The sequence below is a fragment of the Electrona antarctica genome (genome assembly GCF_951216825.1).
Source record: "Electrona antarctica genome assembly, chromosome: 16".
Lineage (NCBI taxonomy): Eukaryota > Metazoa > Chordata > Actinopteri > Myctophiformes > Myctophidae > Electrona > Electrona antarctica.
The window spans coordinates 42,442,271-42,586,449 of record NC_136797.1 but is presented as its reverse complement, the minus strand read 5'-3'; the positions used below and the strand labels follow the sequence as shown (position 1 = coordinate 42,586,449).

The 144,179-nt window shown below is 43.1% G+C and overlaps 2 protein-coding genes and 4 long non-coding RNA genes across 10 annotated transcripts; 2 read left to right on the top strand and 4 right to left on the bottom strand.

Moving 5' to 3' along the window:
* Nucleotides 1-10,668: 10,668 nt before the first annotated feature.
* Nucleotides 10,669-44,207, bottom strand: sec31a (SEC31 homolog A, COPII coat complex component). 5 transcript variants are annotated; one of them, XR_013791984.1, is made up of 30 exons: nucleotides 43,917-44,207; nucleotides 42,019-42,098; nucleotides 41,197-41,320; nucleotides 39,234-39,432; nucleotides 38,780-38,875; nucleotides 37,507-37,647; nucleotides 35,168-35,310; nucleotides 34,184-34,283; nucleotides 33,616-33,777; nucleotides 33,201-33,353; nucleotides 32,825-33,049; nucleotides 32,322-32,396; nucleotides 31,091-31,132; nucleotides 30,728-30,961; nucleotides 28,600-29,959; nucleotides 27,154-27,332; nucleotides 24,951-25,077; nucleotides 24,699-24,844; nucleotides 23,910-24,083; nucleotides 20,934-21,209; nucleotides 20,010-20,108; nucleotides 19,717-19,822; nucleotides 18,301-18,660; nucleotides 17,777-17,832; nucleotides 16,530-16,601; nucleotides 15,813-16,010; nucleotides 14,298-14,408; nucleotides 13,368-13,439; nucleotides 11,259-12,490; nucleotides 10,669-11,055 (listed from the first exon to the last, which is right to left on the bottom strand). XR_013791984.1 is itself a non-coding variant. In XM_079525165.1 (29 exons), the coding sequence occupies exons 2-29, from the start codon at nucleotides 42,095-42,097 to the stop codon at nucleotides 12,311-12,313; spliced, it is 5,289 nt and encodes a 1,762-aa protein (XP_079381291.1). In that variant the 5' UTR covers nucleotide 42,098; nucleotides 43,917-44,207; the 3' UTR covers nucleotides 10,669-12,310. The 5 variants fall into 5 exon arrangements, 4 of the variants coding, with proteins under 4 accessions (XP_079381291.1, XP_079381293.1, XP_079381292.1 ...); XM_079525165.1 differs by having other exon boundaries at nucleotides 10,669-12,490; XM_079525167.1 differs by lacking the exon at nucleotides 18,301-18,660 and having other exon boundaries at nucleotides 10,669-12,490.
* Nucleotides 44,208-48,448: 4,241 nt separating this feature from the next.
* On the top strand, nucleotides 48,449-50,810 carry LOC306939623. The gene is made up of 3 exons (XR_013791895.1): nucleotides 48,449-49,194; nucleotides 49,408-49,851; nucleotides 49,951-50,810. It is a non-coding gene; the product is annotated as an uncharacterized lncRNA (long non-coding RNA).
* Nucleotides 50,811-52,628: 1,818 nt separating this feature from the next.
* On the bottom strand, nucleotides 52,629-57,269 carry LOC306939622. The gene is made up of 5 exons (XR_013791894.1): nucleotides 56,817-57,269; nucleotides 55,067-55,192; nucleotides 54,847-54,955; nucleotides 54,399-54,502; nucleotides 52,629-53,334 (listed from the first exon to the last, which is right to left on the bottom strand). It is a non-coding gene; the product is annotated as an uncharacterized lncRNA (long non-coding RNA).
* Nucleotides 57,270-62,686: 5,417 nt separating this feature from the next.
* LOC306939246 lies at nucleotides 62,687-64,307 on the top strand. Its single transcript, XR_013791862.1, has 3 exons — nucleotides 62,687-62,819; nucleotides 63,226-63,302; nucleotides 64,172-64,307. It is a non-coding gene; the product is annotated as an uncharacterized lncRNA (long non-coding RNA).
* Nucleotides 64,308-76,571: 12,264 nt separating this feature from the next.
* On the bottom strand, nucleotides 76,572-113,047 carry LOC306939496 (uncharacterized protein; the record flags this gene model as incomplete). Its single annotated transcript, XM_079524083.1, has 8 exons — nucleotides 76,572-76,628; nucleotides 78,013-78,119; nucleotides 80,177-80,675; nucleotides 97,497-97,614; nucleotides 107,860-108,025; nucleotides 108,242-109,010; nucleotides 110,166-110,281; nucleotides 112,357-113,047. The coding sequence occupies 8 exons, from the start codon at nucleotides 113,045-113,047 to the stop codon at nucleotides 76,572-76,574; spliced, it is 2,523 nt and encodes an 840-aa protein (XP_079380209.1).
* Nucleotides 91,757-93,621, bottom strand: LOC306939099. Its single transcript, XR_013791830.1, has 4 exons — nucleotides 93,487-93,621; nucleotides 93,271-93,341; nucleotides 92,646-92,682; nucleotides 91,757-91,942 (listed from the first exon to the last, which is right to left on the bottom strand). It is a non-coding gene; the product is annotated as an uncharacterized lncRNA (long non-coding RNA).
* Nucleotides 113,048-144,179: the final 31,132 nt, after the last annotated feature.

Genomic DNA, 144,179 nt, shown 5'->3' with positions numbered 1-144,179 from the left:
CTTTTTCAGTATCCCCACTGAGTTCCTAAAGGACCATTGTGTTAATATGCTATTAGTTTCTATTATCAAACCTCTCACATTTTACCAGGAAGGCATATTGAATATTCAGTTATTTCCACTTTTAATTGTCAAGGTTTCATCTACTGCCATCATAATTCCTAAGGGTTCTGCTTCTGCCACACTCAATAAATCTGTGTACGTGACAAACCACATTATACAGCATTGTACACACACACACACACACACACACACACACACACACACACACACACACACACACACACACACACACACACACACACACACACACACACACACACACACACACACACACACACACACACACACACACTTCGTATGAATTTAGACAACATTGTATTTAGTGATAAATACAACAGCAGTGATACTCCCTCACTAGCCTGTGGTAGGGTTGTGACTTGTGAGTGACAACACAATGTAGTTAGTGATGTATATTTTGATAGCTTATGCATCTCAACATATGTCATAGTCGTACACATAACACTTGCAGGGTGCAGGTCTCATGCCTGAGTGGAAGGTTCGTCCAGTATAGCAGGTCACTAAAAGTGGCCCAGGGACACTTTGGGTAGTCAGCTATCTTAAATAACAGCTGTGAGTTCTTCCTGTCATATATAGTAGACGCAGTGACTTTTACCACCCAAAGAATGTTTGCAACAGAAGGACCCCTGCTGTGGTGACTGATTGCTGACCCTGTGGGTCAACACACACACACACACACACACACACACACACACAGGAACAAGGCGACACCCACATGTTAAGAATGTATAAGACATGATGCAGGGAATCAGTAAGGGGAGAGTGAGTGAGATACAGAGAGAGACAGAGAGAGAGAGACAAGGGGGGCCCTGCATGAGATGCAGGCCTCAATACGATGGAACGATGATATCTGTAACCTGTCTGTAACTGATTGCTGACCAATAAATGGAAATAAGGATTATGTGCCTGCTTGGAACTCCATATTAATTTCAACAAGCAACTTAGTAAAATCTCCACAGAACCCTGAAGAAAAGACACATCACAATGGCGCCAGACGTTGGAGGGTGGTTGGTGAGGAAAAGTCTGGGGATTTTCTGCGCCACGCGAGACGGACCTGCGTATCTGTGGATTTTTTGTTGCTTTTAACGTGACTTTGGATGGAACCCAGGACTGGAGTTAGGATGATGGAATAGGTTTGTGATTCTTGTGTTAAGCGTACGTGTTAGGGCCATAGTGTACATCTGAACGCTGTGTTAGGCAGGTTATTGGTTAGGTTAGTAATTAGGTTCTTGGAGTCTGCTTCTGTTAGGGAGTTGACAGAGTTTAAGAGTTAAATGGTAGTGTAGCTTATGTGGTATGGTTGTGCGTGTATGTGCTTAATCTGTGTGTATGTGCCTGTGTGTTTCTCTTTCGGGGGACTCACACATACACATGCTGGGAGAGGCCTTTCTTTGTCTTTGCGACAGAGCGGGGGAGGGTTTTATGCTTTAGGCTTGGGTGTTATTATTTGGGTTGGCCTATAGTATTTTTTTTCTTTTAGGTATTTCTGAAGCGTGTGGAACATGTTTCTGAGGGGGGAGTAATATAGATATTAAATTGGGGATTTAATTCAGGTTAAATTGGCTTTAATTTGGGGTTCAAGCTTAAATTAGAGTTTAGTATGAGAATACATTTCTCATTGTAAATTATCACATTTAGGATATTTCATTTATCCTTTGTAAAATTAGATAGGTTAATTTGGATTGTTAAGCCTAAAAGTTTTAGTCAAAATATATATATAGTCTGTATAAGTAAGTTGACCTTAGGGACAAAACTACAGCAACCGTTGCTTACATGTACCTGTAAATGAGGACAGTGAGTGACGTGGGTGTGAGATGATCAAGGGGGGTCTCTTCCCTAAGCCAGTGAGCTGCTAGTCTAAACAAAAATATAAATAGAGGCATTTCTATGCTTATTTTTATGTGTAGTTTGTCTCTCATTTCTTTATGTTACATTTTCCTGTGTGGATGGTGTGAGAGAGAAAGTATTACATGTTTTTACATGAGTTTGTAGACTATCTACTCATTCTTTGGGGCTAGTATGCAAATTAGTATGCGTGTCTGTGTGAGGTGAGAGGAGACTGCAGTCAGAGTACAGAGTGTATCACCCAGAATTTATGACAGTGAGTGAGATTATCTACAATTTAGTAGTTATGGCTGCCACTCCAGTGCACATTATGGAAAACAAATTCTCATCTAAGAATATTCCCAGAATTTCAGAAAAATGGCATCAGATTCAAGTAAAAATAGGTCGACAGCTGAGAACGAGTCATATTGACAGTGAGGAGATGAGCAGGAAATTGTCCGTACCATTGTCTCCTGTGTCAGTACTGCCCGATGAGAAGATTTCCGCTGATTGCAGCACAGACAACCAGTGCATTGACACTGAGGGTCACAGCAACAACTCAGCACAGACTGAGGTGGACAACAGGGACGTGAGAACATCTGAGCAGTCAAAACCTGGGCTACAAGCAGACTGTATTAAAGAGGAGCTGGGATCGGTCCGGCGCCTGAAAAGGGACTTGATCAGTGAATTGACTGTGTCGACGAGGGCACACAGACATTTTCTGCGTATGATTGAGACGCAGTTGAATGAACTTTCAGTGAGGGAGAAACAGTTGATCGGTGATCTCAGTGACAAGGCTGCACACAGCCACAGTTTACATGGAGGTGATGACATCTACAGAAGGACAGCAAGCCCCAATCCGGCCATGAGCGGCAGCAACCTGTCACAGGAGGAAGTGAGGGGGGACGCTGTCATGATGCTGAACTCTCTTGGCGATAGTCTCACTGTTCTTCATGGGCAGATTTCTGAGGCGGAGAAGAGTTTTCGGGAGAATATTGAGGATTCAGCCGCTACTACGTACCTGGCGGAGCGTTTGGCTGGATTGGCTGCTCAAGAAAAAGACTTGGTTCGATTGTACAATGACCATTCTGATGCGTTGAAAGAGCTGGAGAGCAAACACTGCCGTGACAGAGCTGCTGGACGCACGGAGAAACGTGTGTTACCGAGTCACGACAGGCAGAGTGGGAGTAAGAGGAAGTACGTCAACAAAAGTGATGAGGATTTTGAACAGGACAGCAGTGATTGTGAGAGCCATTCCGGCACTCGCACACGTTCAAGCCGGAGACGTGTGAAAGACTCCAGGGGGGCCTTGAACAAATGCCCATGCAGATCAAAGAGGCCCACACCTGACATTGATGATAACTGCCCCAGGATGCTCCCGATGCTGGGGAAGGGCAGACATATGGAATACAAGCCATGGGCGTCCGTCGACATGACTGACATTGTGCGTCAACTTCCCCTTTTGCGGGATGGTGCGCACCGCTGGATATTGAAGTTTGAGGACCTTTTGACTGGGACAGAGCTAACTGTGGGTGACTTAAAACAACTTCTGGCAAATCTGATTGACATAGACGGCCTAGATGACATTCTTATCCGTGCGGGACTTCGACTGTACGCAGGCACGACGGCTGGAGACGCAGACCTTTTCTTGAGTCACAGAGGAGCACTATGGCGTGCGCTGAGAGTCTTGTACCCCACTGTCGTACATCCGGATACGATTACGATATCTCCGCTGGGGGTCTCCGAACCACCACGTAAATATGTCGCCCGCGTGTGCCAGGAATGGATGGATGCCACAGGAAAGGACCCTGAGCGTAATGATCTTGAACGGTCTATTGTCTACTCAAAAATTGGCGAAATTGCCCCTTGCTCTGTACGCGGATCACATTGTACACTGCGTTGGACTTGCTCGCAAGGAGGCAGATGAGCAGGAACAAAGTCACACAGAAATGGTTCGACTGCTGACCAAGACCCAGTTGGAGGGCGCACAACAGATCATACAAGCGGCTGTCGTGACAGCTGGGGTTGAGCCCCAGGCGGCTCCTGACCCACCCAGTGCACCCAGGGTTGACAAGACTCAGCCCACATAATCCCAAGCCGAGTGGATCACGTTATTACACAGGCTGTTATAGGTGTGGCGATGTGACGCACTTGCAGCGTTTTTGCACGGCTGTTTTGCCGAACTGTCCGCTGCCACAACAGTGGGAACCTCCACAACCACTTCTGCCATGGAGAGTACGAGAGACTCCTGGTTTCGTGGGGCCACAACAGAGGCCGCAGTGGGAGAGGCCGCGACCCTATCAGGGGGCAGTGCAGCCACAGACACGTCACAGCCCGGAAAGCTGGAGGATGAGAGGTGTTTGCCATAAATGTGGGATATATGGTCATTTTTCTGGACAATGTGATCAGAAACCACAATGGGAAACTTTGAGGGAAGTCAAGTTGACCGGACCTCATGGATGAGAAGGACAGCTAAAGGAGAAGTGCCATGCTCTTCTTTTGACAGTTGACTTGACACGCCCCTCTCTATTGAAATGTGTGTGTGAAAGGGGACACCGCCTGATTGAGTGCATGAGTGAGTGAGACGAGGGGGGTCCCTCTCCCCTCTCTGTTCGACTGTGTGAAGTGAGTGAGTTAGGTGAGTTATGTTTGAAGGGTTGGAAAATAATACTACTAAAACAGTGGTAGTATTTTGAATCAACTCTGTGTGAGAGTGTGTGCAGGCATGGAATCTTCTCATTGAAAAACGCATAGCAATGGTAGACTTGTCTACGGTTGATCTTTTTTATTTTGGTGGTGGATTTATGGCTTGGTACACCTGTCACAGGTGTCAGAAGAAACGTACAGTATGTTTGCCAGGCCATATGAAGCTTGAGTTTGGGGTAGACACCAGCCAGGGGTTTCAATGAGAAGGTCACACAAGCCTGAGAGTGTTTGTGGTGTGAATGAAATCACGATAATTGATTGAGAATAATGTATGTGTGAGTGAATGAATGATTGAATGTACTTCATACTAGACTTACTTCAAAAAGGTTCTAGCTATGTCCGGTGAAATATTGCTAGTAGGAGCCATTCTAAAAGTGATAGTTAAATGAGTAAATACATACAGAGCTACGTGTGAGGAATTGCAATGACAATTTTAGCATGCTCTGACGGAATGTGCTTTTAGGGAAAGAGGGGGAGAGAGCTAAAATCCCTTCTCACCCTAAAATAAATACCTTGTTTAGTTTCAGATAACAGGGAGAGGGCTTTAGGGACCTCCTGTGGACCTCCTGTCCTGTCCTGTCCTGTCTTTACCTCCTACCTCTGTTTGACCCGCTGTGAGCTGTTTATTGGGGGTGCTATTTAGAGAAAAAGATGGGAAGAAAGTCTGCTTTTGGAGTCTGATGTCAACAAGTAGATCGCAATTAAGGACTACATTTGTAAGGGTGTATTATGGTGTGAATTTTAAGTATTGGTTTTAGTCAAAAGTGTCTGTTTGTGTGTAGGGTAATGGAGGCGACGGCTGACAGCCTTACTACATAACGGTGATCACAGGAATTCGCCACCCTGTGTTCTGAGCACAAGACTTGCTGGTAGCATACTGAGGGGGATTTGACCCATATCTCCAGGAGTGGAAGTTTTAACCGGGGGATCTAGACCCACGGTTGAACCTTTCAGGGTTAAAGCAAGCCAGCCCCTCAGCTCAAAACACCTGTCCATCAATACGTTTGGTGACGTGACATCAGTGAATTTAGTTAGTTCAGCGACACTATTTATGACTCTCATTTAATAGTCTCATTGTAATCTCTCAACACCATGGTTATTTACATTTCTTTTCCATGCCAGAACTAGGGAGATTAGCAAAAGAATGAGATTAATGCCAGAGAGGTCATCTTAGTGACCAGTAGCTTGTAGTGTCATCAATATCCTAAGAAATGATTGGGGATATTTGTAGTGGGAGCCTGTCTGTTTCCTTTTAATAGGTGTAAAGGAGAGGGACATCATGGATCATGGATTCCTGAAGGTGTCGAAAGTGACATCTGACTGCACCAAAGGACATCTGAACAGCGCCTTCAGGAGGTCATCCCGAGGGCAGAGAGTCCAGGGGGGTGTGTCGGCAGGCAGCTGTGACAACACTACGAGAACAGCGACAGAGGAGCTCCTAACTCAGCTTCTACCGTCGGAAATCAATAGCAGGTGACTTTCACAGACCTGTGTTCGCTACAGGAGGTGTCGGATTGAACGCTATTCTGCGGCTACGGCCCACGGGCCCACGCCAACTGGTTCTCCACCGTGATGGAGGAGAGGAGCGTGCTCCTTCTGCTCTGGAAAGAGGAGGAGCGTTCCAAGAGGAGAGGTCCAAGGGAGACCGTTCCAAAGTTCATGTTACAATGGAGGAAAGGAGCGTTTCAATGCTTTTGCTGTCATGATTGACATGGCTAAGCAAGAAGTTGTACACTAGAGCCTTGTGATTGCTCGAGGAGAATCTACTGTCCACTCGAGCCTTGTGAATGCTCGAAGGGAGTTCTACTGTCGACTGCAGTAAGCTGTAGTTCACGTGTGCTGAAGCGTATGGGGACAACTGTCTGATTCAAACCTACAGATCTGAGAGCTACTGTATGTGCGAGCTCTGAGAATCAAGAAGGATGTTCCAAGCGTTTTTATTCTGTAGGCGAAAAAAAGAATTGTGGGAACCATTTCCCTAGCGCGTTGAACGTCTGAACAATTTGCGTCATGGAAAGAAAAAAAAAATCGCGGTTCATCTGAATTGTGATTGATGTTGGAAGAGTTGCTCTAATGTTTGTGTTTTGTTGTATTCTGTGCTGACAGGTCAAAGTAGATATAACAAGGTACTGAAATAGTACTGTTTTAGGGATGTTTGTTTTTATGATTAACCATTTTGTCATGCTATGAGTGTTAACTTTTCATTTACAGGATTCAATCAATATAGGAATTTGATTTAGTCTAAATAGGATTTCAGTTATATAAGGAGTTTAATTTCTGTTACAACAGAACAAGCCCCATGCTTGTTCGGTTCTAATTTGGTACAATATAGGTAGTTAAAAAAAAAATGCTCCTGTGTCCAGGGGGGTCTATAATAGTTAATGGTAATAATATGAGTTCATTTTAGATAACTTCCTTAAGTATCACAGTTCAAATCCAATCCAAAAATGAGTATTATATTCTAGTTAGTGATACAAATGTTGTTTGATTGTTAGTTAAAATAGGCCTACATTAGGATAATGAGTTAACGTCAGAAGATGTGAGTGAGTTGGTATTGGGACCTGTATACACATGCACTAAATTGACTCGTCTGCCTGGGGTGGCAGGGTTCACAGGGGTCGCCTCTGTGTGCTTGTTTATATGGGTGGAACAGACCAAAGTACTGAACATTACCAAGTACTAAAACAGGATGAAGTAACCCGTAGGCTTTAGGTTATCGAGTAATATATTGCAGACAATGTTGAACTGATGGAGTCAGTATAATGTTACTATGTTAATAGTCACATATAATATTGATACAGGTTGAAACTCACCATGAGTATTACATGTTAGCTCTTAGTTTGTGTGCGACTTTCCGAGTGTCGGATGGATGGTTTCTGCAGGGCCATTCATCCATTATTCCATGAAAGTTGCTCACTAACTAAGAAGGGGGGGAGAAGGGAATATTATATTATTTCTTATTAAGTCGATATTGGAATCCACTTCCAAACAAATATTGATGTCTATACAGGTACAGGAATCAGCCTATCTAATGTTGGGGAACAAATTAAAAATAGTATAGTAATTAGCCTAGGAACAGTTCACTGGAATTTATTTTATCTGGGTGTGGCAACAAACAGCTTCGGACTGATAGGGTCATTGTCTAACAGATTGATTTTGTTCATTTTGTTTTGAGTTTGACTGTGTTTCATCTTCACATTATCCAGGGGGGAAGAGGGTAATTACCTACGAAGGGAGACCGTTTGGGGAATTTGAACATTTTGGGATTTTTTGAGAAAAAAGAAAAAAGTGAACATTTCTTTGGAAAATTAATTTTGGTCATTTATAAAATATGAATTATGTCTGGGGAATATTTAATTCCCCAGAAGGGGGGTCTGATGTATATTTTGATAGCTTATGCATCTCAACATATGTCATAGTCGTACACATAACACTTGCAGGGTGCAGGTCTCATGCCTGAGTGGAAGGTTCGTCCAGTATAGCAGGTCACTAAAAGTGGCCCAGGGACACTTTGGGTAGTCAGCTATCTTAAATAACAGCTGTGAGTTCTTCCTGTCATATATAGTAGACGCAGTGACTTTTACCACCCAAAGAATGTTTGCAACAGAAGGACCCCTGCTGTGGTGACTGATTGCTGACCCTGTGGGTCAACACACACACACACACACACACACACACACACACACACACAGGAACAAGGCGACACCCACATGTTAAGAATGTATAAGACATGATGCAGGGAATCAGTAAGGGGAGAGTGAGTGAGATACAGAGAGAGACAGAGAGAGAGAGACAAGGGGGGCCCTGCATGAGATGCAGGCCTCAATACGATGGAACGATGATATCTGTAACCTGTCTGTAACTGATTGCTGACCAATAAATGGAAATAAGGATTATGTGCCTGCTTGGAACTCCATATTCATTTCAACAAGCAACTTAGTAAAATCTCCACAGAACCCTGAAGAAAAGACACATCATTAGCACTGTCAAACGAATCTATGAAGCCAATACAAACTGCAGCATCACCACAGCCATATAAAACATGAGGAATATGTCCAAAGTATTCTCAAACCTCTTATCAAGTTGCATGGAGAAGGGAAAAAGTGTAATATATCCAACATTTTACATAATATGTATATCATATGCCTACATGTAGTGGGCCTAGTAGTGGCGGTCCCTATACTTTGTCAGGGCAAGGGCCCTTAGCTGAGTGAGAGACAAACATTGAAGACCATCAAACCTAATCAAGAAGTATAGTCAACTCCGCTTCAATAAGCATCAAACAGATCCAGTAACCAGGAATTATAATGACCAGTGTCGGTAAAGTCTATGCTGCTTATAAATTAACCAGAATCAATCAAACAAGACCGCCATCTAGTGACAAAATGAGGCCATAGCAGAATATGTCCAAGTCCTGCCACCAATCAGAACAATATTCTACCTCACCTGTAAACTCTCACCCGAGCTTCAGCCTCTGTCCTTATTACTCGTTTACTCGTGGCTTCAGCATTACATGGGCTTTGGTGAGTAATTTGAGTAATCTCAGCTCCTCAGACTGCTGGAATTATGCAGTCTGAGCCCATACGATGGCAGACATTTCTAGTAATTCCATTATTCCTGTGCATTCGATGGGTGGATTCATACTACATCAGGTGCAAATCTTGACGTGGACTACATGGTCTGTGCAACCCACCCATTTAATTTAAATCCTTTTTTTCTTATCGACCTTCACTTGCAATCGACCCCATCCTGGTTGGTGGCGTAGAAAGCCAAGAGATGCCATGGATTAAATAATGTGAAATATTATTTCTGTTCTCTAGGACCATCAGTATCGCACCCTGTAGTTGATGAATTGAAATTCATTAAATAAAAAAAGGCGTTGACCACTCAAAAGAATACTGGGTCCTGTATGTAGGAATGTATTCAACTCTCAGAGTTGAATTGATGCTCAGCTCAACATTTTGCAGCATGCTCATTTTTCAGTGCCGTCATCTTGCTATGATCTGTGGTGCTGCTTGCAGGTTCATCTGTTCCAGCTGTATTCATGTTGCTCTCAGTCATCCAAGCACTGGTCTTGAATAACAGAGAAGGCTACAGGGCAGGGCTACAGTTCACACCTTAGCAATCCACAAACTTTTCATGTTCAGGACCCCCCAAATAGACACTAATTAGCCCCGCGGAACCCCATTTGAAGACATATGCCAGGGACCCCCATAAGAGAAGATTTTTAACAGCTCTAGCAGTGATTCTCAAGCATTTTAATTTCAAGGACCCCTCCAGTTTGACATGCATTAGTCTACGGACCCCCCATTTAATGGCATTTCTATCTCTGAGACCCCAATTTATATTGTTAAATCAATATTAATTGAACTCTGAAAGTGTATGGAACCAAACAGACCCGTTAGGTTCCATCTGTACTCTCAGAGTTACAGACCCATAAGGGTCCATTTGGTTCCAAACTATCATTTAGCTGGGGACTCCCTGGAACTCCCTCAGGTACCCCTGGGGGTCCCCGGACCCCACTTTGGGAAACACTGCTGTAGAAGAGCTGTGTGCACTGGACGTGTGTGGCGTGTGTGATAAATTAAAATATCTAGAGGACGCTACAATAGCTGAACTAATCAACAATAAAAGCCAATACCGCACTGTGGTCACTCAGGAAGTCACCTGGTGCAAAGATGACCTGCTCAAGTCAGCCAAAAACAGGGAAATAACCGTAGACTTCCATAATCTGAAAACGAATACAACAAAACCCTATTCACATCGACAACTCCTCATGCAGACCACCTCATGACGTCGTGAGCCAAGTTGCTCCACCAATACATTTTATATGACTTTACAAAGCACAACGCATGCATTTCCTCAGACAGATATGGGAATAAAATTCCAGTTCTTCACAGCAGTCATTCCGAGTACTCTTACATCATCCATCAACAGCACGGCACAGTAAACCTGGACCGAAAACACCACAACTTAAAACAATTTACCAAGCAATTTACCACAGCATTTACCACACAATACACAAAGCAACTGCCTTAAAAAAAATAAAGACAATGAGCATTTTTTAAATAAATATCATTTATTGAAAATATTGCATGTAGTCAATTGAAAAAAAGAAGTGTTCTTTCCTCCGTTAACTTCTAATAGCAGACAGGAGAACAATTCAGACTACGGCCCTGCTCATAGATGGAACAATAACTGAGTACACTCTCCTTTCCTAAAGTAGTTCCCGTGGAATTTGAGTGTATTCCTAATTACATCATTACCACGAAGAATGATTGCAAGCATGTGTTTCATTCATGCATACCTCGAAAACTGTGTGAAACTACAGTCCGTTTGAAATGGCAAGTTAAAAATGCACCGTCATGATTATACTGAAAATAAATGCACGAAAACAAATAAGAGTAAAGAAATAGGAATGCATTGTTTTTGCACAAAGACTGCAGACTGGAATTAACCTGACTCCGCCAGATGGGGGAGCAGAGAATCAGCAGCAGCTTCTAGCAGCAGCTTCTAGCTTCTAGCTGCTGCTGATTGGCCAGGCCGTTTTGTGGCCGGGCATCAAGTCTGCCTGAGAGTTACCAGATGGGAGCAGGAGGGGGGAACCCAGTGTACTCTCTGCTGCCCCATCTGGCGGAGTCAGGTTAGACTGGAATGACCTTTGCTCCAATATACTGCATGTCGTCTCCGTCGGTTGGAAACCTCATATGTCCAAAACTGTGACTTTTCAGGATTAAAAATCAAAAGTAGCAGATCTCCAAGCTCAAAACACAGTACGAACGAGCATGTAGATCTGCCACCTTTGAGTGGCGCTGTAGTACATCAAGTAGGGCATTAACTTGGGGAAAGAAAAAAACCCCACAAAAACTTAAAATATGGAGATAAGAGGTTTCTGCCTGACGGCAACGAAATACTGTATATAACGGTAGTGATGTAGAAGGGTCATAAAAAGAAATATGAGAATGAAGTGAAGGCAGACATTTTGAAATACCTCGCTCGGTGCTCTGTCATTAGTCCGACGGCACATTATTCCGCACGCAAAGCTACGTAGTCGGAGAAATGGGATGTCGGAAATTATGGGCAGTCCTCCCTCCCTCACGTTTTAAATTTTAAAAAATCTAAACTTATTTAATAATATGATTAAAAGATTTTTAAAAAGCGTGTAGAACTCAGGTTGACCACCGTGACAAGATTTAGTGTCCGATTCAGCTTTGATAGATTGTGTATTTATGATTTAATTTGAATTTGTTAAATAGGACGTAGTGAAGCGAATTCATGTCGGCTTACTGGCTAGAAACGGAATCTGATCCTGAAAACATAGCTTGTTGTGTCAAGAGCTATGAACAAAAACTGGCATTTAATGGCACAAGGAGGAATCTATCAAATGTAAGACATGTGATCACAATCTAACATGTGAGTCAAATGGAGGTTTGTACGAAATTACCCAATTAATACAAAAAATAAAAAAGACTAAAACAAATAAAAACAACAAACACTTCCCTCAATTAATATTTGCAAAGGCTTGACATTCATATCATCCATGCCAGCTGAGAGTTAATCCTGATTCATATGTAGCACCAGAAATAGGCAATCTACAAGCTCCTCACACTGCACTGTGCTACACGCTTGTAGATCGTTTATTTTCGGTGGGCAACACCCGCACGCCAAGCAGAACTCAGGGCTTCAGGAATCTCGGGCTGATTCAGACCCCAAGTCTGTAGGCTTGCGTCAACACCACCTTTAGTACCGGCATGAAGGCTGATATCTCGCTGAAGTTGCTGCTACTGACTATGTGGGTGTGAATATTGAGGCAGTCTGCGTAAGATCGAGACTCGATCCGTTTTGCCATGTTGTGAAGTCCTCCTACAATGGCTGGGGAGAGCTGAAGAGAAAATAGAGCAGTATAGTCATAAAAACATCACAGCACACCTATTTTGATACAGACTTTTCAGTATGTCATGTTTCTAATCTAAATTATATGGTCTCAACACCCTATTGATCTTATTCATGCGATGTAGCACCGTTACAGTTATAGCCAGGGCTGCAACTATCTTCTTAGCAATTGTTCTACTGATAACGTTTTTGATGAATCAACAATCAAGTAAATCGAGAAACATAATTATTTTGTGGGATAATCTTCTAAACATGATTATATATGATCAACGAATCAGTGTTCAGTGATTTTGTTAAACCAGTGGTTGTCAAAGGCAGCCAAATACATAACATTTGTGGGGTCCTTCACATGAAATAGAGGGTATGCGCGTGACCTCATCATCAAACCTGGAAGTTATGCAGGAATGCCTACTGAGTCGCAAAAAACGACTTTCTGGCCTTGACAGACCATGCATCCAAACAGAAAAGTCATATCTGATTGCATTAAACAACGTTAAACAATGTTAAACTCACTTTGCATGTTGCTTTGCCACTCGATGTGCCATTCACTTTAAGCATGCGCATACCCTCTATAGTTTGAGAATCACTGATATAGAAACAGGTTTTCAAGAAGACATTTTGTAAAATCTGGTCTCAGGTCTTAATAGGTTTAAAATTATCACAACTCACTGAATTTGTATACATATTTATGTATAATTTATGCATATTTATTTATCCATATTTTTAGCTATTCAAAAATAGCAGATATACAAGCTCGTAGCTCTGCACCTTGTACAGTTGGATGCTCCGCGGCCAAAATAAAGATAATTTTGGGGCGTCTTGACATTAAAACGTTTGGGAACCACTGCTTTAAAGGAGGTACTCACCGTTTGCTCTCTGAGTTTGTCGTAGAGTGATTCCAGTCGTTTGCTGGCATCGTCCAACTTCCTCTTGGTTTGCTGAGGGATGAAGACAAACTCTGATGTGATGTGTGTAAAAGCATAGCTTAAAACTCATTATCAAAAGGGGGTCCTTGGGGAGTGTAAAATAAACAAACATTACAACAGAAGCAAATCAATAACTCTAAAATAAGCTTGGTTTCTCCCCGTTTCCTGAGGATTTTGGACATACTGTACATCAGAGGTACCCACACTTTTTTGACTTGAGAGCCACTTTCAAAATGACTGGCTCAACAAGATCTACCTACTGAAAAAAGAATAGAATACCATTGCTGGAAATAGTTTAAATATGGAATAGTGGCGCTGGCGTTACATATAAGACAAATGCACTTGGAATGGAGAAATGGAATAGGTAGGTAGTTTTTTGTATTTTATCTGTAATGCTACTGACGTTTGTGCACAGCAACACTCTTGAAAACAAAATATTGTATTGTGGGTTTGAGCTGACAGGCCCCGTCAATGAATCAAGTCACCTTAATTCAAGTGGCAGATGCCAAAAATATATTTTTTAGGGGCATGTCATGTGATCTACCTGCACAGCCCTTGTGATCTACTGGTAGATCACGATCTACCTTTTGGGCACCCCTGCTGTACATGGTTTCCACCCAACAACAACAACAGTATAGTGAAACAGACTTATGCAGGGGTCATCGCCATGTTGGCTTGTGGTAGACATTTCTGCCACGGACATACAAAATTAGTGGACAAATAATATTACAAATAATATGACCAGAAACACAAAGATAGCCCTGAATGACCATAGCAGGTCTGTAACTCTGAGAGTGCACAAATGGAACCAATTTTGACATTGACGTTCAGTAATTGGGTCTTTGCCATCTCAATGACCCCTGGACTTACGGGATCGGTGGCTGCAGCCAAGCACTTGTGGATGAGGCCTTCAAAGGTGGTCTTTAGGACCTGATGCTCCTCTGGGATGGGCTTCTTGGTGATCTTCTCAGCAGGGATGGACTGCGCGCGCACACACACACACACACACACACACACACACACACACACACACACACACACACACACACACACACACACACACACACACACACACACACACACACACACACACACACACACACACACACACACACACACACACACACACACACACACACACACACACACACACACACACACACACACACACACACACACACCCCTTTAACCCTGCCCTTCGGAAATAGCCGATCCACAAGCTTGCATCGCATTGCAAAGCGTGTGAGCTTGTAGATCTGCTACATGCAAAAGATTAATTAATTAAAAGTTACAAAAGCTAAAGTGGCGGCTATTTTGGAGGGAGGGCGAAAAAAATCAAACCCGTCTGAAGTGAGTGGTACTGTACTGTACTGCACTGTACAAGCCCTCCTCCCTGGCCTGTGTGTGTGTATGTGTGTTAGGCTGTGCAACAGTGACACTTGGTGGTGAACAAACGCTATAACGCTATTTTCGTGTAATTTCAAAGTTATTTGTCTTATCTGCCCTGTGCAGACAGAACGACACAGGGACAGACCCAAGGACACACATAGCTGTCTATAGGAGTGGTTGCACCACCAAAATGCATGGGGGGTTGCCGTGGAATTCTGGAACAATCAGTAATGAGGCAATAATATGTGTCAGAGATAATATTCTAGGTGGTGATGGTTATGCTTTAATGTACATGATATCATGGGGAGAAGTACGTTAGACACACAGTCTGACACAGATTGCTGGACTGGTAAGGTAGTTCTGAACTTCTGCCAACAAACACAAGGCTCAGACCCTAGTTACACTCTAGCTGCTACACGGACAAGCTGAACCATAACAGACAACTGTAACAACAACAATAGCTATCAGGCCTAACGGAGACATGTTGGCTCCTACAGTCTACCAGATGTCATGTCATATCATAACATGTTCCCAGACACCTTGTCATGGGTCCCCTTCGTTTTTGATTCCTACATTTGGTTTTTAATTATTAATTATTCTTTTTTACATTCCCAAAAAAGCTAAACTTTTCATGAATTAATAACAAAATCCAATGATTTCTTTTCAGTAATGTCATTAAGAAATGAAAGAAAATGTAAGAAATTTGACATGATTTAGAACAAATATTTTTTTAGAACTGCTACTTTCACTAGTTTGGGCGAATATCTAATTTCTGTTTTGGGTCACAGGCTGAAAACTTTGGGAACCACTGTCATATTATACAGGTATAAGTAGTATGATGTATAATTCTTCAGGGTCCCTCCCTGGCACAACATCTGTCCAGATTGGCGTTCTGCGTGGCCATATCAATTTGGGGGTGACCCTCGACAAAGTTTGAGAACCACTGGTTTCAGCAGTTCAACCTTTGCTCATTTCTGTCCATGCGTAGGCGCCTACCTGTATCACATCACCGATCGGTGCTCCTGGGGCGCCTTCCACACTGGTTGGGAGCATTGCTGGATTCATGGGTGGATGTGGGAGATGGTGCTGCTGCTGCTGCTGCTGCTGTTGCTGCTGCAGGCCTGAGTACGGAGCCTGCACCCCGGGCGGGCCTTGTACCATGGTCTGGGAGGGTATGGAGGGTACTGGCACAGCCTGGTGGCAATACAGGGTTGTGTCACGGTCACAAAATTGCAGTTGATGATTCATTAATTAACAATTTAATTGTGTTTATTATTATTTTTGGCATTGGAATATGTAAATTAAAGTCACATTTCAAACGTTTGCACAGGGCAGATGAGACAAATAACTTTGAAATTACTTGACAGTGACCAGGACTAATAATCAAATTACTAACATATAATAATGTATTATATAAATAATAAAATAGCAGAATTAGCCACTCTACAACTCACTGTGAGCTTGCAGAGCAGCTGTTTCTGCAACATAATTATGACGATTACGTAATAATTGTGATAATTATGATTATCGTCTCTGTCGGGTGGAAACCACACGTCCAAAACTGTTACTTTTCAGGATTCAAATTCGAAAGCATACTTTTGATGGTTTTGTGTTGTGTGTGTGATCACTTAGGGAGTTCATTTACAAAACAAAAAGAAGATCAGAGGTTTCTGCCCGACTGAGACTATATGTAATAATTGTGCCAGGCCTGACCTGAGGTTCTCCTCCCAGTGGGGTCATGATAGGTGCAGTGATGGGTGTCGGCGGAGTGTAATTCTGAAGACCCTGTTGAGTGATGAGACATCATGTCAGCGCTACAGTCATTTGAGATGTGTGTTGTCTATCTTTATTTGTTTCATACATAAAATGCAAAAAGTGCTAAAAAAAAAAAAGGGCAAAAGGGAAGCATAACAATTTATCAAATGAGCAGAAAACTAAAAGACAGGAAAAGAGATGGGGAACACATAAAGCTATTATTATGACATTTATATTTTTGGGACATTCTGCTTTATGACTCGAGTACTTTCAATACTTCAAGTACATTTTCATGCCAATACATTCGTACTTTTACTCAAGTAAATTTTGAATTCCGGACTTCTACTTGTAACAGAGCATTTTTACATTGCAGTATTGATACCTTAAATGTGTCACTGGTGACACAAAGAGGGTGATGTGTGCTCCACCATTCTGCATTACTACGTTTTGGTTGCTTGCTTTTGGCAGACCAGTCAAAAGGAAGCCGCAGTAATCTAATGTATACTTAATTAATACAATCATGCGTCAGGTTTTCAGTGTCAGCCGGAAACTGCTGCACCGTGGCAATGGTTCTTAGGTGATCAAATGGGGGTGCATACTTAGTTTAGACTAGTCATTGGTTAGACATGGGTTAACTCATTCAGTGCCACCTGGTGGACACCAGTTTTGGCCCTCGTTGCCACCGAAGCCCATTATAAATAAAAGAAAGAAAATGTAATTCTATTGTGCATGTAATGTGCATGTTATCGGGGTGCATACTTAGTTTAGACTAGTCATTGGTTAGACATGGGTTAAGGTTAGGTTTAGGTGTGCTGCCCCGTGGGAGGTTAGGGTTAGGGGTTGATATAGGTTGTAGTTGTAGGACTAATGACTGGTCTAACCAAATGACTAGTCTAAACTAAGTACTGTCTTCTGCACACCAGATTAGAGCAATTTTCAAAATATGGGTTAAAAAAAAGACATAAGGGGGAGGCGTCCAAAGGCGTCCTGTGGCATTAGGTGTGCTGCCCCGTGGGAGGTTAGGGTTAGGGTGAGGGTTTGAGATAGGTTGTAGTTGTAGGACTAATGACTGGTCTAACCCAATGACTAGTCTAAACTAAGTACTGTCTAAACTAAGTACTGCACCCGATAAAATGATATTTTGGTTGTCTCAAAAGCTAGGGTTACGTGGTTAATAAGATGGTCTGGCTCAGAGTCAGACTAACCTTCTTCTTTGCTGCTCTGTTCAAGGCAGGAGGGTCATTCCAACCATTCTGTGGGCCTGTGGAAAGAAAAAAAGATTGCAGACCGAGTAACCCTAGCCCAAAGGCCATGAACATGAATCCAACATTTTTAAACAAACTTAAACCATACATTTACACAACACAGATGATACGTGCTGTCAAACAGCTTCATGCCTCTCTAAGCCAGTAGTTCTCAGCTTTTCAGGCCATAACCCCCCCAAATAATCAGACTTTAACTGGGGACCCCCACCCCCAGCACTTGGAATTGTGGGAGTTGAGTATATTTAGTTTGACTTTGTTTGATAGATCAACAAGCTCTGGCGTTATTATTTGACAAATGTTATTTTCTTGGTGTTAAAATTGTCACTTCACTGTCATCCCCAGCAGGACTCGACCCCAGGACCTTCTAGCTGTGAGGCGACAGCGCTAACGACTGCGTCACCGTGCACCCAGTTCTCTGAAAGGCCGAGGGATTTGGTCGAGATCGAGGCGGTTGCCGTGTGTACCTGAGGCTCCGAAGGGTGGAGGAGGAGGCATGTACGTTGCAGGAGGCGATCCGGGCCCACCATGTTGAAAAGACCCTCCAGAGGAGGCGTAGGACAGAGGAGCAGGAAAGGAAGGAGCGGATGAGGTTGGAAGGACAGGAGGGTGGTGCGAGGGAGGAGCGGAAGAGGAGGACAAAGGCGGAGGAGGAGGTCCAGGATAATAAGGAGGCTGCGAGTACTGAGCCAGAAAGCCCGGGGGCTGCGGGGCAGAGCAGGGCATGGCAGAAGAAGAGACAGCCTGGGCAGAGAGCGGGTATTGGAGAGGCTGATACATATGTGGGCCCCCATCTCTGGGTGGAAGCTGGCCGACCTGGGCGTAGGCTGAAGTGCACACAAGATAAACAGTTGCCGTTAAAAGTTGCCAGTGAGTGATTTTGTTTTTGTTAAATAGCTCTATACCGTGACAGTAATCATTGCTATAGACTCTGTTTGTTTGTTCAGTAACAGGAGTCTCTCAGTCTCTCCCGCTCCTTAATACCAAAATATGGAATACCAATTGTATCCAATCAGGGGAGAGCACTCATACAGGACACAGGATAAACAAGTGGAATTGGAAGTGATGACACAAATATTTGTGTCAGCACGATTAAATTTAAGCTGATGAATTGGTGAGCTGATGAAGAAAGAGCTGGAGAGAAGGTCAGACACCCCGTTACTGAACAATGATTACAATCAATGAGCAATGATTACTATCACAATAAAGACATTTAACGTTTTAATAAAAAAACTATTGTTTTAACCAAAACAATATCACTTACAGCACATTTAAGCCCGATTTATACATTTACTTAGTTGCGTGCAGAGTGCTGAAAACAGCAAATCTACAAGTGCCGAGATGCATTTGTGATAGTTCTGTGACACATTTGTGACCTTATTTTCAGCACCAGGCGCGCAACTAAGTATATAAATCAAGCATTATTGACAGTTGTAATTCATGCTGAGATCTGGTCCATGAAATGAAAAGTTTCATGTATATATTATAAAAAGATTCAGGCAACAAGGCAAACGTGCAGAAAACTAGATAGATAACATCCACTCTCATCTCATGTTAGAAACACTAAAACAATTCCTCTTTAGAAGAGACATATTCCAACTACTAAAATCCGTAGGATCAAAGGATTAGGATAGGATCAGAGGCAAACATTCACTAGCAAAAAGAAAATGTTTGACGTTTGTTAACGGATAAAAGAGCGACGGGGTGGATAAGAGTATGTTTGACCAGGAGAGCACTTTTACTCTGCCTTTCTTCAAGGGAGAGACAAGGAACACGGCTGAAAGTCATCTACTCTGATTCTGTAGAGATTCAGTGTGGCAGACCACCTGTACCAGTGCAACACTGGTACAGGTGACAGTACATGTATTGTACGCAACACTTACGGTGGTACTGTTGAGAGTACATGTATTGAGGAGCGGTGGATGAGGGGGGAGGCGCGGCCGCTCCTGCGGGAGCTGGCATTCCATACACGGGGCTTGAGGGCTCCGCCTGCAAGAACACACAGGAGGGGACAACATTGCTATGGTTTTAACGACATATTATCAATATCAACTCTGTTGTGTTTTGCCAATGATTTGGGGCCCACTTGCCATATTCCTCAGCAGTACTGTGGGCCCATGGGAATGGTTTGTGTGGAGGGGAGAGGACTTGGGTGGCGAGGGGAGAGGGTATATACCTGTAGGTCTGGGCCAGTGCCTACTTGAGGAGGGGGGGCACTGGGGAGGGCTGTAGGGGTTTGGTTACTCCAGGAGGTAACGGTGGAGGTAGACCTGACCTGAAGTACGTGCGCACGTACACACACACACACACACACACACACACACACACACACACACACACACACACACACACACACACACACACACACACACACACACACACACACACACACACACACACACACACACACACACACACACACACACACACACACACACACACACACACACACACACACACACACGTTGGGTTGCAACAGTTAATCTAACCAATTGATTATAATAAAAGAAAAAAAATCTATATATAGTATACATATAATATATGTATAATTATAATAATTTAATCAAATACTCGATTAAAATCAATCCCTATTTCGTTAATGTTACTATAGGCGAAAGGTTTAAAAAAGAAACAGTGAAAATAAGACAATGATATTTTCATGTTACGACATACAAACTTATCTTCTTATAACAACACTAGGTATCTTGTTACAAGGTTAAACTTGCCAGCATAGCATTACGACGTGAATTGCTTTACGTTCTATAACAATATATAAGCATTATCACAAGACAAATAGTATATTGTTATAACAAGGTAAGTTTGTATGTCATAATAACATGAAATATCTTGTTCAAGCCAGCTAGATGTTCAGCTGTATTGCACATGAACTTGTAAGTGTTTTATAAACATTTAACCAATTATTAACAAGAGCTTGCGACTAAATAATAACCAACACTGGATCCACCGGAAACACAAGTCCGTCTGTCCGTCCGTCCATCCCTCCCCCTTTCCTGCAAAGTAAACGGTTTCCGGACAATAAAGGGGTTTCCACCCGACAGCCACGACAACATGTTGGTGAGAGAGGGTGAGTGGAACGTACTGGCTGGTAATACTGAGGTGGCACTGGGGTGGAGGCAGGTACAGCCATGGGTAGCGGGGCTGCTGCAGGAGGCTGGGGCACCATGGCCTGGGGTTGGCCTGGATGGAAGGCAGCAGCAGGAAGGGCAGTAGAAGGCTGGGCCTGAGGGCCAGGCGGCTGGGTCTGAGCACTCTGGGGCTGGGCTGCTGCTGCTGGGGCTGGGGCTGCCGGAGCTACTGCTGCCTGTTGTTGTCCCAGAGCCCGGCTCAGGCGCTCGCGGAGCTGCTGTACCGCCACCTAGTGGAGGGGAGAGGGAAATATAACTGCAATTGGACCGGACGGTGTGTGTGAGCACAACGAGTAGTCTGGCGTTATTGCGTGGTTCTCAATCTGTGGGTCCGGAGCGGGCCCCACATGGGGGGGGGGGGGGGGGGGGTGTCGCCCGACGACAGTTAAGTGACAATTCAAGACTTCTAGACTTATGCCTGCCTGCCACTTGAGCAGATTTTCAATATTTTTTTTTAAAATTCAAGGACCCCAGTTTGGTATGCATTAGACCCACGGTTCCCAAAGTGGGGTCCGGGGACCCCCAGGGGTCCTTGAGGGAGTTCCAGGGGGTCCCCAGCTAAATGATAGTTTGGAACCAAATGGATCCTTAAGGGTTTGGAACTCTGAGAGTGTACAAATGGAACCAAACAGACCCTATAACGGGTCCATTTGTACTCTCAGAGTTAAATTAACAAAAAATGCCATACCTGGGGGCACGGGGGTCCGTAGCCTAATTCATGTCAAACTGGGGGGGGGTTCCTTGAAATTAAACAGGTTAAGAATCAGCCGTAAAAATCTTCTCTTGTGGGGGTCCCTGGCATATCTCTTCAAATGGGGGTCCGCGGGCTAATAAATGTCGATTTAGGGGTCCTTGACATGAAAAAGTTTGGGAACCACTGCATTAGACCAGGGGTTCTCAACTCGTGGGTCGCGACCCCTCGGGGGGTCGCCAAATTATTTTAGGGGGTCCCCAAATTATTTTCAAAAAATAAAAAATAAATAAAATAAGATTTTTTATTTTTTTCACGATTTATCAAAAATAGCAGACCTACAAGCTCGTAGCGCGCCACTCGGTGGCGCGCTATGAGCTTGTAGATCTGCTATTTTTCAATAGCTAAATTGTAGCAGTCAATTTATATTGGGGGTCGGGAGGGGGCGGGGGTCCCGAGACATTGCCAAAGCATTTCCGGGGGTCCCCGGCCAAAAACGTTGAGAACCCCTGCATTAGACCACGAGCCCCCATAATACTCTCGGAGACCGGTAAAGGCTGTGACACGGCTGCAGCCGTTGTAATCAATGATACATAACTCTGAGATGCTTTCAGTGTGTCAGCCTGGTAAGGGTCCATTTGGTTACTAACTATCATCACTTAGCTGGGGACCCACTGAAACTGCTTCGAGGTCAAGGACCTCTGGGTGTCCCCAGACCCTCTGGGAACCGTTGGTTTTATACTTAATGCCCACATACACTACTAGAGCAGTGATTTTCATTCAGTACCACCTTTCCCTGATTTCTGATTCCAAGTACACCCCTTTACAAGACTACATTATTTTGCTTAGCTAGGATATGATGCTATGAATTAATGAATAACCCCCTTTTAATGAATGCCTCCTGAGCAAATATATTTATTCATTGCAGTTTAGTCAGTTCAGTTTTTATGTCAATAATGTATAGAGCGTCGCAGTCCCGCCCCCTTTCATGACGACGACAGGCCCAGGAAATAATTCCCCATGCATTTCCCCATAGACATTTCAAAAAGTATTTATTTAAAGCCTCGAACAACGCCAACTCGGATCGTGACAAATCATGACAACAAACACAATATTTTGGGCCGAACAAATAATTACAAAGAAGAAAAACAAAAAGTGTTGTAACCACCTTTCTAATTATGTGATCTTACAGATCTTTAAATAAATACTTTTTGAAATGTCTATGGGGAAAATGAAGGGAATTATTTCCTGGGCCTGTCGTCTTCATGAAAGGGGGCGGGACTTGCTCTCTATTCAATTATAGTTTTGCTAATCAAGTTGTTTTTATTTAACACTTTACAGATCAGCAGGTCCACACGTTTGTCAATGTGTTATGATTAAACATAACGGTGAACAAAAATGTCTATGTTCCACCTTTCTCATGTACTTCCTGTAGTACCTATGTGTACCACTAGGGGTAGACATACGCCCATTTATGAAAACACTGACTGCACTAGACTAGAAGACATGAATAGATTTCTAAAATGTAACACAGGGGTTCTCAACCCGTGGGTCGCGACCCCTCGGGGGGTCGCCAAATAATTTTAGGGGGTCCCCAAATTATTAAAAAAAAAAAAAAAAAAGATTTTGTTTTTTATTTTATTTTTCACGATTTTTCAAAAATAGCAGACCTACAAGCTCGTAGCGCGCCACTTGGTGGCGCGCTATGAGCTTGTAGATCTGCTATTTTTAAATAGCTAAATTATAACAATGCTTAAAACACCAAAAGGGGTTCCCGCCCAAAATGGTTTAAGGTTATTGTAGCAGTCAATTTATATTGGGGGTCGGGAGGGGGCGGGGCGGGGGTCCCGAGACGTTGCCAAAGCATTTTCGGGGGTCCCCGGCCAAAAACGTTGAGAACCCCTGATGTAACACATCACCTCTGGTATAAACTAGAATACTTTGAAAAGGTTTGAAATCTGACACCCTCTCACATCTAAAAACAATTTGTCACAGTACAGACTAACATTTTGCACAGAGCAGATGATTAACAATTAATTTGACAAAATAACAAATAAAAATAAGCCTCTCAGTGTAAAGTTCAGCTCATAAGCAAAATTACTTATTAAGTAGCCAAACTACAAGCTGAAAACGATCTGAGCTTGTAGACTGGCCATTTTAGACACCGGCGTATAGAAGAGGATAAATCACGTTATTTGGACCTTGTTAGCAGCAACAATGTGAACGACGCGTTCCGTACCTGGTCAGAGTTTTCAGGCAGATAGGCGATGGCGGTGGTCAGGCTGCCCTGAGAAGCCAGCAGGCTGGCGTAGCGGCTCATCGTGTCCCCCAGCGGGACCCCCATGGCAGACGAGCAGGAGCCCTGTGTCTGCTCCACCGCACACCGCAGAACCTCCACCTTCTCAACCAGCTCCTGCAGAAGCCAAGAGCACAGCGTTGTGCTTTATTTATCAGCACTCACTCACTTTATATTTAATAGGATTCTTGTTTTATTTCAAGTTTTCCCCCAGCAGTAGTCTCTGACTGTTGCCTCTCACAATGTTCAAATGCTTCCGTCATACAGTCTGGACTGGAGCAATGCAAGCTCTGATCATGAGTAAAATATAAAGCGGAAGTGAAGCCACTTCCCCACCGTTTTGTCTTTACAGTCACGCAAATTCACCCTAATATAAAAATAAATCATCTAAACGTATAGCTTGCTGCTTAGCAGAAATGGAAATAAACTGAACTGACAAACAGATTTTCGGGAGGTGTAGTTCCAGACTCTATATAGCATTCGAAGATTGTGGAATAGTTGTCTGGCTATGCGAGACTACCCCAGCAGCAACCGTGCACCCGATTGTTGTTAAAATGTTTGAATAGCAGATAACGAAGCTCACAATGCACTGTGAGCTTATAGACGGGCCATTTAAAAAAACCTTTGCATATAGGGTTAAAGTGGCTAAACTGATCGAGATACTAAAACTAACACATTCTGCTGGGGGACCCCCTCAAGGACCCCTGGCGGTGGACTGTCTGTGGCACACACCTGGAGAGAAAGCGGGCAGTGTCCATTCTGTGCCTTGGTCCAGCAGGACACCAGTTTCTCCACGTTGCCGGCACAGATGTAACACAGACAGGCTTGGATCTGCAGCTGGCTGTCTGCTGCCGTCTCTAGCCTTCCACCAAGAACGTCTGAGTTGAGGAGACAGACAGATATATAGTGACATGGAGCAAGTAGTTGATATGCTTTGAAATGCACGCGGTGGTTAAGCGTAATAGGTCATGTTAGTATACTCACTACAGAGGGTGCAGAACTCGTCAGGGTGAGAGTAGGTCATGACAGCAGCCAGAGCCTCCTTCCAGCTCCTCAGGTCACATGTCTGCAGGATGTCATTCCAGTCCTTCAGCACTACCGCACTGATCAGCTGCAAGACAATCATAATGATATACCATTACATTGCTCTGTATATTTTCATAGTAACTGCCATTAGTTATTAAGAGTTCGTCCAGTATCGGAAAAGATGCCGATAGTGCCTAAAATGCTGTTGTTGGTATCGCAGAGTCCATGTCATTTATCACTTGATGATTTATGGAATATGTAAAAAAGTATAGGGTAAAATGAATATAATCATGAAAAACCATAAATGAAATGAAATAAATATGAATGAATGTCATTGGGTATGTTTACATGAGGTCTTTCAACCCTTCTTAATTCCGAAAAGTTAAATCCTATTAAACGTTGTCATGTAAACGCCTACAAAAACTTAAATCCGAATGAAAATGCTCCATGCGATTTAAAAACCATTCCGATGTCACTGGCTGGATTATTCCGATGTTCAATGCGATTGAAAGGAAATTGGACTCATGTATACACTGCTTCGGATGTAAATTCATTCTGGTCTTTCTGAGCATGCTCATTTCCAAGGCGCTCCAACTCCAAGTTGCTCATATCCAAGGCGCGCCGAGGAGTTTGCACAAGAGCGCGTTATTTCGTGCATTTTGCAGATCTGAAATCCACAAAAAGAAACGTGGAGCAGGCTGCAGCAGCAGTGGTGATGATCCCCCTGATCTGTGAGTGTTCAAAGATCCAACCGTCCCGAGTTGATGATCACATGTTTGATAGGCCTATAGGTTATATAGCCAGCCTATATGTATCTGGATGCTTCATGCTACTGTAGGCTAAGTGCATCGGGGGACTCACAGAAAGACGGAGGAGAGAGAGGACGAAATGCCGTCAGTCCGCTGTTCAGTAATCTCTCTCACACACACACACACACACACACACACACACACACACACACACACACACACACACACACACACACACACACACACACACACACACACACACACACACACACACACACACACACACACACACACACACACACACACACACACACACACACACACACACACACACAGTCCCAAGAATACGCTATTATCGCTATAATGTCCATCCTATCCCTTTAAACTTTTATAGGCTATAACTTGCCTATTCCAAGTTGCAACCAAAACGTCATGAAACATAACGGCTTTGCAGTTTAATTGCATTGATGAGCAGCTGCAATCAATCTAGTATTAAACACCCAATTGGTAGCCTACTTTATGCCATAATGATGCGGCGATGGTGTATCGTGCAGATAAGCTATGCATTATATGCTGTATGCGATGTACAAGACCACAGATGGGACACGTTGTCAGCCTGTAGATCAGCGCTTACTTACACAATGTACGTGCATTGTGCAAAGACGAGTCACAAATAAACCAAATAGTCTTGTGAGGTGCACAGCGAAAAGTTGATAAATGTCCCCCCCTGTTTACTGCTCCGTGTGTGTGTGTGTATGTTCAACTCTCTCTCTCTCAATTTCAAAGTATCGTCTTTCGTCTGTAATGTTTGTAGCCTATTGTTGAGACAGTCACATGAATGAATGAACTGAGTGTCCAACAGATGGCGTAGTTTCACGTGAATTAACATGTATCATGTCTTATATCACATCTCCTTGTAAACGCTCATTCGGAATGACCATTTCCCATGTAAACACGCAGCAAAAAACATTACTTCGGATGTATTTTATTCGGAATGATCAGCCTGCATGTAACCGCGGCCACTCATTCATTTTATAGTAATGCTGTACGATTTACATTATTACTTTACTAACTTGTAGCTGCAGCTGCACTACATTTGTATTTATTCCCAGATCAGTGGTTCTCTTTTTACTTTTTAATTTCAAGGACCCTCATAACTCAGAGAGAGTGTACTTCCATTTGTACACCCTGAGTTACAGAGCTGCAAGGCTCCATTTGGAACCCCCTCAAGGAACCCAGAGACAACTGGACCCCACACAAGTTATGGGAATCTGTATTGGGAAGGAAAATATCGGTAGGCCCTACATCTTTAGTTATGGGGGGGGTACGTGGGCCTAATGCATATCAATATCAAACTGGGGGTACTTGAAATAAAAAAAGTTTTGAGATTCACAGCTCTATGGTCAGGTCACCTTGGTCAGTTTGCTGGTGGTCTTTGTGAAGTACTTCCTCTGGGTCTTCTCCAGCAGCTCTGTGCCTCCCGCTATGGCCAGGATGATGCTGTCCGCCATGCGGTTGTCATGGAGACACAGATCCACCGCTCCCGCAAAGTCTCCCGTCAGCAGGGCCTGCGTGATGAGCCCGTCCACATCTGCATTGAAACACATTCGTTATCGTCCACATGTGCATTGAAACACACTCGTTATCGTCCACATGTGCATTGAAACACACTCGTTATCGTCCACATGTGCATTGAAACACACTCGTTATCGTCCACATGTGCATTGAAACACACTCGTTATCGTCCACATGTGCATTGAAACACACTCGTTATCATCCACATGTGCATTGAAACACACTCGTTATCGTCCACATGTGCATTGAAACACACTCGTTATCGTCCACATGTGCATTGAAACACACTCGTTATCGTCCACATGTGCATTGAAAGTTTGAAACCGCATTCATTATCATCGTAATCTTTTATTAAGCGACAGTGAGAGCTTTTCAGAATATACGAATATTCGCAGCAATGTGCATGTCATGCACGTGGATGAAGATGCATGACACCCAGCAAACAGCATGTATGCAAGTTTGAGAACCACTGATTAAATAATACTTAGCTGACCGGGGAACCCCAGGGCTCTATACTAGGCCTGCTAGTATTTCCCTCTACACGGTACAAATCTCTTCGCCGAACATACTGTAGCCGATCTGTAAGCTCACAACATGTTGTGATCCTGTAGATCTGCAACTTTGGCAGTATGTTTGCCCCAGAAATATGAACACATTTGGGTGGTTGTGGTTTTACTGTAATTAATTCATTACACATTATGGGAATCAACACTTGAATAAGCTCTGGGTTGAAAAACAGCGCACCTATGATGTACATTTCGTAATTTTTTTATGAATCATGGAAAAGATGATCAGATGATCAGATAACTCACAAATAGATTTAACCAATATTTATTATAGAATGAGAATACAAGTGTGCATATAATATATTATCTTGGCGTTTGGCTCCTACATTTTTCTCCCTGCTTGGCACAATTAAACACCATCATTAAACATTAAGAGAAGGGAGATAGATATACAATAACAACCCCCATGGGGAACAAAGATAACAGAGCCCACCGGTGGTGCTGGGGTGGCGGTGGGAGCAAACATCACATAACAACCAGGAACCATATGCAGTAGGAAGGCAGGAAGAGCATGCAGTCTAGGTGAGCTTAAATACCCCACCCAATTGGTCAGCTGACTGCCACATCAGCGAATTACATGTGGGTCTTGCAACACTGTATACACCCACATAGTAATGCAGCACATTAACCCCTCAAATATATTTGTCCCTTGAGCATAGCAAAAACCCGCTCGAGTATACCTGACTGAACTAACTCCGCAAGTTATGTATCATTTACCTTGGCTGATGCGGAGAGGGGTGGTCAATTCTGTAGTGGCTGGGGGCGGGGCTGGAACCTCCACAGGTTCCTCAATCAAGGCCGGAACCTCCACAGGTCCCTCAACCAAGTCCGGAATCATGGCAGGTTCCTCAACCAAGACCGGAACCATGGCAGGTTCCTCAGTCAAGACAGGAACCATGGCAGGTTCCTCAACCAAGACAGGAACCATGGCAGGTTCCTCAGTCAAGACAGGAACCATGGCAGGTTCCTCAGTCAAGACAGGAACCATGGCAGGTTCCTCAGTCAAGACAGGAACCATAGCAGGTAACGGTTCATCAACCAAGGCTGGAACCTCCACAGGTCCATCAACCAAGTCCGGAATCATAGCAGGCTCCTCAGTCAAGAAAGGAATCATAGCAGGCTCCTCAGTCAAGAAAGGAATCATAGCAGGCTCCTCAGTCAAGAAAGGAATCATAGCAGGCTCCTCAGTCAAGAAAGGAATCATTGCAGGCTCCTCAGTCAAGAAAGGAATCATTGCAGGCTCCTCAGTCAAGAAAGGAATCATTGCAGGCTCCTCAGTCAAGAAAGGAATCGTAGCAGGCTCCTCAGTCAAGAAAGGAATCATTGCAGGCTCCTCAGTCAAGAAAGGAATCGTAGCAGGCTCCTCAGTCAAGACTGGAACCATAGTGGGTTCTTCAGTCCAGAATGGAACCTCAGCAGGTCCCCCAACAAAGGCTGGGAACTCGGCAGGTCCCTCAATCAGGGCTGGGAAAGCAGCGGATCCCTCAATCGGGCCTGGGAAGGCAGAAAATCCCTCAATCGGGGCTGGGAAATCAGCGGATCCCTCAATCAGGCCTGGGAAGGCAGAAAATCCCTCAATCGGGGCTGGGAAAGCAGCGGATCCCTCAATCAGGCCTGGGAAGGCAGAAAATCCCTCAATCGGGGCTGGGAAAGCAGCGGATCCCTCAATCAGGCCTGGGAAGGCAGCAGATCCATCTTCAAACAGGGATGGGACCTGAATCAAGGCCGGAACCTCAGCAGTTCCCTCAACCAGGGCTGGTATCTCGGCACGTTCTTCCTCCAGGACTGGTACCTCAGGAGGTTCTTCCAGCAGGGCTGGTATGAAAGTGGGATCTTCGACCGGGGCTGGTATGACAGTGGGATCTTCGACCGGGGCTGGTATGACAGTGGGATCTTCGACCGGGGCTGTTATGGCAACGGGTTCTTCCACCAGGGCTGGTATCTCGGCGGGTTCTTCCACCGGGGCTGATATCTCGGCGGGTTCTTCCACCAGGGCTGATATCTCGGCGGGTTCTTCCACCAGGGCTGGGGGCTCTTCTGCACTGCTGGGCTCCTCTACTATTGATGCAATCGCTTCCTGAAACGCCAGAAAAAGAAAAGAACAAACTTATCCATTGTAATGTTTTTAATCAATGGAGCAACTATTGAAGATATTTGGCGTTACATCAGGGGTAGGCAACGTTTATGATCAAAAGAGGCATTATTGGCCAAAAAAATTAATTCTGTCAGGAGCCTAATATGAAAAGAAAGAAAGTAACACCGCTTAGTGAGTCTAAATGAGTAACTACTAATAGGTCTAAACGAGCATGCATTCATATGTAATACGCCTAATTTAGAAATTAGTAATTTTCTTTATTGTATGTCAACGGCATTCCACACCTACTATCCCCTGAGCTGCCAGCAGCATCAGTGGAGTTTTTCTTAAAAGTTTCTTTAGAAGTTCAGAAATAGCTCTCTACTTTCTTTCAGAGTAGGTTTTAGTTATCAATAAAATTGCCAATGATTTGGGGGCCCACTTGCAATAGCCTCACGGCCCACACGCTGGGAATCACTTACGGATTGGAATGAAAATCAACCAATAATCACCGGTAGGTTACTTATCACTCAAATGCAATCGAGCCAGCAGGCTCGTCTGAGCCTACTGACTATTACTAACCCTAACCTCAGTCTTAACCGGCCATGTAAGTCAGTTTCACAATGTGTTCGCTTAGGCGGCAGTAACTTCACTTCTGTGTTTCCTAATTGCAGCCAGTAGGCTCCAGGCGAGCCTAACCTACTGGTGATTATCGGTTGATAACATTCGAAGTGCGTGAATCACTGGCCTAGAGTTACAGAAGAGCTGTACCTCCTCCAAAGGGATGTCTGTCTCCTCCCCTGGAAGGAGCAGCTCAGCACTTGGCTCTGGTTCTGTGGACACTGCTTCCTCTTCTGTGAGCTGGGCCTCTTCTGGCTTGACATTTGCTTGAGCAATCAGGTCAAATACTGCTGCTGGGGAGTCATTAACACATGGGAGAAGACCAGAGTCTTCTAGAAGTTGCAGATTGGCTGGAGGAGCAGTCAGTTCTACCACGGGTAAAGGCTGGAGATTGAGTGAGAAATACACAGACAAAATTAGAAACTAGCCGGTTTACATGATCAACACGTTGTGAGCTTGCACAACCAAGTATAAATTAGTCTTTAAACTCCCAGACAAGCTGATACCTCTTACCTCCACTGGCTGAGTGGTCTTTTCCTCCAGTGCTGCTGAAATCTGCGAAGAAGAATCAAAGTTATAGAGTCCCACAATCTCACTAATGTGAACAAAAATGGAAATTAAAGTAAATTCATTCATTATTAGTGGCAGAATTCCATGTGGGAAGGCATACTTGTTGAATAATCTAGCGAAATGGCCATGGGTTGAACAAAATCATTTGCCCATTCAATTTTTATGAAATGGATTTGTTTTTTACGTCCGGATACCCCATCCAGGACAGGCTTCAGACGCGCCTCCTCAAGAGACTTGGCTCAGATCTGAACCCATTTGCTTTGGCGTTAGGAACCCGTTGCGACCGCATGCCCTTGCTGACCCCAGGCAGGGATCGAACCTACAACCTTCATTCTTTCATAAAGTTGACATTTCGGCAATAGAGAAAAGGCCATGGACATGGAGTGATCAAAGTGTTCTCTACAGCAGGGGTTCTCAACCCGTGGGTCGCGACCCCTCGGGGGGGGTCGCCAAATTATTTTAGGGGGTCCCAAAATTATTTTCAAAAAAAAAAAAAAAGAATAAAAATAAATTTACATTTTATTTTCACGATTTTTCAAAAATAGCAGACCTACAAGCTCATAGCGCGCCACTCGGTGGCGCGCTATGAGCTTGTAGATCTGCTATTTTTCAATAGCTAAATTATAACAATGCTTAAAACACCAAAAGGGGTTCCCGCCCAAAATGGTTATATTGGGGGTCGGGACGGGGGTCCCGAGACATTGCCAAAGCATTTCCGGGGGTCCCCGGCCAAAAACGTTGAGAACCCCTGCTCTACAGCACCGTTTCCCAAACAGTGGGTCAGGACCCATTTGTGGGTCGCAGACACATTTGTATAGGTACCTTTATGTTTTGTTCCCCACATTTTGTTTTTAATTATTATTTCAAAACATTTCAGAAAACATTCCCAAAAAAGCTACATTTTTCAAGTATTAAAAACAAATTCAATGATTCTTTTCAGTAATTTCATGAAGAAATGAACGAAAAATCATAAATTTGAAAACAAATGTTTAATAAATAGCTCTGCTATTTTCACTAGTTTGGGTCCCGGGGAGACATGGTTTGAGAACCACTGCTCTATCAGAGCATGGCAATTCCGCCAATCAATTTCGAGACATCTTGTTTGGGGGAAAAGGGTTTAAAAGCCTAATACATGGGAACCTTTGAAGGTTGTTGTCTAAACCATAGAACTCACCTTTAAAGCAAGTTCCTCTTTGTTGTAACCCAAAAGCTCCAGGTACTTTTCACGGACATCGTTATCAAAGTTAACCTGGCAAACAGAAAAGTCACACAAAGAACAGTATTTTGTTAAGACAAAAAGTCTTTGTTAAAAGGATAAAGCTCCATGTTCTTATAGTAATCATTAGTTCATTACTATAGTGTTTCTTCAGTAATTGCCCGGGATCTTCCCATCTCTTTAACAGAAAATAAATCATCCACTTCTTTGTTTCATCACTTTCACTTGTTTATCCTGTATGATGTCGTGTCACGCAAATAGCTTGTAGATCTTTGAATATATTCTTCTAAAGCAAACATTTTTAACTCAAATCCTTGCATATGAGAGTCTCTGTTAACAAAATATTTTAAGATGCGGGTCCGTGGCCAAATACATAACACATTTTCTGGATTTAGAATACATTTTCTTTTTATAATATCAGCAAGTTTTTCTTTATCACAGCTTCAGTAAACCGGTCATACCTTCAGGAACGACCAGACTGTCTTCTCGAAGTCGGTTTGCGCCGTGTCGATCTTGCTCTGGCAAAAGTTTTGGTAGTCCCCCGCGGACAGCGTGGCCTGCAGCGCTCTGGAGCGCTCCAACAAGGCCGTCTCCGTCACCACCTGGCTGACGTGTACCACGGGCGGAGCGGCCTGCTGAGGCGTAGCGGCCTTCACGTTCTCCAGAGACACCAGCTTCCCACCGAACTAGAGCGGAGAAAGAAACCAAAGGCTTTGTTTAAAACCATTTAACACGATGGTTGCCTAAAATGTTTGGGCACATCATTATAGGCAAGCGGTCTACAAAATAAACAGTGAAAGCTTGTAAGCTCACAATCACAATTCTGTCTCAACGTACAGCAAACGAGGCTCCCACAGGTCTGCGGAGCCACTTGGGAGGCTTTTTCAGAGGCTTGTAGGTAGCCGGGAGCGCAGAGGTCTGGGGCAGCTGCAGCGGAGGTAGGGTCTGTCCCGTCCCGAACGGATCCATGTTCATGAATGAGTTGCTGATCTGCAACGCGAAAAACTCAAATCGCATAATCGGGTATTTTTTATTGCAGGCGTTCGGTCTATTGACCTTCCACAGTAGTTGGTTCCAGGTGCCACATTTTGAATGTAGTAATATTACAGCAACTACAGACTAAAGACCATAAATATTTTTCATGGAAAGAAATTTGAATCGTGTGAGAATCGTGATCTCAATTCTTGTGGAGGAAAGGAGATTTACATTTTGAGCAAGAATCGTGCAGCACTACTTGACACTCCTGCCTTACCTGGTCAGCATCCCTCTGGTTCTGTGCATGGTTACTACCCCCCATGATGGAGTAGACGCCGATGTGACCGTCGAAGGCTGCGGCAGACAGCACAGCAGGGTTCCTGGGACACCACTGGATGTCAAAGCACCACTGAGTACTGGTGGGGAGCTCGTATATAACCTGGAGAGTACAACAATGCATGAAGTCAGTCACGGTGGTGCAAACAAAACAATCTTCCTATGGCAATGGAACAAAAACCTATAGTATATCATCTCTGTCGGAAGGAAAGGAAACCTCATGTCCAAAACTGTTGCTTTTCATAACTCATTCATATCAAGTAGTGCAGCGTTTCGAGCTTATAGATCTGCTACTTTTGCCGTTTTGGTGTGACGCTGTAGGATGATCAAGAAGAATGGTTCATTTAGGAAAAAAGGGTTAGGTTTAGAATATGGAGACAAGAGGTTTCTGCCTGACAAAGACGACATAATTCAATGAACCGAATGAACTTGAATTTGTAATTGGTAGTCCACACTGAATTATTGAATGAGGGACCTGTGGTTGATGTAACTATTGTCTGAATATTTACCTCAGCTGTGTTAGGATTCCAGCACAGAATTCTGCTGTCCTTCCCACAACTCAGGAGCAGCTCTGGGTCCGCCAAACTCCATGCGATGGACAGGACTCCCCTGGAGAAACACCACCACAGAAACCCTTTATTATATCCACAACTTCTTTCATAAATTAATGCTGCGTTTGAGCATCGACATGCACACATCTGTCCATACCAAGTTTTCCCGATCCGATATTTATATTTTTATAGAACACATTTATGCCATATCACAATAGTATAATATCCCAAATCACAGACATCATAATATTGATACTAGTGATGCCCGATCACATTTTTTTTTGCGGAATCGGATCGGGACAACCCTAATCCCAACCTTAGCATTGTCTTCCTCCCCACCCCTCCGTTCTTTGTACATATAGTAAGTAGCCTTGCCGAGCCATGAGGCCCATAGGGCAGGAGCCTATCTCCTGTTTCTGTAGCGTGAGGCAGCTTGATGTACAAGTACACCCCCTGGACATGACGCTAGTATGTCGCAGGGACTTACCCCCAATCCAACCCTTGATGCTGAGTGTCAAGCAGGGAGGCACTGGGTCCCATTTTTAGAGTCTTTGGTATGACCCGGCCGGGGATTGAACCCCGACCTCCCAGTCTCAGGGCGGACACTCTAACCACCACTGAGCTGGTACATATACCTGTTGATAATGCTGAGTTTTCCACCAGTATGTATTGTTACTGTATATTACCATATTATTGATGAGTCGAGTACAATAGATAGACAGACCACAATTGAAACAAGCCAACTGAGGATGTTAACAAATGTATTAATAAAGTATTCAATCAATTAATCAATCAGTTTTACTTTGATTATATACCCATTACCCAAGTACCGTGCATCTCCAAAACATTTCTACTAGTTCTAAGAATATTGTGCACGACAAAGCATACATCAAGCCAGCAGAGCCTGTACATGCTCCTCACAAACACTGTGAACTGCATTACCGTGTGTGGTTCTCAAAGATCTTGAGAGGGGAGGTGGCGAATCGCAAGTCCCACATCTGGATGACAGGCATTCGGTCATCCTCGGAGGCCAGGACCAGCTGAGTGGCCACTTCCGGGTTCCACGCCAGCCCAGAGCAATGCATCTGAACAAATCCCAGGCACAAACAAACAGGCATAAGTAGTCATGGATTAAAGCTAAATTAAATCGCTGAATGAACTGAAAGAAATGTGTTTGAGAACCACTGGTATTGAAATTGTACAGCAGAGGTGAAGTTCACATAGAATACCAGCTCCGACAATGTGATAACACCGGTTTGTGTTATGATTCCAGTTCCTCAATGTTGAATCCGGTTCCTCCAGTTCCGAATACCAACCCTATTCTTCATGAAACTAAATAGTACAATGCCAGATGTGGTTAACCCATTCAGGCCTGACGTCGAAATTTAAAAAAAAAAAGTTTTCTAAATCATGACAATTTTCGGAAAGATTTGAGGCACATTTTAACGATTTTTCAAAAATAGCAGACCTACAAGTTCATAGCGCGCCACTCGGTGGCGCGCTATGAGCTTGTAGATCTGCTATTTTTCAATCGCTAAATTATAACATAATGTTTAAAACACCAAAAGGGGTTCCCGCCCAAAATGGGTTAATGGTTAAACGCTAACGTGACATGGATGCGTTCCAGGTCTCAATGGATTAAAGCTGCCAAATACAAATAAATAATGCCAAATACGCCAGATACGACATCAATGTTTTGGATGCAGGCATGCAGCTTTTCAGGCAGTTGTTCTCAAAATTTGTCTGGGGACCAACAGAATAGATCAGATTGTTTTTCTCATAAATCGGCCAATACCGATACTGATCTTGTGCGTAATGGGAAAATGTTATTATTTCCAAAATTATTATATGTCAAAACCCACATCAAAACTGTTCCTGTGTGTGGCGAGGAAGGAGAGAATGTTTAGGCCCGTCACAAAGATGCAAAACTATATTATACTATATATCTGATTGACTTGTATACCACTTGAATGGTATAAAAGATCGGTTTCTCCAGATCAGGTAAATTGCCGATCGGTGGCCGATCAATCGGAGCACTTCTAAAATTAACTCTTAAGGTGGTTGCACTGTGGTGCGTTTTTTTGCTGCGTTTTGTGCGGATCCTAAAGTAGTAGGCTATCACTAGCTGTCAGCCTGTCACCAACACCCCACTGTGGAAAATTAAAACTTTATACGAACGGAATATTCAGCGGCAGTGTGCATGCAATGCAACATGATTGACATAAAGGACAAAGGTGGTAAAAAAAAAATGTAGGTCCTTCAAAATTCGCTCCAATATTCGTTCCAAAAAACGCACCAGTGTGCAAACACTTTTACAGGTCTGTAACTCTGAGAGTGTGCAAAAAATGGAACCAAATAGAAACGTAAGACGTGAGGGTCGATTTGATTTGTACACTCAAGAGTTATGGGTACCCTCCATGGTCTAAAGCATGGCAAACTAGGGGGTCTTTAAAAATGAACGTTTTAGAAGCGCTGTTGTCAAGGAAGGTATGAGTATTACTCATATGCTTAAAGCATAGAGTCATAATTATTATAATAATTGAATTCACCCAGAGCAACCAGCGTGTAGTTGTATTGAAGAGAGGTAAGGTTTTAGAAAGCTGTGACCTCTGGAAGCCTGGAAGAGAGTGGCAGTCCTTTGGCCACGGGTTGAAACACAGTGGCGTGCACAGATAGACACTAGGGGGTGCTAGAGCACCCCCTGCCCTTTTGGCAATGTGCCCTTTTGAGAAAAAAAAAAAAAAACTTTTTATTTTTCAAAAATAGCAGACCTACAAGCTCGTAGCGCGCCACTCGGTGGCGCGCTATGAGCTTGTAGATCTGCTATTTTTCAATAGCTAAAGCAAAACATGATGTTAACACCAAAAGGGGTTCCCGCCCAAAATGGGTTAAGGCAACCGGCCGGTTCCACGCGCTGCACAAGGTGCCCTTTTTTTACTTGAGCACCTGCCCCTCTAAATGTCTGTGCACGCCACTGTTGAAACACTCTATGAAGGCTGGGGACCACCTGATCACCTCTCTTCCAGGCCAAGGCTTTATCCATTAGGAACGGATTATTAATCGCATTTTTGATGTATTTTCAAACTAAAGACAAACCGGAATCACTTGAGGGTAGTTTGTGCCAGTGTACATCTTGTGTTGCTCAAATTAATACAACCATTCATGCTTTAAGATATGGTTTCTTGTGTCTTAAACTCTTTTTCTGAGGTTATGCTGACGAGAGTTAAAAAAAAAACGCCCACACTGTATTAAGGCACGGTACGGAGTTGAACAACACTTACTCTGTTGCTGTGGTCGCTGACTTTGATGATGAGGTCGTTCTTGCGCAGGTCCCAAACAGAGGCTCGTCCACCGGGGCTGGCCGAGGCCAGGATGTGAGCCACCTGTCTGTTCCACCCAATGCAGCTGATGTCCTCCAGAGGCTGATCAAACACACAAACACCAAAATATTATAGATGTTTGACCAATTGGTCAATGACTATGACCACTAGTCGCCGCTGTAGGCATCAGCCCATTAGTCGCGGACAACATAACATCAATATTAATATTCAAATCACTGCTGCAGTGCCCTATATGTGTGCAACTTAGGTTTTTGTGTGTGATTATTTTCATGGCAGACCACTGAACAGTGTTTGTGCCAAGTTTGGTGCAGATGGGAGCAACCATAGACATATAAAGGTAGACGCCTCCTTCGGCTCTGGGGTGTCTGTACTCAATGAGGGCAAGCTTCGGCGTTGGTGCTTCACTAGTCTCGCGTAGCCAGACAACTATTGCGAGTGTCAACAGTCTGGCAACACAAGACTAGTGCTTCACAGAATCTTCTGCGTGCGTCACAGAGCGGACGTTCGGGTCTGACAAGTCCCGGAAAAGACATGGTGTGATTGGCAGCGTGGTGTAGTGTGCCTTCCGCAATTCCGGGGCACCTCCGCCCTCAAGTCGATACACGGCGCTCCAATGAACTGCAGCGGACATCTTTTTTTATTTATGGCTATGGGAGCAACAGTGTGCCTTGACAACGTGTGTCTCCTGCAGGGGGCACCTGGCAGCAGTAACCTGGGTTGTTCAGCGTGGCCCCTGGTGCGAGTATTCTCATGGCAGAGCCCTGAACAGTGTTTGTGTCAAGTGTGGTGCAGACTAGCAGAGCAACGGTGCGTCTCTCTCAAGTCAGGGTGTTACTTTGCAATGTCCACCGTCCATTATTACACAATGGCCTGATTCAATTATTTTGAGCTACTGTAATGAAGAAATGACCATAAACGTCATATTTCAATCAGTCATCGTCACCTTCAACCTTGCACTTTGGGCATTTAGGGTAGACATCAAGGTTTGAAAAATAGCAAAGTAGGCTTTATATATAGCATTTAGGTTTTTGCTATATCTGCCCTGTACAATCTTTGTTTACAAAGCCTAAAATGAAAACAATATGTCCAATGTTTAATGGCGAAAACAATGAAATCATTCATCACTATTACTTAAAGAAATATATCGTTGACTAAAAAGTCATGATTGTGACAGCTCCAGACAGGTCAACAATGGATCCTTTCTGTACTGTACCTGAGTTTTAGGTCCTGGTGTCATTGGAGCTCCAAAGTTATTCATGTCCCAGATATATATTTCAGATTCATTTCCACCAGATGCTATCAGATTTGTCTACGTAAAAGAGGGGAGAAAAAGTTGTATTGTTTTGGATGCCAATCAGTAATATTCAAGCAAACAATATACAAGTAAACAATGTACATTTCACCAGTATTTCATGAATATTGAGCATACAGTATTGTTTCTCAACGTCGGGTCTGGGGATAGCCAAGGGGTCCAAATAGACCATTACAGGTCTGTAACTCTGAGGGTGTATAAATATATTTGTATACACACACTCAGAGTTAACTAAATTTAAAGTGTTGAGTGGGGAATGGAGAGATGGGGTTCCACACTATAGTCTAATCTCTAATGCATATCAAACTGGGGGTCCTTGAAAATAAAAAGGTCCAGAATGACTGGCCTACAGTACCTGGAATGGGTTGACGTCGAGAGCTCGCACTGGCCCCGTGTGCTTGTCACTCTGAGAAATGATAGCGTCACTTTGACCAGCTATGATCTTGGCCGGGTCGTACAGTATGATGTCACCGTTCTCGCCTCCTGCAATCAGGACCCCGGATGGGAGACCCTCTGATTGCATTCCGTGGGGACCCCACACCAACTTGTGATATCTGAAGGGAGCACAAAATAAACAAAACATTTACTTTGTACACTCCCTGGCACAACATCAATTTAAACAGGGATCCGTGGCCAAATACATAATATACATTTTGGGGTTCCATGAAAAACATACAAACTGATTGAGAACCACTGCTCTATCTTGTGCCAACATGTTTAGTTCTACTATGAGACGCTTGGTTTGATGTGCCCGACAACCAAAGTGTGTCAGCCGGAAAATCGCTGCACCTCCAAAGCACCCTCAAGCATTCCCATATGGGCATATTCAGAGGGTTTTCAGCTGAGGTTAGAAAAAAGCCAAAAAACAAAAAACTAGCAGGTAGGGTTGGTACAATCATTACATTTTACTTGACGGTTGCCATGATACAAATAATTGCGATTAACGATTTGCGTTTTGGGAATTGAACATCAGAACATATGGTAAAAATAAAGGTTGTCTTTTAGCCTTTGTAAACAAAACGTGCACAGGACAGAAATTACCAATAACTTAAAGATACAACAAAATTAACAGCCAAAATAGGACATTTAATGATGTTATACTTTCGAAAAGAAATGTAAAAAGCACATATAGCCGATATACAGGCTCGCTTGTACATCTGCTATTTCCCAATGTTTTTCAAAATAGACATTTTTTTCACGGAACGATGAAGACAATTCTGATGAAAAATAATAACTATCATCTCAAATAATTGCGTTCAGGTGGTGATTAATTGTGACAGGCCCTAGTTGCAGGAGCACATTCCTAACATGCGTGCTTTTGTTTTGTTGTTGGAGGAAACCCAAGTGAACATGAGGATAACATGCAGAACCCACACAGAAAGGCACTGGTTGAGCTCACATCCAGGAGCTTTTTGCTGTGAGGCAAATCACTGAGACAATTGTGACCGTAGGTCGCATTTACTATGAAAACCTGCATCTCCCGTCCGTTAGTCACGCCTCCATATATGGTCACGCCTCGTGACATCACGCCTCCATATATGGTCACGCCTCGTGACATCACGCCTCCATATATGGTCTAGCTTCGTGACATGTCACGCCACCATATATATGGCCATCTCCATATATGAAGTTCACGACACTGACCTCATTTAACCCTGGATAAGCATACATGGAGAAGACTGGATCGTCACCTAGATCTGCATACATGGAGCCGGCCAGCAACTCTACATCTGACCTCAAACCCTTTCATCTCCATATATGGAGCTGACCTGTATGTTGACCCTCCCCACCCGTCCTTCCTGTTCTGACATTTCATATGTTGATCTGACCTCATTAAAGCCTGTACAATCAAGACACGCTCCATATATGGCCATTGGTCAGTACAGAATTCATTTCATGTTGATCTGACCGCCCATACCAAAGCGCCACAGCTCGCCCTCAGGGCGTCTTACTGGTATATTGACTATCAACAAACCACTGGTTCCAAAACACTGGGTCGGGACACGAGTCACCCGACCCATTAAATGGGTCCCAACCCAGTGTTTGGGAACCAGTGGTCTGTTTTTGTGCGTCACAGACATATTTTTATGGGTCCCTGCCTTTATTTTTGGTTTCCTACATTTTGTTTCTAATTATTAATATTTCAAAGCATTTTCAAAAAACATTCCCAAGAAAGATTTATGAATTAAAAACAAAATCCAATGATTTTTTTCATGAAGAAATCAAAGAAAAATCGAAGAAATTCCACAAATTAGAAAACAAATGTTTAAGAAGTAGTGAAAATAGCCGATCTACAAGCTCGCAATGTAAGTAAGTACCTATGAGGGGTGGGGAATGTGCCACATAATTTCATGTCCAGAGATGGATCGGCCAAATCCAGCTGAAAGATCTCCAACGAGGCATTGGAGCTGAAGGAAGCATCCAACTGCTTGGCTGATGTTCCTGCAAGAAAGACAGCCGTTGAAATGTGTTAATGCCAGATCAGTGTCAGCACATGATGCGGTGAAATTGTTCTATAATGTGTGACCGCTTTATTGGAAATGACCAGAGCTGTGTTTCGGTGCAAGTCCAAATCTTCATGAGCGGGTCACACAAGTGAAGTCTTCATAATAAGCAAGCTCTGAATACGGACTATGTCCATATATAAAAATGTGTGTGCTTACATAGCTGAGACCAGTGTGTGTGTGTATGTGTCTAGTATAAAGTGCCACAAAGCTATATTTTCCAAACCATGTACTTGTAATTCAAAAACAAATGTAATACCCCAGACCTGCAGTGACAGAATAATACGTTTTACTATGAAAAATTCCAATGTTCACCTATTAATTATGAAACGCCAGGGTTCATGACGTGATTAAGTCTTTTGGTGCAAGTACAAGTCAGGTCTCAAGTAATTTGTGTCCAAGACGACTAGTCACAACTTAAGTGTTGATTCTTTCTTTGTAACTAAAGTCTGGCTCAAGTCCAAGTCTCCAGCTCTGGAAATTAGGCTTGTGTGATGTATGAAGTATGAGTAGCACACAAGACTAGTTTGAGTTTAAATGTTCTACCACATAATTGCCTGAAATGTAACAAACTGAAAGCAGCAGGTGTCAACATGTGTAGTGGTCTTGTGTTGTGTACATCAATCACACTCATACCTGTTGCCAGGTAAATTGGGTGGTGGTTTGCTGGACTCCAGCTCTGGATAGCTGTGCGACTGATCTCTTTCAGTTTCATCCTGAATAGCAAAAAAGACAAAGCAACATTTCAGAAGGAACATTAGAAACAATTTATACTTTAACAAAGTAATCTACATAAAGGGGATATTGGTCCAATTTGACAAATTTGTCATCAAGAAACTTTTTCTTTAACCACTTAAACCATATTGTTTGGGGCAAAAACCTCATGGTCATATTTCAACGTATGTTTTTTCTTAATGAATGCCAATTCCATATCGTACAAAGTGTCACACAAAAGTAGTGACATTGGCAGCTCTACAAGCTCACAAGTACAACAGCTGACAAAGCTAGTCGTGAGCTTGTAGATAGTTTTACTATTTTCTAGAATAAAAAAAACAGATTTACACCAGCGACAATATACTTAACTTTGTTTATCGATGTCCCAGGGTCCCCCAATATAAAGCTAGCTTTTTTTCCTTATACCAATATGTCTTTGACAAAACAGGCCTGGAGAACTACATGCTGGTAGATCTGTTATTTTTGTTGAATGTTCACCCCAGAATAGGGACAAGTAGGGTTATGCATGTATAAATGACACCTGCCCAAATGGGTGTAGCTGATGACCTACAATTACACACCTTGTTATCAGATTTCCTCTATGTATCAGGTACAAATGGGCTATATATAGCCTATACTAGGCATGTGTCAATATAAAAAATATAAAATGTAATAGGAAGTAAAATACTGAGTTTTGCGTAATTATGCAATGTATTATGAGGGATGGGCTTGCGTTGCATAACCAAGGAAAGTGGATGTGTTACTTGGTAACAACAGCTTGCACTTCAGTATAAGTTCAATACCTCTCCCTGTCTACACGTAAAAGATTTCAATTTCCATTCTAATTCATAAATTAACAAAGCTTCTAGACAGAAGGCCTTCTGCAAACACCAATTAAGTCACATTATGAAATAACAACTCAAACCGACAAAATGTCATTTTTAGCATACTCTGTCAACTGCTATATCTCAATCTCATTACGTTTTTTTAAACGTGCAAACAAAAGGTCAATAACTGACAATAAGCTTGGCATGGTGTCTGTCAATTCGAAGGGGTTTACTTTTATTTTTGTCCCTCATACGAATGAATGCAGTGAAATATCGGTGTGACATGCTCAGCAGACTGTGTTGACAATACATAACTGGCTATAATAACATACGGATTAATATTAAGAAAGGACACGTATAGCCTTTATAGCAGCAAATGAGACTTAAATGGTAAAAGGGGTCGAATAGTATAAGCGACCGGGTCGTAGTCTACATTCTCAGTAAAATAGTATTCTAATGTACAGAGAGTACAATGTGTGCAAAGTACAGTATGTGCACTTGTGCAGGAGGCTCTGCTCTGTGCCTAAAAGGGTCTGTCTGTGTTTACACAGAAGCTTTTAGCTAGCGAGCTAAGAATAAAAATGGGATTTAGAATGGATCATGCCTTGAATCCAAGACTACAGTCATAATCTGACTTCAACCATTTAGAATTGTGGCCATTCCCATTCAAACGCTCACTTCGCCGCTAAAGGAAGACACGGGGCACTGTGGCAGACAGTCAAGTCGTGCCTTGTTGTTGGTCGCGATGCTAAAGGGCTATTTTATCTGTAGCTGGTGGAAAAATAGCCGATCTGCAAGCTCACCGTGCGTCGCGGACGCGAAGTGCGCTGAGCTTGCAGATCGGCTATTTTTCCGGCGTGCGACACCGTTGCACCGGGGAAGTACAGTTCAGCGAGGAAGCCTTTTGGCTGTGCCTACCGCTACCCATTCAACCAGCCCCCGGAAAAACTACGAGAATCACGTTACTTTTAAATGACAACTTAATCCGCTTACCTTCTCTTGGATTTCGCTCTCTTCACATGAACGCGTGCATGAAACGGGCTTTTGCAAGCTGGAAATTAAACTTCCACTCTCTGCAAGGTTTTTTCCCCCCTCCCCCAGCCCAGATCTACTACTGTACAAGGGACTCTTGAAGAAGAACTACGGGTCCCGGCGATGCGTGGCTCTCTCGCTCTGCTGCAGACAGATACAGACAAGAGTTGAGTGGAGTGAATTCCACCGTCCACGTCCCCACTCACTCTGCTCTCTCCACATCAACGTGGCATAAAGGCACACAGTCTCCTCCTACCAACAGAACACCTTCCGGGAGACGTAGATCATCCATGCGCACAGCCCTGAGCAGTGAGCATTTACATACACTGTAGGCTGTATTCACTATACATGATTTAATTACACAACAACACAGTGCCTGTAGGCAGGCCCAGACCCATGCGGTAAACAAACTTGTCTTCGTCACTCGGGTGCTTCGTCAGTAGGTGGTGAAAAGCCTGGTGAGGCGAGGTTACTTCGTCAGTAACATAACTTCTCAAGGTAAGCACGTTCTAATTCTTATCTTTCATCTTTGCATGTATTTAACATAAAAACGATAGAACCAGGCCATTCATTGTGGCCTTATTACAAAACACCACTTCGTCCATGTGGAAATCATTGCATTCTGACTCGTGAGCTTGTAGATCGGCTATATTGTCAACATTTTTCATAGATTTGATGTCGATTGTCGACATTCTACACTACGGGTACTTTTACATTTGGTACATTTGGCACGCCTGCGTTGCTGCAGCAACGAGTCGATAGGCCGGGTTCCAGTTCCGCCACACAAACTTTGCTACACAAAACATGGACAAATTTCACTCTTTGTTTGCTATTTTTTTACACTTTATTCTATCCCTTTTGTTTGCTGTTTTTTTGTTATCTATGCTGCTGCATTGTCTGAAGGAAGCCAAACAAACTGCCGGATGCTAACTTGCATATGTTGAGCAATTTTCATAATTGGCATAATGTGACCATACCATTAACAACCTATAGAAGGCAAAATATTAAAAATTTCATCATGCTTTATGTAGCATGTGACGTGTCAAACTAGGGCGTTTTCATGATGCTGAATCCATTCCAAGCATTAGTTTTGCAAAAAATCAACCATTGGGCTAAAAACAGCCATTGACGTCACAAATGTGATGTCAGCACAATTGGGCATGTCCGTTTTTTTTTAGTTTTTTTATTATTTTATTTTTAGCGTCGTAATCAAGGCGGGATCCATGTTGCCATAGCGACAAACAACCAGAGAATCGTTTGTTTCATTATTTGATTGAATTATACTTTATTAACAGTTTAAAAAAAAAAACATATATAGTATATAAAACGTCAGTGCATCAAAAAACGTCAATTTCTTGCTGGAAAGATGAACAAAATGCATTTAAATTACGCAAAAAGGTTAAGTGCCAAAACGTTGTTAAAAGTATTAATACATAATTAAAACAATAATAATTACTTCCCAGAAGTATTATCTTTCCCCACTAGGGGGGGAAGATTTATCACCATAAACATCAACTTAAACATCCTAGTTTTATCCTACATTTTATATAGAATAGGCTACTTTAGGTCAGTGAGTTTTTTCACACACACACACACACACACACACACACACACACACACACACACACACACACACACACACACACACACACACACACACACACACACACACACACACACACACAGACCTGCTAGCTCTTTATGTGTTTCTGGTAATACTTTCGTCCACTCCTTTGTATATGTCCGTGGCAAAAAATATATAATTTTGACAAACGCATCTTGTTTTGTGTGCGTGTTTCAACAGGAGCATGTCTGGTGTGGAAGGGCGCAGTGTCCAGCGCGGCCGCGGAGGAGGATCATCCAATTTGCTCTTTACCCTCCAGTCCAGGTGGCCCAGCCTTCATCCAATCAGGATAGAGAGGGGCCTTTATCATGATACGTTATGATTAGCTAGAGGCAGCATGACGTCATCACTGTGAGACGCCAACTCTTGGAAGCGCGACTGCCATAGTATATAGTAGAGGGCAGCACGGGTCCACCCGGACCCGAATACCCGAGATCCGAACCGAGAACCGAGCCGGGTCGGGTGCACAATATTGACATGCCGTCGGGGAACGGGTCGGTTCCATTTCAAAGCTGCAGGCCTCGTTTCGGGCATCTGCAATGCAGAATACCCGAAATGCCCGTGCAGGACCCGATTTTTATTATATATTAAACCTTTCAACTTTAAAAATAGGTTTTGAAAATAGACATTATGGTATGCGTGCGTTCAACTGCGTTGTAATGATTATGTTCTAAAATACACGCCTCGAGGATTTGGAAATGGAACGTATCCACTGGTGGTGGGTGTGTCACAGTGTGTGCGCAGCGCGCGCACAGTCACACACAACACGAACAGTAGCTATCATCACCATGGCGGCCCCCTTCTTGAGCGAGGTGAAACGCAAACTACAATCAAACGATTACAGCACGCAATCTCCTAAAGGGAAGTCGGATGTCTTGGACAGTTTTGTTATCATTGTCGACGCGGACGGTAAAAATGTTGGTGCTGCTAAATGCACAAAGTGTGACTCACTGCTTACCTACGACATGCAGAAGACGGGGACATCTAATAAGACGAAAGTCCGTGGAAATGTAGTTCTGTTCTGAATCTGCTCTGCATTGTGCTGTGCAACTGCAAGCGCTGAAAATAGACGATCTACAAGAAGATGGTTAAGTACAGTTTGCACTGCAGTCGCAGTGCAAACTGTACTTAACCATGCGACGCATTGCGAGCTTATTGTAGATCGGCTATTTTCAGCGCTCCTTTGTCGAGGCGGGGGTGATGCTGACGTTCAGTCACAGTGTTCACTTCAGTCTCATAATCAGTCACGGCGAAAATAAGCATAATATAGGATTTGACACACCACGGGTGTAACGGGTCTTTCGGAACGGGTAGGTTTATTTCGGATCGGATCCTGTTTTTAACGGGTCCGTTTCAGACCGGATCCAAAACTTTCGGGGCCGGGTCCGGGCCGGGTGCGGCCAATTAGAATGTTTTCGGATCCGGATCGGTTCTGTTCTGATATCACCGGGTCCGTTTCGGACCGGGTCCAATTTTATGGACCCGTGCTGCCCTCTAGTATATAGTATAGTAGGCCTATAGTGTATGGATGCCACGATGCAACGATGGGACAGATATTTGCCCTAACCGTAAACCTCAACCTAAATATCCCCACGGAGCAACTTCCCTATAGTATAGTAGGCCTATAGTGTATGGATGCCACGATGCAACGATGGGACAGATATTTGCCCTAACCATAAACGTGAACCTAAATGTCCCCACGGAGCGACTTCCCTGTTGTAGAAATTGTGGTCGATTTCTCCATTGGGTGTAGGGTCGAGTCTGTTGGGCGTGGGGTGGAGTCTGTTGGGCGTGGGGTGGAGTCTGTTGGGCGTGGGGTGAAGTCGGGAGGGCCGGGAGGCAGTCTCTGCGTTCTACCAGGGTGTATTGCCGCAATCGGTGTTTTGCCGCATGCCGTTATCTCTTTGGCAGGTGAGTTGCACAACTTTAATGCATAATTAGCTTTGAGAATTTTCTGATTCCCAGTAGCCTATAACATCTCTACATGTCTAATTGTGTGTGTGTGTGTGTGTGTGTGTGTGTGTGTGTGTGTGTGTGTGTGTGTGTGTGTGTGTGTGACCTCTTTAATATCAGGAGGCTACAGGCAAAGACCAAACTGTCCACAGAGCAGGTCCTTGAGTTGCAGTATGCAGATGACTGTGCTCTTGTGGCACACTCTCCACAGGACCTCCAGTCCATCCTTGCTGTGGTTGTCAAGGCCTACAGCAGGATGGGGCTGTCTGTCAACACCACCAAGACAGAAGTGGTCTGCCAATGGAGTTCCAGTACCCCACACACCCTGCCTGCCTTCACCATTGACCACAAGCCACTGACAATAACTCCATCATTTAAATACCTGGGCAGTATCCTCTCTGAAGACTGCAGCATTGACAGTGAAATCCAAAACCGGATCAAGCAGGCATCAGCTGCCTTTGGGAGACTACGGCGACGGGTCTTCCAGAACAACAACCTTCATCTGCACACCAAGGTTTCTGTCTACCAGGCTGTCTGTATCACCACCCTCCTCTACAGCTGTGAAGCATGGACCACATATAGCTGTCACATCAAGGCCCTGGAGCGTTTCCATGTTGGATGCCTGCAGCGCATCCTTGGCAAAAGGGCCGGCGCTATGGACATGGGGTTGGACCAAATGGCTGGCGCTGTGGACATGGGGTTGGACCAAATGGCTGGCGCTATGGACATGGGGTTGGACCAAATGGCTGGCGCTGTGGACATGGGGTTGGACCAAATGGCTGGCGCTATGGACATGGGGTTGGACCAAATGGCTGGCGCTGTGGACATGGGGTTGGACCAAATGGCTGGCGCTATGGACATGGGGTTGGACCAAATGGCTGGCGCTGTGGACATGGGGTTGGACCAAATGGCTGGCGCTGTGGACATGGGGTTGGACCAAATGGCTGGCGCTGTGGACATGGGGTTGGACCAAATGGCTGGCGCTGTGGACATGGGGTTGGACCACTGTGAGACGTCAACTCTTGGAAGCGCGACTGCTATAGTATATATATATATAGTGTATGGATGCCACGCTTCTCCAATTATGGGACAGATATTTGCCATAAACGTGAATCTAAACATCCCCACGGAGCAACTTCCCTGTTGTCGTAACTTTGGTCGTCTTCTACTTTGGTCGTGGGGTCGAGTCTGTTGGGCGTGGCGTGTAGTCGGTCAGCCGGGAGGCGTGTGGTTATTTAATGCGATCATAATTGTACTGGCTTTATTACCAGTTTATGTTTTTCTACTGGATCCGTGACGCATGCCGTTATTTCTTTGGCAGGTGAGTTGCACAACTTTAGCGGCTATCACTTTTGTATTATTTGTTTTGCTACTTTTGTTTGATTGTACATCGTTTGTGATGGAGGTGAACTGGTTTGTATAAGTACAAATTTGTATTTGTGTGCGTCGACGGGCATGCCTTCATAAGCAGAAGAGCGCCGAATAACAACGTCGACCACGGCTGGCTTGATGTGTGAGTAATACATTTTTAGTAGAGATATTTTTGACTAGTTTAATTTAGTTACAGTACAACTAAGTACAACCTGTGTGTGTGTGCGATTAAGGTTACCACTATAAGATGGAGATGGTCCGTGGTCGGCATTCAAGCAACTGTCAACACCGGTAAGCTGCAGGTTTTTTTTCCTCTCGAGGTGCATGCACATTTTATATAGAATAGGCTACTTTAGGTCAGTGAGTTTTTTCACACACACACACAGACCTGCTAGCTCTTTATGCATTTCTGGTAATACTTTCGTCCACTCCTTTGTATATGTCCGTGGCAAAAAATATATAATTTTGACAAACGTATCTTGTTTTGTGTGCGTGTTTCAACAGGAGCATGTCTGGTCACTCTGGTGTGGAAGGGCGCAGCGCGGCTCAAGAACAACACAACCACACACACTACACAACAGACATCCACTAGGCTTTTTAGCTGTACCTGTCTCGTCGTTTTTCCTCTCGTCGTTTTTCCTTAAAGGGAGGAAACCCCTTTAAAAGTTGAGTTCACACTTCTGCACAATGTTCACGTAATTGATGACACTGTTTTTATCCCCTGGATTGTTAACGTGAATATAGCTTTTAAGAATTCCGAACAATGTTACAAAAGGTCTGCCGAGGTGCGGAGGGCGCGGGAGCTGATGGATTGGGCCATGCTGACTCCAACCCCTCCAAGCCCAGTGTCCCTACCAACCGTATGTGCTGCAGAGAGCAGCACGCGAAGGCGCAGACGGCCCAGAACCAGGCCAGTCCCTGAGAGAGCGGGGAAAAGACCCACTGTTGGTGGGTCTACGCACTCTACGGCAGTAATAGATACATACAATAAAGTCATTGTATCTGTCACTGATGCATGTATACTAATCTCAACCCTTTGTGTTTCAGGTACGACCGCGAGGCAGCGTGTCAGGCCTAGAACCAGGCCTGTCTTAACCTCCGAGTGCTCTGGGGCTCCCAAGAGGCCCCGGGGGTCGACCTCGCAAAGTTCCCAAACCCTGACCTCAAAGTCCAGGTGGAGAAACACAATAATGTCAAATAAAATGTTGAACCCCTGAAACTATGCGTCTGAATTGTGGTTATTAAGCGGCGTCTGATCTGTCCGCTACATGAGCCTCATGTGAGGGAGAAGTGTTATAAATAAGCGGTGCTTATCCGCGGCGAGCTTGTAGATCTGCTCTTTTCCGTCAGGAAAAGCTGCGAGTGTCTGTGCCATGAGGCTCCGTTCTGGAGCAGAGAGAGCTGAATGGAGCCCTTGGGTGGTACCAGGGGAAAGGGGCCGACCAGTAGGTCCCTGGGCAGTACCAGTGGAGTGCGTCGCTTAAAAGACTAAGTATGGATGTGTCACAGGGTCGGGCGGTTCTTTTGGCCGCAGGACCCCATCTCTTAAGGCCCAGGAGGGGTGGGTACTCAGGGACCCATGGGGCCCGCCCTCGGCCAGGCAGCGGCCCCCCAGGGTGATGCCCCTGGTCTGTGCCTGGGGCGTGGAGGTGTGGTTCCAGGCAGGGGACCCAGGGAGAGGCCCCTGGTCCATACCTGGGGCCTCGGTTCCAGAGGACAAGTTTCCCCCAAAAAGCACAGATCTACGAGGGCAGATCTGGGGGGGGGGGGTGCGGTACCTGTGGCCACAATTCCCCGTGCAGGGGAAGGCATGCCGGCCTCAAGCCTCCTGGTGGCCACGAGGAGGGCATCCTACTTTTGGGCAGATGCGCGGTGGCCGCTCTCCAACAAGCAGCTGGGGATAACTCCACCACCTCTCCCCCTCTCCTGGAAGTAATCGACAATATATAAAGTTAAAACACCAACTTTGATGACGCTGTATTGCTTTGTTTTAAAAGCATGAGGTTTTCTTAATTTCCTGAAAAAATTATATTTTTGGAGTTATGAGGTTTCCTCCCGACAGCAGAGATTTTATTTTTTATATATATATATATATATATATATATATATATATATATATATATATATAACTCATGGAAGCAATATTAGCCGACAAGAAATGTACTAAAATAAATACTGTTTGTGCATTCTGTGTCTTTGAAAACACTAGAATACCGATATGCATACACATTACACACTCTTAGTTAGGGTTTCTTGAGAGGGTTCCAAATGCAACCTATCAGGTCACCGAGGGTCTCTGCGTCTGCGCCCCACTTATTGAACCACTAATAAATAAATAGCCGGGGAGCCACAGGCCCAAAAGCTCAAGGAATAGAGATTAACCTGTGATGTCATGACAGACTTTTTATTTGCGTTTCATCTATTCACTTCTCTGCCGGAAACATTGCGAAAAAAAAGGTTATGGCCATTTCTGTATAGCACACCATAGACAACCAATATAAGGCAAAATAAAGTAGCATGCGACATGTCAAACTAGGGGGTTTTCATAATTCTGAATCATATATGCTCCATTAGAGATATGGACTCAGGACATCATATTGTTTCAAACAAAGGACTGTTTTCATCCATATTCTTCTGGAACAGATGCTGGAGTTGCTACTCACACGAAGGGACAATTAGTCAAGTAACATTTCCTGAACAAGCCAAATGTTACCATCTGCTAGCTTTATCCAAACTGATTTTACTTTTTCACAAGATCAGGTGTTTAAATATTAGTTTATTTAGAATGTACCCTCGAGATTTAGGAGTAATCTTTTTCAAATAAGAATTTAATTTATTTTACATTTATAATGTATAGACACCGTGTTCCTTTTTAGGCCAATGAGCAAAACTAATGCTTGGAATGGATTCAGAATCATGAAAACCCCCTAGTTTGACATGTCACATGCTACTTAAAGCATGATGAAATTTGGAAAATGTTGCCTTATATTTGTGTCCGTCTATGGTGTTGTATACAAAAATGGCCATAACGTCATTTCGCGATGTTTCCGGCAGAGCAGACCTCTTATTCTGTGGACATTAATGACCAAAACACAAATAATAAGTATGTCATGACATCACAGGTCCTCTCAAATTGTGGGTGACTGGCTCCCCGGCTAGAGGATTATTGTGAAATTACTGTTGTCCAATAACTGCTATATCCTAAGTAACTAATTAGCCAATTAGTTTGCAAAACAATCGGAAACAAAAATGTGTATTGCTAAAGGTTTGTTTTAAATACATTTTACTTTTGACAAGAAATGTACTAAAATAACTAATGTTGTCTTGAAAACACTAGAATACCGATATGCATACACATTACACACTCTTAGTTAGGGTTTCTTGAGAGGGTTCCAAATGCAACCCATCAGGTCTCCGAGGGTCTCTGCGCCCCACTTATAATAAATACGCCGTCCAAAAGCACCGCAACGCACTCAGTGGAGACCAGGCCTTACTAGTTATTTTGCAGATTTTGATTCATTCAAAACATACATTAACTAATAAATGATTATGAATTATGGGCCCGGACGTGTCACTCCCCATCTCTCCCCCCCCTCCCCCATTTCCTGTCAGTCTACCATCTCTATCAAACAAGGCAGAAAGTCCCAAATATATAATAAAATAAAATAAAGACCCATTACTGTTCTACTTTTGCATTGCGTTTGTTTTGATGCCAACACTTTAGGACCTTTACACGTGATGTGGCCTGTAATTACCACCGTAACCGTTAAAAACCACTACATATTTCAAATACAAGTAATAGTATATAAGTTAAGTGTGCCTGTAATATGTATGCTCAGCCTCACAGGTGAGAGAACCTGTAATATGCATATACATCCACTAGGTGGGGACAGCAGCCCTATATACATCCTGCAAGTGAAAAGATGCTGGGAGCCTGATAAAAGAAAGAAATCTGATATGATGGATCACTCTTTCCCTAATCAGAGTTCCCCAAAGTTCTCGCATAAAAATGCTAAGCCGGTTAGTAAATACCTTTGTTTCCTACATTTTTGAAGGAAAAAAAACTATAATTTGGATTATATGGATAAAAAAAAAGTATTCCCCCCCATATACAAATGTAGTGTAGGACCGGCTGTACTGTTAAGTAACGCATGAAAAACAGTGATAATATCGTGTACAGTGTATCGTGGGACTGCTTGAAAAAAAAAGAGTGATATTATATTTTTCCATATGGCCCACCCAAAAACACACTTTGTATGCATTCTTGTAGCCGAGTAATATTTGTCCGCGTACACTTTTGACGCCAAGTATTGGGGTTGAGTACTTTTGTCCACCACTGACCAGCAGAAGCAGAAGTGTCCGTCGTCCACATGTTCGTCCAGCAGGAGAGTCAAGAGCAGCAGAGGCCACAGGGATGAGAGGAGACACTTCCTGATGTATACAAAATAAAAAAGGCATACATGGATTAAAGCCAAATAAGATCTCAAGTGAAACATTTTGCTAAGTCCTAATATGCAATTTGTGAAACAGCATGAAATGAGTCACCACACACACACACACACACACACACACACACACACACACACTAGCGCTGTGTATCCTACACACTTAAGTGCACCGCTGGAAGAAACCGCAGTCACTCAATGTTAATAGTATTGGTAGTAGATAACCGTAGCACAATTTTTTTTATATACGATTCAAATTGTATTGCTTTTTCAGTTTAGTCAAAGGAATAACTGCATAGAATGTACATAAAAGAATCATACCGTAGCACAATTTTAAATTTGCACCCGATGGCCAGTAAAATATTGAAGTCTGTGTGTTAGACTAGAGTTTGACTGGATTGCTGAATTCCTACAATGACCAAAAATGATTTAGTGTACAGCCCCTCCTTGTGGAAAGGCCCGGGGGAGGCTGCGTAGAGGTGTGACTTGTAGTTTAGGAAGGAAGTGAAGACCATATTTTCATGACAAAGTTTGGTCATGAACATGGCATCATTGACCAACTAAAAACACATAAAATTAAAAACCCCAGGAAAGTGTTTCTTGTGTCCTAAACGTCTAGCTGCGACGTGTTTGTAGATTGGTGCAGGACACCAAGACTTCCATGGAATACAAATTACTGAAATCAGTCGTGGCAACTGAGAACTTGAATCCATCATGTATACATGATTAATATTTAAACAGTTAGTTATGCTGGGTTGGATGAAGAACATCTGCCAAATGTGTGATCAATGTGTTGAATGGTCCTTTTTATTGGAGGGTCAGAGAAACTTGATTTAATATTAACTATGCCGATATGTTTGATATCAATGTTGTTATGTCGGTATTTGTGTTGTATATGTGTTTGAATATTCTAACTATGAAAAAGGTGTGATATAATCCCATGTAGATGGGCCACGAGGTGGCATAAATTGACACTTAAAATAATGAAAGAAATAACCTAGTTTCAAGTTTGTTAAACTTCCATTAAAAGGCTATTAAAGAGTTTCTCACAGGAAGAGAAGAGACGGCTGCAGCCAGACACAGGAGAAACGAACAGCGGTCACAGATTCAGAGGTGAGGAGCAGAGGAACTACTACAGGAGGCGCTGGATGACACTGCTTACATGCGTAGAAAAGGGACAATATATAGACATGATTAAGCCTCTCATGAAAACATACTAGCCTGGTATTGTCAGAGTGATCACCCTGGCAATGCCTGCCTAGAAAGATGCTAGTTTCAAGTTTGTAAATAAACTTTAGGCTAAAGTCCAAACCACACCAATGCAACTAGTCGCAACAAAACCGTTGCATGCACCCCACTTGCAATCATTATACCCAATGGCAGTTGCAAGGAATTGGTTTGGACGGTCCTAAAAACGGTTCTGTTGCAAGGAGTTTTGACTAGTTGCATTGGCGTGTACAGGAGGATATGGTTGCCGATACATTGAAGGGTTTCTCACAGGAGATGGTTGCAGATACATTGAAGAGCTTCTCAGGAGGAGACGGTTGGAGACCAACAGCTGAGAGAGTCTGGATAACGGTGTCCGTTGCCATGGCGCTTCAGAAGTACTGAGAGAATAAGAGCACAGTTTACAGAGTTTAGATTTAGATTATAAACACAATAATCCATCATTAACACTAGCTTTATGTTTGTACACATCACTTTTCGTCCAAGTTTACCTTTACATACAGAATACAAATGACACTTTTTGCTGGCGTACGTGGTGCCAGTTTCCTGCCTCAGAGGGCCAGCTATAAGCTCTGATGCAACACTCCAGGTCCCATATAGCACTGTGATTCTTTCATCTGCAAGACACATAGAAAAGTACCAATTGTTGTTTTTGTTTTTATTGTCTTTTTCTGCCCACTCTTATTTTTCTCCTGAAATGTACACTCTGAAGCGATAATGCCCTTTGCCCCTGTTAAGTGTTGACTTGATGCCATATGTAGTCCATCTGAAGAAAGCAAGGATTATACAGAGACATTGGAGATGGAGTCACTTGGAGGGGGGACGAGGGGGGGACGAGGGAAGAGCTAGGGGTGAAAAAATAAATCCTGGGAATTGCACTTGTGTCTCATGTATACATAGAAATGCTGTCTATACTGTACTGCTTTTTCCAAATAAAAGTATATTTAAAAAAAAGAAAAGTACCAATTAACACCAAACCTGCTAAAGTTTAGAACTCCCTTTAACTTTCAGTTGTATACCTGGATCAATGTGGGATAGCCTATACATAGAGTACAGACAGCATTTTGTAAATTCTAACATTTCAAGCTCAGAAGTAGTAGTAGCTTAGACCTATGCCAAAATAGTTTCTATTACAGTTTGGGTACATAAAGAATATAGATAGTTTATCAACTGGTGAATATTGATTGAAGTTCTCCCTGGGGAGATATCTACGCAGTGATACTAGTCTGGCCATATGCCAGGCTATGAGAATGCTACAGTAACATTATGATGATAATACATTTAGGGTGTATTCCTCTTTTAGCTTCATTCTGACTAATTGAACCCCTGCCTTGAATTGTAGATACGAAGAGATACATTTCAGTTATCTCTTTCTACTGTCCTGATCTAATAATGCACGCATTTTTTCAGTCGGGCGTCTTTCCCTCTCTGATCGCCTGACTGTTGCAGATTGAGGTGGCTGCTCTACTTCTGCGCTTTTCATAACAGGCTGAGCAAGGTCTAAGCGCTCTTTAATTGATTCTCGTACCGACTCTTCATCTTCAGTTTCCAGCTTTTTTCCTAGAATTGCCTGTTCTTCCTTTAGTGCAGCAATTATTTGCTCTGGTGCAACAACCACACCCTCATCCATAATTGTCCCTTTAAGTTAGAGTGGCTTTGCTTTAGAAAAGGTAATATTACACAACCCAGGATATGTGTATAACAAGCAACTGCTAGTTTTAAAGCACAAAGTTATTTTTAAATCAACAAAGCCTAAATGAAATCCTGTTTGTTTTTTAAACACCTGAATTAAATGAAAGTGTTTTTAAATCACCAGCGGAAATAAATGATAGTATTTTTAAATCACCAGCTGAATTAGATCAAAGTGTATTGTTTTTTGTATATCATCACAACCTAAATAACATGAAATTGTATTCCCTTTTAAATCACCTCCTTAATGGAATTAAATAATATCACCTCTTAGGGAATACACTCTTAAATGAAATGTCTTCTTATGAAAAACCTCTTAATAGAAATTCTCTTGTAGAAACTCTTGTCCAGTTTTACAAATAAATACACAGAATAGGCAAATATGTCTCTTTGAAAATAATAAATGAGCAGAATGTCTCAAACTCAAACCTATATATATTATTTCTCAGACAAGATAAATGTTCCACCTTCCAAGACAATTCAACTTGTCTTAGTAGGCCTATAAATTAGATATTTTTCTTCACCCACACAATATACGGTCTGACCTGTCACCTGACTCTTGCGCAATGAACGTTCTCCTGTAGAAACTTGGAAGACCGAAAAAGGAACGACGCCGCCTTCTTGTGGCCGTCTCGACAACTGCAGCGTCACCTTTCTGCTCCGCAGGTCCACACGTTTCTGTATTTTTAGGTTTAGTTCATGTGCGCCACGTTACCCCAGATGCGTGCTGGCTGGAGCTTGTAGACAGGCAGGGTGGTTTGATGAATGTTGCACTGCGAGATGAGTCCTGGAAACCCCCTGGGCCCTCTCGTGGCTATGGAACGCTTTGTCCCGAAGCTCACCGCCGTTGCGAGGAGGTGGAATGGCCGACGTATGCCGTGCGTCTGGAACTGGTCTTCCTCCTCGGCGGTGGTGGCCACGTTTTTCACTATAACCGCTCCTAAAGCTCTTCAACCAGCAGACTGACAAGTGACAACGCTCCAACTGAACTGATATCTCAAGGGTATTTATGTTCCCCAAGACAACGTGAAAAACTGCAAAGAACAACAAACAATATCCTTTTAAACACAATGAATTATACATGCATATGAATTATGAATGTCCTCTTTGACAGTCGAGCTCTCTTTTAAGTGTCCATAATCATGAAATCGTCCACATTATAAACAAACACAATGAAATGTCCATTACATTCACATGTTCAAACAAACGATGAAAAGACAATACTGTTTACAAACAAAACAACATGTAACATACCGTGTGCGCCTTCTGCCAATTCTTTTAGGAAAGTTAGTTAATTTTAATCTTTATTTATTTATTTTAAGGACACTCTTGTTTAACAAGAGCTCCTTACACCACTGCAACTCTGTTTGTTCTGACTGAGCTTAGCTCACACAGGTGCAATCAATGCTGCTTCACTCTAATCACAGGGCACTACACCTACCTGCCCTCAACAGGTCATAATGAACAGCAATAAAAGACCAGGCACCACACACAGCATACAAATACACTATATTACCCAAATAAAAATACATACAATGTTCACATTATACACTTTCAGAAAGGCAAGTAATACAATCAAATATTACAAAATACCCATTGCTGGGACAGCTACAGGTAGGCTATATTCAGTGATTTCCATATAAGGAGTTCCTCCCTGTCCCCAGTTAACCTCGGGGTCAAAAAAACCATAGGTTTCGTTGGCTCTGGTTTTTCTCTAGGTGGCCCAGCCTTCATCCAATCAGGATAGAGAGGGGCCTTTATCATGATACGTTATGATTAGCTAGAGGCGGCATGACGTCATCACTGTGAGACGCCAACTCTTGGAAGCGCGACTGCTATAGTATATAGTATATAAATAGTGTATGGATGCCACGCTTCTCCAATTATGGGACAGATATTTGCCATAAACTTAAGCGTGAACCTAAACATCCCCACGGAGCAACTTCCCTGTTGTCGTAACTTTGGTCGTCTTCTACGTTGGGCGTGGGGTCGAGTCTGTTGGGCGTGGCGTGTAGTCGGTCAGCCGTGTGGTTATTTAATGCGATCATAATTGTACTGGCTTTATTACCAGTTTGTCTTCTACTGGATCCGTGACGCATGCCGTTATTTCTTTGGCAGGTGAGTTGCACAACTTTAATGCATAATTAGCTTTGAGAATTTCCTGATTCCCAGTAGCCTATAACATCTCTACATGTCTAATTGTGTGTGTGTGTGTGTGTGTGTGTGTGTGTGTGTGTGTGTGTGTGTGTGTGTGTGTGTGTGTGTGTGTGTGTGTGTGTGTGTGTGTGTGTGTGTGTGTGTGTGTGTGTGTGTGTGTGTGTGTCGACAGGCTTGCTTTCATAAACACAAACGGGAGGCGGGACGATGACGGACTCGAGATTCCAGGGTTCTACGAGCATGAGGCGCAAGAGGGTGACGACGGGGAGGGGAGAGAGCTGCCACATAACGTTTGACGGGTCACGGGTGAGTAAAATACATTTTCAGTAGGCCTAGAGATATTTTTGACTAGTTTAATTTAGTTACAGTACAGTACAATTTACAATTTACAATTTAGGCATTTAGCAGACGCTCTTAATCCAGAGCGACTTACAATAGGCAAGAACAAAAAGCATGGGAATACATCACATATGTAAAAATGCATTTATCGCGAAACATGCGTAAGCTAAGACCGTGACTAGAACATATCTATATAATGACACTATACATATAAACTATAACTAGAACATATCTATATAATGACACTATACATATAAACTACACATATATGCTATACTATGCTGTACATATATACTATGAAGTGCTATGACTACATACAATGCACTTATTGTGCTGTCTACATGACATGCTATAAGTCTGTTTCAAATGCTATATAAGTCTAAGAAGTGCTGTCTAAGGGGGGTAGGGTAAGTGCTATGGGCCATGATGGAGTCTGAAAAGGTGGGTTTTCAGACTACGGCGGAAGATCGGGAGTGATGCTGCAGTTCTGATTGCAACGGGAAGTGCATTCCACAGTTTTGGGGCCAGAAGGGAGAAGAGTTTGGGACGTGTGGAGCGTTGTCCCGGCGTTTTTAGTGAGGGTACTTCCAGCTTCCCTGCGTTGGCTGATCTGAGTGCGCGGGAGGGTTTGTAGGGTTCAATCATGCTGGCAAGATATGGGGGAGCCATACCTTTGGTTGCTTTAAATGCCAACATCAGAGTTTTGTATTCTGTGCGGGCAGCGACCGGGAGCCAGTGCAGGGAGCGGAGCAGGGGGGAGACATGTGAGAATTTTGGCTGGTTGAAGACCAAGCGAGCTGCGGCATTTTGGATCAGTTGGAGAGGCTTCAGTGCACATGCCGGTAGGCCAGTAAGGAGAGAGTTACAATAGTCAAGTTTTGACAGGACTGTTGTCTGGATTAGGAGCTGGGATGATTCCTGGGTGAGGAACGGTCTAATTCGTCGTATGTTATAGAGTGTGAACCTACAGGATCGAGTGACAGCTGTGATGTGAGTTTTGAACGAGAGCTGACTGTCCAGGACAACACCAAGGTTCCTGGCTGTTGGGACAGACGTTACCAGGGCGTTGTCTACGGAAATAGTTAGCTCCCGCATCGGGCAGGACTTAGCTGGGAAGAAGAGAAGATCAGTCTTGTCTGGGTTCAGCTTGAGGTGGTTGGAGGACATCCACTGTGAGATGTCAGCCAGGCAAGCAGTGATGCGCTCTTCCACCTGGGTGGCAGAGGGGGGGAAGGATAGAAACAGTTGTGTGTCATCGGCATAACAGTGATAGGATATATTGTGAGCAGAGATGATAGTGCCAAGGGATTTAGTGTACAGTGAGAAAAGGAGGGGACCAAGTACAGATCCCTGTGGGACCCCAGTTTGGAGGGTTCGGGGGGATGATAACAGACCTTTCCAGGAGACCTGGTAGGTCCGGTCGGTGAGGTAAGAGGAGAACCACTTTAGTGCCGTCCCGCCGATGCCTAGATCCGCTAGGGTGTCTAGGAGCAGCTGGTGGTTCACTGTGTCAAATGCTGCTGATAGGTCTAGGAGAATCAGGACTGCAGAGTGGGAAGCAGCCTGGGCAGCATGTAGTCAGTGCTTCTGTGACTGCCAGCAGGGCAGTTTCTGTGGAGTGGGCCTTTTTGAATCCGGACTGGTTGGGATCTAGCAGGTTGTTATGTGAGAGATGGAGAGAGAGCTGGTTGGAGACAACACGTTCAATGCTTTTTGATAGAAATGAAAGGAGTGATACCGGTCTGTAGTTCTTGACATCTGAGGGGTCAAGGGTTGGTTTCTTGAGGAGTGGTGTTACTCTGGCTGACTTGAGGGCAGATGGGACGCAGCCTGAGGTTACTGAGGTGTTGATGATGGAGGTGATGAAGGGGAGCAGATCAGGTGCGATGGTCTGGAAGATTGGAGACGGGACAGGGTCGAGAGGACAGGTGGTAGGTCTAGTGGAAGTCACTAGTTGTAGGACCTCGTCTGGGGAAAGAGGAGAGAAGGAGGACATGCATGGTGTGTTGGGGTTAGTGTTGGTTGAGTCAGATGCCACTTTATGGGGGAGGGGGGGGAAGGAGCTGCTGATATCGTCAACCTTCTTCTCGAAGTAGTTGACAAAAACATCAGCAGTGAGGGATGAAGGTTGGGTGGGGGGAGGGGGCTTAAGGAGGGAGGAGAAAGTGGAGAAGAGCTTCCTTGGGTTAGAAGTACAGGATTGGATTTTGGTGTGGTAGAAAGAGGTTTTAGCAGTGGTTAGTGAGAGGGAGAAGGCAGAGAGGAGTGAGTGAAAGTGGGATAGGTCATCAGGTAGCTTTGTCTTGCGCCATTTCCTTTCGGCTGCCCTTAGAGGTGTTCGTTCAGATCTGAGAGTTTCAGATAACCAGGGAGCCGGTGGACATGAGCGAGCTGGCCTGGATGAGAGCGGGCAGTGTTGGTCGAATGCAGATGAGATAGAGGAGAGGAAGGATGAGGTTGCAGAGTCAGGTGAGAGAGAGAGGAAGGACTCCAGGGAGGGTAGAGAGGAGAGAATAGAGGATGAGAGGGAGGAGGGGTTTAGGGATTTGAGATTGCGTCGGGTGGTGACGTTAGGAGGGTTAGTGGGTTTAGGCGGGAGGGTGGAGAGAGAGAGGGAGAAGGCTATGAAGTGGTGGTCAGACCTAATTAACGGAGTAACAGAGAGTGTAGAGGGAGAGCAGGCTCTGGAGAACACAAGGTCCAAAACATTACCAGCCTTGTGAGTGGGAGGGGAGGGAGATAGTGAGAGGTCAAATGAGGCCAGAAGGGATGTAACGGGAAGATACTTCTCTGCTGTAGGTAGGTTGAAATCGCCCAGTAGGATCAGGGGGGTGCCATCTTCCGGAAATGAACTAATCAGGGAATCTAGTTCTTCCAGGAAGTTCCCAAGAGTTCCTGGGGGGCGATAGAGCACAATGAGGGTGAGGGGGACTGGTTGTGATATTGAGATAGCATGGAATTCAAATGTGGACAGAGAAAGGTGAGAGAGATTTAAGACACGGAAATTCCATTTGGGGGACATTAGTAGTCCTGTGCCACCCCCTGCACCTGTTGGGCGAGGGGTGTGGGTAAACTTGTGGGAAACAGAGAGGGCAGCCGGGGTTGCAGAGTTGTCTGGGGTAATCCAGGTTTCAGTCAGAGCAAGGAAATGCAGAGACTTGAGGGAGGCGTGGCCTGAAATGAATTCAGGCATTTTCTTTTTGGTAGCTGCATGGCAGTTCCAGAGGCCTCCCTCCACCACCATGTGGTGACTGGGTGAACGAGCTGGATAGATGAGATTTGAGGGATTTCTGAGACGGGGGAAGTAGTGACTAGGGCGGCATGAGGGGGAAAGTATGGGGATGGTGGGAAAACACATTGTACAGAGAAAAATAGGTAATATATATATATATAGTGGTAGTAATAATAATAGAACAAAAACCAACAGTACAACGTGTGTGTGTGTGTGTGTGTGTGTGTGTGTGTGTGTGTGTGTGTGTGTGTGTGCGCGCGCGCACGGAGAGAGACAGTTATTTAATGAAAGTATGAAACTCAAGATTATTTTTATTGTTTTAGGACTGTAACACACTGTAGCGTTCTATAGTAATTGAACTGATGAATCATAACCGAGTAACTGAAGTAGAGCACCGAAGTCTGACGTCACTTTCAGTAGAGGCCGTCAGTCCCCAGGTTCGTATTTTTTGAAACACAGTTCTTATATGAGGCGATCTAAAATCCCCCTATGGAGATTACAATGCAAATAAAAAGTACACGAACCTGGGGACTGACGCCCTCTACTGACAGTGACGTCAGGACTTCGGTGCTCTACTCCTTATCCTAACTCCCTTGTCCTAATCCTAGTCATCCTTATCATCTTAATCTTAATCATCCTAACACTAGCCATACTGCCTTTCCAGGAAGCGAAAGGCCGAAAAGCTGCTTGGAATCCCGCTGTCCCGCAGAAAATTATTCGTGCGAATAATTCGCCTTTTTTTAAAACCAATTGAAGTCAATACAAGCTTCCACATCAGTGGCGAACATGCGACAGACATTCGCATCGCGTCGCTAATTCGCCAGTGTGTGAGTATTTCCTGATTTGCAACACATTAACTTCTACTCCACTTGGAGAGAAAATATTGTACTTTTACTCCACTACAATTATCAGTAGGCGGGGGCGCCTACTGAATGGCAAAAAAAATACTTTCTGGCCTTGACAGCCCATACACCAAACAGAAAGGTTTGCATCTGATTGCATTAAACAACGTTAAATGACGTTAAACTCACTAATGCCACTCACTGTGCCACTCGATTTGCCACTCACTTCATGCATTCGCATACCCCGTATTGTTTTCCAAAGCAGTCGTAGGAGCGTATCTTTATTACAGGCTGTTTTAACCCCTGCATCAAAATCACATGTATTGGTTGGTGGAGATCTCCAATAGAACGCTACTGTCTGTTTCTGTCTAAATATGTGTCTGTCTTTCAGTTCCTTTCTCTTTGGATGAAGAGTCGGTCCCTCCACCTCTTCCTCCTACTACTGGGATCAAACTGGGAAGATTCCAGGTAATTTTAAATGTATCTTCGGGTTAAAGTGTTAAACCTATTTTGATGCTATATTAAGACATCCTGTATACCTCGTCGTATACCTTTTGTCATGCAAAGAAAATTTATTTGGATATACTGGAATATTTTTCACCAGTGAAGATTCCATTCCATTTAATTTTAGTTGCTAGTGTCTGCCCGTCTTCCAGTGTCCAATGTTTGCTGTTACGTTCTGAAGCCCTGCTGAATTATTTTCGCAGCTTTCTGTGGTTTTGTTTCAAACTAAATTCTGTGGATTTCAGTTCTAACAGACCATAGACAGACCCTGTAATGACGAAGCTACAGTACCAGAGGTGTCTGCCTTATCTTCATATTTGAATTGGTCTTCACTAATGCTCATAAGATGGCACCATGTCTGTCTCAGAGGTCTGTGGACGGTTTGGACACTTCAGACAAGATTTTAACAAACAATAATATTTCAAAATGCTTACTTTCCAGGAAGAGAAAGGCCGAAAAGCTGCTTGGAATCCCGCTGTCTTTGGTAGAAAGGTTTCTGCCTGAACTGTCCACATTCCACCAATGGGACAAAGAGTGTGCAGACAGAAATGGTGCTGCCTTATACTGTATTGTGCCGAATATAAGACGACCCCCATTTTTCAAGACTCATTTGTGGAAAAAGAACATTGAATGTCAAGTACTCTAGTCCCCGATTATAATACCGTTTTTTTATGATATTTCCTTTGGAAATATTCAGTACAATAGGGTAATTCGCATACTGTAGCATGATAACCAATTATATGAAGATAAGGTTGCAAATGGGTGAAGTGCTCCTTTAAACGTGTGGCATCTAATTTCTCTCTCTCTCTCTCTCACCCTGTCTCCATCGTCAGGTGTCCTTGGCAACAGAAGTGTGTCCAGTCCAGCGTCCGTCCTGCACACAATCCTCTACTACCTCATCGTCTTCATCCTCCTCATCCTCGTCTGCTCCTTCCAGTCCAGACAACACGCTGCACAGGAAGCCCTGCTCTCCTCTGAGAGGAAGTGATGTCAGACTGACCAGGACGCCCCCCCTCGCCTCCTCTGAGAGGACGCGATTTATTCGTGCGAATAATTCGCCTTTTTTAAAACCAATTGAAGTCAATACAAGCTTCCACATCAGTGGCGAATGTGCGAAAATGCGACAGACATTCGCATCGCGTCGCTAATTCGCCAGTGTGTAATGACCTTTACAGTTATGGCTGGGCTTAATATATGCCTCTACTGTGTCACTGTTCCCAAAGTTTCTCTGTGCCTTAGCTTTTGCACTGTTTAAATACTGTTCTGTGTGTGGGTACATATACTAAACTGTATGTATCAGTTAACTGCATTACCTTTTATACTTTAACTTTATGCAACTACATACCTGTTGTTTGTATGCATGGTTGCCAGTGAGATGGTTTCCCCACAGTTTAAAGATTTCATGCAGCACCTTTTGCACTATTAGCATCTTCAGAATGCTTCTCCCCCAAGTCCTTTTACATATCGACTAAGGCGGTAGTACCGATGCAAATTCTGCCAGGCAGGGTTTAAATTTGCATATTTGCAAATGCGCTTCGAATTGATTTGCTCTAATGCTGATTTTCCAGGTGTGTGTATGTATGGCATAAAGCTGTATTGTTGAAGTAATGAAGCTTACACAACAAAGTGTACATTTGTGTTTTAAGAGGAAGTAGGAAGAGCACTATTTGTTATAAGCCTAAGTAATTGCAAAAAAAATAACTGATGGAGAAGTGACTACTATAAGTAGTGAATACCCTGGCAGCACTGTGTGGTCCAGTACCTTCCGGATAAATTCCACAATTGAACACAGGGTGGCACTAATGAGTAACAATCCTTTTGAACGTACTGTAAATGTATCTGCCTTTTGCTCCATACTTGAACCCATATAATATAATCTTCTATGGTATCAATACATAAAGTTGTTCGCTATCTTGATGGAACTGTGTTTATTCTTTTAGAGTGGACTTGTTTGAAGCATGGGCTATAATGCTATATTATTGAAATGTTAAGTTATTCCATAATATGTTATATGGTGGCACTAATATCAAAACTAGATTTGGTACATTTCCTGAGTCCACAAAAAGAGCGGGTACACTCTAAAGTGATATACAGTATCTTATATATGATTTTTGGTAACACTACTATTCACATGTATCCCATGTCTATAAAAGTTATAAGCAAATACCTATTCTGGTTTATAAATTATAACAATATTTATAAGCACACAGCACTGGCAGGCTTTGTAACACTGTAACACACCTATGATTCCCAAGTTAATTATCATAGTTGTAATATTAAAAACAAAACAAAAAACTCTAAGAATGGATCATAAGACAAAATATTTGGTACTGGTAAGGACTCAAACTGTTTTCATCGTTGACGAGAATATTCAGGAATCAGGATTTTAATTTTGACCTCCTAAATGATCCTGCAGAACCCCGCCAAACTGGTAAAACGTGAAATATATTTAGTTTCACCTCAAATCTAATCTGTATGTTATGACCTGTAAAGAGGAAAATAAAAATAATTTACTTTCACAGTCTTTTGTATTGCATAGGATTGATGTCCTTTCTACTTAAAAGACCATTTATAGTGTCTTAAGCAGATAATAGTGCATTATAAGTATGTTTCTAATGCATGATAGACATGGGATGCATAGCAGGTGTTACCAGATTGATTTAACATACTCAAACTGAACAATGTCTGTTCATTACCTGAGTTAAGCCTCTGTTTTTTCAACTTTTCTGATCCAATTTCACTCTCATTTCACGTAAATTGGGTTTAGTATATTATGTGGTAGGTAGGTTAGGTAGTAGAGTAGTAGTATTGATTGATTGAATATATTATCACGCAGAAATGTAATAAAGTATTTAATCAATCAATCAATCAATCAATACTATCTACTACCTAACCTACCACATACTGTACTATACACAGACACCTAATTCTCTCAAGTATATGACAATTACAAGTAATACACATTGGAACCCCTTGAGCGTGTTGGAGTAAGAGTACATTACCTTAGTAACAACTGTGTGACCTTCTGCTCATTTGAAAGTCAAACCTATCCTATTTCTATGTATTGGCTCACTGGTGCTGGTGGTGGTGATTTGTGTACAAACTTCTATTCACTGACACAGTGAATTATTAACAGATTATTATCCTTGTTATACTTTAGCTATTGAAAAATAGCAGATCTACAAGCTCATGTTTTGAATCTATATTCTTTCAGAGTGAACAGTTTTGAACTCAAATCTTTGCTTCTGGGGGGGTGCCTGGAACAACATATTTTCAGATGGGGGTCGGAGGCCAATTACATATCATTTTTGGGGTCCATGACATGAAATATTGAGCACCACTGATACAGAAACATGAGGTATTTCAGAAAACTGTCAGAATTTAGAAGACATTTTTTAAATCTCGACGTCAGGTCTAAATGGCTTAATGCATTGTCGGAACAAAAAAAAAATCGGCAGCAATAACCAAGGTTACGAAGAGATTATGGGTCAGCAAGGCCTGGGGGAAATGAATGAGAATGGAGAGAGATTCAGCAATTTGTGCGCCACAAGCAACCTAGTTATCGGCGGGAGTTTCTTCCATCACAGAAGGATACACAAGGCAACTTGGGTATCACCGGACATGGTGACAGAAAACCAAATTGACCATGTGTGCATTGGGAAAAAGTTCAGAAGATCTCTTCAAGATGTGCGTGTCAGAAGAGGAGCAGACGTTGCTTCAGACCACCATCTCCTGGTCGCCCGCATAAAACTAAAGTTGAAGAGAAATTGGACAGGAGAAACCAATAAACGCCAGAGGTACAACACCATACCTCTCAAAGAAACAGCCGGGCTAGAAAGGTTTAAGATCACACTCGCAAACAAGTTCCAGGTCCTACAAGAGCAGAGTGAGGAAGAGACCATTGAAGAGAAGTGGCAGTGTATTAAAACAGCAGTGACAGCAACATGTCAGGAAGTATTGGGCAACAAGAAGTATAGCCACAAGGAATGGATGACAGCAGAGACCTTGGAAAGGATAGAGGAGAGGAAAAAGAAGAAGGCAGCTAGAAACAGCAGTCGCACACGTGCTGGGAAAGCTAAAACCCAAGAAGAGTACTCTGAAGCAAACAGGACAGTTAGGAGAAGCATAAGAGCAGACAAGAAGGGCTATATAGAGTCACTGGCAGCAGAGGCAGAGGAGGCGGCACAGCATGGCAACATGAAGACTCTGTATGACACCATTAAAAAGCTTTCAGGAAAGTTCAGCAAACCTGAGAGGCCAGTGAAGGACAAGGAAGGGAATAAAATTCCAGATGCAGAAGGGCAAAAACGTAGATGGGCGGAGCATTTCGAGGAGCTGTTGAACAGACCAGGTCCACTTAACCCAGTGGACATACAGCCAGCGGAAAGTGACCTGCCGATTGCCTGTGATGTCCCTTCCAAGGAAGAGATCCACAAGGCCATAAAACAACTGCGGAATGGGAAGGCTGCAGGGCCAGACAACATTCCAGCAGAAGCACTGAAAGCTGACGTTGAGACCAGCGTCGAAATGCTCTACCCTCTATTTCGGGACATTTGGGAGAAGGAAGAAGTACCAGCAGAGTGGAAAGAGGGCTACCTCATCAAGCTCCCGAAAAAAGGCGATCTAGCTTCCTGTTCCAACTACAGGGGAATTACACTGTTGTCTATTCCAGGGAAGACCTTCAACAGAGTGCTCTTAAACAGGATGAAAGAGGCTGTTGACCCACACCTCCGAGACCATCAAGCTGGTTTCCGTAAGAATAGATCCTGCACGGACCAGATCGCAACGTTGCGGATCATTCTGGAACAATCTTTGGAGTGGAACTCGCCTCTCTATGTTAATTTTATTGACTACGAGAAGGCGTTTGACAGTGTGGATAGACAGACCATCTGGAGACTGCTGAGACACTATGGGGTACCTGAGAAGATCACCAACATTATCAAGAACTCCTATGAAGGGCTGACCTGCAGGGTGGTACACGGGCAGCAACTCACCCATGCCTTCCATGTGAGGACAGGGGTGAGGCAAGGCTGTTTATTGTCACCTTTTCTGTTCCTATTGGCCATCGACTGGGTCATGAAGACATCCACAGCGCAGAAAAGAAATGGCATCCAGTGGACACTTTGGACACAGTTAGATGACCTTGATTTTGCTGATGACCTGGCCCTTCTTTCCCACACTCACCACCAAATGCAAGAGAAAACCAACATAGTCTCATCAAACTCAACACGCCTTGGCCTCACCATCCACAGAGGAAAGAGCAAGGTCCTCAAAATAAATACAGACAGCGTTACCCCCGTTACCCCCATCAACCTAGAAGGTGAAGCACTAGAGGAGGTGGAGAGCTTCACCTATCTAGGCAGTGTTGTCGACAAACAGGGCGGAACAGATGCTGACGTAAAAGTCAGAATTGGCAAGGCAAGAGCAGCTTTCCATCAGCTGAAGAATGTCTGGGGAGCCTCAGATCTTCCCACTAACACAAAGATCAGGATTTTTAATTCTATGGTGAAGCCGGTCCTGCTGTACGGAGCAGAAACCTGGAGAACAACTTTAAACACCATGAAAAGAATCCAGACATTCATAAACACCTGCCTCAGAAGAATCCTCCGAATACGCTGGCCAAATCAAATCAGTAACCGGGAACTGTGGCAGCGAACAACTCAACACCCGGTGGAGGAAGAAATCAGCCAAAGGCGCTGGCGATGGATCGGCCACACTCTTCGCAAACCTGCATCCAGCATCACAAGACATGCCCTGTTCTGGAACCCACAAGGGAGAAGGAAGAGGGGCAGACCACGAAACACCTGGCGCCGTGACCTGGATGCAGATGTGAAGAGATCTGGCCACTCATGGGGACAGCTGGAGAAGATGGCCCAGGACCGGGATATCTGGAGAGCTCTTGTTCGTGGCCTATGCCCAAAGTTGGGCTACAGGCGTAAGTAAGTAAGTAATTGTCGGAACATACAGTTCTCTCCAGTGAACACACATTATGATATTCAAAATGACATTTACTGTTGGCGTAAACTAGTACAACTGTGTATCGAAAAACATCCCTTTGCACACCTATACAGCTGTGTAGGAGAAAGCAACCAACATACAGTAAGAGAGCAGGAGGTTAAAAACAACAACATGTTCAACATTTTCAACTAGCAGGCAGCAGCCTAAACCATTTAACTGAGGGAGGGTCCCTAATCTAGTTTTGATTAGGGTTTACTGCCATGTAAACAGGTTTATGAAAAGGTGCCCCTTTTCTTTGTATTTCAGTGCAGGAGTCGGTGACGTCTTTCAATTGTGATAGAACACAGATTGAGAATGTTAAGCCATTCTGGGCGGGAACCCCTTTTGGTGTTTTAAACATGTTATAATTTTGCTATTGAAAAATAGCAGATCTACAAGCTCATAGCGCGCCACCGAGTGGCGCGCTACGAGCTTGTAGGTCTGCTATTTTTGAAAAATCGTGAAAATGTGTCACAAATCTTTGAATATATATTCTTTCAGAGTGAACGTTTTAAACTCAAATCTTTGTTTCTGGGAGGTCACTGGAACAACATATTTTCAGACGGGGGTCGGCGGCCAAATACATATATTTTTGGGGGTTCTTGACATGAAACAGTTTGAGAACCACTGACATAGAAACATGGGTTTTTAAGATAACTGTCAGCATTTAGAAGACATTTTTGTAGAATCGTTCCCAGATCAAAATGGATTAATTGGGGGGAAAAAATAAGTGACATATCCATTGTGATTACACAGGATTATCTGACATTTTACGATTCACGTCTGACAGCACTGTCTGTGGCATAACCTTCCCAGAAGAAACATACAGTACATAATGAATCCACAATTGGTATTATTTTCACTATACTATAAATTAACACACAGACCCCTTTTCCACCGGTTGGTTCCCAATGGGAACCGGTTCAGTTCTTTTTGGCTCTTAGTCCATGAGCCAGAGCTCCAAAATTGGAACGTTAATTATGAATTGAGTGTGCAAAACCATACCTATATAAAATTGTTATCACCATGAAACTTACCCAGTTGATTACTTACACAAAGACAATGATTTATTGTATTTCCATTTTTTGAGGGAGGGGGGGAGTTGCACCACTCAGTTCACACGGGTGTGATTTTTTATTGTGCTGTCGAAAATGTTTGGACAAACCTGATTTCAATTCAGTCAGGGATTTCAAATAGTTGTGGTAACGCTGCTAAGGACATACAGTTGATACTATATAACGATTGGCCGCTGCTGTTCATTGCAGCGATGTATCAACGCGCAAACCATATAATAAGCCACACCCCCTGGTGCACATGCACTGGGTCTTGCAATGGGTCTGGTTCACAAGATTCGATACTCCACCAAGATACCCATGTACCTGTCTAGATACTTCCTTACATTACATTACATTACAGTCATTTAGCAGACGCTTTTATCCAAAGCGACTTACAATAAGTGTATTCAACATAGGTAGGGAACAAAAACTACTAATCACCAGAAGTCTTTAGTGCATTTTCTGCAAAAACAAGCAACCAAGAGTATACCTAGCGCTAAGGTAAAAGTGCAATATATCAGCTACCTATTTCCTTGAACAGATGAGACAAAATAGCTAAATCAAATGAGCATGAGCTAAAACAATTAAGTGTATCGACTAAACAAGATCCAATAAACAATACAACAATAGAAAACAAGCGTTCGTACAACTAGTTAACAACAATTAAGTAGGTCAGGCAGAGAGGAAGGGTAGTGTTTCCTGAAGAGGTGGGTTTTCAACCTGCGGCGAAATATGGGCAGTGACTCTGCTGTCCTAACATCAGTGGGAAGTTCATTCCACCACTGTGGGGCCAGAACAGAAAAGAGTCGTGACCGTGTGGATCGGCCAGAAGGACCCTTGAGTGACGAGGCAATCAGTCGCCCCGAGGTGGCAGACCGAAGTGGTCGGGCAGGGGTGTAGGCATCGACCATAGCCCGGAGGTAGGAAGGAGCTGTTCCTTTCACTGCCCTATAGGCTAACACCAGGGTTTTGAACTGGATGCGAGCCGCTACGGGGAGCCAGTGTAGAGAACGGAGAAGGATGGTTGTGTGGGAGAACTTGGGGCGGTTGAACACCAGACGAGCCGCAGCTTTCTGAACAAGCTCCAGAGGTCTGATGGCAGATGCCGGAGCACCAGCAAGGAGGGAGTTGCAGTAGTCCAGGCGGGAGATGACGAGAGCCTGGATGAGCACCTGGGCTGCCTTCTCCGTGAGGAAGGGGCGAATCCTCCTGATGTTGTAGAGGAGGAATCTGCAGGACCTTGTCACTGATGCGATGTTTGCCGAGAACGTCAGTTGATCGTCCAGGGTCACACCCAGATTCTTCGCAGTCCGAGTTGAGGTCACCACAGCATTATCAATGGTGATGGCCATGTCTCGGTGCGGACAGCCCTTCCCCGGGAGGAACATCAGCTCGGTCTTGTCCAGGTTGAGCTTCAGGTGGTTTGTCGACATCCACGCCGAGATGTCAGCCAGACAAGCAATGTTAACGTTAACGATGTTGTTGTTAACGCAGTCCACACCCACAACACCAGAGGGAGTACAACGAACCATGTACAACCCAGATTCGGCACAAACAAGGGACTAAATTATTTTCGTTCCTATGCCACCAAAATGTGGAACGCCCTACCAACAGTCATTAAGACATGCGAATCCCTTGACTCCTTCAAAACCGCTCTCAAAGGGCACCTACGGATGGCTGCAATTCGAAACTGGCCCCCGTAAAATCTGAATCCCCCCCCCCCCCACCCCCCACCCCCCCCTTTTTCCCTCACTGTATATGTTTCTTTTCCCTTTTTACCTCCATTATGATGAATTCCTGTTCTGTTCTTTGTCTATATAGAAGTATCTATTTGTACGTCTCTAAATGTTTTGATGAATTGAACATGGTGGACCCTCTTGTAAACAAGTGTAATGCTTAATTGGGTCGTCCACTCACAGTTAACAGCCTTTGTATTGAGTTTGTGCTTGAAATGTACTGTAATTCTGCAAACTGTTAATATTTCAATCAATCAAAAAGCAATGTCCCGGTTATGTCCGTCCCTATGTTTAGATTACCAACAGGGGGCGCTGTTGCACCATTCACTTCAGACTGATCTGATTTATTTTTAAGGATTTGAGTACTTCAATTTGTATCGTATCATTTTGCAATGTAAATAATCAATGTAATCAATACTAAGTATGTGTGCATTGTATTTAGCAATTTTAAGAAGAAAAAAATAAAAAGATTGAATAACTTTTCCATTCCATATCGCTATTGGTCTATCGATAAATCTGTGTAGGCCTATTCATGTGTTCATGTCAAGGGGTAGGCTACATATATATTTTATTTGTATTATTTTAAGCTAAATGGCAAAATGGTAGACGTAATAAGCCTAGGCTATAGGCCTACCTTTTTTTCCCAGACCAAGAAAAAAACAAACTGATGAACTAAGAATGTTTTTGTATGGAAAAAAACAAAGAAATAAACTAAACTATCCATTTTATAAAGAATACTACTGTTAAGTAAAAGGTGAATCTGCATATATAGGAACCTATTCAACAATTTGAGTTAAATTACAAACATATTAGCATCAAGATATATTATATACTAGGTTGGACAGTCTGCACTATAAGCACACCAATGTTATGACATGTATGATAGATATGATGTTCCAACTTCCTGGTAAATAAAGGACCCATACCGGTAGTGCTGAGGTGCAGACCACGGTGCAAAGCTATGATAACGACAACCGGAATACTTAATACGTTTAGGGTTAGCCATAGTTTTACTGGGGTTAAGTTTAGGAATTAGGTTAGGTTTATAGGCATAGTTTATCGAGGTTAAGGTTAGGCATAAGGTTAGGTTTAACTGTTTTAGGCATTAGTCCGGCAGCCGACAGGCTTCTTTTGTTTAAAGTGGGACATTTGGTATAGTCTTTTTTTTATTGGCCTAAGATATTGTCTATATACATACATTCATGACTCCACTTGCTGATACAGGGGTGAAACTTTCCTTATGCTTCAAGTATCATGTGTCGTGTCAAACTAGGGGTTCTTCATGATTCTGAATCCATTAGTTTTGCACAAAAAACACTCCTAAAACGGCCATAGACGTCATGACAAATGTGATGAGGTCGGCACATTTTGGGCAGATTTGGACAAGTGGCTATGGCTGTATTTAGCCCATGGAGTGTATTTTGTGCAAAACTAATGGAATGGAATGTATTCAGAATCATGAAAACCCCCTAGTTTGACAAAGTCACATGCTACTTAAAGCAAAAGGAAAGTTTTGACATTTTTGCCTGCCATATAGGATGTTAATGGTAGGGTCACAAGAAACCCCTATAAAACAAATTGCCCAATAGTGACAGCCGGTCAGATTCATGAATGTATGTATATAGACAATATTTCAGGCCGATAAAAAAGACTATATACCAAATTTCCCACCCGTCCATCTCGGCTGCCGCCTGCCGGACTACATGGTTTAAGGCTAGGAATGCCATGCAGGCAGAGCAGTCACACCGGCTGTAATACCATGCAGGCAGAGCAGTTACACCGGCTGTAATACCATGCAGGCAGAGCAGTTACACCGGCTGTAATACCATGCAGGCAGAGCAGTTACACCGGCTGTAATACCATGCAGGCAGAGCAGTTACACCGGCTGTAATACCATGCAGGCAGAGCAGTTACACCGGCTGTAATACCATGCAGGCAGAGCAGTTACACCGGCTGTAATACCATGCAGGCAGAGCAGTTACACCGGCTGTAATACCATGCAGGCAGAGCAGTTACACCGGCTGTAATACCATGCAGGCAGAGCAGTCACACCGGCTGTACGCCCGAGGTGACTAGGAATACCATGCAGGCAGAGCAGTTACACCGGCTGTACGCCCGAGGTGACTGTGTTTAGGTATTCATAATAACAATGAAGAGCTAGAGGTCACCCAGCTCGTAGCCAAGACTCACACATTTATTGAAGCCATTTTGACCTGAGGCTGATTAAACGCCTTCAAAAACCTACTTATTTAGACCTGAGGCTGATTAAACGCCTTCTAAAACCTACTTATTTAGACCTGAGGCTGATTAAACGCCTTCAAAAACCTAACCTAAGGTGTTGAAAACCCTCAAATTCGTATTCAAAAAAGAAAACAAGAACAAATGTATTGCTACATGGTGCAACAACAGTTACTGATGAGACACAGAGCTAGCATCCGGATTGAAAGGTATAACAACGTATATTACAACAGATCTAAATGGGTTAACACAATTAAGAATTATTATAATAACAATGAAGAGAGGTTGCACAGCTTGTAGCCAAGATGCACACGTTTATTTAAATATGAAACCAGGCTATCTTTAGTGGAATAGCCACTTGAACCTTCGCATCTGGGGGGAATAGGGATTAGCCGAAAGTAGCAGAAGGTTGAATGTAGGCCTATGAAAACACACTTTAGCATGTCATGAAATCAACATGTAGTGTGTATGTGTGTGTGTGGGGGGGGGGGGGGGGGGGGGCTGCTTCATTCATCTCTCTCAGCTAAGGGGTCCCTGCTTCATCTCTCTCAGCTAAGGGGTCCCTTAGACTAAGACTCCTGATCAATATTACCACCACAATATACAAAATAACGATAATAACAACAACAATTACAGAAACGTGATCAGCAATATTTAAAAATATTTTGAATACACTTAATGTATAGGAAAAAGTCCTTCTGCAAACCCACAATGGACAGGTGGGTCGGAAAAGCGAACGTTGCTCAATAAATCTAACTCAAGTGAAGACAGTGCGATTCTTTTTTCTCCACTTCTCAGAATACACTTAATGACAATCTGAATATCCAACACGAGAGAAACACATCATAAATTATAGTCAGAAGTGCAGTGAGCATAATATGATTTTTCTTGTTTTCTTTTTTTTTTTCTTTTTTTTATGAATTATATATGATTTAAATGTATGTAATGTTGGTCCAAACTATGATTAATCACATTTGGAGATTTTTAAATGTGTATTTTTGTATGTTTGCTACAGTTGTTGGTAGTTATATTGTACATTTCATCATGACTGCATAATGATTCTTCATTTGATAATATTGGTGAAATTATTGTTCTTATTAAAATAATGTTGTTTTTTTAAATCTATGAATCATCTTCATCTCTCACACTCATGGCATCGAGCTGGCTGGCAGCTTCACTTTCATATCCTGAAGAGGGCGCTATTGGTCCAGCATGTCCCTTCAGCCAATCATGAACCTTGTCAGGTGACCAGCGGTATGAACTTCCTGCTTCAGATGGCGTTCCTCCACTCACTGAAACACAAGACAACAATATACTGATTATTATTATTATTATTATTATTATTATTATTATTATTATTATGTGTCCCTTAATTCCAGCAGAAGGAGACACAAGTCGTGTGTAATAAGAATAATGACGACATCTGCTTTGGCAATGTAAATGTATGTTTTCTCAAACATGCCAATAAAGCTTCTTTGAATTGAAATAGAGAAAAATGTAATCAGATCAATTATATTGATACTCACTGCTTGGATTAGGTAACTCATTGCTCATCCTTCTCCTGACAGGTGGCAGGGTTGGTTCTTCTGGCTCCTTCTCCACAAACTGCAACACCTTCTCTATCATCTCCTCCTCTCTCCTCCTCCCTTCCTCCTCTCTTCTCATCCCTTCCTCCTCTCTCCTCCTCCCTTCCTCCATCTCTCTCCTCCCTGCCTCCTCTCTTCTCCTCCATTCTTCTTCTCGGCTGTTCCATTCTTCATCAGTAAATGTCTTTCCTGTCAGTCTTTCTAACGGGGTCTTCTGTCTCGTCTCATGTCCCTCCCTGAGGTGTCCTGTGTCTCTGACAGACCTGTCTTCTCTGGAGTCTGAAGGAACAAAGTGTCCTCTGTTCCTCGTCACCATGTCTTCTACTTTCTCCATCAGCTCTTTCACTTCTGAGATGTCCAGATTGAGGCAGTCTAGAACCTGGTACCTGTAGCCACATTTCTCCAGGATCCTCCTCAGAGGTTCTCCTTCAGCCTCGATGTACTCCTCAACACGTCTCTCTCCCAGCCACCATCCCTGTGTGAACAGAACCAGAGCGTGTCTCCAGACTCTGTCCCCCAGCAGCTCCATCTGTTCCTCCACTGATCTCCTGTCAGCTTCAGAGAAACCGAGCATGACATTAACATTCAGCAGGACAGCGTGGGGTCCAGGAGAACACAGAGTCACACCGTGTAGAAGGACATCTTTGATCTTCTGTGATGGAGGTGTAGTCGACCAGCCTGGACACATCACCACACTCACTGTTCTGTCAGCAACTCGTCTCTGTTGTCTGACACATTCTGTCTGGAATATGAGGTTTAATGTATGTTAGTTATAATAATCAATACGTGACTTAGGAGGTTTTAAACTAACCCATTTTTGTTATAAGCATTATGTTACACTTTAGCTATTGAAAAATAGCAGATCTACAAGCTCATAGCGCGGCATTGAGTGCCGCACTACAAGCTTGTAGATCTGCTATTTTAGAAAAATGTGGCGCAAATCTTTTTAACTCAAATCTTTGTTTCTGGGGGGTCCATGGAACAACATATTTTCAGATGGGGGTCTACAGCCATATACAGATAATTCTGGGGCTCCTTGACATGAAATAGTTTGAGCACCACTGACATAGAAACATGAGGTTTTTCAGAAAACTGTCAGGATATAGAAGACATTTGTAGAATCGTCCTCAGGTCGAAATGGGCTAAACCATAATTTAAACGACTATTCTGTCCTAAATAAAGACACCCTCCTTGTCTAATAGCACCACAGCAACACAGATTAAACTGGACTATAGGCTATAGAATCATTAGACCTATAACTATATCTGAAGATGGTTCATACATTAATAATTATGAACCATCTTCCACCAGAGCTACAATATGGAAGTAAGACCACAGACCGGGATGTGCAGAGAATGTTAGAGAGGCAGGACAGACATTTAGAAAAGTACTTCAGTTTGACATTTCTAACCTGAAAATAGGCGATCTACAAGCTCACAGTGTGTCATGCTGCGATGCGCTGTGAGCTTGTAGATAGGATATTTACGGAGTGCGACACAGTATAGTTAAGCCTTTACTGTAGATGTGGCATCGATAAACACACATAGGGCAATTTATAGAATGTAGAATATTTATAACATGAAGTTCATCTAATATTACTCATTATAACATGAAGTTCATATAATATTACTCATTATAACATGAAGTTCATCTAATATTACTCATTATAACATGAAGTTCATCTAATATTACTCATTATAACATGAAGTTCATCTAATATTACTCATTATAACATGAAGTTCATATAATATTACTCATTATAACATGAAGTTCATATAATATTACTCATTATAACATGAAGTTCATATAATATTACTCATTATAACATGAAGTTCATATAATATTACTCATTATAACATGAAGTTCATATAATATAATATTACTCATTATAACATGAAGTTCATATAATATAATATTACTCATTATAACATGAAGTTCATATAATATAATATTACTCATTATAACATGAAGTTCATATAATATAATATTACTCATTATAACATGAAGTTCATATAATATAATATTACTCATTATAACATGAAGTTCATATAATATTACTCACCATCCTAAACACATCCTCCTGCAGTATGTGCCATCCAGCCAATCTCCTCGTAAACTGGTCTCCTCCAACCAACATCAGCCTCACATCTGGTAGACTCTGATGTTCTCCTGACACACACACACACACACACACACACACACACACACACACACACACACACACACACACACACACACACACACACACACACACACACACACACACACACACACACACACACACACACACACAATTTATGGTCTCAGGGATTAATCTACAGTATATTAATTACAAACTATTCTGGTTGAACTATCCACAGAACAGTATGTTACTCACATAGTATTGAATTAATTCCTGGAATCAATCATTTGGTCATTAAATCAGACTTAGACTGTACAGCAGCCTTCATATCCATGCTGTCAGAGACAGAAACATATTTATTAGACTGTACAGCAGCCTTCATATCCATGCTGTCAGACAGAAACATATTAATTAGACTGTACAGCAGCCTTCATATCCATGCTGTCAGAGACAGAAACATATTTATTAGACTGTACAGCAGCCTTCATATCCATGCTGTCAGACAGAAACATATTTATTAGACTGTACAGCAGCCTTCATATCCACGCTGTCAGACAGAAACATATGTATTAGACTGTACAGCAGCCTTCATATCCATGCTGTCAGACAGAAACATATGTATTAGACTGTACAGCAGCCTTCATATCCACGCTGTCAGACAGAAACATATGTATTAGACTGTACAGCAGCCTTCATATCCATGCTGTCAGACAGAAACATATTTATTAGACTGTACAGCAGCCTTCATATCCATGCTGTCAGAGACAGAAACATATGAATTAGACTGTACAGCAGCCTTCATATCCATGCTGTCAGACAGAAACATATTTATCATGTATCTTTCCATAAATAACTCCCTACCTCATCATACAAGTCACAAAAGTCACACACAAGTATAACAAATAACAGATCTACAAGCTCAGAACACGTCGCAGCGCTCAATACAAGATATATACACATATATATAGATAGAATTATTAGGCCGTGTTACTGCAACGAGAGAGAGGGTTGCGAACAGGGCTTTGATGCCAAAGTGTTTGGGTGAGTAGCCTTAGCCTAAAAGAGAGCTTGCTTCTGTGATCGCTAAGTTTGACATGCAGTATATTTAGTTAACCAAACTGAATCGGTATCCCGTAGGAACGACAGTCCCTTCCGACGAGGAAAGGAGGGGAGGCAGGGAGTTAGCAACTCGCACTGAAAAGGTATTGCTTTGGTTCCGGTTATTTGCACTGTGTATTGGGATAATGTTTGTATCATAATGTGTTAGTAATATGGGCAACGTGTCATGGTTTCCACAGAGGGATGCAATGAGAACGGAGTGCTGGCCATTGTCATATGTTTGGGGCGTCGTCCACGCGGAGAGTAGTGCAGTCATTTATTAAAGTGTAAGTTCTCTCTCTCTCTCTCTCTTTAGCGTGGATGTGTTTATTTGTGTTTTCGGGATGTGTATGATTAATCCAAATGTAACTAAAAGGTAATTTAAATGTGGTTGTTTCTAGTGAGGAACATGCTGGTTGAGAACCCACACCTATGTGTTAATTGTGTGTGCTCAGCTGTAGCAGTTTGTCTTTGGTGAGTCTCTTAGTTTATATATTGCTAGCCCAGCTATATGTATTCATTTTGTATGGTAACAGGCGTTCATGGTGTATATTCATTGTGTTCATTTCCATTTCCTGTACAGATGTGATCACAAGTCAGTGGTCACTGCTTTAGCCATACTGAATTAAGCTGTAGGTTTTATTGGTAATAGCCTAATAGGGAAAGCTAATGTTCTTGTATGATTTAATCTGTCTCTACTTTTATTGTTAACTTTGATATAAATTGCTCGTAATAAAGTCCATATGTTATATATTGCATTTTCTAAATAAAGATTGTATATTTTAATAATAAGTCTGTGGTCCGTCTAGTATGTACTTATAGCCTCCGGTTACATACAATATATAATATAAATTATAATTATATTATGATATATAATTATATTTAGGCTTCACTTATAGATTATGTCACGTTGCTGCATCTATTATTGAATCGCGATACATTATTCGATTATTATTTTAATAATTTACCAGCCTGATTGATTGATTAATTGATTGATGTTCATTACCTTCAAACAGAGCTTTCAGAACAGCTCTGTGTCTGTGTGTCTTGGTCATCAATGTCAGGACATGTTCCTCCATGTTCCTCTTCCTCTCGGACAACTTCTCTGCAACATCTCCATCAACTTCATAGTGTCCACCTCCGTTTCCTGCCACCATCTCCTCTATCTTCTCCAGCAGCTGTGTGACCTGAGTGTCATCTCTCTTCTCATTGTTGAAGACATGATACCTGTTCCCACATTTGGCAACAAGCCAGCGGAGGTGTTCCCCTCCAGCCTCAATGTGCTGCTCAATGCTTCTGCCTCCCAGACGGTCTCCAAAGGTGAACAGTACTATAGTGTGACTCCACACGCTCTGTGACAGAAGTGACATGTGTTCCTCTAATGCTACTCTGTGTTGTTTGGTGAATGCTGAATGAAGAGGAACCGTCAGAAGAGCAGCATGTGGTCCAGGAGGACAGAGACACACACTGTTCTGGATCTCCAGTTTGTCCATCTCTGGACTCTTCTGTAGTGGTATGTTGTACCACCAGCCTGGTGAGTCCACCACTGCCAGATGTCTCCCAGTCCCTGATACTTCACCATGTCTTACACTCAGCACTGACCGATGAACTCCAGCTTGAAAAACACTTCCTCCCAGAATGGTGTTTCCTGATGAACTCTTTCCAGACCAATGCTCTCCCAACAACGCAATCCTGAGGTAAGCCATTCCTGTCAGAGAAAACATTGTTTAGTCACAACAGCGTGCGCACACGTGCGCGCACACACGTGTCCAGGTCTTTGGACACGTGTGCACACACACACGTGTCCAGGTCTTTGGACACGTGTGCACACACACACACACACACACACACACACACACACACACACACACACACACACACACACACACACACACACACACACACACTGTATCTACAATATTTAAACTTTATTATGATTTATTTGTATGACCTCCCTCATCGTACAAGATGCACGTCATGATGCAAAAGTAGCGATCTACAAGCTCACAAAGCACTGCATTGAGACACGTTGTGAGCTTGTAGATCGGATAGATATTTGAGCCACATTGATCATCTGACTGAGGGTTTTATAAATATTGATCCAATGACAAGTATTAACAAGATCTTTTGACTAAATAATAACTAATAATAATGAACTAAATAAATATTTGGAAATCAGGATATTTGATCTTTTCTTATCCACCAATAGCAACAATCGTATAGTCAGTTCAGTGTTTTTATTATTAGTGTTACATAATACTGAAAACGTGTCCATTATACATTATATGAAAATAGATGTTCAGAAGCAGAGATATGCTCTAGTTTGTGTCACACTGAAGGCACAAAGACCCCACATTTCAGCCCCTGAATTTACCTTAATCCACTAAGAATATCATTTTGGATGACCCTAAGGATCATAAAAATACCTGGAACGATAACTATTGCAATTTATTTTGGGTCAATTAAACCACAAATTGACTGGACTATAGTCAGATCTTACCATTATTAATAATAATAATAATATATATTATATTCATTCTTACCTTCTCGGTGCCTACAGAGTTTGTCTTTGTAGAAACAGCTCTCTCTAAGCTCGCTGCTCCAGTGTCAACATGTACGACTGACTGACAGCTGATTCCTGTAAATGGAGAACATTGTTTAATCGTTGAGCCGGAAGGAAGGATTGTGGACTAAAGTCCACTGTCTTTATTGTTTTACATCAGAGAGAGAATGGAGAAGAGCTGATAACACCACATAACTGTATTGGTTTATATCAGAGAGAATGGAGATGTTTACACTCCTGCATTTAGATTGTAATCAGCAGGGGTTCACATACGTTTCACTTGTTGGCGTCTCCCTGGGACCCAAACATGTAAATAAGTAAATGATAAATCACACTCCTGTGAAGTGAGGGGCGTCCACTGTATTTATATCGACCAGATGACGTCTCACGTCGTCAATGTTTGTTTAACTGCTGCTCTAAACAAACATTTAAAAGTCCATAGACTTGGCTGCCGTTCGATTCACGTCATAATAAGTGCTCTAAACAAAGTCCATAGCCTTGGCTGCCATATGATGTCATTTTCTAAAGCTATGCACCGGAGGGGATCGCGCCACTCAAACATACTCTATCATTAATTAACCATAACCTGTCGTATGGAGTGATTGTGGATTAAAGTCCACACACTTTATTGTTTTATATCAGAGAGCTGATGACTGACTGTATACTGCACTTAAAAAGCAGTGCATGTATCTGTGTATTACTGTTGAGGGCTAAACATGGCGGGTGTTTGTAGACGGGCTTCTGCTGCCATCTGCTGTCTTCTATTGGAACAACAGGACAAATCATTTGAGAAAATGGCATCAGGTGGTCTTCAATGTTTATCTGAACACCTTAGCTGAGAGAGAGATGAAGCAGGGACCCCTTTAGCTGAGAGATGAAGCAGGGACCCCCTTAGCTGAGAGAGAGATGAAGCAGGGACCCCCTTAGCTGAGAGAGATGAAGCAGGGACCCCCTTAGCTGAGAGAGATGAAGCAGGGACCCCCTTAGCTGAGAGAGAGATGAAGCAGGGACCCCCTTAGCTGAGAGAGATGAAGCAGGGACCCCCTTAGCTGAGAGAGAGATGAAGCAGAGACCCCTTAGCTGAGACAGAGATGAAGCAGGGACCCTTTAGCTGAGAGATGAAGCAGGGACCCCCTTAGCTGAGTGTGGTGTTTACCTGTGAGAAACATTTTTTATATTTAAGCTGACAGCATTTGACCTGTGTGTAAAGCGGTGATGCACCCTAGAGGTAGGTGGAGAGCATCACATCTCTTGCCTCATCGATCGAGGTCTTGTATCAGCTATCAATGTATAAGCTTTTATTATTAAGAATACAGTTATTCCTGTAATGTTTGAACATTGGTGTATAATAGTTATTATTCTTATGAGTAGAAGCGATTTATTGGGGGTAGAACGGGGATGTACAGGGGCTATTATATTTACATTTATATTAAAGAGTGGTGGGTGTGGCTATATTAAGCATTGGGTATTGTGTGCGCACATCTGGACTTCAGTTCTCCGTTGGTCCTGGGACGGTCGGTCGGTAGGTGAAAGTGCCCGTAAATGTTATTATAAGGATCAATGTCCACATTATACCTTTCTTGTGTAAATGTTGTTAGTCGGTTGTATGTTCTGCGTTTAATTATTGTATTGTGTGTTTTCTTATTTCAACAGTAAAATTACCTGCTGCTACTACTATCGACAACAAACACTAATGAAACACTAAACACTAATGAAACACTGAACACTAATGAAACACTAAACACTAATGAAACACTAATGAAACACTAAACACTAATGAAACACTAATGAAACACTAATGAAACACTGAACACTAATGAAACACTAATGAAACACTAATGAAACACTAAACACTAATGAAACACTAAACACTAATGAAACACTGAACGAAACACTAATGGTGCCAGTTTCCTGCCTCAGAGGGCCAGCTATAAGCTCTGATGCAACACTCCAGGTCCCATATAGCACTGTGATTCTTTCATCTGCAAGACACATAGAAAAGTACCAATTGTTGTTTTTGTTTTTATTGTCTTTTTCTGCCCACTCTCTTCTTTTTCTCCTGAAATGTACACTCTGAAGAGATAATGCCCTTTGCCCCTGTTAAGTGTTGACTTGATGCCATATGTAGTCCATCTGAAGAAAGCAAGGATTATACAGAGACATTGGAGATGGAGTCAGTTGGAGGGGGGACGAGGGGGAGAAAAAATAAATCCTGGGAATTGCACTTGTGTCCCATGTATACATAGAAATGCTGTCTATACTGTACTGCTTTTCCCAAATAAAAGTATATTAAAAAAAAGAAAAGTACCAATTAACACCAAACCTGCTAAAGTTTAGAACTCCCTTTAACTTTCAGTTGTATACCTGGATCAATGTGGGATAGCCTATACATAGAGTACAGACAGCATTTTGTAAATTCTAACATTTCAAGCTCAGGAGTAGTAGTAGCTTAGACCTATGCCAAAATAGTTTCTATTACAGTTTGGGTACATAAAGAATATAGATAGTTTATCAACTGGTGAATATTGATTGAAGTTCTCCCTGGGGAGATATCTACGCAGTGATACTAGTCTGGCCATATGCCAGGCTATGAGAATGCTACAGTAACATTATGATGATAATACATTTAGGGTGTATTCCTCTTTTAGCTTCATTCTGACTAATTGAACCCCTGCCTTGAATTGTAGATACGAAGAGATACATTTCAGTTATCTCTTTCTACTGTCCTGATCTAATAATGCACGCATTTTTTCAGTCGGGCGTCTTTCCCTCTCTGATCGCCTGACTGTTGCAGATTGAGGTGGCTGCTCTACTTCTGCGCTTTTCATAACAGGCTGAGCAAGGTCTAAGCGCTCTTTAATTGATTCTCGTACCGACTCTTCATCTTCAGTTTCCAGCTTTTTTCCTAGAATTGCCTGTTCTTCCTTTAGTGCAGCAATTATTTGCTCTGGTGCAACAACCACAACCTCATCCATAATTGTCCCTTTAAGTTAGAGTGGCTTTGCTTTAGAAAAGGTAATATTACACAACCCAGGATATGTGTATAACAAGCAACTGCTAGTTTTAAAGCACAAAGTTATTTTTAAATCAACAAAGCCTAAATTAAATCCTTTGTTTGTTTTTTAAACACCTGAATGAAATGAAAGTGTTTTTAAATCACCAGCGGAAATAAATGATAGTATTTTTAAATCACCAGCTGAATTAGATCAAAGTGTATTGTTTTTTGTATATCATCACAACCTAAATAACATGAAATTGTATTCCCTTTTAAATCACCTCCTTAATGGAATTAAATAATATCACCTCTTAGGGAATACACTCTTAAATGAAATGTCTTCTTATGAAAAACCTCTTAATAGAAATTCTCTTGTAGAAACTCTTGTCCAGTTTTACAAATAAATACACAGAATAGGCAAATATGTCTCTTTGAAAATAATAAATGAGCAGAATGTCTCAAACTCAAACCTATATATATTATTTCTCAGACAAGATAAATGTTCCACCTTCCAAGACAATTCAACTTGTCTTAGTAGGCCTATAAATTAGATATTTTTCTTCACCCACACAATATACGGTCTGACCTGTCACCTGACTCTTGCGCAATGAACGTTCTCCTGTAGAAACTTGGAAGACCGAAAAAGGAACGATGCCGCCTTCTTGTGGCCGTCTCGACAACTGCAGCGTCACCTTTCTGCTCCGCAGGTCCACACGTTTCTGTATTTTTAGGTTTAGTTCATGTGCGCCACGTTACCCCAGATGCGTGCTGGCTGGAGCTTGTAGACAGGCAGGGTGGTTTGATGAATGTTGCACTGCGGGATGAGTCCTGGAAACCCCCTGGGCCCTCTCGTGGCTATGGAACGCTTTGTCCCGAAGCTCACCGCCGTTGCGAGGAGGTGGAATGGCCGACGTATGCCGTGCGTCTGGAACTGGTCTTCCTCCTCGGCGGTGGTGGCCACGTTTTTCACTATAACCGCTCCTAAAGCTCTTCAACCAGCAGACTGACAAGTGACAACGCTCCAACTGAACTGATATCTCAAGGGTATTTATTTTCCCCAAGACAACGTGAAAAACTGCAAAGAACAACAAACAATATCCTTTTAAACACAATGAATTATACATGCATATGAATTATGAATGTCCTCTTTGACAGTCGAGCTGTCTCTTTTAAGTGTCCATAGTCATGAAATAGTCCACATTATAAACAAACACAATGAAATGTCCATTACATTCACATGTTCAAACAAACGATGAAAAGACAATACTGTTTACAAACAAAACAACAACATGTAACATACCGTGTGCGCCTTCTGCCAATTCTTTTAGGAGAGTTAGTTAATTTTAATCTTTATTTATTTATTTTAAGGACACTCTTGTTTAACAAGAGCTCCTTACACCACTGCAAGTCTGTTTGTTCTGACTGAGCTTAGCTCACACAGGTGCAATCAATGCTGCTTCACTCTAATCACAGGGCACTACACCTACCCAGAGCCTTAGAAAAGACAGAGTTCTCAGAGACATCAGATCGAACCAATGATTGACCTTCTCTAGGAACCATGCTGTTGTTAGATGGGATTGGGGTCGTCCTTCTTTCTGCACCAGATATTTTAGTCCAGCACTACTGGAGTGGCTGAAAACATTCATGGCGGGGCCAACTTTCATTTTTTCGAAATGATTAGGCTCAATGGATTTCCTGGTCAAGTTTGGGGCTATTTTTAGTGCCATCCCTTCCTGGAAATTAATGAGGTCCTTAATGGGCTCTAGTGACACTTCATTAGATGTTAAATTCTCTTTTGCCACAACATCATCTGGAATTGTGATAGTGTGTTGGACAAGGGCATTCCTCAGGTTTTTTACCAGATGGGGGACATCAGGCATAAAATACAGCTGCCTCTCTGGTGTCACAGGATGTGGGACAGATGTGTTGCTGTAGTCTACTCCAAAAGCTCTCCACATGGCTTGATTAGGGCTACCCATGTCAGTGGTGACGTCAATGACATGAAGCCCAATGGCTTCGGCTCTCTCAATAATCTCCAGTACTATTGGTTTGTACACTTTTCCTTGTGTTGAATTGCCACTGTAGTGGTAAGCTACAATCTGTTTCCAGCGTGTTGTAGCGCCAGCCAACATAAAAACGCAGGCGTGTGTTGCTGGTCCAGTGTGATCTGGCAAAGTGACATCCCCATACAGCCGTCCTGAGCCCATGTGTAATTCAACACTTGGAGTGATGGCCATCTCGTCAAGTGTTAAAACACACTCCCTTTCCATCTCACCCATCCCTGCTGCCTTAAGATTTAAAAAGGTAAAGACCTCCTCTAAAATCCCTGGCTCAAATTTAACCCTTTGCATTCTCGCCTGTAGTGTTCTTATTGCAGGCAGAGGGATTTGCAGCTCATCTCGGAGGGTGTTATAGCCTGTTGGTCCTGCAGAAAACCTGATTCTTAATGCCTTTTTGATGGTGCTATTACTCCATTTCATTCCCTGTGTATTTATTCGGCCTAATGCCTTCATCTGGTCTTCAGAAAATATTTTGGCTAATTTCCTATCCGTGTTTTTCTCTTTCCTGAGCAAAGCTGCCTTTTGTTTCCTTAATCTTTTTAATGATGCCCGTGCCTTATCAGCAGTCCCCTGTGCTCTCTGAGTAGCCCTCTGTTGCTTTTGTAAGTCTTTTCTCAAATCCTCCACCGTGGTGATTTGCTTCTGTAACTCTTTTTTTAAATCCTCCATCGTGGTGATTTCTGCAGGTTGCGTGCCCTCTCTTTGCTCATCTATCACAGGTTCTGCTCTGTCCTCACTTGGAATTCCTGCTTTTGCTCTGTCGCTTGGAATTTCTATCTCCACTCTGTGCTCGCTCACAGGTTCTTCTCTTTCAGCTGTCTGTCTGTCCTCGGTTTGAATTTCTCTCTCCACTCTGTGCTCCCTCACAGGTTCTTTTCTTTCAGCTGTCTGTCTGTCCACTGTTGGAATTTCTCTCTCTACTCTGTGCTCGCTTGGCATTTCTTCTTCACCTCTGTCCTTGCTAGGAATTCTCTCTCTTTCCTGTCTGTTCTGACTTTTCCTTCTAAGACTCTCAGCCCTTTCACATTCAATCCCTGAAATGGATGTAAAGAATACATGGCACACAGTTAGGACACACAAGACTTACGTCAGTATGAAATATTACTACAAATAGATGTTCCCATACAGGTGCTTCTCAAAAAATTAGAATATCATGGAAAAGTTAATTTTATTTTTTCTATAAAAAATAAATCAAATATTCTAGATTAATTGCACATAAAGTGAAATATTAAAAACCTTTTGTTTGAATATTTTTTTCAATAAAGTGATGGACTCACGTGTGTGTTTGGAGAGAGTGTGTGAGAACTTTTACACCTTTATTCAATTCCTATTTATATTCAATATTTATTTGTACATACATTGTTTTATCTTGATTGTCTCGTTCCACTTTTGCTTTGGCAATGTAAATGTATGTTTTCTCATGCCAGGCAATAAAGCTAATTTGAAATGAATTGATTTGAATTGAGAGAAAACCTTTAGCTGAGAGAGATGAAGCAGGAGCCAGGGACCCCATATAAAACTGTGTTGCAGATTAAACTTTAATAGATTTCATAGCTTGCCCACTCTGTTTTGTTACCCACCTTTCTCCTGGTGCCCAGTCTGCCCACCTTTCCCTAGTGCCCACTCTGTTTTGGTGCCCACCTATCCCTGGTGCCCACCGTTCCCTAGTGCCCACTCTGTTTTGGTGCCCACCGTTCCCTAGTGCCCACTCTGTTTTGGTGCCCACCGTTCCCTAGTGCCCACTCTGTTTTGGTGCCCACCGTTCCCTAGTGCCTTCATAGATTGTTTGACAGCACCATGTCAAACAGTGCAGTGTTGTGTTGGATTCATGTTCAGTATTTTTAGACGCCCACCTAGTCGCAGCATGAGGCATCGTTTGGGAACTTGTAGATCTGCTATTTTCGACTGTTACCCTCAGAATAGGGATGCTAGGGTTAGTTAGTGGACCCCCTAGGGGTCTCGGACACCCTGTTGAATACCCTTGTATTTCACTCGAGTATTGACTATTGAGAATGTAGCAGTGATGGCTAGAAATATATTAGTTTTCAGTTTGTTTCGTTTTGTTTTGTTACACCTAGTCTAGCAGCCAGAATGATTATAGTCAACCTGTAATGTAGGCTACATTTCTGTGTGAGAGATTTGTTTTAATCAAATGACACTGACAGAGGAGTTTGGTTCATGTGTGCACTTGTTACCATTGACAATAATGTGATTTAATATTATAATTGCAAAGAAAATAAAGCTGTATTGTGACCAGCAGTCCATCACTCGATTTACACCCCTGAAAGGCAGATATGTGTGAGAGACTTGTATATGTGAGTTGTATGTTTGCATTATTTGATATACTGTTCAATGATATTGTGTTTATATATAACACACAACTATTATAACAAATTGTCTTTGTTTTGCAGTACGATCTAGGACTGAAACCCTGGCTGCCTGCCTCTCCAAGACCCATGTACTGCTGAGAGGAAGAAGTTTGTGTTGGATTTTACAAAGGCTCTGGTTGAGGCAGATATTCCTCTTGAGAAAGCCCCCAAGCTGGCCCCTGGCTGACTGACTGGCTAACTGACTGACTGGCTAACTGACTGACTGGCTGGCTGGCTGTTTAACAGACTGAGTGGCTGGCTGGCTGGCTGGCTAATGGACTGAGTGGCTGGCTGACTGACTGACTGACTGACTGGCTGACTGGCTGGCTGGTTAACGGACTGAGTGGCTGGCTGGCTGGCTGACTGAGTGGCTGGCTGGCTGGCTAACGGACTGATTGACTGACTGGCTGGCTGGCTAGCTGACTGACTGACTGACTGACTGACTGACTGGCTGGATGGCTAACGGACTGATTGACCGACTGGCTGGCTGGCTAGCTGACTGACTGACTGGCTGGCTGGCTAACGGACTGATTGACTGACTGACTGGCTGGCTGGCTAGCTGACTGACTGACTGACTGACTGGCTGGATGGCTAACTGACTGATTGACTGACTGGCTAACGGACTGACTGGCTGGCTGACTGACTGACTGACTGGCTGGCTGGTTAACGGACTGAGTGGCTGGCTGGCTGGCTGACTGAGTGGCTGGCTGGCTGGCTAACGGACTGATTGACTGGCTGGCTGGCTAACGGACTGACTGACTGGCTGGCTGGCTGACTGGCTGGATGGCTAACGGACTGACTGGCTGGCTGACGGACTGACTGACTGACTGACTGGCTGGCTGGCTGGCTAACGGGCTGGCTGACGGACTGACTGGCTGGCTGGCTGGCTGGCTGGCTAACAGGCTGGCTGACGGACTGACTGGCTGGCTGGCTGGCTGGCTGGCTGGCTAACGGACTGACTGGCTGGCTGACTGACTGGCTGACGGAAAGCCACAGGCTGACTGACTGGCTGACTGACTGACTGACTGACTGACTGGCTGGCTGGCTAACGGACGGAAAGCCGCTGGCTGGACCCATTGTAATTTAATTTCACATTTGTTATTTGAATTGTACTAAAGAATGTTCATGAAGGAGTGAATTATTATTGAATAAAAATGGATGAAGTCGAAGGTTTGACTAATAGATCTTAATTACTTTTTTGTTGTACTTTAAGGTTTATTTAGCATATTTAGAGTTATTTTTGCTCTAAACACATTGATCACAGTCCTGGATAACTGTCTAAAACCTTAAAAGAAAAAAGGAACTCTGCAGATTTTCCTCACCGCAGAAAAACAGAAAGAAACCTGCAGATTCCGTTTGGCCTTACTTATTACCTCCATGCCATGCCCCATTGATGAAATAATTTGTTTAAAAGTAGCCCAGACCACATATTGAGTGCATATATTTAACATTCTTTTCAGATGGTCGACATTTCTGTATTATAAATATGTTTTTAGTGGTCTCATAAACTATTAATATTTTGAGATCTGATTTTTTGATTGTCATGAGCTGTATGCCACAATCATCAAGATTAAAACAAAAAAAGGTTTTAAATATTTCACTTTATGCACATTGAATCTAGAATATATGAAAGTTTCACTTTTTGAATTATACTTTTCCACAATCACATTTTTTGAGAAGTACCTGTATACCTATATTACCTTTTGTGTAACTGTGGTCCCTAACAATTAAGTTCACATCAGGTGCTGTTCGAAGTGCAGGTGGCTTCCGTCGTTTAGTTGGTGCACGATGTGCAAATATACTAGGAACTGCATCGTCCCTTAGCCTTTTCTTTCCCTTTTTATTTACAAACTGATCTGCCTCAAAGTGTGCCTGTAGAGTAACGGTTGTTTATTTTTAGATACACAAAGTTACACAAACACTAGCCGCAATTTGCAACTCTAGATTTTTTTATAATGGGATGAATCTAGAGTTGCAATACCCTCCATTGACTCCCCAGAGTCCCCACTCATCATTTTGCGTTTGCGATCTGCTTGTCTTAAACGACGTTAAACTCACCAACATTGCAGCTGTAGTCCAAGCTTGAATTATTCTCTTTCAATCTGCCGAGCTTGTTTTTCATAAAAATCCCCCGTAGACATGTTATGAGCTACTTTCTGTCAAGAAGAAATGTTGGAGTTTGGAAGCGCTCGGTTGTGTTAAGGGGTCGCGCTGCTGCCTCCTGCATTATGTGCAAATGCGAAACAGATGCATGCAGGGACGTTCAGTGACTTACGACGAGCGCTTCCAAACTCCAGCACTTAGAAAAAGAATCACTTGCACAGAATTTCTTGACAGAAAGTAGCTCATAACATGTCTACGGGGGATTTTTATGAAAAACAAGCTCGGCAGATTGAAAGAGAATAATTCAAGCTTGGACTACAGCTGCAATGTTGGTGAGTTTAACGTTGTTTAAGACAAGCAGATCGCAAATGCAAAATGATGAGTGGGGAGTCAATGGAGGGTATTGCAACTCTAGATTCATCCCATTATAAAAAAATCTAGAGTTGCAAATTGCGGCTACACAAACACTACACATCAACATTATTACAGTGTCTTTACATTACCTCACAGAGCTTTCTTTTGTTGGTATTTTCTGGCATGGTCATACCCATCCGGTTCACACTGACCAACCACCTCTTCCTTCTTTCAGGTTCTACAGGGAAGCCGTAAAGTTTCACCCCTTTATCTGACCGGCTTTTGCAGCCGACTGCCTCACAGCCAACCATATTGCAGCAGCAACTGTCTACAAGGAAAGAAGGAGCAGAGTCCAAGCATTGACTGTATTAGAATTGAAAGGCTCAATGATATGGTCAATTATATGGTCATTCAATATGTTCATTGCTTCTTTATGTCCAGATTGAGAAGAGAAACTGTCACATAAAATAAATAATGTTATACCAACATTATGCTATAAGGCGTATACTAGTATAAGCACAAGTGCCATTGGTTTGTGTTTAGAGTTCATTATGTTAACTTATGTTGTAAATAAATCATGCTTAATTGAATGTATAATCTATGAGACCCATGGAGGTTCTTTACAACAAACAGCATGGCAGAATGCAGTCAGTCAGGTCTTAACTTGAATTTATGACACATGGAAATAATATCTAAGTGTTGTAGTAGTAGTAAACATAACACAAGGACTGAGGGCCTTGGAAAAGTTGGCAATATATCAATGATTTTTTATATATATATATATATATATATATAGTGACATTTGTCTTCCTGGTTTTAATCACTCAAGCCCTATTTTATCATTGTGTCATTCAATTAGCTTATTCTATCATTTAATAACATTATAAACCTGTGAATACAATAATATACGTATAGTCATGATATGTCATAAATTGGCTGCTGGTCATTATGGCTGCTGGTCATTAACTGACAGCTGCCATACACTGGTGGTGGTAGTATGTGTCATCTTGAATTGATATTCTGATACAAACCTTCTGGTGTTCTTCTGGTGTTCTCTGAAAGAGGTATCTGAAAGTAGAAAAAGTAGAAAACTCAATCCTACATTATAACAATGTCCTAGATCCTACAACCAATTAACCAAACACAGTGAAGCGCTATAGCTATTAGGGTTCATTGCTGTTGGCTTGTGGAGAACATTTTTGTCAACGCTCCATTTTTGCCACGAAATCCAATGTTGAGTACTTTCTCAAATGTTTTATTTGCAAAGAAAAAAAACCTTAACTCTGAGTGGTCGAATGGAACCAAGGGTACATTTAAATAACACATTTGAGAAAGTACTAGACTACTAGAGGACTAGTGCTATAGTGGCATAGTAAATTATTGTCGTAGGCCTACATAATCATATTAGATTATGAAGAAAACTAGACTTGACATTCTGTATTAAAATTGGCGTTATGATTAAAATAAGAACATTCGACATTATCGACTTGGCTACACTTCAGTGACTGAAAGAGTGAAAGGCAACAGCCCGGCTTTTAATTGTCTTAAATCCCTTTATTTTAGAGCGTTTTTTAGTAATAATACAACATAAACATTACAGAGACTTTAGTTGTCACTGAATAATACTTTAAAACAGTTGTAATTTTGCATACATACCTAAAATTGCCGATATCCGCGGCGTTCTCCAATGTCTTTCAAACTCCAGCTTTGTGACTGAGAGTGAAAGCCTGAAAGGCAACAGCCCGGCTTTTAATGGTCTTAAATCCCTTTATTTTAGAGCGTTTTTTATTTATAGTACAACATAAACATTACAGAGACTTTAGTTGTCACTGTACAATACTTTAAAAAACGTTAGTCATTTTGCATACATACCTCAAATAGCCGAAATCCGCGGCGCGCTCGTTAAACAATGTAGTTTTCAACTCCAGTCTGTCCCTAATCAGTAATCAGGTCCCCAGTAAGTGCGCAGCTGTGCGCCCGAGCGCTTCCGGGATCACGTGACCGGGCTGTTCCGTGCCCCCTCAATAACGCAACTCTTCTATTATATGGCTCTGCACCTACCTGCCCTCAACAGGTCATAATGAACAGCAATAAAAGACCAGGCACCACACACAGCATACAAATACACTATATTACCCAAACAAAAATACATACAATGTTCACATTATACACTTTCAGAAAGGCAAGTAATAAAATCAAATATTACAAAATACCCATTGCTGGGACAGCTACAGGTAGGCTATATTCAGTGATTTCCATATAAGGAGTTCCTCCCTGTCCCCAGTTAACCTCGGGGTCAAAAAACCATAGGTTTCGTTGGCTCTGGTTTTTCTCTAGGTGGCCCAGCCTTCATCCAATCAGGATAGAGAGGGGCCTTTATCATGATACGTTATGATTAGCTAGAGGCGGCATGACGTCATCACTGTGAGACGCCAACTCTTGGAAGCGCGACTGCTATAGTATAGTATATATATAGTGTATGGATGCCACGCTTCTCCAATTATGGGACAGATATTTGCCATAAACTTAAGCGTGAACCTAAACATCCCCACGGAGCAACTTCCCTGTTGTCGTAACTTTGGTCATCTTCTACATTGGGCGTGGGGTCGAGTCTGTTGGGCGTGGCGTGTGGTAATGCGATCATAATTGTACTGGCTTTATTACCAGTTTGTCTTCTACTGGATCCGTGACGCATGCCGTTATTTCTTTGGCAGGTGAGTTGCACAACTTTAATGCATAATTAGCTTTGAGAATTTCCTGATTCCCAGTAGCCTATAACATCTCTACATGTCTAATTGTGTGTGTGTGTGTGTGTGTGTGTGTGTGTGTGTGTGTGTGTGTGTGTGTGTGTGTGTGTGTGTGTGTGTGTGTGTGTGTGTGTGTGTGTGTGTGTCGACGGGCTTGCTTTCATAAACACAAACGGGAGGCGGGACGATGACGGACTCGAGATTCCAGGGTTCTACGAGCATGAGGCGCAAGAGGGTGACGACGGGGAGGGGAGAGAGCTGCCACATAACGTTTGACGGGTCACGGGTGAGTAAAATACATTTTCAGTAGGCCTAGAGATATTTTTGACTAGTTTAATTTAGTTACAGTACAGTACAACGTGTGTGTGTGTGTGTGTGTGTGTGTGTGTGTGTGTGTGTGTGTGTGTGTGTGTGTGTGTGTGTGTGTGTGTGTGTGTGTGTGTGTGTGTGTGTGTGTGTGTGTGTGTGTGTGTGTGTGTGTGTGTGTGTGTGTGTGTGTGTGTGTGTGTGCGTGCGCACGCGCACAGAGAGAGACAGTTATTTAATGAAAGTATGAAACTCAAGATTATTTTTATTGTTTTAGGACTGTAACACACTGTAGCGTTCTATAGTAATTGAACTGATGAATCATAACCGAGTAACTGAAGTAGAGCACCGAAGTCTGACGTCACTTTCAGTAGAGGCCGTCAGTCCCCAGGTTCGTATTTTTTGAAACACAGTTCTTATATGAGGCGATCTAAAATCCCCCTATGGAGATTACAATGCAAATAAAAAGTACACGAACCTGGGGACTGACGCCCTCTACTGACAGTGACGTCAGGACTTCGGTGCTCTACTCCTTATCCTAACTCCCTTGTCGTAATCCTAGTCATCCTTATCATCTTAATCTTAATCATCCTAACACTAGCCATACTGCCTTTTCAGAAGTAGGCAAGTGATACAGAGAACAAACCCATTGAGACCTGACGCAGATTCTACAAATGCCTTCTAAATCAGTAGCTCTCCTCACACTTTCACGATTCAAAAAAAAATAATGTTCAAAAATATGAGATGCACAAGTGGCACGCTGTGACCTTGTTCATCTGCTAGTTTTGAATAGCAGATGCTAAAAGAGGCATTCTTGGTTTTAATGGGTTAAAATACATCTCCTGTCCTGACAAAAGTACAGATGATACAGATTTAATAATGTACTGACATTCCAGTGGTGTTTTTAAATACCATGGCCTCTGTTCTTCTGAAGCACAGTTTGTTTTGTAGGCTTTTTCAGTTTTTCTCATCCCATCTGTTATTTTCCTGTGTGGTAAACATTATCTTATAATTCAATGGTTATGATCCGACTAATTCAATTACAGCAGAAATAAGCGTGATCTTCGTTAACGGTGACGTAAGCTACAGCTCCTCTCTCTCTCTCTCTCTTTCTCTCTCTGATAGGTAGGTAGACAGGCAGACAGACATACAGACAGACAGTCGGGTGGAACACTTCAGACAAGATTTTAACAAACTAATATTTCAAAATGCTTACTTTCCAGGAAGCGAAAGGCCGAAAAGCTGCTTGGAATCCCGCTGTCCCGCAGAAAATTATTCGTGCGAATAATTCGCCTTTTTTTAAAACCAATTGAAGTCAATACAAGCTTCCACATCAGTGGCGAACATGCGACAGACATTCGCATCGCGTCGCTAATTCGCCAGTGTGTGAGTATTTCCTGATTTGCAACACATTAACTTCTACTCCACTTGGAGAGAAAATATTGTACTTTTACTCCACTACAATTATCAGTAGGCGGGGTGCCTACTGAATGGCAAAAAACTACTTTCTGGCCTTGACAGCCCATACACCAAACAGAAAGGTTTGCATCTGATTGCATTAAACAACGTTAAATGACGTTAAACTCACTAATGCCACTCACTGTGCCACTCGATTTGCCACTCACTTCATGCATTCGCATACCCCGTATTGTTTTCCAAAGCAGTCGTAGGAGCGTATCTTTATTACAGGCTGTTTTAACCCCTGCATCAAAATCACATGTATTGGTTGGTGGAGATCTCCAATAGAACGCTACTGTCTGTTTCTGTCTAAATATGTGTCTGTCTTTCAGTTCCTTTCTCTTTGGATGAAGAGTCGGTCCCTCCACCTCTTCCTCCTACTACTGGGATCAAACTGGGAAGATTCCAGGTAATTTTAAATGTATCTTCGGGTTAAAGTGTTACCTATTTTAACCTATTTTGATGCTATATTAAGACATCCTGTATACCTCGTCGTATACCTTTTGTCATGCAAAGAAAATGTATTTGGATATACTGGAATATTTTTCACCAGTGAAGATTCCATTCCATTTAATTTTAGTTGCTATTGTCTGCCCGTATTCCAGTGTCCAATGTTTGCTGTTACGTTCTGAAGCCCTGCTGAATTATTTTCGCAGCTTTCTGTGGTTTTGTTTCAAACTAAATTCTGTGGATTTCAGTTCTAACAGACCATAGACAGACCCTGTAATGACGAAGCTACAGTACCAGAGGTGTCTGCCTTATCTTCATATTTGAATTGGTCTTCACTAATGCTCATAAGATGGCACCATGTCTGTCTCACTCTGTGTCTCAGAGGTCTGTGGACGGTTTGGACACTTCAGACAAGATTTTAACAAACAATAATATTTCAAAATGCTTACTTGAATTCCAGGAAGAGAAAGGCCGAAAAGCTGCTTGGAATCCCGCTGTCTTTGGTAGAAAGGTTTCTGGCTGAACTGTCCACATTCCACCAATGGGACAAAGAGTGTGCAGACAGAAATGGTGCTGCCTTATACTGTATTGTGCCGAATATAAGACGACCCCCATTTTTCAAGACTCATTTGTGGAAAAAGAACATTGAATGTCAAGTACTCTAGTCCCCGATTATAATACAGTTTTTTCATGATATTTCCTTTGGAAATATTCAGTAAAATAGGGTAATTCGCATACTGTAGCATGATAACCAATTATATGAAGATAAGGTTGCAAATGGGTGAAGTGCTCCTTTAAACGTGTGGCATCTAATTTCTCTCTCTCTCTCTTCTCTCTCTCACCCTGTCTCCATCGTCAGGTGTCCTTGGCAACAGAAGTGTGTCCAGTCCAGCGTCCGTCCTGCACACAATCCTCTACTACCTCATCGTCTTCATCCTCGTCTGCTCCTTCCAGTCCAGACAACACGCTGCACAGGAAGCCCTGCTCTCCTCTGAGAGGAAGTGATGTCAGACTGACCAGGACGTCCCCCTCGCCTCCTCTGAGAGGACGCGATTTATTCGTGCGAATAATTCGCCTTTTTTAAAACCAATTGAAGTCAATACAAGCTTCCACATCAGTGGCGAATGTGCGAAAATGCGACAGACATTCGCATCGCGTCGCTAATTCGCCAGTGTGTAAGTGTAATGACCTTTACAGTTATGGCTGGGCTTAATATATGCCTCTACTGTGTCACTGTTCCCAAAGTTTCTCTGTGCCTTAGCTTTTGCACTGTTTAAATACTGTTCTGTGTGTGGGTACATATACTAAACTGTATGTATCAGTTAACTGCATTACCTTTTATACTTTAACTTTATGCAACTACATACCTGTTGTTTGTATGCATGGTTGCCAGTGAGATGGTTTCCCCACAGTTTAAAGATTTCATGCAGCACCTTTTGCACTATTAGCATCTTCAGAATGCTTCTCCCCCAAGTCCTTTTACATATCAACTAGGGCGGTAGTACCGATGCAAATTCTGCCAGGCAGGGTTTAAATTTGCATATTTGCAAATGCGCTTCGAATTGATTTGCTCTAATGCTGATTTTCCAGGTGTGTGTATGTATGGCATAAAGCTGTATTGTTGAAGTAATGAAGCTTACACAACAAAGTGTACATTTGTGTTTTAAGAGGAAGTAGGAAGAGCACTATTTGTTATAAGCCTAAGTAATTGCAAAAAAAAGAACTGATGGAGAAGTGACTACTATAAGTAGTGAATACCCTGGCAGCACTGTGTGGTCCAGTACCTTCCGGATAAATTACACAATTGAACACAGGGTGGCACTAATGAGTAACAATCCTTTTGAACGTACTGTAAATGTATCTGCCTTTTGCTCCATACTTGAACCCATTATAATCTTCTATGGTATCAATACATAAAGTTGTTCGCTATCTTGATGGAACTGTGTTTATTCTTTTAGGGTGGACTTGTTTGAAACATGGGCTATAATGCTATATTATTGAAATGTTAAGTTATTCAATATGTTATATGGTGGCACTAATATCAAAACTAGATTTGGTACATTTCCTGAGTCCACAAAAAGAACGGGTACACTCTAAAGTGGTATACAGTATCTTATATATAATTTTTGGTAACACTACTATTCACATGTATCCCATGTCTATAAAAGTTATAAGCAAATACCTATTCTGGTTTATAAATTATAACAATATTTATAAGCACTGGCAGGCTTTGTAACACTGTAACACACCTATGATTCCCAAGTTAATTCTCATAGTTGTAATATTAAAAACAAAACAAAAAACCCAATAAGAATGGATCATAAATAAATATTTCGTACTGGTAAGAACTCAAACTGTTTTCATCGTTGATGAGAATATTCAGGAATCAGGATTTTAATTTTGACCTCCTAAATGATCCTGCAGAACCCCGCCAAACTGGTAAAACGTGAAATATATTTAGTTTCACCTCAAATCTAATCTGTATGTTATGACCTGTAAAGAGGAAAATAAAAATATTTTTTTGTATTGCATAGGATTGATGTCCTTTCTACTTAAAAGACCATTTATAGTGTCTTAAGCAGATAATAGTGCATTATAAGTATGTTTCTAATGCATGATAGACATGGGATGCATAGCAGGTGTTACCAGATTGATTTAACATACTCAAACTGAACAATGTCTGTTCATTACCTGAGTTAAGCCTCTGTTTTTTCAACTTTTCTGATCCAATTTCACTCTCATTTCACGTAAATTGGGTTTAGTATATTATGTGGTAGGTAGGTTAGGTAGTAGAGTAGTAGTATTGATTGATTGAATATATTATCACGCAGAAATAATGTAATAAAGTATTTAATCAATCAATCAATCAATCAATACTATCTACTACCTAACCTACCACATACTGTACTATACACATACACCTAATTCTCTCAAGTATATGACAATTACAAGTAATACACATTGGAACCCCTTGCGTGTTGGAGTAAGAGTACATTACCTTAGTAACAACTGTGTGACCTCTGCTAATTTGAAAGTCAAACCTATCCTATTTCTATGTATTGGCTCACTGGTGCTGGTGGTGGTGATTTGTGTACAAACTTCTATTCAGTGACACAGTGAATTATTAACAGATTATTATCCTTGTTATACTTTAGCTATTGAAAAATAGCAGATCTACAAGCTCATGTTTTGAATCTATATTCTTTCAGAGTGAACAGTTTTGAACTCAAATCTTTGCTTCTGGGGGGGTGCCTGGAACAACATATTTTCAGATGGGGGTCGGAGGCCAATTACATATCATTTTTGGGGTCCATGACATGAAATATTGAGCACCACTGATACAGAAACATGAGGTATTTCAGAAAACTGTCAGAATTTAGAAGACATTTTTTAAATCTCGACGTCAGGTCTAAATGGCTTAATGCATTGTCGGAACATACAGTTCTCTCCAGTGAACACACATTATGATATTCAAAATGACATTTACTGTTGGCGTAAACTAGTACAACTGTGTATCGAAAAACATCCCTTTGCACACCTATACAGCTGTGTAGGAGAAAGCAACCAACATACAGTAAGAGAGCAGGAGGTTAAAAACAACAACATGTTCAACATTTTCAACTAGCAGGCAGCAGCCTAAACCATTTAACTGAGGGAGGGTCCCTAATCTAGTTTTGATTAGGGTTTACTGCCATGTAAACAGGTTGAAAAGGTGCCCCTTTTCTTTGTATTTCAGTGCAGGAGTCGGTGACGTCTTTCAATTGTGATAGAACACAGATTGAGAATGTTAAGCCATTCTGGGCGGGAACCCCTTTTGGTGTTTTAAACATGTTATAATTTTGCTATTGAAAAATAGCAGATCTACAAGCTCATAGCGCGCCACCGAGTGGCGCGCTACGAGCTTGGGTCTGCTATTTTTGAAAAATCGTGAAAATGTGTCACAAATCTTTGAATATATATTCTTTCAGAGTGAACGTTTTTAACTCAAATCTTTGTTTCTGGGAGGTCACTGGAACAACATATTTTCAGACGGGGGTCGGCGGCCAAATACATATATTTTTGGGGGTTCTTGACATGAAACAGTTTGAGAACCACTGACATAGAAACATGGGTTTTTCAGATAACTGTCAGCATTTAGAAGACATTTTTGTAGAATCGTTCCCAGATCAAAATGGATTAATTGGGGGGACTCCTTCAAAACCGCTCTCAAAGGGCACCTACGGACGGCTGCAATTCGAAACTGGCCCCCGTAAAATCTGAATCCCCCCCCCCCCCACCCCCCCTTTTTCCCTCACTGTATATGTTTCTTTTCCCTTTTTACCTCCATTATGATGAATTCCTGTTCTGTTCTTTGTCTATATAGAAGTATCTATTTGTACGTCTCTAAATGTTTTGATGAATTGAACATGGTGGACCCTCTTGTAAACAAGTGTAATGCTTAATTGGGTCGTCCACTCACAGTTAACAGCCTTTGTATTGAGTTTGTGCTTGAAATGTACTGTAATTCTGCAAACTGTTAATAAATATTTCAATCAATCAAAAAACATATGTCCACTGAGGCAGGAGAGCTATCCATACATTAAAATCATCATGACCCAGTTGACTTAAGTGGTTTGCTTTGTTACAAATGCCAGACATATATGGCGGCAACGTTGACATACCATCCAGTGGCCATTGTCTACATACATTATGTCTCTTGGTAACAACACACCAACCACAAGTAACTGAACTGAATTGACCTCAAACCTGACAAGGGGTCAGAGTCTAAATAAAAGGAGGTTGATGGGGCAGCAGGACATATATAAGCCTGAGTTATACTTAGTTGTGTAACCAAGTATAAATCGGGTATTAGGGTGGTGGAGGTAAGTGGCAGGATGGATTGAGGGACAGAGAGAGAGAGGGATGGATGGATGGATGGTTGAAAAGGCCAAAAAGAGAGATAGTTACTACAGAGCTGGTTGCAGGGGCAGACCTTTTTCACCAACTTCCCTGTTGATTGTACGATACGGAGAGAGTCAGAGTTAAAGCCCCCCACAAACCCCATCAAGCATACACAATGCATCCTGGGACTATGAGTTCTTTAACGTACACAAACAAACAGTAACGCAGGGTTGGGTCACTTTTTGGACCTTTTTCTTCTTTTTTTAAGGTATTAAATGGGTGTCCATGGCTTGATGCCTGTCAAAATGGGGGTCCTTGAAATTCAAAAGGTTGAGAATCACCAGTAATTCTTTGTATTTGGCCATGGACCCCCATATGAAAATAGTATGAGCCAATGGAGGGACCCCCATAAGAGAAGATTTGGGTTGTACTTATTATTCCACATTCTTTTCAAGATTATTCTAACCCTTTTGTTTAAATAGCATGGTGACACACTCACGGCGTGTCATTGAGTAAAGTATTTTTTGATTGATTGATTGAAAAGTGTATTAACAGTTTGCAGAATTACAGTACATTTCAAGCACAAACTCAATACAAAGGCTGTTAACTGTGAGTGGACGACCCAATTAAGCATTACACTTGTTTCCAATAGGGTCCACAATGTTCAATTCATCAAAAACATTTAGAGACGTACAAATAGACACTTCTATATAGACAAAGGACAGAACAGGAATTCATCATAAAGGAGGTAAAAAGGGAAAAGAAACATATAGTGAGGGAAAAAAAGGGGTGGGCGGTGGGGGGGATTCACGTTCAGCTCCGTTCATTTGTTTGTTTTCCTTGGAGGAGCTGCGTTGGGTCCCCAAGTCGGCTCCGTGGCCGTACCTTGAGTTGGCTGTGTGGCCGTGACCGTCTCTAGTGTTGTCCTTGTGTTGGGTCCCCAAGTCGGCTCAGTGGCCGTACCTTGAGTTGGCTGTGTGGCCGTGACCGTCTCTTGTGTTGTCCTTGCGTTGGGTCCCCAAGTCGGCTCAGTGGCCATACCTTGAGTTGGCTGTGTGGCCGCGACCGTCTCTTGTGTTGTCCTTGCGTCCGTGTTTGAGGGATTCCGATTTTACAGGGGCCAGTTTCGAATTGCAGCCGTCCGTAGGTGCCCTTTGAGAGCGGTTTTGAAGGAGTCAAGGGATTTGCATGTCTTAATGACTGTTGGTAGGGCGTTCCACATTTTGGTGGCATAGGAGCGAAAAGAATTTAGTCCCTTGTTTGTGCCGAATCTGGGTTGTACATGGTTCGTTGCACTCCCTCTGGTGTTGTGGGTGTGGACTTCGTTAACATTAAGGAAGTATCTAGACAGGTACATGGGTATCTTGGTGGTGTATCGAATCTTGTGGACCAGACCCATTGCAAGATGCTGTACTCTGTCGTCGACCCTAAGCCATTCCAGCCTGTCGAAGTGGGCAGGGGTGAGGTGGGTTCGGGGGGCGAGGTCAAGTAGGAGCCTGACCAGTTTGTTTTGGGAAGTCTGGAGCCTGGTTTTAAGGGCCTTTGAGGTGCTGTGGTACCAGGAGGTGCATGCATAGTCAAAGAAACCCTGTACAAGGGCTCCTGTTAAGGTCTTCAAGGTGTTTTTGTCGACCAGTGAGGAGATCCTGTAAAGGAATCTGGTTCTATGGTTGACCTTTTTGATTACGTTGGTGGCCATTTTATCACCGGAAAGATTAGCCTCCAGGATGGAACCTAGGTAGGTAATTTCATCTTTACGTGTGATAACATTGTCACCCACTCTAACCAAGAAGCCATTTGCCTTGCTGAGATTACTATTAGAGCCAAAGAGAATGGATTCAGTTTTTCCCAGGTGTAAAGATAGTTTGTTATCAGCGAGCCAGGTGCAGATTCTACCGAGTTCCGAGCTGAGGGCCTTTTCAACCTGCAGTTTGTTCCTGTCCGAGACTAGCAGTGCCGAGTCATCTGCGAACAGGAACAAGTTGCAGTCACAAGCTGAAGTCATGTCGTTAACATATATTAGGAACAGTAAAGGCCCTAGTATGCTCCCTTGTGGAACGCCACAGCTCACTGGGAGGGGGGGGACAGTGTTCCATTCACCTCCACCATCTGTTCTCTCCCCTCCAGGTAGGATTGCATCCAGCTCACAGATGTGCTATCGAAACCAATTGCTTTTAGCTTGTTAACCAGTATGGAGTGGTTCACGGTGTCAAAAGCCTTTTGGAGGTCCAGCATGACCATGCCGCAGTATTTGCCAGCATCCACCTCATGTTTGATGTGGTCGCACATTGTGCATTAAATGCTGCTAAATGCTAAATGTCATTATAAATTACTACCCAGTACTGCTGCTTTGCTTTGTGGGACAGAGGCATAATGTTTAGTGTTTACAGTACACAGCATGAGGCAGTGGTTCTCAAAGTGGGGTCTGGGGACCCCCAAGGGTCCTTGACGGGGACCCAGTGGGTCCCCAGTTTGAGATCCAGTAGCATAATTGATCATAATAAACTAAAAGGTTAATTTAAATATGAATCTGTTTACGTATTTGTAATCATTCTTTCTCCATCTCGCTCGCTCTCTCACTACTCTCTCTCTCTCTCTCTCGCTCACTCCTCTCTCTCTGGATGGCAGGGAGCTCAGTTTTAAAGAGTTTTGGAGTTTATTCCACGAAGTTGGGCCATTGACAGAAAAAGCTGCCTTGCCCAACTCTGTCTGGGTCTGAGGAACCTTGAGCCTTAAGAAATCACTAGAGTGGGTAATGATTTAGAATTATATTGTTATTATTCATTAGATGTAGCCTATATTTTGATGCAAAAAAATACCTTTGTTGTGGAAGCTGATCTACAAGATTGCTGTTTTTGCTCAAAGTTCACCCCAGAATAGGAACGCTAGGGTTCATGTGATTAATTTAACTCTAGCCTACAGACGGACCTGCATAAAGGGGTCCATTTGGTTTGGTTAAAGAGGTAATGTAAGTGATTTATTTGTTAAAATAAGCCCTGCTGCATTAGGCTATAGGCTACATAGCCTTATGCATCCATCCATCCACCCACCCAGTGGTACAACCACTCCAAGGAACAGCATCTATATAGAAGTGTCTATGTGTACGTCTCTAAATGTTTTGATGAATTGAACATGGTGGACCCTCTTGTAAACAAGTGTAATGCTTAATTGGGTCGTCCACTCACAGTTAACAGCCTTTGTATTGAGTTTGTGCTTGAAATGTACTGTAATTCTGCAAACTGTTAATATTTCAATCAATCAAAAAGCAATGTCCCGGTTATGTCCGTCCCTATGTTTAGATTACCAACAGGGGGCGCTGTTGCACCATTCACTTCAGACTGATCTGATTTATTTTTAAGGATTTGAGTACTTCAATTTGTATCGTATCATTTTGCAATGTAAATAATCAATGTAATCAATACTAAGTATGTGTGCATTGTATTTAGCAATTTTAAGAAGAAAAAAATAAAAAGATTGAATAACTTTTCCATTCCATATCGCTATTGGTCTATCGATAAATCTGTGTAGGCCTATTCATGTGTTCATGTCAAGGGGTAGGCTACATATATTTTATTTGTATTATTTTAAGCTAAATGGCAAAATGGTAGACGTAATAAGCCTAGGCTATAGGCCTACCTTTTTTTCCCAGACGAAGAAAAAAACAAACTGATGAACTAAGAATGTTTTTGTATGGAAAAAAACAAACAAATAAACTAAACTATCCATTTTATAAAGAATACTACTGTTAAGTAAAAGGTGAATCTGCATATATAGGAACCTATTCAACAATTTGAGTTAAATTACAAACATATTAGCATCAAGATATATTATATACTAGGTTGGACAGTCTGCACTATAAGCACACCAATGTTATGACATGTATGATAGATATGATGTTCCAACTTCCTGGTAAATAAAGGACCCATACCGGTAGTGCTGAGGTGCAGACCACGGTGCAAAGCTATGATAACGACAACCGGAATACTTAATACGTTTAGGGTTAGCCATAGTTTTACTGGGGTTAAGCTTAGGAATTAGGTTAGGTTTATAGGCATAGTTTATTGAGGTTAAGGTTAGGCATAAGGTTAGGTTTAACTGTTTTAGGCATTAGTCCGGCAGCCGACAGGCTTCTTTTGTTTAAAGTGGGACATTTGGTATAGTCTTTTTTTTATTGGCCTAAGATATTGTCTATATACATACATTCATGAATCCACTTGCTGATACAGGGGTGAAACTTTCCTTATGCTTCAAGTATCATGTGTCGTGTCAAACTAGGGGTTCTTCATGATTCTGAATCCATTAGTTTTGCACAAAAAACACTCCTAAAACGGCCATAGACGTCATGACAAATGTGATGAGGTCGGCACATTTTGGGCAGATTTGGACAAGTGGCTATGGCTGTATTTAGCCCAAGGAGTGTATTTTGTGCAAAACTAATGGAATGGAATGTATTCAGAATCATGAAAACCCCCTAGTTTGACAAAGTCACATGCTACTTAAAGCAAAAGGAAAGTTTTGACATTTTTGCCTGCCATATACTGTAGGATGTTAATGGTAGGGTCACAAGAAACCCCTATAAAACAAATTGCCCAATAGTGACAGCCGGTCAGATTCATGAATGTATGTATATAGACAATATTTCAGGCCGATAAAAAAGACTATATACCAAATTTCCCACCCGTCCACCTCGGCTGCCGCCTGCCGGACTACATGGTTTAAGGCTAGGAATGCCATGCAGGCAGAGCAGTTACACCGGCTGTAATACCATGCAGGCAGAGCAGTTACACCGGCTGTAATACCATGCAGGCAGAGCAGTTACACCGGCTGTAATACCATGCAGGCAGAGCAGTTACACCGGCTGTAATACCATGCAGGCAGAGCAGTTACACCGGCTGTAATACCATGCAGGCAGAGCAGTTACACCGGCTGTAATACCATGCAGGCAGAGCAGTTACACCGGCTGTACGCCCGAGGTGACTAGGAATACCATGCAGGCAGAGCAGTTACACCGGCTGTAATACCATGCAGGCAGAGCAGTTACACCGGCTGTAATACCATGCAGGCAGAGCAGTTACACCGGCTGTAATACCATGCAGGCAGAGCAGTTACACCGGCTGTATAATACCATGCAGGCAGAGCAGTTACACCGGCTGTACGCCCGATGTGACTAGGAATACCATGCAGGCAGAGCAGTTACACCGGCTGTACGCCCGAGGTGACTGTGTTTAGGTATTCATAATAACAATGAAGAGCTAGAGGTCACCCAGCTCGTAGCCAAGACTCACACATTTATTGAAGCCATTTTGACCTGAGGCTGATTAAACGCCTTCTAAAACCTACTTATTTAGACCTGAGGCTGATTAAAAGCCTTCAAAAACCTAACCTAAGGTGTTGAAAACCCTCAAATTCGTATTCAAAAAAGAAAACAAGAACAAATGTATTGCTACATGGTGCAACAACTGATGAGACACAGAGCTAGCATCCGGATTGAAAGGTATAACAACGTATATTACAACAGATCTAAATGGGTTAACACAATTAAGAATTATTATAATAACAATGAAGAGAGGTTGCACAGCTTGTAGCCAAGATGCACACGTTTATTTAAATATGAAACCAGGCTATCTTTAGTGGAATAGCCACTTGAACCTTCACATCTGGGGGGAATAGGGATTAGCCGAAAGTAGCAGAAGGTTGAATGTAGGCCTATGAAAACACACTTTAGCATGTCATGAAATCAACATGTAGTGTGTATGTGTGTGTGTGGGGGGGGGGGGTGGGGGGGCTGCTTCATTCATCTCTCTCAGCTAAGGGGTCCCTGCTTCATCTCTCTCAGCTAAGGGGTCCCTTAGACTAAGACTCCTGATCAATATTACCACCACAATATACAAAATAACGATAATAACAACAACAATTACAGAAACGTGATCAGCAATATTTAAAAATATTTTGAATACACTTAATGTATAGGAAAAAGTCCTTCTGCAAACCCACAATGGACAGGTGGGTCGGAAAAGCGAACGTTGCTCAATAAATCTAACTCAAGTGAAGACAGTGCGATTCTTTTTTCTCTACTTCTCAGAATACACTTAATGACAATCTGAATATCCAACACGAGAGAAACACATCATAGTCAGAAGTGCAGTGAGCATAATATGATTTTTCTTGTTTTTTTTTGTATTTTAGTTTTTTTATGAATTATATATGATTTAAATGTATGTAATGTTGGTCCAAACTATGATTAATCACATTTGGAGATTTTTAAATGTGTATTTTTGTATGTTTGCTACAGTTGTTGGTAGTTATATTGTACATTTCATCATGACTGCATAATGATTCTTCATTTGATAATATTGGTGAAATTATTGTTCTTATTAAAATAATGTTGTTTTTTTAAATCTATGAATCATCTTCATCTCTCACACTCATGGCATCGAGCTGGCTGGCAGCTTCACTTTCATATCCTGAAGAGGGCGCTATTGGTCCAGCATGTCCCTTCAGCCAATCATGAACCTTGTCAGGTGACCAGCGGTATGAACTTCCTGCTTCAGATGGCGTTCCTCCACTCACTGAAACACAAGACAACAATATACTGATTATTATTATTATTATTATTATTATGTGTCCCTTAATTCCAGCAGAAGGAGACACAAGTCGTGTGTAATAAGAATAATGACGACATCTGCTTTGGCAATGTAAATGTATGTTTTCTCAAACATGCCAATAAAGCTTCTTTGAATTGAAATAGAGAAAAATGTAATCAGATCAATTATATTGATACTCACTGCTTGGATTAGTTAACTCTTTGCTCATCCTTCTCCTGACAGGTGGCAGGGTTGGTTCTTCTGGCTCCTTCTCCACAAACTGCAACACCTTCTCTATCATCTCCTCCTCTCTCCTCCTCCCTTCCTCCTCTCTCCTCCTCCCTTCCTCCATCTCTCTCCTCCATTCTTCTTCTCGGCTGTTCCATTCTTCATCGGTAAATGTCTTTCCCGTCAGTCTTTCTAACGGGGTCTTCTGTCTCGTCTCATGTCCCTCCCTGAGGTGTCCTGTGTCTCTGACAGACCTGTCTTCTCTGGAGTCTGAAGGTCCAAAGTGTCCTCTGTTCCTCGTCACCATGTCTTCTACTTTCTCCATCAGCTCTTTCACTTCTGAGATGTCCAGATTGAAGCAGTCTAGAACCTGGTACCTGTAGCCACATTTCTCCAGGATCCTCCTCAGAGGTTCTCCTTCAGCCTCGATGTACTCCTCAACACGTCTCTCTCCCAGCCAGTATCCCACTGTGAACAGAACCAGAGCGTGTCTCCAGACTCTGTCCCCCAGCAGCTCCATCTGTTCCTCCACTGATCTCCTGTCAGCTTCAGAGAAACCGAGCATGACAGGAACATTCAGCAGGACAGCGTGGGGTCCAGGAGAACACAGAGTCACACCGTGTAGAAGGACATCTTTGATCTTCTGTGATGGAGGTGTAGTCGACCAGCCTGGACACATCACCACACTCACTGTTCTGTCAGCAACTCGTCTCTGTTGTCTGACACATTCTGTCTGTTCAGGCTGGAATATGAGGTTTAATGTATGTTAGTTATAATAATCAATACGTGATTTAGGAGGTTTTAAACTAACCCATTTTTGTTATAAGCATTATGTTACACTTTAGCTATTGAAAAATAGCAGATCTACAAGCTCATAGCGCGGCATTGAGTGCCGCACTACGAGCTTGTAGATCTGCTATTTTAGAAAAATGTGGCGCAAATCTTTTTAACTCAAATCTTTGTTTCTGGGGGGTCCATGGAACAACATATTTTCAGATGGGGGTCTACAGCCAAATACAGATAATTCTGGGGCTCCTTGACATTAAATAGTTTGAGCACCACTGACATAGAAACATGAGGTTTTTCAGAAAACTGTCAGGATATAGAAGACATTTGTAGAATCGTCCTCAGGTCGAAATGGGCTAAACCATAATTTAAACGACTATTGTGTCCTAAATAAAGACCCTCCTTGTCTAATAGCACCACAGCAACACAGATTAAACTGGACTATAGGCTATAGAATCATTAGACCTATAACTATATCTGAAGATGGTTCATACATTAATAATTATTAACCATCTTCCACCAGAGCTACAATATGGAAGTAAGACCACAGACCGGGATGTGCAGAGAATGATAGAGAGGCAGGGACAAACATTTAGAAAAGTACTTTAGTTTGACATTTCTAACCTGAAAATAGGCGATCTACAAGCTCACAGTGTGTCATGCTGCGATGCACTGTGAGCTTGTAGATAGGATATTTACGGAGTGCGACACAGTATAGTTAAGCCTTTACTGTAGATGTGGCATCGATAAACACACATAGGGCAATTTATAGAATATAGAATATTTATAACATGAAGTTCATCTAATATTACTCATTATAACATGAAGTTCATATAATATTACTCATTATAACATGAAGTTCATCTAATATTACTCATTATAACATGAAGTTCATATAATATTACTCATTATAACATGAAGTTCATATAATATTACTCATTATAACATGAAGTTCATATAATATTACTCATTATAACATGAAGTTCATAATTATAATATAATACTAATTATAACATGAAGTTCATATAATATAATATTACTCATTATAACATGAAGTTCATATAATATAATATTACTCATTATAACATGAAGTTCATATAATATTACTCACCACCCTTCCTGGAAACACATCCTCCTCCTGCAGTATGTGCCATCCAGCCAATCTCCTCGTACCCTGGTCTCCTCCAACCAACATCAGCCTCACATCTGGTAGACTCTGATGTTCTCCTGACACACACACACACACACACACACACACACACACACACACACACACACACACACACACACACACACACACACACACACACACACACACACACACACACACACACACACACACACACACACACACACACACACACACACAATTTATGGTCTCAGGGATTAATCTACAGTATATTAATTACAAACTATTCTGGTTGAACTATCCACAGAACAGTATGTTACTCACATAGTATTGAATTAATTCCTGGAATCAATCATTTGGTCATTAAATCAGACTTAGACTGTACAGCAGCCTTCATATCCATGCTGTCAGAGACAGAAACATATTTATTAGACTGTACAGCAGCCTTCATATCCATGCTGTCAGACAGAAACATATTAGACTGTACAGCAGCCTTCATATCCATGCTGTCAGACAGAAACATATTTATTAGACTGTACAGCAGCCTTCATATCCATGCTGTCAGACAGAAACATATTTATTAGACTGTACAGCAGCCTTCATATCCATGCTGTCAGACAGAAACATATTTATTAGACTGTACAGCAGCCTTCATATCCATGCTGTCAGACAGAAACATATTTATTAGACTGTACAGCAGCCTTCATATCCATGCTGTCAGAGACAGAAACATATTTATTAGACTGTACAGCAGCCTTCATATCCATGCTGTCAGACAGAAACATATTTATTAGACTGTACAGCAGCCTTCATATCCATGCTGTCAGACAGAAACATATTTATTGGACTGTACAGCAGCCTTCATATCCATGCTGTCAGACAGAAACATATTTATCATGTATCTTTCCATAAATAACTCCCTACTTCATCATACAAGTCACAAAAGTCACACACAAGTATAACAAATAACAGATCTACAAGCTCAGAACACGTCGCAGCGCTCAATACAAGATATATACACATATATATAGATAGAATTATTAGGCCGTGTTACTGCAACGAGAGAGAGAGGGTTGCGAACAGGGCTTTGATGCCAAAGTGTTTGGGTGAGTAGCCTTAGCCTAAAAGAGAGCTTGCTTCTGTGATCGCTAAGTTTGACATGCAGTATATTTAGTTAACCAAACTGAATCGGTATCCCGTAGGAACGACAGTCCCTTCCGACGAGGAAAGGAGGGGAGGCAGGGAGTTAGCAACTCGCACTGAAAAGGTATTGCTTTGGTTCCGGTTATTTGCACTGTGTATTGGGATAATGTTTGTATCATAATGTGTTAGTAATATGGGCAACGTGTCATGGTTTCCACAGAGGGATGCAATGAGAACGGAGTGCTGGCCATTGTCATATGTTTGGGGCGTCGTCCACGCTGAGAGTAGTGCAGTCATTTATTAAAGTGTAAGTTCGCTCTCTCTCTCTCTTTAGCGTGGATGTGTTTATTTGTGTTTTCGGGATGTGTATGATCCAAATGTAACTAAAAGGTCATTTAAATGTGGTATTTTCTAGTGAGGAACATGCTGGTTGAGAACCCACACCTATGTGTTAATTGTGTGTGCTCAGCTGTAGCAGTTTGTCTTTGGTGAGTCTCTTAGTTTATATATTGCTAGCCCAGCTATATGTATTCATTTTGTATGGTAACAGGCGTTCATGGTGTATATTCATTGTGTTCATTTCCATTTCCTGTACAGATGTGATCACAAGTCAGTGGTCACTGCTTTAGCCATACTGAATTAAGCTGTAGGTTTTATTGGTAATAGCCTAATAGGGAAAGCTAATGTTCTTGTATGATTTAATCTGTCTCTACTTTTATTGTTAACTTTGATATAAATTGCTCGTAATAAAGTCCATATGTTATATATTGCATTTTCTAAATAAAGATTGTATATTTTAATAATAAGTCTGTGGTCCGTCTAGTATGTACTTATAGCCTCCGGTTACATACAGTATATAATATAAATTATAATTATATTATAATTATGATATATAATTATATTTAGGCTTCACTTATAGATTATGTCACGTCGCTGCATCTATTATTGAATCGCGATACATTGCTGAATCGATTATTATTTTAATAATTTACCAGCCTGATTGATTGATTAATTGATTGATGTTCATTACCTTCAAACAGAGCTTTCAGAACAGCTCTGCGTCTGTGTGTCTTGGTCATCAATGTCAGGACATGTTCCTCCATGTTCCTCTTCCTCTCGGACAACTTCTCTGCAACATCTCCATCAACTTCATAGTGTCCACCTCCGTTTCCTGCCACCATCTCCTCTATCTTCTCCAGCAGCTGTGTGACCTGAGTGTCATCTCTCTTCTCATTGTTGAAGACATGATACCTGTTCCCACATTTGGCAACAAGCCAGCGGAGGTGTTCCCCTCCAGCCTCAATGTGCTGCTCAATGCTTCCGCCTCCCAGACGGTCTCCAAAGGTGAACAGAACTATAGTGTGACTCCACACGCTCTGTGACAGAAGTGACATGTGTTCCTCTAATGCTACTCTGTGTTGTTTGGTGAATGCTTTATGAAGAGGAACCGTCAGAAGAGCAGCATGTGGCCCAGGAGGACAGAGACACACACTGTTCTGGATGTCCAGTTTGTCCATCTCTGGACTCTTCTGTAGTGGTATGTAGTTCCAGCCTGGTGAGTCCACCACTGCCAGATGTCTCCCTGATACTTCACCATGTCTTACACTCAGCACTGACCGATGAACTCCAGCTTGAAAAACACTTCCTCCCAGAATGGTGTTTCCTGATGAACTCTTTCCAGACCACCACCCTCCCAACAACGCAATCCTGAGGTAAGCCATTCCTGTCAGAGAAAACATTGTTTAGTCACAACAGCGTGCGCACACGTGCGCGCACACACACGTGTCCAGGTCTTTGGACACGTGTGCGCGCACACACACACACACAAACACACTGTATCTACAATATTTAAACTTTATTATGATTTATTTTTATGACCTCCCTCATCGTACAAGATGCACGTCATGATGCAAAAGTAGCGATCTACAAGCTCACAAAGCACTGCATTGAGACACGTTGTGAGCTTGTAGATCGGATATATATTTGAGCCACATTGATCATCTGACTGAGGGTTTTATAAATATTGATCCAATGACAAGTATTAACAAGATCTTGTGACTAAATAATAACTAATAATAATGAACTAAATACATATTTGGAAATCAGGATATTTGATCTTTTCTTATCCACCAATAGCAACAATCGTATAGTCAGTTCAGTGTTTTTATTATTAGTGTTACATAATACTGAAAACGTGTCCATTATACATTATATGAAAATAGATGTTCAGAAGCAGAGATATGCTCTAGTTTGTGTCACACTGAAGGCACAAAGACCCCACATTTCAGCCCCTGAATTTACCTTAATCCACTAAGAATATCATTTTGGATGACCCTAAGGATCATAAAAATACCTGGAACGATAACTATTGCAATTTATTTTGGGTCAATTAAACCACAAATTGACTGGACTATAGTCAGATCTTACCATTATTAATAATAATAATAATATATATTATATTCATTCTTACCTTCTCGGTGCCTACAGAGTTTGTCTTTGTAGAAACAGCTCTCTCTAAGCTCGCTGCTCCAGTGTCAACATGTACGACTGACTGACAGCTGATTCCTGTAAATGGAGAACATTGTGTAATCGTTGAGCCGGAAGGAAGGATTGTGGACTAAAGTCCACTGTCTTTATTGTTTTACATCAGAGAGAGAATGGAGAAGAGCTGATAACACCACATAACTGTATTGGTTTATATCAGAGAGAATGGAGATGTTTACACTCCTGCATTTAGATTGTAATCAGCAGGGGTTCACATACGTTTCACTTGTTGGCGTCTCCCTGGGACCCAAACATGTAAATAAGTAAATAATAAATCACACTCCTGTGAAGTGAGGGGCGTCCACTGTATTTATATCGACCAGATGACGTCTCACGTCGTCAATGTTTGTTTAACTGCTGCTCTAAACAAACATTTAAAAGTCCATAGACTTGGCTGCCGTTCGATTCACGTCATAATAAGTGCTCTAAACAAAGTCCATAGCCTTGGCTGCCATATGATGTCATTTTCTAAAGCTATGCACCGGAGGGGATCGCGCCACTCAAACATACTCTATCATTAATGAACCATAACCTGTCGTATGGAGTGATTGTGGATTAAAGTCCACACACTTTATTGTTTTATATCAGAGAGCTGATGACTGACTGTATACTGCACTTAAAAAGCAGTGCATGTATCTGTGTATTACTGTTGAGGGCTAAACATGGCGGGTGTTTGTAGACGGGCTTCTGCTGCCATCTGCTGTCTTCTATTGGAACAACAGGACAAATCATTTGAGAAAATGGCATCAGGTGGTCTTCAATGTTTATCTGAACACCTTAGCTGAGAGAGAGATGAAGCAGGGACCCCTTTAGCTGAGAGATGAAGCAGGGACCCCCTTAGCTGAGAGAGAGATGAAGCAGGGACCCCCTTAGCTGAGAGAGATGAAGCAGGGACCCCTTAGCCGAGAGAGATGAAGCAGGGACCCCCTTAGCTGAGAGAGAGATGAAGCAGGGACCCCCTTAGCTGAGAGAGAGATGAAGCAGGGACCCCCTTAGCTGAGAGAGAGATGAAGCAGAGACCCCTTAGCTGAGACAGATGAAGCAGGGACCCCCTTAGCTGAGAGAGAGATGAAGCAGGGACCCCCTTAGCTGAGAGAGATGAAGCAGGGACCCCCTTAGCTGAGAGAGAGATGAAGCAGGGACCCCCTTAGCTGAGAGAGATGAAGCAGGGACCCCCTTAGCTGAGAGAGAGATGAAGCAGGGACCCCCTTAGCTGAGAGAGATGAAGCAGGGACCCCCTTAGCTGAGAGAGATGAAGCAGGGACCCCCTTATCTGAGAGAGAGATGAAGCAGGGACCCCCTTAGCTGAGAGAGATGAAGCAGGGACCCCCTTAGCTGAGAGAGAGATGAAGCAGAGACCCCTTAGCTGAGAGAGATGAAGCAGGGACCCCCTTAGCTGAGAGAGAGATGAAGCAGGGACCCCCTTAGCTGAGAGAGATGAAGCAGGGACCCCCTTAGCTGAGAGAGATGAAGCAGGGACCCCCTTAGCTGAGAGAGAGATGAAGCAGGGACCTCTTAGCTGAGACAGAGATGAAGCAGGGACCCTTTAGCTGAGACAGATGAAGCAGGGACCCCCTTAGCTGAGTGTGGTGTTTACCTGTGAGAAACATTTTTTATATTTAAGCTGACAGCATTTGACCTGTGTGTAAAGCGGTGATGCACCCTAGAGATAGGTGGAGAGCATCACATCTCTTGCCTCATCGATCGAGGTCTTGTATCAGCTATCAATGTATAAGCTTTTATTATTAAGAATACAGTTATTCCTGTAATGTTTGAACATTGGTGTATAATAGTTATTATTCTTATGAGTAGAAGCGATTTATTGGGGGTAGAACGGGGATGTACAGGGGCTGTTATATTTACATTTATATTAAAGAGTGGGTGTGGCTATATTAAGCATTGGGTATCGTGTGCGCACATCTGGACTTCAGTGGGACGGTCGGTCGGTAGGTGAAAGTGCCCGTAAATGTTATTATAAGGATCAATGTCCACATTATACCTTTCTTGTGTAAATGTTAGTCGGTTGTATGTTCTGCGTTTAATTATTGTATTTAGTGCAGGAAAAAACCCTCTAAAAGAGGCTTAGTTTTTGAGGTACCCCTCCCCGAGGTATAACAAAACGGGACAACGTTTTTTCATATCTTTAGGATGTCCCCTTCATGAAATGGATTGTCCCGAGATTTACTTTTACTGCAAAAGTCATGAAATTAATCCATGAAGTGACTCACCACATAGGCAAAAAAACGCCTATCCTAAAAGAGGGAGTTCCAAGTAAATCCTCTGTCATTTTCTACCTGCTGATTGTTTTTACATCATACTTGCACAGATGGTCTACAGGTAGTGTGCCTACATCCCAGCACAATCAGAATGCCAATATCTGGTTCTATTGTGAATCAGCAGCCTTTTATATAAGGTATTAAATAGGCGGAAATAGCCAAAAGTTAACTTTTCTGAGCAACATTCACTTGTCCTACTCTTTATCAGGGTTAGAACTAAATGGGACATAGTTTTTTCATATCTTTAGGATGTCCCCTTCATGAAATGGATTGTCCCAAGTTTTACTTTTACTGCAAAAGTCATGAAATTAATCCATGAAGTGACTCACCACATAATGAAAGAACGCCTCAATCATGAAAGAGGGAGATCCAAGTCATTTTCTACCTGCTGCATGGTTGGTTTTATGTCATGCTTGCACAGATGGTCTAGTCAGGTACATCCTAAAGCAACCTAAATGCCAATATTTGACTGAATTGACTGAATCTGCAGGCTTTAATATAAGGCCTTATTAGAGGCAGAAATAGCCAAAAGCATAGAAACTGCAGTATCAACCATCAATCTATTTACTTTGAATGCAAAAGTCATGCAATTCTTCAATTAACTTTTTGCACCAAAAAAAGTGCATACAGTGACCCCAGTGTCTACAGGTGTCTGTAGACAGTAGTGTCTACCGTACATGAGCAGGGTTTTATTAGCCTGGCTAATAAGCCAGAACGAATCAGCCGTTGTCAAAAACAATTGCCTCTGGCAATTTGAGTCTGGCTTATTAGCCAGGCTAGGGTTTTATAGGCACTCTGGGTTAGAATCATAGGTGTTACACTCAAGAGTACAGGTCTCCGCCAGACCAATTACAGGTTATTGTGGGCTGGAAGTCAATCTTAGCCAGTCAGGATGGAATATGAAAAATCTGAAAGAACTGTTTCTTTATTGTACAGATGACGGTCACACGCGGACGGACAGACAGGGTGAAAAACATAGAGATGCCATGCCTTTCGTCCTGGTGGAGACAATATGTTTTTACCCAGCCACTTCATATTCATATAGAATCTATTATTCTCAGATGGACCTAATATCGCTACACCTGAAAGCATCAAGAATGACACATTATTGATGTTGTATTCTATAGGTCCATATAGCCTAAATGCAGTATGGTTTAATGCTGTAGAATTCACAGCTTTGTGTGTGCCATTCTTTTCTTTTTTAAATAATTTTTATCCCACGATTTTGTAACCCATTTTTCACCCCTGTGTCAATTATCTAATGTGATCCTGGGCTCTACACACCCTCCGCCAACCTAGTCCCCATATATGGGGGACATGGGAAGAGCAACGGACTTGAACTCATGCTTCCTTCATGCCTGAGTGTCCAAGTTGCTCCTTTACACCTGACAGTGGGAGTTTCCCTGGTTGGACGTAGCGCGTGGAAGGAACACGTTATTCCAACCAGTTCCTTTCCCCTCCATCAGGCACCCCGGCTGGCCAGGGGGAGGCAGTTTAGAGACCAGGATTACTGCATGTTTTTTGTGAGGGTACCTACCCTAGGGGACACGGGGAGAACATGCAAACTCCACACAGAAAGCCCCTTTCGCCAACCCCGCCTCGGGTATGGGCACTGATGATGCGGAGGAGGAAACACGCCGCCAGCACCCACAGCGCCCTGAGCGGGAATCGAACCCAGGACCTTCTAGCTGTGAGGCGACAGCACTACCAACTGTGCCACCGTGTGTGCCATTATTAATGAATAATCAACAATCAGCAGCTTATGGAAACCAATTTGGCCCCAGTCAGTCAGTTCCCCCCACAATGCTCAAGATGACATTGAGAATAAGCTGCTGATTGATAAGTAGTACCATAGAAGACGTTAGGCCTCACTCACACCTATACATCTAGCATACAACAATGTTGCCTTATATAACAATATTTTGTCATTCCAGCTGTTTTGAGGCACAGGGCCCTATTATGCATGTCTTAAGTACCAGGTCTTATTACTTAACTTAAGACCTGGAGGCGTGATCAATGCCATTTGGCTATTCTGAGTGGCCAAACAGCATTGACCACGCCTCCAGGTCTTAAGTTAAGTCATAAGACCTGGTACTTAAGACACGCATAATAGGGCCCTATATAGGCTCAAGACAGAAACACCCTTAGATTCCACATGAATGTGAGTAAACTAAAAACATGGCATCAAAATATATTTCCTGTTATTAAGTTTGTATAGGCCTTTTACAGTATTAGATCAGGATTAGAACATTTAGAAGTAACTCTTGAAAAGAAAACTGTTAGATAGATAGATAGATCGATCCACTTATAACCAGTAAGACGCCTGAGGGTGAGAAGCGACCGCGTCATAAAGGGCGAGGTGACGTGCACGCATCCACCTGGGTGACTGCTGGGCGAGCGCTGGCGCTTTGGCATGGGGGGTAAGATCAACATATGGAATGAATTCTGTACTGGCCATATATGGAGCATGTCTTGAGTGTACAGGGTTTGATGAGGTCAGATCAACATATGGAATGTCAGAACAGGTCAGCTCCATATAGATCTAAGGGTGGCAGCGGGGGCAGTGTCTTGAGTGTAAAGGGTTTGATGAGGGCCCATGAGCTGGGCCTTCATTTTCAGGCCTGTTGAGAACTCTAGTTTTCGCCGACTGCCGGGCGCGGTTTGAGGTCAGATGTAGAGTTGCTGGCCAATATTGATACATCAGGGATCTCCATATACTGTATGGGCTTAATTGCGACATCAGGTTGTATTTACTATGACATCAGGGATCTCCGATGCCACGTGATGTTATGAGACCTGGGCACCATATATTGGGGCTTTAGTGTGTTGTGACTGACGGACAAAAATGTACGATTTCAACGCGACCTGCGGTCACAATAAGGCCTTATATAAACGGTTGCTTATTCACAATAGAACCAAATATTGGCATCCTGGGGGCAGAGAGCACTGAGGGGGAAGGTGCCCAACCCCCAGAAAAGGGCACCATTTTGGGGTGGACTTTTTGTGGGGGTCCCTTGTGCCATTTCACATCATAAATATCCAACTAGGATGTTCCACAATAACTTGGCCTGTGTCATTGGACAGTAAAATAATACATTCTAATTTCCATGTAAACATAAACATATATAATGTGTGTGTGTGTGTGTGTGTGTGTGTGTGTGTGTGTGTGTGTGTGTGTGTGGTGGGGGGTAGGCGTTTCTTTCAGTGGGGATCACTTCATGGATGGATTTAATGACTTTTGCAGTAAAAGTAAAACTTCTGACCATCCATTTCATGAAGAGGACATCTTAAAGATATGAAAAAACAATGTCACATTTTGTTGATAAATAGTAGGACCAAAATTACAAGTGAATGTCAGAAAAGTAAACTTTTTGCTATTTCCGCCTATTTAAGGCCTTATATAAAAGGCTGCTGATTCACATTAGAACCAAATATTGGCATTCTGATTGTTCTGGGAAAACAAACAGCAGGTAAAAAATGACAGAGGATTTACTTGGAACTCTCTCTTTCAGATAGGCGTTTTTTATTGCCTATGTGGTGAGTCACTTCATGGATCAATTTTAAGACTTTTGCAGTAAAAGTAAATCTCGGGACAATCCATTTCATGAACGGGACATCCTAAAGATATGAAAAAACTATGTCCCGTTTTGTTATACCTCGGGGAGGGGTATAGTCAACTTTTGGGGCTTTTGTTCCTGCACTAATTGTGTGTTTTCTTATTTCAACAGTAAAATTACCTGCTGCTACTACTATCGACAACAAAGCCAAGCTATCATAACTGTGCTATAAGCGACGTACAGACTGGTTGATTTTATTGTATGAACAGTATAGTTAGTGAATGTGTGTACGTGTGATATAAACAACAAAATACCATTTTCGTTGTGTTTGGTTTGTTATAAGTCGATTGAGTTGAGTAGTTTGCACATGTGTCCAGGCCAGCGATCCATGTCAGAGGGTGATTGTTTAGTAATCATTTATTAAGCAGTATTCTGAACACTGAGAGAGAGATGAAGCAGGGACCCCCTTAGCTGAGAGAGAGATGAAGCAGGGACCCCCTTAGCTGAGAGAGAGATGAAGCAGGGACCCCCTTAGCTGAGAGAGATGAAGCAGGGACCCCCTTAGCTGAGAGAGAGATGAAGCAGGGACCCCCTTAGCTGAGAGAGAGATGAAGCAGGGACCCCCTTAGCTGAGAGAGAGCTGAAGCAGGGACCCTTTAGCTGAGAGAGATGAAGCAGGGACCCCTTAGCTGAGAGAGATGAAGCAGGGACCCCTTAGCTGAGAGAGATGAAGCAGGGACCCCCTTAGCTGAGAGAGATGAAGCAGGGACCCTTTAGCTGAGAGAGATGAAGCAGGGACCCCCTTAGCTGAGAGAGAGATGAAGCAGGGACCCCCTTAGCTGAGAGAGAGATGAAGCAGGGACCCCCTTAGCTGAGGGGTCCCTGCATACATACATACACATACATGTGTATGTGTGTTTGTGTGTATGTGTGTTTGTGTGTATATGTGCGGCTACAAGGCTGCCAGTCCGAAGTGGTGACGGGAAGCACTGGAGTTCCCCAGGGAACCGTCCTGTCACCTTTCCTGTTCACCATTTATACTTCCGACTTCAGCTTCAACTCCGATACTTGTCATCTTCAGAAGTTCTCTGATGACTCCTCCATTGTGGGCTGCATCACTGAGGACAATGATGAGGAGTACAGAAGAGTGGTGGAGAACTTCATTGGCTGGGCTGAACGGAACCACCTACTGTTGAATATCAAGAAAACCAAAGAGCTGGTGTTCGATGCCAGGAGGAGCAAGAGGAGGACCCCAGCACCCATCACCATCCAGGGGGAGGAGGTGGAGGACCCCAGCACCCATCACCATCCAGGGGGAGGAGATGGAGGACCCCAGCACCCATCACCATCCAGGGGGAGGAGGTGGAGGACCCCAGCACCCATCACCATCCAGGGGGAGGAGGTGGAGATTGTGGACTCCTACAAGTTCCTGGGTGTACACCTGAACAAAGACCTCCGAATGGAGAGCCTGCAGTCAGTCGCGGAGAGGAGGATCGGGGACAAACTGAACTCCATGCTGGCTAATCCCTCCCACCCCTTCTATGGTGTGCTGCAAGATAGGATGAGCACTTTCAGCCGTGAAACTAATGAAACACTAATTAAACACTAATGACACTAAACACTAATGAAACACTAATGAAACACTATTGAAACACTAAACACTAATGAAACACTAAACACTAATGAAACACTAATGAAACACTAAACACTAATGAAACACTAAACACTAATGAAACACTTTTTGAACAATGTTGAACAATGTTGAAAAATGTTGAAAAGTGTTGAACACTAATGAAACACTAAACACTAATGAAACACTAATTAAATTATGAAACACTAATGAAACACTAATGAAACAATAATGAAACACTAATGAGACACTAAACACTAATGAAACACTAAACACTAATAAAACACTAATTGAATTATGAAACACTAATGAAACACTAAACACTAATGAAACACTAATGAAACAATAATGAAACACGAATGAAACACTAAACACTACCCCCACCCACCCAAGTTTACTAAGGTAGGAAGTGACACACGGGAGGGATCTCCCAAACAAACAGGGTGTAGGTCTACACAGAGGAGAAGAGGAGCTCCAGGCGCCAGATAGCGTTCGAACCGTTGTTAAAGTTTAAACGCATTTATCTGCAGCCGTAACAATTGAAGAACAGTCGTGCCCGTCGGGTAAAGCATCGCGCTTGGTGTTGCCGTCGGGGATCGGCGTTGGAATCAGGGACATATCTGCCGGCGGTTGGTGGCTAACTGAGCTGCTGCGACCGGTGAGATCATTCCAAAGTGTTCTTGGAGGATTGTAAATACTAAGGGGTACCCCACGCCAGGGGCGGCAGGTTCCTATAACGGCAGTGGGTGCTTACCTTTTAATTAAAGTAAAAGTAGTCTGAGGAAAGGGAACAGTTCTGTTCCCCGGACATTGTTTTGGGATATTTTTGCTGAGATGGCTCTGTTTGTCAAGTCTCAAGTCAGTGTGGAGATTGGCCGGCGGTGTTGCTGCCCTCCCCTCCCCTCCCGACTCATGGCTCTTTACAGACGGGCCGACGGTACACAGACAGCAGCCTCTCCGCTGACTGTGTTAGTGTTGTGTTGCTGCAGGAGACGGAGTGTCAATGAACCGTGCGGTCACTGGAACAAAGCCACCGTATTAGCATTTGAATACCTGTTCTGTGAACACCGTAAAGGTGTGTGCCTACGTGACAAAATGACCAGGGGGAGGGGATCTTCAGCCTTAATCTCAGTGGGTGCTATTTGCCTTATTCTTTTTTCAGTGGGTGCCCAAGCCCTCAGGCACTCCCAAAGTTGACGCCGTTGCCCCACGCGTTTCGCTCATTGCGTTGGATTAAACTACGGTTCTAGACTCTCACGTGCGCGCGCCTCGTTGGAAGAGGAGGACGGACGCGGTCTTTGTTGTTTGTTTAATACCAAGCGCAGTTGCGTTCCGCTGACTTTGGGACTGGTTTGGGGTGGGAGGGGGGTTTGAATGTAATCATTGACTGTTGGTTTGAGTTTGTTTTCTTGTTTGTTTATTTTATTTAGTAGGGAAAGACATAGGGAGAGACGTCATTGTGATGTGTACTGTTTACCTGTGACTTCGTCAATTACAACTTTTGAGTATCCCTATATAAAGTGTTAAGAGAAAACCCTACGGTCCCGCTTATTTATTCCTTAGTTAATAATTTGCCTTGCTGTGAAGAGGGCGATTGTTACAGGTGGTGGCCCATACGGGGACTGCGGGTTAAAACAATATGGGGATAGCTTGATTTGGTAATTGTTGTAAAAAGGGTAAAATAGTACACTGTAAAAAAAAAAGCCAAGATCAAACAAGAAATATACACTGCAAAAAACAACAAAAAAAACATGGAGAGAAGTGAGGGCACTACTATTACTGTGGAGCTGGCCTTAATTAGGAAGGAGCTGCAAATCCTCAAAAACCAGGTGCAGTGTGTGCAGGGTGAGTTCGAGATGTCCATGGAGAGCATTGTGAACAGGGAAGTGATCCTAAGAGACCACGTGGATCGCGGAATGGCAGAAATGGAGATTCTCGTCAAGAACTCAGTAGAGCAGGTACAGAAAAACTGTTTTATGAGGATTGACGAGAAATGGAACAGTGAAGCGTTGAAAATAAAAAGAGCCAGTGCATCACACCTAGGGTCCAACACTCTGCCTAACCCTCACGGTTGTCCCACCAGCGCTCCCTACCATCTGGACTCCCATGGCCGTCCCTCCAGCACCAAGAAGGCTAATAGACAAGGCGGTAACAAAGGACTCAAAAAGGAGACGAGGAAGGGGGCTCAGTTGGCACACGCGGACGTCAAACTGGTGCAGCAGGTCAAGGGTGAGTTTCCGCCATCGAGAGGTGGTGGTGGTGCCACTCCAGGGTCCCGGGGTCGAGGTGTCCCACCTGAGGTGGAATGCCTGATCCAGAGGTGGCCGTCAGGGTTAACCCTGGAAGGCCTAAAGGAGGTTCAACGTGCGGATCCTAAACTCATCCGTCTACGGGAAGATCTGGACCCGTCCGACCAGCGAACGGGTCGCATGGGCTATGAGGAGATCCAGGGAATCCTGTATCGTAGGCGGTCGACCAACGGCTCTAGACGGAAGTATCAGGTGGTGGTACCGGAAGACCTGACCCAACCTTTCCTGGAGCAGTTCCATGACTGTCGGACTAGTGGTCATCCTGGTCGGCTGAGGACTCTGCTCCGGATCCTTGAGGTGTCCTGGTGGCCAACGATCCGCAGAGACGTGTGGGAGTACATCGCCAGATGTCACGTGTGTCAGCGGGGCAGGCCAGAGAACAGCGAGCCAACCGGTAGGTTGCAGCCCACTCAAGGAGACCAGGCACCACCTGTCCTTGTGATCGACCCGACGGGGCCGGTCTCGAGATGCGGGAGAAGAAACACGATGCTGCAGGTCACCATTGACTACAGCACCAGGTGGGCCATGGTCAGAGAAGTTCAACGAGGGGTGGGGGGATCTCAGGTCAGAAAAGCCAAGTATGAAACCTGGCGGAACAATGCGCAGTTCCAGCCAGACACTTGGGACTGGGCGAGAACTTCTCCACTCCCAAAAGCATCTGCATACTCGTCAAAGCTAGTGCCCCCGAAGTGGTCAGGTTCAGTTATAAGACGAGTCAGATAGGCCCTGGAATTTACCTAATGGAACGGAAAGATTGTTAAAGCGGAACTGTTTAATGTGGTCAACCTCAAACCCTCCTTTGGGAGGACTTGGAGAATTAGCTTCCAGCTGGGGGGGGGGGGGGACTGTGACAAAAGCACATTATTAATGTTGTTCTGCTTTATTTTCTGTACATGTTATTTATTTTCAAAAAGAGCTATGTAACATGTGGGTTGTGAGTCTTATTCTTTCCTATACATGTATTAAAGGTAACGGGGCTGGTACAAGGGTGTCAGTGATTGATGCCACCACCCAAGTTTACTAAGGTAGGAAGTGACACACAGGAGGGATCTCCCAAACAAACAGGGTGTAGGTCTACACGGAGGAGAAGAGGAGCTCCAGGCGCCAGATAGCGTTCGAACCGTTGTTAAAGTTTAAACGCATTTATCTGCAGCCGTAACAATTGAAGAACAGTCGTGCCCGTCGGGTAAAGCATCGCGCTTGGTGTTGCCGTCGGGGATCGGCGTTGGAATCAGGGACATATCTGCCGGCGGTTGGTGGCTAACTGAGCTGCTGCGACCGGTGAGATCATTCCAAAGTGTTCTTGGAGGATTGTAAATACTAAGGGGTACCCCACGCGTTTCGCTCATTGCGTTGGATTAAACTACGGTTCTAGACTCTCACGTGCGCGCGCCTCGTTGGAAGAGGAGGACGGACGCGGTCTTTGTTGTTTGTTTAATACCAAGCGCAGTTGCGTTCCGCTGACTTTGGGACTGGTTTGGGGTGGGAGGGGGGTTTGAATGTAATCATTGACTGTTGGTTTGAGTTTGTTTTCTTGTTTGTTTATTTTATTTAGTAGGGAAAGACATAGGGAGAGACGTCATTGTGATGTGTACTGTTTACCTGTGACTTCGTCAATTACAACTTTTGAGTATCCCTATATAAAGTGTTAAGAGAAAACCCTACGGTCCCGCTTATTTATTCCTTAGTTAATAATTTGCCTTGCTGTGAAGAGGGCGATTGTTACAAACTTAACCATGAAACGGATCAAAAGCAAAAGCAGAATTGTCAATATGGCAATTATATTTGATTCCACAGTTCCACATGGGACCCAGAACCTTATATTTAGTGGGCAGTCATTTGCAGTCATTTCTGTTCTGGCTGCCATTTCCCATCTGATGTTATGTGGCAATTCTGACTGCTCCAAACCAAACTGAATAACTGCTACTTTGCATAATGTCTTCAGACTAGGACTTACGTGTAAGAAGTACAGCTCATGGGAGTATTCGTATCCTTCAAAGACGACGATGCGATCTCCCACCATGCAGCAGCGAATTGATGAAGGTGGGCCTTTCCCCTTGGGCTTAATCTCCTTCCAGGAGAAGGTCTCTGGATTACATTTCCACAGATCATTGAAACTTCTGCTGATGCTGATGCTGCTGCCACCAACTATGTACAGCTCTCCATTGTAGGCAAACGCTGAATGATTGTAGCGTTTTTCTGGAATCTGTAGGCCAGGGGGCATGCTCAGCCACAAATTGGTCACAGTATCAAACACTGTGATGGTGTTGTAATTGTCCAACCCGTCTCCAATGCCCCCAAATACAAACATCTTTGTGCCGATGATGGTGGCTGAGTGACATTCTGAAGCAGGTGGTGGAGAGCCTCTGGTTTTAATGAAAGTCCAGGCCATTGTGGTGGTGTCCAACTTGTAGATGTCATTAGAACATTTATTTGCCACCCAATTCCTCCACTTTAATCCTCCAAAGATGTACATGTCCTTCCCCAGGACACAGGCTGAGTGGTTGTACCTAGCCTCTGGGACAGTGCCTGAAACCTTGGGCTGGAACCACCGGTGGGTGGTGACATCAAATGCATGAAGGACGTTGCAGTAACACCCAGATTTATAAGTGCCACCACCCCAGATGTAGGTTATATCTTCTATCAGCACAGCTGTGTGGCCGCAGCGCATCGCAGGAACTTCAAGTGGACAATCTCCTCTTCCAGATGTCACTGGGGACACTGCCATCCAGCGCAGAGACGCTGTGTTGAAGACGGACACACCAATCTGATCACTGTCATTCACGTCACACCCTCCAAATGAGTACACATTGATCCCCACCGCCACAGATGAATAATCATGGTCGCCTAGTGTATCTGCTGCCTGATGCATGGCATAGACAGACAGAACAATATTTAATACTATATAACACTCGGATAATGGTAATGTGGTAACATTATCACCACATATTATATCCAGTATTATATACAAAAATACCACAACAACATATAATTCTGATATTGTTATGTTTCTGTTAGAAGAGCATTGTGGACCTTGCCACACCAGCATCTCACTGCTTCTATCTGTGCGAGTGGTGACAAATAAGTCCTCTTATTATGGATCCTCTCTTTCTTCTGTTTTTCACTTTCTCTCCCTCTGCTCTTGTCTCAGTGTCTCACTCTTGTGTTCTGTCTTCGCATCTGTCCTCATTAATCATCATGTGCATGACTCCACATATAAAGTGTTAAAAATCTGCAGCATCTTACATTAGATTTATATAGGTTGCTGTGACATCATATCAGCATGTCTGTCTGTCTGTTAGGCTGCTGTGACATCACACACAACACAAAACCCTTCTAATGTTAAAAATCAGTCTACACAGCTTGATATGCATGACCATGACCATGGACCCTGCTTTGATACCATTTATAATCTCTGGGACCCCAATCTTCACCGTAATTCCCATAAGGGTCCATTTGGACTCCACAGGTGAACCAGTAATTGATATGCCCATATAGGCAGGCATTCCAGTCCAGAATCACTGACCCACCTATATCTGGACATACTGATGACATCAGGGGCCATGTATGGGCATAAAAGGGACAGGTACTGACTGATATAGAGATCTCCATACAGTATGACAGTAACTAATAGTAGGCATATAACCTTAGCCAGCGGTTTGTTTTCGTTTTAGTTACTTGCGCAAGCAGAGCGCGCAAGTAATAGTTTTCGTCCAGTGCTTCGATGCGTATGTCGCCGTTTGATGTGTATGCGCCGTGCCAGCGTATGACGTAATGACTACTTGTGCTTGATATGGCAGTGGTGTCAGATTACATACATGTATACATAGGGGCATTACCTTTAATCCTCCCGACACTAAAACATATCGTCATTACGTCACCATCGAACACCCTGGCATTGGGTCCTTTAATCCACATCTTTATTACGTCATCATTGAGAGCTAGTTGTACCAGTTATACCCTGACGTCATATGCTGCTACGATACATATGCATCAAACGGGGCATACGCAAAGTAACCACCGTATACCGCTAATCAATTTACAAATTACATATACATAGAGGCATTTCCTTTAATCCACCCGACACTGATCGACATATACGTCACCATCGAAAGCCGTCACTCATGCGTATGACGTAATGACTACTTGTGCTGTGCTTGATATGGCAGTGGTGTCAGATTACATACATGTATACATAGGGGCATTACCTTTCTTTCTTTTCAAAATCTTTTTATTTCCTTTTTATAACAGTATGGGTGGTCACAGGTTCATAGAAAAAATAAAAATAAAATATCAGATTTTAGTATCAGTGACTGAGGTAAACAAACGTACTGTATAAATCACAGAGATCGTGGGCAGACATAATGAAAAGACTGTTAGTGCAAAACATGCCCCTTCAAGATAAAAGAAAAACATTTTCTCCCCTTCTAGTCCCAATTTAGTATAGCCAATTCCCAATTCCCCAGCCTCTCTACAAGTACTCCATCTCCGCTAACCCCCACAATCAGTCATTGGGAGGGTGAAGAAAGCCTCGGGTCTCCTCCGATACCCGGGCCATCAAGCCAACATCTTCTTTACACCCGACAGTGAAAGGTCTCACTAGGGGGGCGTAACGCATGTGGAGGTACACGCTATCCCCCCCACCTCCTCCCTCCCCTGAACAGGCGCCCTGACCGCTTGTGGGGATCATCAATGCAGCGACAAAGATGAGCCCTCCCCATTCAGCTTCCCACCCGCGAACACGGCCAATTGTGTTCGTTGGAGCGCCCGGCCAAGCCGTATGCACCATGAAGGCTAAGCTCCATGGTGGTGGGCAGGAACTTTAACCTGCAGGGGCATTACCTTTAATCCTCCCGACACTAAAACATATCGTCATTACGTCACCGCATCGAAAACCAATTACACCCTGGCATTGGGTCCTTTAATCCACATCTTTATTACGTCATCATTGAGAGCTAGTTGTACCAGTTATACCCTGACGTCATATGCTGCTATGATACATACGCATCAAACGGGGCATACGCAAAGTAACCACAGTATACCGCTAATCAATTTACAAATTACATATACATATTACATAGAGGCATTTCCTTTAATCCACCCGACACTGATCGACATATAGTACTTGCGCGCTCTGCTTGCGCACTAGTAGGCCATGTATGGCCTACTTGTGTGCAACAAGCAAGTAGGCACTCGACAGAGTGCAGTTCTAGTTCTTATATAGTTTTCGTCAGTGAAAAAAGGTAATCAACGAACATTTTTCGTCATAGTTTTGGTCGACGTAATCAACACTGCTGTGTTAATTAGGGCCTCTTTTTTATTTATCATTTTTATCCCACGATTTTGCAGCCCATTTTTTTTCACCCAGTGTCAATTATCTAATGTAATCCTGGTGCTACACTTCCTATGCCAACCTGGGGGGGCAGCGGACTGACCTCATGCTTCCTTCAATACACTGACACCACGGCGCGTAAACAGCGCCTCAAACTGTGACTCCGCCCACAAACGGGGGAAGTTGTGATTTTCGCTCGTTCACTGCAATGCAATTTGCGGCATTTTCAAAACAATATTGAGCAGAGTAGCGATTATCAAACGTATTTGCAATGCCATACGTTGAAAGATCTGTTGCCCGTGGACAAGGCACGCTACCTCCGCAAGTTAGATAGCATCGGCATAGATGTTTGTCCGTATGTGATTAAGGATTGGACCAAGTTGCATTGGCAGGCCCCGGATGTGACGTTTTTGGGCGTTCCTGTCTAGCGTGGTGTCAGTGTATGCACAAGTAGTCCAAGGCTCCAAGCTGCTTCTTTTCACCTGACAGGGGAGAGTTTTCCCGGTTGGACGTAGTGCGTGGAAGGAACACGTTATTCCGACCAGTTCCTTTCCCCTCCATCAGGCGCCCCAGCTGTCCAGGGGGAGGTAGTTTAGAGACCATGATTACTGCATGTTTTTTGTGAGGGTACCTACCCTAGGGGACACGGGGTGTTGGATAGGGTTTGAAAGGACTGTATTAGAATGGACTAGTTCTGTGTAGTTGTGATTCATTCACCCCCGGGGCGTCGATCAGAACACACTGGACAGGAGAGTGAAGGGGATTTATGGCAGTTTACTGTAGTTGTTGTAGGTACAGGCATACAGGCATGGCAATGTAGATGGTACAGCACTGAGTGCGTGTCAATGTGGTTAGTAATCAAAGACGCACACTGGCACTGCAATGCTGCACAATAATGATGATAGTTTAGGAGACGAGTGAACGTGACTGGAATAATGACACACAATGGTAAATGGTGCATTTATATAGCGCCTTTATCCAAGGCGCTTTACATAGATGTGCATTACATTCATACACCGATTGCAGTGGAAGCCATGCAAGGTACCAACCAGCACATCGGGAGCAATTTGGGGTTCAGTGACGCCGACCCATGGATCATTGGACGACCTGCTCTACCTCTTGAGCCACAGTCGCCCCACAATGCTTTGCGCACTTAAGGTGGCAGGTACATATTGCACTGAACAGTTCTTAAGGTGGTAACTTATATTATCTTTGGAACCTTTCTAACACGGGGAGAACATGCAAACTCCACAGAGAACGGCCCTTTCGCCAACCCCGCCTCGGGTATGGGCACTGATGACGCGGAGGAGAGAACACACCCCCAGCGCCCACAGTGTTCCCAGCGGGAATCGAACCTAGGACCTTCTATCTGTGAGGCGACAGCACTACCAACTGTGCCACCTTCTGTCAAACCAAAGTGTCTGCCTCTTGGAAGTGGTTACAAATTGTTTCCGACTCACCAACCATGACGCTGGTGAAGCTTTGCGTCGGGTCAAAGGAGCACTTCCCCCTGCCGTCCTCGGCTCGGCCCGCTAGCGTGAAGTCTGACAGGCTCTGGGAGAAAGAGGAGGTCAGGGTTATTTGATGAAAGTGAGCCACACTAAACCCTAATCATAATGTAATTATTTTATTTATTTTAATATTTTTCATTAAAGGTAGTGTAGCTGTACAGGTTCAAGAATGTCCACGCATCATACAGATGTCTGATATTGGTTTTATTTTCCATGCGACTTTCAACTCCTCCAGTGACCAAGACACCGTGAAAACTACAATAAAGAAACAAAGACATTTGTTCAGGTTTTTGAGTCCATACACAAGGAAGCAGAGTCCTCTAGTTAGTTTGAGTCCACACATGTGAGTCCAACTTATCAACAAAGTCTGCAGTTCCACATTTACAGCAATATACAACACACCACAATAAAAAAGAACACATAATAAAGAATATATGTACCGTGTGCGCCTTTGAACCATGTGCAGATGAACTATAATATTGTCTCTCTCTGACGTTCCCAAAACATACAACTTCTCTCCAGGAACTCAGTTCAACCTCTGACCCTTACTGACAGGTGACGTCATGTGAGTGACGTGACACTCTGATCATGTGACTCCCTTCCAAAGGGTGCATTTTTACCTTGAGATATAACCTTTTAACATATTTATTGCCATTTTTAAATTCCATTTATTCATAATGAATCATAAATGTTGCACACAAAATAACATTTAATATTACTTATATTTATAACTGAAAAACACTGTCTCTCGTTCTGGGACAGTTACACTCCCACCAATTACTGCAATTTAGGGTTTACATACTTTTAATAAATTCAGTAATTTCCTGAACCAACCTTTTAACTCTTAGGTCAAGTCTTATAAACTTCACAAGTACGATGAAACCCCTTTTTCCCAGGTAAGCATTGCAGGTACAGATTAGTTCAACTGAAACACATGTTAGTTGTTTTCAACCAAAACAATCAATTTATGAATAGGGCGATTAAGAACAGATGGAGTGCTTCCGTCTAGGAGAATGCCAGCGCTGTCCGAGAGTGATATTTGCAAGATATTCTCTCCTACACTTACTCCAGAATTGCTCCGCCAAGTATTGTACTCTGCGCCACCTCTTCCTTGCATACAGATCTTCAGCTACGAATCGACCTGGTGGAGGCAGCGGGACAGAGGTCTTCATGGTAATCAAATGGTTTGGGGTAAGTGGCTCTAAACTTGTAGGATCATTGATATTGTCCGTTGTGAGTGGGCGGCCATTTACGATTGACATGGCTTCATAGAAAAATGTCCTTAAGGAAGCATCATCGTAGCCTGGTATCCAGCCTGCTTCGCTACGTTCGGCGGATTTTTTTTCTCTCTTCGCTTATCAGTCTGGAAAGCCTCCCATTGGGAGGTTTTGCAGAACTACACTAGAACTACATATGTTACGTAGTCAACGTCGTTGCTGATTGGATGTTGTTCCAACGAATGAGAGTAGCGTTAGGCAACCTACGTCATCAGCCAGCGCCACCCTCCATGCTTTCTGTCTGCAGTAGCTGCGCTTTGCTATGACGTCTCACTGGTGCTTTGTCCCGCCCCGCACCACAGACCAATCAGAAGCCACGTTAGGTTTCGAAGCTTTTGGCATGTCCCGCCTCCCTTGGAGATAGGAGGCTTTCCAGACTGATAAGCGAAGAGAGAAAAAAAAATCCGCCGAACGTAGCGAAGCAGGCTGGATACCAGGCTAGCATCATCGAGTCGTCCAGCGCTCTGTGAGAGGACTGAGCTTAGCACGCTCCTTACTGTCCGTATTTGCCGTTCCCAAACACCTCCCATGTGACTAGCATCGGGTACGTTCATCACAAAGTCACACTGCTTTTCAGCCAGAAAAACAGACAGTCTGTCCTTGTCCACTTCTTTCAAAGTCTTTGTCAGTTCGTTTTTTGCACCGACAAAGTTTGTTCCTTGATCCGATCTGATTTGCCTTACAGCCCCACGAATGGCTATGAAACACCGCAAGGAATTCAGGAAAGCATCCGTTGTTAGATCCTCCAACATCTCTATGTGTATTGCCCTCGAAGATAAGCAGGTAAGTATGAGGCCATACCTCTTGTATTCTTTGCGACCTTGCTTCGTAAGAAATGGACCAAAACTCGGTCTGCAGGCAGATCTGACATCTTTTGCCCTTCTACTGGCCTGTGCTCTCTCCTGCACGTAACACATTGTTGTCTCCACCAGGCCGAAGGCATGGGGAGAGAGTATGTTTTGCACTCCGTCCATGTGTGTGTGTGTGTGTGTGTGTGTGTGTGTGTCCTTCCTTCCGTCCGTCCTTCCGTCCGTCCGTTATCAGCTAATCTCCGGCACCGTTGGCCTGATCAATGCCAAACTTTGCACACACACTCCCTGGATGCCAACGATGAACCTCTGCCCCACATTTTCCAGAACGGCCTGTTATAGCGCCACCATGAGGCAGCTTTTCAAATTTTTTACCTAAAACTGCACCGATCTGCGTGATACGTTGCATGCACACTCCCTAGAAGCCAAGGACAAACCTTTGACCTGCATTTTCCGCATCTGCCTTTTATAGCGCCACCAGGAGGCAGACTTTTGTAAAACACATTTTTTGATATTACTCCTCCAGATTCTGTCCCAAAATCTCACAAATCGTTACACAGTATCTCTATGGTCATGTGCTCAAGTCGGATCTGTCCGATATTTCATATTCCATCCTAATTGGCTATAATTGGCTTTCACAGTTTGCAAGATTGCCCCGTTTTGAACAAAAGCTTCAAATCATGAACGCAGCATGCAATTTACGTGAAATCTTTCACACATTTTCTTACTAGGCTGAGGAATATATGCCACCCTTTTCACATTGGCCTGTTATAGCGCCACCAACAGGTTGATTTTTGCAAAACACATTTTTGGAACAAAATGCCTCAAAAACATGTTTATATTAATCCTAAACATTTTGCCAAACATCTCACACAGTCCTATGCTCCTGGTGGAGACCTGTGCCCAGAAGGGCACTTTTTCTAGTTTAATGTGGTTTGCCACAGCTTTGCTGCCATTAACAATCCAGTAGCCATTTGCCCTCAGTTCATTCATGGTTTGTCCTCTGCCTTGGTGCTGAGTTTTGTTATGATAGTAATCCATTATCAAACGCGTGACCACGCCATCCTTTGGCAAGACTACTGGATGCTTCGTGTCAAGGGGTGATGAAGCATTTCTCAAACGCCCTCCCACCCTGAGAACACCATCTATCAATACAGGATCCAACTGATACAATGGGTGGTTGTGCGGTAGTTTGCCTTGACTCAGTGCTTGCATTTCTTCTTTAAATGCTTGCTTTTGTGCCAACTTCACAAGCACAATACTGGCCCGTCTACTACGTCAGTTAGAAGTACATGTGTCGATTTGACCTCAGGGTCACCCATCAGTAGCTCTGGAGTTATCTTGGGTGTTGAAAGCTCTCTTTCCCACAGGAAACTGGGTCCTGTGAGCCAGTTTGAATGAGTCAACTCTGACACCTTGAGGCCTCTGGAGGGGTGATCAGCGGGATTTTGATTGGCGTCTATGTAGTACCACTGTGTTGTGTCAGTTATTTCTCTGATTCTTTGAACTCGATTGGCCACAAAGACATGGAACCTCCGGGCATCATTGTTGATGTACTTGAGAATCAGTCCAGAAATACTCTTGGTCAATTTTGAGCTCAAGCTCCTCCTTCAGCATGCCACTGACTGCTGACGAGACCACTGCAGCCGTTAACTCCAACCTTGGTATCGTGACAACTTTTGTGGGTGCAACCCTGGCCTTGCCTATTACAAAGGAACAATGCACCTTTTCTTCACCCACCACTCGAATGTACGAGCACTGCCCATACCCTTGGTTACTTGCATCTGAAAAGTGATGTAATTCCGTTGTTTGAATCTTTCCCAGGTTTCCGGGTACAAAACATCTTGCAATCTTGAGGTTTTGTAGGTTCTCTAGATCATTAAGCCAGCTTTCCCATCGTGGCCGCAATTCTTCTGGCAGTGGTTCGTCCCATCCAATGCCCCTTTGGCACATTTCCTGCAATATTTTCTTCCCCAGTAATAGGAAGGGAGATAGGAATCCAAGTGGGTCAAATACAGAGGCCACAGTAGAGAGTATTCCGCGTCGTGTTGATGGTTTCTCGTCCAGAGCTACCTTGAAGGAGAATGTGTCACTGTTCACACTCCATTTTATTCCCAACACGGTCTGTATTAGGAGCTCGAATCATGACTGAGATCCACATCCCAAACTCCACTGGCTCGTTCACCGTCAGGTATTGTCTCCAAAACTTCTCTGTTATTGGATATGAATTTGTGGAGATGCAATCTCCCCTTTTCACACACAGAGTGTGCTCCCTTCACCAGCTCAATGGCTGTATCCACGTGTTCCACACTGATGAGCCCATCATCAAATTATTTTTGATGAAGTCGGCTGCATCGGGATAGTCACTCTCACTTTGACTTGCAAGCTATTTTAGTCCATAATTGGCGCAGCCAGGGGACGATGCCGCTCCGAAAAGGTGGACTTTCATACGATACTCCTTCGGCTCTGACTCCGTATCTCCGTTCTCCCACCACATGAACCGCAAGTAATCTCTGTCTTCTTGATTCACATGAAATCTGTGGAACATTTTCTCCACATCACACATAACTGCAATTGGGTGCTTACGGAATCGGCAGAGCACACCTGTCAGTCCATTTGTGAGATCAGGTCCACTCAGTAAGTGATCATTCAGAGCTGTACCCTTATATTTGGCTGAACAGTCAAACACAACTCGGGTGATAGACCCCTTGGTGTGGAATATACCACACATGTCCTTCTTCGGGTGGATCTTCAGCTCTCTCTGCATCACCATCCTTGAAGACACCCTCCATGAATTTGTTATAGTCCTCCTTGAATTTGGGATTTTTCTCAAATTTTCTTTTAAGGTGTTTCAATCGCACCAAAGCCAGTGGCTTATTGTTTGGCAGTTGTGGACGTGTCTTAAAGGGAAGGGGCATTTCTAAATGAATTCCTCCATTCATGGTCTGCAGGAATTGTACATCATCTTGTTATATGCTCTTTTCCCTCAGATTTGTGTCTTTGAAATCCATTTCCAGGGCTCTGATGACAGTAGCTGGTGTCAATGGCGGAAGTTCTTTGACTGATATCCGGTCACATCTGTTGACTTTACCTTCTGTGGTATGCTACCAACGACGCAACAGCCCAAGTCGGTCTTTACAGCGTAGGGTTCATAGTCACCTCCTGTAATGACTCGTCGTGGTGCTAATGCTTTAGAGCAGTCATACCCTATTAGGAGACCCACTTCGCACTCCATTTTCTGTGGTATTTCATGGGCTATGCCACTCAAATGCTCCCACCATCTGGCTGTGTCTGGAGTGGGAATGTGTGAACGATCGAGTGGGATGAAATCCCTGGCATAGGCAGGTGGCAAATCAATATAGCTCTGCATAGAAAATCCTCTAACTCTCAGCCCACTAACTCTGTCACTCTTCACGATGGAGTCTTTTCCCATCATAGTGGTAAGTTTTAACTTTACTGGTTCCATGACTGCCCCCATCTTCTCACACACTTCCTGATCTACAAATGTGTGGCTACTCTGTGTGTCCAATAGGGCATACACTAGGGTCTCAGTTTCAGGGTTAATGGTTGTGGAAAGCCATACAGGCACTATCATGGATGTGCTCCCACCATCACCTCCATTTACACAGCAAGAAAGGGAAGATGTGCTTTCTTCTACTTGCACAACCTGTGCAGATGATTTGTTTTCGACAGGACGGTCTTCATGAAGGGGTGTCGGATGATATTTCTTACATATGTTGCAAGTAGCCTTTTTCTTGCACTCTATAGATTTGTGCCCTCTCCTTAGACAACCGAAACATAGGTTATTGTCAAATACAAACTTTTTCTTGTCTTCAGCAGACTTGTCACAGAATGTCTTGCATTTGTAGATGAAGTGGTTCTCTCCACAACATGTACATTTGACTGTGTTTGAGGAAGCTGAGGGAGGTTTTACTTCCTCGTCCCCGGAAGCTTCCTCTGAACTGCTCCCTTCTGCACTGCATGTTTTTTCCACTGTTTTTGACTTATCTCTGGTACTTAAATTTGTGACAAACACATTTGCCTTTGGGCGTGTAGTGTCTCTAAATTGCCTCTCTTCAATATGCTTCAGTGCATGGAAAGAGGTTACTGGATTGCACGCTATGTATGCTTCTTGCGCAATAAACTCAGCAAATACTTTTAAACTAGGGTAATCCTCATTTTCTCTTAGGCATTTCGAGACTATGCGATTCCACCGAGAGGTCACCCAGTCAGGGAGTTTGTGGAGCATCAGTTGATTTGTCTCACAGTCGTTCAACACTTGAAGCCCCTTCACATGTGGCATGGCATTGCTGCAAACCTTAAGGAAATCACCATACTGTCTTAGTTTAATTGACTCTCGCGAACCAATCTTTGGCCAGTTCTTCAATTTATCTCTAAAAGCCCACTGGATTATGAAAGGGTGGCCATAACGCTCATTCAGTGCCTCCCATGCTTGGTCGTAGGCTTCCTCATCCTTTCTGAAAAAGCTTCCCTCCAACACAGAACGTGCCTCTCCTCCGACATATTTTTGCAAGTAAAAGAGTCTGTCTGCTGTGTTTGTGCAGCGGCTTGTGCTCCACTCTAAGAAGTTCAGTGGGTCGCCTGTAAAGATGGATGGCTCAGGTGCAGGTAGTCTGGTAAGCACCAATTGTGTCATGAAGGGCTTGAACTAATGACACTTCATTGTTGGTACTGTTTGACTGTACATAGTCCTTACATGTTCCTTCACTTTTTATTTCTTTCTTGCTTGCACTTTGTATGTCTGTCTTGTTGTCGCTTTTTATTTCTGTTCTTTCATTTTTTTAGTACTGGCTGAAGGATGACCATTTTGCTACGAACTGATCTCTCCTCACCGCCCTCGCTTGAGTCTGCTTCCGAGTATGCCTTAAGCTTGGCAGTTAGTACTTGAATATCCCTCTGATTTTCTAGCTTTTTGAGCTCTGTTGCCATGGCTTGTTGCTGTGCTGCCATATCTGCTTCCATAGCTCTTTGCTGTGTTGCCATATCTGCTGCCATAGCTCGCTGCTGTGCTGCCATAGCTTGTTTTTGTGCAGCAATAACATCCTCCATCTGCATTTCTGCTTGTTTTGCAGCCAATTCTGCTGCACAAACTGCAATTTTTGCTGAAGCACTTGGTTGTTCTGATCCATGTTTTGAGTGTTACCTCCCAACAGTAGATTTAGTTGATGTAGTCTCTATTAAGGACTGGGCATATTCTTTGTCAAACACTGCATTGAGTCTTTTCATTTCTGCCTCCGCATTAAATTCCAATCCAACTTCTTTCTGACGTAATTTCAATAGCTCCATCAGGTCTCCTGTTAGGTACACGCAGCCGTCTATTTTTCTCCTAATCTCAGTAGAAGGTGCTGACTGTGCTCGTATATTGTTATACGCATCTTCCAATTGTTTTTCTGACGCTTCAACACAGTCAATCAATTCAGTCAAGTCACTGTCAGAGCACTCAAATTTCAGACCTGCACGTGCAGTTCTCACATTTCCTTTCCAACGTTCATACATAAAGTCGAATTTATCCTCCATTTTGGAAATCTCTTGTTGTTTCAGCTCCTGCATTTTTGGAGTTAAAGTTTTCACTCTAGTTGATTTCCGTGTTCCGGCTTGTTTTGATGTAAGGGTCTCTTCTGAGACTTGGAGTATTTGTAGTTTAGCATGAATTTCACCTATTAGTGTTTCCAGGCTTTCCCTTTCTTTGTCATCACATTCTGTTTCAAGTTGTTCTTTTAGTACCTGGCTCGCTGATAACAAACTATCTTTACACCTGGGAAAAACTGAATCCATTCTCTTTGGCTCTAATAGTAATCTCAGCAAGGCAAATGGCTTCTTGGTTAGAGTGGGTGACAATGTTATCACACGTAAAGATGAAATTACCTACCTAGGTTCCATCCTGGAGGCTAATCTATCCGGTGATAAAATGGCCACCAACGTAATCAAAAAGGTCAACCAAAGAACAAGATTCCTTTACAGGATCTCCTCACTGGTCAACAAAAACACCTTGAAGACCTTAACAGGAGCCCTTGTTCAAGGTTTCTTTGACTATTCATGCACCTCCTGGTACCACAGCACCTCAAAGGCCCTTAAAACCAGGCTCCAGACTTCCCAAAACAAACTGGTCTGACTCCTACTTGACCTCGCCCCCAGAACCCACCTCACCCCTGCCCACTTCGACAGGCTGGAATGGCTTAGGGTCGACGACAGAGTACAGCATCTTGCAATGGGTCTGGTCCACAAGATTCGATACACCACCAAGATACCCATGTACCTGTCTAGATACTTCCTTAATGTTAACGAAGTCCACACCCACAACACCAGAGGGAGTGCAACGAACCATGTACAACCCAGATTCGGCACAAACAAGGGACTAAATTATTTTCGCTCCTATGCCACCAAAATGTGGAACGCCCTACCAACAGTCATTAAGACATGCAAATCCCTTGACTCCTTCAAAACCGCTCTCAAAGGGCACCTACGGACGGCTGCAATTCGAAACTGGCCCCCGTAAAATCTGAATCCCCCCCCCCCCCCCCTTTTTCCCTCACTGTATATGTTTCTTTTCCCTTTTTACCTCCTTTATGATGAATTCCTGTTCTGTCCTTTGTCTATATAGAAGTGTCTATTTGTACGTCTCTAAATGTTTTTTGATGAATTGAACATGGTGGACCCTATTGGAAACAAGTGTAATGCTTAATTGGGTCGTCCACTCACAGTTACGCCAGGGCTCCACCGGACGCGTTGCGTTGCGTCTGCGTCGCGTCAAAAAACGCACCGGTTCAATTTTAATGCACGCGTCGCGTCTCCGTCAACGCGGGCAGTGGAGCCACCCTTCATTGATTAAAAAGGGAACATTCCCTGACGGTGACGGAGACGCGACGCTGACGCGCCCGGTGGAGCCCGGCCGTTAACAGCCTTTGTATTGAGTTTGTGCTTGAAATGTACTGTAATTCTGCAAACTGTTAATACATATTTCAATCAATCAATCAATCAATAGTTTGTCATATTCTTTCTGAAGAGACTCAATTTCTTTCTCATCTTCTTGAGGTTTTCCACCAGGGGCAGGCATAATTATGTTGTATAACCTGCTGTATATACCATCAACTTATTGTAAGGGTACACAGAAACTCTCAAGTGCAATTAATACGAATCAAACCCAAAACTGTATAGGCTACCTACTGAAATAAACCTTGTATGCACTCTGTTTACAACAACCTTCAATTAGCAATGCTAATGAACTGTCAAAACACATACAAAAATAGATACATCAATACAGCACACATAACTTGCTATTCTTTTTTCTTTCTTTTTTCTTCATGTATACATTTATTTTATGACCCTTTTGTTTGTTTGTTATTTTGCACTGTCAAACCTTGACGTCTGGGATGATGACGCAATCTTGCCTCCCTCCCCTTGTATAATGTAGCAATGATGCGCACACAAGTCTCTTGTAGAACTGTAGTGTACACTGATCAACGCTACCCTCTCTTGGTGACACCGCGCCACTGCAGCTTCAATTGTTCAAAGCGTACTGTCTTTTCTTTCGTCGGACGTTCTCTCTGCGTCCGTGAGACAGCAACACGTTGGTAATGTTCCACTTCTGTCGGTCTCTTTTACCACAATGTTGGCGGTCCGTGTTACATTCTCTCAATCCCTCTGGGACCACGCTGGGCGTTACGTTTTCACTGTAGCTGTACAGGTTCAAGAATGTCCACGCATCATACAGATGTCTGATATTGGTTTTATTTTCCATGCGACTTTCAACTCCTCCAGTGACCAAGACACCGTGACAACTACAATAAAGAAACAAAGACATTTTTTCAGGTTTTTGATTCCATACACAAGGAGGAAGCAGAGTCCTCTAGTTAGTTTGAGTCCACACATGTGAGTCCAACTTATCAACAAAGTCTGCAGTTCCACATTTACAGCAATATACAACACACCACAATCAAAAAGAACACATAATAAAGAATATATGTACCGTGTGCGCCTTTGAACCAGGGATATTCAGGGATTTCCATATAAGGAGTTCCTCCCTGTCCCCAGTTAACCTCGGGGTCAAAAAAAACATAGGTTTCGTTTTTCTCTAGGTGGCCCAGCCTTCATCCAATCAGGATAGAGGTGAAGGTACAGGGGTGAACATGACGTCATCACTGTGAGACAACTCTTGGAAGCGCGACTGCCATAGTATAGTAGGCCTATAGTGTATGGAACGATGGGACAGATATTTTCCAAGGGGGCAGGCAGGCTTTCCAACGTTGAAGCTCTGGGTCCTAGTGGTAGGAGGAGGGACTACAGGCGGACCCGTGGATTCATGACCGGGAAACCCCGTGCAGCTGGGCTTTAACGTTGAGCGCTCGGTTGCCCTACGTCACTCAGGACCTCAAAGTTGAGGTCCTGGGAGGGACTTCCGGCAGTCTTCCGGGTGCTTCAAAACGCCACTGAGCAACTTCCACTGACATGAATAGCTGGGGGGGCGGAGCTTCGCGCCAGTTCAGTCTCTATTATATATATACTCTATGATATTTTCCCTAAACTTAAACGTGAACCTAAATGGTCGAGTCTGTTGGGCGTGGCGTGTACTCCGTGTAGTCGGTCGGCCGGGAGGGCCGGGAGGCAGTCTGTGCTTTGTACCAGCTTTATTACTTTACCTCATTGTTTTAATTTGGGTGTATTGCCGCAATTGGTGTATTGCCGCATGCCGTTATCTCTTTGGCAGGTGAGTTGCACAACTTTAATGCATAATTAGCTTTGAGAATTTTCTGATTCCCAGTATAACATCTCTACATGTCTAATTGTGTGTGTGTGTGTGTGTGTGTGTGTGTGTGTGCGCGCGTCGACGGGCTTGCTTTCATAAACAGAAGAAGGCGGGACGTTTTCGAGATTCGGGAGTTTGAGGACGAGGAAGACTGGCGGAGGAGAGCGTTTGGGCCAGAGAACGTTTGACGGGTAACGGGTGAGTAAAATACATTTTCAGTAGAGATATTTTTGACTAGTTTAATTTAGTTACAGTACAGTACAACCTGTGTGTGTGTCTGTGTGCGTGCGTGCAATGAAATGAAATTAAATCTATATTTACCCAGGGTATCTGGGCTAAGCTCAAGAACTTGTTTCCAGCCAGGCCCGCCCCCTGCTCATAGAACACATTTCATCGTAGTGGTTCAATGCCTTGTTCAAGGGCACTTCAGCGGTGGTAATTTTAACGTGTCGGACGGCTGATTCGAACTAGGAACCTTCCGGTATCAAGACCGCGCCGCTATCCGTTCGGCCACCGCTGCCACCGCTACCACTGCGTGCACGGAGAGAGACAGAGTTATTTAATGAAACTCAATATTATTGTTATTGTTTTAGGACTGTAACACACTGTAGCGTTCTATAGTAATTGAACTGATGAATCATAACCGAGTAACTGAAATAGAGCACCGAAGTCTGACGTCACTTTCAGTAGAGGCCGTCAGTCCCCAGGTTCATGTATTGTTTTATTTCCATTGTAATCTCCATAGGGGGATTTTAGGTCGCTTCATATAAGAACTTTCTGTCAGGGGAGTGGCTGTGCGTCGTTAATGATTTCCATTCATATTTGATACAGCCAGTTTCTGGAGAAAATTGAATTAATGTGGCCGCAAAAGCCTTGAAACTACATATGAAGGCAATGTCGTTGCTAATATACGTCATGCCCAGCTGTCAACACATTGCGTTCCTGAGTTTCCTCGTTGACGTAAGCTCAGCTGGTGGTGACTCGACTCGTACTAACCACGAAACATTAAATATCAATAAAATAAAATAAACGTAATTACCATTCAGGTGTGACGGTGCGGCTGTGGAGTGTCTGACCGTGGCGGGTACCTCTTCTCCCCTCTCCCCCTCTTCCTCCTCCACTACTGTGTCTGTGACGGCATCCACCTCCAACCAAACCACCAGCAGCCCTCTTACTCCCCAGCCCACCACCAGCCTGCCACTGGCAGCCACCACACCCAACCCTGATCCTCCTGGGACACCTGGACCTACGCCTGCTCCTGTCGGTGGGTTGTGTGTGTGTGTGTGTGTGTGTGTGTGTGTGTGTGTGTGTGTGACTGTGTGTGACTGTGTGTGCTGTGTTCAGTAACTGATAACTGATAACTGACTGATTGTGTGTGTGTGTGTGTGTGTGTGTGTGTGTGTGTGTGTGTGTGTGTGTGTGTGTGTGTGTGTGTGTGTGTGTGTGTGTGTGTGTGTGTGTGTGTGTGTGTGTGTGTGTGCGCGCGTGCGTGCGTTTTCCAGGTGTAGCTGCTGCCTCACCCTTCACAACTCCACCTGTGTGTAGAGTACCGGTGAGTCTGTGTACCAAACGGTACTGTTTGTAGAATGATAGTGCTACTGCTAGAATATCAGTAAATTGATGTCACTAGGTGTTTGGATTAATATCAGTACGTTGCTTGCCCTGTCTCTCTCTCTTTCTCTCTCTCTTTCTCTCTCTCTCTCTCTCTCTCAATCTCTCTTTGCCTCCCTCACTCTCTCATTTTCTGCGAAGCGCCTTAAGCCCAGAGACTGTCCCTGTTAGCACGCACACACAGGCATGTGCTTGAAGTACACACACACACACCGTGTGCTGAACAGTCACAGCGAGCGATCTCGTAGAAGCAATTCAATACGGTGAACTTGGACAACACTATATAATTGTATGGTTATTTAAACATCTTTTCTTTTGTCTACAGGCCTGTTTCACTGGCACACCTTCAGGACCAACACCTAGTATGTGTGTGTATCTGTCTTTGTACTGTATCTCTATTCTGTTTGTACTGTGTATACTATAGTCACTGGTGGAAATTAACATTTACTCAAGTAGCCTACTGTACTTAAGTACAGATTTGAGGTAATGGAGTATTTCCTGATTTGCAACACATTAACTTCTACTCCACTTGGAGAGAAAATATTGTACTTTTACTCCACTACAATTATTAGAAACTTTTAGTTACTAGTTACTTTGTAGATTTGGATTATTATTACAACACATGCATTGACCACTTCATCATACACTCAAAAGATTTGTATACATTGTAAAATGGGACATTCAGTAGGCGGGGGCGCCTACTGAATGGCAAAAAACGACTTTCTGGCCTTGACAGCCCATACACCAAACAGAAAGGTTTGCATCTGATTGCATTAAACAACGTTAAATGGCGTTAAACTCACTAATGCCACTCACTGTGCCACTCGATTTGCCACTCACTTCATGCATTCGCATACCCCGTATTGTTTTCCAAAGCAGTCGTAGGAGCGTAACTTTATTACAGGCTGTTTTAACCCCTGCATCAAATTCACATGTATTGGTTGGTGGAGATCTCCAATAGAACGCTACTGTCTGTTTCTGTCTAAATATGTGTCTGTCTTACAGTTCCTTTCTCTTTGGACGAAGAGTCGGTCCCTCCACCTCTTCCTCCTACTACTGGGATCAAACTGGGAAGATTCCAGGTAATTTTAAATGTATCTTCGGGTTAAAGTGTTAAACCTATTTTGATGCTATATTAAGACATCCCGTATACCTCGTCGTATACCTTTTGTCATGCAAAGAAAATGTATTTGGATATACTGGAATATTTTTCACCAGTGAAGATTCCATTCC

Excerpts from the sequence above, each read along its gene's own strand:
- sec31a (XM_079525165.1), bottom strand. The coding sequence starts at position 42,097 with ATGAAACTGAAAGAGATCAGTCGCACAGCTATCCAGAGCTGGAGTCCA. Across the intron at positions 16,602-17,776 it reads ACAGAGCAGCAAAGAAGAAG|GGTCTTCAGAATTACACTCC; the intron begins GTTAGTCTGACT and ends ATCACTCAACAG. Across the intron at positions 16,011-16,529 it reads CACTGGGAGGAGAACCTCAG|GCTGTGCCAGTACCCTCCAT; the intron begins GTCAGGCCTGGC and ends TATTGCCACCAG.